This window comes from Schistocerca gregaria, unplaced genomic scaffold (assembly GCF_023897955.1).
Source record: "Schistocerca gregaria isolate iqSchGreg1 unplaced genomic scaffold, iqSchGreg1.2 ptg000317l, whole genome shotgun sequence".
Lineage (NCBI taxonomy): Eukaryota > Metazoa > Arthropoda > Insecta > Orthoptera > Acrididae > Schistocerca > Schistocerca gregaria.
This window is the reverse complement of record NW_026061795.1, coordinates 5,197,737-5,341,915: the sequence shown is the minus strand read 5'-3', so window position 1 is coordinate 5,341,915 and position 144,179 is coordinate 5,197,737. Positions and strand designations below refer to the sequence as shown.

The 144,179-nt window shown below is 39.5% G+C and overlaps 1 long non-coding RNA gene across 2 annotated transcripts; it reads left to right on the top strand.

Moving 5' to 3' along the window:
• The first annotated feature begins 23,637 nt into the window (after positions 1–23,637).
• LOC126305479 (uncharacterized) lies at positions 23,638–140,720 on the top strand. Of its 2 annotated transcripts, XR_007553523.1 has the most exons (6): positions 23,638–23,744; positions 26,442–26,562; positions 28,182–28,303; positions 35,799–35,947; positions 39,716–39,871; positions 139,030–140,720. It is a non-coding gene; the product is annotated as an uncharacterized LOC126305479 (long non-coding RNA). The 2 variants fall into 2 exon arrangements; XR_007553524.1 differs by lacking the exon at positions 28,182–28,303.
• The last annotated feature ends 3,459 nt before the right edge of the window (positions 140,721–144,179 follow it).

The window sequence follows — 144,179 nt, the reverse complement described above, 5'->3', positions numbered from 1 at the left end:
TCCAGAGCAGCTAATGCAGACTGCTGGAGACGGACAGTCAGTCTCAACTTCACTGGCTGCCTTTCCACACTTCCCATAATTCGCTTCACCTCCGCAATTTAGAGTCAAATGGCCAAAATGCTGGCATTTGAAGCATCAAATAGGGTTAGGTACATAGGGCAGAGCCCTAAGTCGGAGGAAACCTGCCATAATGTGTTCAGGTAGTGTTGGAGAATTGAAAGCCACAACAAAAGTGGCGTCCTTCTCAGTCTGTACATTGGTCTTGTGTGTCCTTTTTTTTCCACATCTATGATCCCCTGTGGGGTCCATTCTTGTCTCAGTTCAGCAATGTCAATGTCCATAATATAACGGCAGGTTTCCACACTTTTGCTGGAGTTCTGGGAGTTATGCAACTCAACAATAATGTTGTACTCACCCAATTTCTGTGACTTAATAAGAAGTTCCAGCTGCTTTGCACAGTTAGTCTCGACAAGCAAGGAGCCAATTTGCAACTGCTTAACAGACTTTAAGGTACCAGCCAGTCGTTCTAAGCCTTTATGTATATAGGAGGGAGACATTTTTTAAAACGTCCCCACCTTCCTCTTGATCACTACAAAGCCATTATAATTCATGACTCCTTGAGGCCCGTTACTGATAACAAGTTGATTATCACAATGACTAGCCTACTGCATTCTTTTTGATGAAGGAGCGTGAGAACTCCCAGGCAGTACACCCTTTCCAGTGAAGGGAAGAAGATTTTGAGGGTTCCATCTCGGTCCCACGAGTAGCTAGGGAAATAAGCGTCCTCTCAGACAGAGTCCCATGTGCCTGAGTAAGCCTTATACAACTGAGGTGCGGCAGATTCCTCAGAGTTTGCCTGCTAATGACTGTTCCATCTCAACACTCATGCATCTCCTTAGCATGCAGCACACCTTGAGATTGCTTTTTTTTTTTATATAGAGGTTTATTTCATCTTTGCGATGTGGGTTAGAATATGCCTGTGGTATTCCTGTCTGCCATAAGAGGTGACTAAAATGAGTCTCACACATTTCGACCTTTGTGTGATGGTCCCCCCTCGGGTTTTACCTCCATATTTCAAAATTTTTCAAAAGAGCGAGCCAATTACGGAAGGGCACCTTACATGGTGGATTGTGTCCCTCGTGCATTGAGAAATTTTGCCTGCTTACTCATCGTTGCATTGCAGTCCCACTCGTTCTCCATCTCTTGGGCGTGGATACATTCCTGGGTTTGGTTTCCGCCATGCACTGTGCAGTGTCACTTTGTGCGGATCTGACGATCATGGACTTCCTGGTACCTAATATCCAGCACAGTGGCCCTGCAACACAGTGATTGCTCTGCTGATGCCTGAGCCGTTAACTCCCCACATATGCCAAGTAGTAGATGCCTATCTCCCTGGGGCATCGGAACTCCCAGCAATGGCCATCCTGCCAGGTGGCCCTTACTGAGGCTGGGTGGCGCCCATGGGGAGGGCCCTTGGTTGGAGTGGGTTGCATCAGGGCGGAAGACATGCAATGAAGCGTGGTATATCATCTCTCAGTAGGGGGTCTCCAGCAGCAGTCTCTAAGCGATCTAGGTCAAACCTCAACCGAAGAAAATACGACCCAAGAGCGTTCCCTTCCCTGGCCACTCCATGAGAGGAACAAATGGCTAAAGATGGCAGCGAAGGTTATTCACCCCAGTACCTCACCTGTACATAAGTTGATGGGCAATCATTAATATCAACAAAGCCTCAGTTTTTTGTGGAGCATTTAGAGGACAAGTTTGGGGAGGTGAGGGCTTGTCGAAAATGTGCTCTGGGGCAGTTTTGAAAGAAACAGCATCCTTTGTCCAGTCATGACGGTTACTTGCTTGTGTAAAGTTGGGGGATGTTTCAGTTACCATAGCGCCCCATAAGAGTTTAAATATGGTCTAGGGCATTATATTCCACAAGGATCTTCTTTTGCAGTCTGACAATGAACTCCCACCAAGCTAGAACAATAAGGTGTTCACTTTCTCTGGCGCATCCATTGAGATCTGAGGGATAATCAGGAAGTCACCACTGTCTTCGTCTTGGCCTTCGAGGATGATGCATTACCCGAAAAGGTCAAGGTGATGGTTTACTGCTGTGTTGTGAAGCGTATATCTCTCCCCCGATGCGGTGTTTTAAATGCTGGAGGTTGTGGTTGGCAGGAGAGCCAACACCGTTACTACAGGAGGCCGAAATGCACGTGTTTTAACTCACGCAGGCTGGCGTGAGGTCTGGAACATGACAAGGGAATTAGAATTGAGAAAAACGGACGTACCTGGTGGAATAATTAACTTTAATCCATTAATGACGAACGTCGCTCTTGACATTACATGATTCACAGTATCAATCGTAACTGATAATGGCGCCTTGCTAGGTCGTAGCAAATAACGTAGCTGAAGGCTATGCTAACTATTCTCTCGGCAAATGAGAGCGTATTTTGTCAGTGAACCATCGGTAGCAAAGTCGGCTGTACAACTGGGGCGAGTGCTAGGAAGTCTGTCTAGACCTGCCGAGTGGCGGCGCTCGGTCTGCAATCACTGATAGTGGCGACACGCGGTTCCGACGTATACTACCGGACCGCGGCCGATTTAAAGGCTACCACCTAGCAAGTGTGGTGTCTGGCGGTGACACCACATTCCTCCCCCGCAAATCGGCGTACGGTTGTGGCATAAGGCTTCCGCCCACCGTGGGGAGGATTCCATGTTGACGTATGCGACGAGGTGGGGATACAACAGGCGAGGCTGTGCCACCCGCATCCTGCCATTCGGAGCGCGGGGAGCTAGGAAACGCCTGAAAACCTGCTCCAGGGTGCACGCCAATATGCGGTGTATGCGCCCGTAGAGAGACAGGAGGGGCCGAAGGGTCGACCTCCATCGGGCCGGGGCACCCGACGGGCGAAGACGACATATGGTCCGGAGCGGGCAAGAGTTCCATGGCGGAGGACAACTGGTCACGGGAAGCGATCGGCGGCACGTGACTCAGGGAGGCGCCCGGCGGTTGCAGCGACGCGTCCACTGCGGGCGTCGCCGGCGGCAGAACAGGCGGCGGCGGCCGCGGTGGCGGCCGCGTCGGCGGCGCGTCGCCATGGGGCAAAATGGAAGGCAGCGTCGGTAACACCTGGGGCTGAGGCGAGCCAGTAGAGGGGTCCCCGGGGCGCCGACCGGGCGGCACCGTCGCTGAAAGCAGACGGCGAGCGACAGACCCCGTGCGACGACAGAGGCGCAGCTGATTGAGATGCCGACGCACCTCACCAGAGGCCCCCAAAACCAGATACGTAGCGCGTCCGTAGCAGCGAAGAATGCGCCCTTCGAGCCAACGCCGTGAACCTTGGTAGTGGCAATAGTAGACAACGTCGCCTGGAGCAAAAGCAGGTGTCTGCCGCTGCACAGGAACCTGATGCGGCGGATGTAGCAAAGACATCAAGGTTCGATGAGGGCGACCGTGAAGCAACTCAGCCGGCGAGCGACCATCTCGGGGCTGAGAGCGACACGAGGACAAAAAGAGCAATAACGCGTCCTCCCGAGAATGCGGCTCTCTCAACTTCAACATCTGTGACTTGAAAGTCCTGACCAATCGTTCAGCTGCACCGTTTGACTGTGGCGAAAACGGCGCGGACGTCAGATGTTGAATACCATTGGCCTTGCAGATTGACTGAAATTCCGCGGACATGAATTGCGGACATTTCAATGCAAAAGATAGCGGATAACACTTGGATGGTGGCAGATGACGTCGTCGAAGACATCCGGACAACAAAAGGAAGATTACTGAATAAATCTACCACAACCAACCATCGAGCGTTCCAGAATGGACCAGCAAAATCGATGTGTAAGCGTTGCCAAGGGGATGTGGCTTTTGGCCATGCAAAGAACTCCCGCGGTGGTGCTGATTGTTGTTTGGCACACACCCTGCAAGAAGAGCACATATTCGTAATCGCGGCATCGATTCCGAACCAAGTACAGCGCTGACGAGCAAGTTGTTTCGTTCTCACTATACCCCAATGTCCTTGGTGGAGAAGCTGTAAGACAGAGGACTGTAACGAACGTGGTACCACGACCCTGGACTGATCATTATCAGAACGCAACAGCAAAACACCACGTCGTACAAAAAGTCTCTCCTTGTGAACAAAAAATCGGCGAACGAACGGGTCCCCGATCCGTGACTTTGACAAGGGCCATTGCGTAGCAACAAAACGCAGAACGGTAGCAAGGCCAGGGTCGGCAGCTGAGGCTGTAGCTACACGACGAAAATCAATCTGAAACGATTCGACCACGACATCGGTTTCCGCATCAATGAACATGCAAGCAAGTTCGGAGGAATCGAATGCCCTATCCTCAGCAACAGGCAAGCGGGACAACGCATCGGCGTTTCCGTGCTTAGCAGTGGACCGATGGAAGATATCGTAGCGGTACTGCGAGAGGAAAATAGACCAGCGACTGAATTTCTGCGCTGTACGTGGAGGTACAGGCTTGGTCGGATGAAAAAGCGATGTCAAAGGTTTATGGTCTGTGATTATGGTAAAGCGACGACCGTACAAGGAATCATGAAACTTTGTAACACCAAATACGATAGCCAATGCTTCATTCTCGATCTGTGAATAATTTCTTTGCGCAGACGAGAGCAATTTGGACGCAAAGGCAATAGGGCGATCGTGCGATCCATCTTTGTGCGCAAGTACAGCACCGATCCCGAAATCCGATGCATCCACCATCAACAAAATGGGCTGCCGGTTGTCGAATGGCCTAAGGCAAGTATTGGAAAGCAACGCCGATTTCAACTAGCGAAAGGCGCATTCGCATTCCGTCGTCCAGACGAACGGAACACCCTTACGGCGTAAGCGATGAAGCGGAGCTGAAATAGAAGAGGCATGCGGTATATAACGGTGATAATAATTAATTTTTCCCAGCACACTCTGTAGCTGCTTCAAATTCTGCGGCGATGGCAAGTCTTGTATGGCACGAAGGTGTGTGGAACAGGGATGTATGCCTTGGGCATTGAGTACATGTCCCAAGTATGGCAAGTCCCGAGTAAAAAATACACATTTGTCCTTCCGCAAGCGAAGACCATTTTGTCGCAAGACCTGAAGTAATGTTCGGAGATTGGCCAAATGTTCTTCTTCCGTTTTTCCGGAGATCACAATATCGAAAAATGGCTCTGAGCACTATGGGACTTAACATCTGTGGTCATCAGTCCCCTAGAACAGAACTAATTAAACCTAACTAACCTAAGGACATCACACACATCCATGCCCGAGGCAGGATTCGAACCTGCGACCGTAGCAGTCGTGCGGTTCCGGACTGGGCGCCTGAACCGCTAGACCACCGCGGACGGCTCACAATATCGTCCAGATAATTTGCTGCAGTAGGGACCGACGAACAAACAGTTTGTAGATATTGCTGAAACAATGCAGGGGCGGATGCACACCCGAATGGCAGTCGTTTAAATCGATACAAACCAAGATGCGTGTTAACCACCAAAACGCGCTGGGATTCTTTGTCCACCGGTATTTGCAAGTACGCATCTGCGAGGTCCAACTTCGAAAAATATTTACCCAGGTAGAGTTTGTCAAAAAGATCTTCCGGGCGGGCTAAAGGAAAAGTTGCAATCACTAGTTGTGGATTCACCGTTGCCTTGAAGTCCACACAAAGTCTCAACTTTCTGGAAGGTTTTGGCAAAATTACTAAGGGTGATGCCCAGAGAGAAGCCTGCACACGTTCAATTACACCTGGCGATTCCAAATCGTGTAATGTTTTTTGCGACCTCATCACGCAATGCGTGGGGAACATTGCACGCTCTGAAAAATTTCGGCTTCGCGTTTACTTTCAGTTCCAAATGCGCTTTATAGTTCTTAGCGCCACCGAGGCCCGGTGCAAAAATATCTGCAAATTCTTCACATAGACGAGAAACACTGTCTGAAGGCACAGTCTGGTCACTGATAGGACCTGATTTACTATAGACAAGTAAAACAACTGAAATAAATCGAAACCAAACAAGTTCACTGCAGAAGAAGAACGAAGGACGCAAAATGACACAAGTTTTGTTTGTCCTTTGTATGTTGCAAGAAGGCTGCACTGTCCGAACACAGGGATACCTTGCCCTGAATAGCTAGTTAACTTAACATTTGCGGCACGCAACGGAGGTGTGCCCAGCAGTTTGTAAGTGTCTTGATTGACCAGTGAAACTGCAGCTCCGGTATTGAGCTGGAATGGTATCACTTTGCCGTTAATGTCCAAGTCTACAAAAAGTTTATTGTCCTGCTGACTACAAGAGCGACTGTCTCGTGCAACGTGAACTGACACTGGTACATAATCACTTGTGACTTGACGGGAATTCCGGCGATGACGACGCACACTATTTTTGGGACGAACACAGTCACTGTTAGAGAGAGTGGCACTGGGCGGAGTGGAATGAACTACATGAATTTCCATGGGCGAAGTTTCGCGAGCCTGAGTATCCATGGTTCGATTCCGATTCCGGCGCGAAGCAAAGAGCCTGGAACGGTTTTGAGCTTCCGATCTGTGCTTTTTCTGGCAAACACTCTGAACATGTCCTTTTTTATTACAATAAAAGCAAATAGCTTGGCGTGACGGGCAATTCTCACGCGAATGTTTAGTAGCACACCGCGGGCATGATTTGATCACTGCCTGCGAGGCACATGTGGCTGAGACCCTGGCGGCAGCAGCGCGGCCGTGCGCGGAGGGCTGTTTACTGCTCCGTGCAGCTCGCCCGGCGGGCCGGTTAACCTGACACACTGCTCGCGAAGTTTCAGATGATTCCTGAGCAAAGACAAGTGTGTCCTGCCGATCCAATATGACCACCACTTGTTGAAGGGAGGGATTTACTAGTTTCAAAATCTGTTTCCTTATACGAACATCAGAAACTTTCTGTGCAATTGCATCACGTACCATAGTATCTGAACAAGGGAGTCCACATTGACACTCAAAAGCACAATCCCTAGTAAGGCCTTGTGAGGTTGCAACCCACTCCCGATTAGTCTGACCTGCCGTGCGTTTTGTACGAAAGAAGGTATACCTTTTTGCAACTACATTGACTGATTCTTTGAAATATGCACCTAATGCAGACAAAATTTCTTCGTAGGACAGAGTTGCTACGTTGCGTCGGAGAAATAATTTGACTATCACACGGTACAGGGTCACCCCGACGGAAGATAACAAAAAAGGCTGCCGCTCGTTACCTAGAATTCTGTAGGCGGCGAGATGGAATCCAAATTGGCGTGACCACTCCGTCCAGCTTTCCAGTGCAGCATCACAAGCTCGAATAGTGGGTGCAACAGCATGTTGTGGCTGAGTTAGCGGTGAAGCGGCTGCTGCCGCATAGTTTTGCATCGCACGTTGACCCTGGACGAGCTGTCCAGAGGCATCCAGTAATGCCGGACCGCGGCCGATTTAAAGGCTACCACCTAGCAAGTGTGGTGTCTGGCGGTGACACCACACTGGAAGTTTGGGCATATGTCATCCTGGTGTACTTCCAGCGTCACGTGTTGATATTGTGGACGTCCTTTGCTTCCCAATACCCCCTGTGTCCCGCCTCCCATCTGTATTAACAGCGGAGAACACCGTTCCCCTTGCTCTCTGGACTATCGGATTTTACAGAAAGAATGGAGGATTATGGAATATAAGACTCTGGATCGCCTGACCTACACTGATACACTGAGGCTAAACTGAAATACGAGAGACTCCATCCTGTGCATATGACATCAACCTACACTGCTGTTGCGACAGTGGTTCTACCATCTCCCATTTCATTGTGTACAGTTGGCTCTCAGAGCTGTCCGACTCCACTTGCCCCCTTGATGGTGGGGGACATTTCCCTCCCTGTTGCTCCTGCACCACGTACTTCAGGAGCAACGCCCCCTCCCCCAATCATCGGGGACACCAGTCCCCACTTCTCACTCAGAGAAGCGTGCGTCTTCTTTGGCTCCTCTCACCAGGAAGGGGTCCCTTGGGTCACTCCCTTCCTGAGTTCTGACCAGTGGAAAAGTGGATGCCCACCAGTGGCTGAAGCAACCACACACAGGTGGCTGGTCATAGAGTTTCACGGTCCTCCCCATTCCCTGAGACTGACCCAGTGAAGCCCTCCTAGCTGGATCCGTCGAAGGACCAGCACGAGACAAGAAGAAGGCACACAGGAATCCTGACCTTGCGGTGGCACTCATTCCACTGCTCCCTACAAGCTCTGCATCTGAGGAAGAGGTGGAGATTCTGGCGTCTGCTGAGGACCTAGATCTCGCTGGACCCTCAGACACAATGGATGTCACTCTCACAGGTACTCAATCGATGGCAGCAAGTGACCCTGAGTAGTGACCTGCCTCCTTGAGCGCTTCCTGTCTTTCCAGCCTAATCATGGCGTCATCCTCCAGTGGAATTTCAGTGGTTTTTTTCAACCACTTGGTTGAACTAAGACAGATTTTGAGCTCAACGCCTGCTCTCTGTATTTCCCTCCAAGAAACCTGGTTCCCAGCAATGCAGACCCATGCCCTTTGAGGCTATCGGGGGTTTTATAAAAATCAGACTGACTGTAACAGGGCGTCAGGTGGCATATGTCTGTGTCCTTATCTCTGTTTACTCTGAATCAGTGCCTCTTCACACAGCTTTAGAGGCTGTTGCTGTGAGGATAAGGACAATCTTGGATATTACCGTCTTCAATGTCTACCTTCCTCCAGATGGTGAAGTACCTCTTAATGAATTGGCTCTTATGATTTCCCAACTCCCTCCACCATTCCTACTTTTGGAGGACTTCAATGCCTATAAACACTTGGAAGGTGGGGCCGTGATTACTGGCCAGGTTAGAGATGTTGAGAATCTTCTCTCTCAGCTCGACCTGTGCCTCTTAAATAATGGAGACCCCACACACTTCAGTGTGGTTCGTGGCACAAATACGACCATTGATCTCTCGCTTTGCAGCCTAGGATTTTCACCATCCATCCATTGGAGGGTTTACAGCAACCTGTGTGGTCGTGACCACTTTCCGATCTTCCTGTCACTACCCCAGCGTCACAGTTCTGAACGTCTTCTGCGATGGGCCCTTAATAGGGCCAATTGGCTGGCTTTCACATCTGCCGTCACTGTTGACACTCCCACTCGTGGCGCTATTAATGTGGTGGTCGAGCAGGTCACTGCGTAGATCGTATCAGCTGCAGAACGCACGGTTCCTCTTCCTTCTGGGTGCCCTCGGCGTAAAACTGTGCCTTGGTGGTCGCTGGAAATCGCTGAGGCCATCAAAGTGCGTAGGCGGGCCCTCCAACTACACAAGCGGCATCCATCATTGGAGACTCTCATTTTTTTTAAGCGGCTCTGTGCCCATGCCTGCCCCCTGATACAATGACGGAAGCAAGAGTGCTGGGAACGATATGTTTCCTCCATTGGTTCTCGTACCCCTGCCTCCCGGGTGTGGACTCAGATTCGCCACCTTTATGGTTACCTGACCCCGCTGGGGGTAAATGGGGTTTCAGTCAATGGGGCAGTGTGCACCGACACAGGTGAAATCGCCGAGCATTTTTCTGAGCATTTTGCTCCAAGTTGTGCACCTGCCAATTATCACCCAGCGTTTTGTTCCTTGAAAGAGATGGCAGAACGACAATATTTGTCTTTTACATCGCCCCGCCCTGAGCCATAATATGCTAATTTTACTGAGTGGGAATTCCTCAGTGCCCTTGCCCATTGTCCTGACACAGCTAACCGAATTCACTCCCAATTTCTCAAACATCTGTCTCTGGCCTCACTGTGTCAGATTATGCCTATCTTGAATTGCACCTGGGGTGAGGAAGTGTTCCCGTCCCAGTGAGAAAACAGCATCATCCTCCCAGTCTTGAAAACTGGGAAGAACCACGCAGCATTGGACAGCTACCATCTCATTAGCCTCATCAACGTTCTCTGCAAATTACTCAAATGAATGGTGAGCCGGAGGTTGTGTTGGCTCCTGGAGTCTCAGGGGCATCTGGCTCCATCCCAGGGTCGTTTCCGCCGAGGCCGCTCAACGACACATAATTTGGTGTGCCTTGAGTCTGCCATCCAAACATTTTTTTCCAGTTGTCAACATCTGGTAGTCGTCATTTTTGATTTGTGGAGGGCCTACGACACGACCTGGCGCCACCACATCCTTGCCACACTGCCGATTTTTATATGGAACTTTCTCTCCCTTTTTATCTTCCGTGTTCAAGTCGGAGGCTCCTTTAGCTCCTCCCATATCCAAGAGAAGGGGGTCCCACATGGCTATCTGTTGAGCGTTCCCCTGTTTTTAATCGCTATAAATGGCCTAGCAGCAGCTTTAGGGCCGTCAGTGTCGCCCTCCATATATGCTGACGATTTCTGCCTTTGCTTCAGTTTCTAAACCATCGGTGTTGCTGAAAGCCAACTACAGGGAGCCATACAGAATGAACAGACTTGGGCAGATCGCCCTACATTACTGCACCTCTACAAAGCCCTAGTTCAGTCACGACTTGACGATGGGAGTGAAGTGTATGGTTCGTCAGTGCCTTCAGCATTGAAGTTGTTTGATCCTGTGCACCACAGTAGGGTCCATCTGTGGATGGGCGCTTTTCGAACGAGTCCAGTGGCCAGTCTACTAGTGGAGGCTGGAGTCCCTCCATTGCACATCAGGCGCCGCCAACTGCTTGCCCAATATGCATCACATGTCCATAGCTCGCCTCGGCATCAGAATGACTGTCTTTTGTTCCTGAATGCAGTGATTCATCTCCCAGAATGGCGGCCTCACTCAGGGATAATGATCGCTGTATGTATCCATTTCCTATCTTTGAACTCGAGTCCTTTCCCTTACAGCGTCTTGTGTGGGTCCATCACATACACCTCCATGGTGTATGCTTCAGCCGAAACTATGGCTGGACCTATCGCATTTCTATAAGGACTCCAATCCTCCTGAGGCACTCCACAGTCAATTCTTATCGATCCTTGACGAATCCCACGATTCTCAAGTCATTTATCCCGACAGCTCGCTGGTTGATGGTCGCGTAGGCTTTGCCTATGCTCACTCAGGGCATATCGAACAGCACTCCATGCTGGATGGCTGCAGTGTCTTCACTGCCGAGCTGGTGGCCACCTCTCGCGCCCTTGAGCATATTCGTTCTTGCCCATTGTGTCCTACCTGGTCCGCAGTGATTCTCTGAATGGTTTACAGGCCATTGATTAGTGCTACCCACGCCATCCTCTGGTAGCAAGTATCCAGGAGTCAGTTTAAGCCCTCAAATGATCTGGTCGTCCAGTGGTCATTCTATGGACCCCAGGGCACGTTCGAATCCGGGGAAATGAGCTCGTTGACAGGCTGGCCAAACAGGCCACTCGTAAACCACTTCTGGAGATTGGAGTACCCGAATCTGAACTCTGATCAGTGTTATGCCACAAAGTTCTCAAGATTCGGGTTGCTGAATGACACAGCTTAGTTACGCCCAATAAAATCCGCGCCATCAAGGAGAGATCAAATGAGTGGTCGTCTTCTCTGCGGGCTTCTCACAGGGTCTCTGTGGTCCTCTGGTGCCTTCGCATTGCCCACACTTGGCTGACACACAGATATTTATTGCGCCACGAGGACCCACCTCTCTGTCGATGTGGTCCACATACTGTTGGGCTGTCCGTTTTTAACTCCGCCCAGGCAGAGTTTTGCGCTGCCTGATATGCCGCCTACACTTTTATCAGACGACGCTGCAATGGCAGACTTAGTTTTGACTTTTTCCGTGCAGGGGGCTTTCATCGCTCGACCTAAGCGTTAGTGTCTTTGTTTGTGTTGAGTCTGGCCTTTGGTGTGCGGTTTTAGATTGGGGTTTTTAGTGTATTTCTTGGTGGTTGGCTTTTCCTTTTTTGTTTCCATGGTCTGCCAACCACTTTCACACGCTGTGTACTTTTAATTTCTTTTGTCTGGCCTTTGCCTGTGTCCTTCTTGTACTATGTCGTCCCTTGTCATCTCTGTTGCTTGTTTTTTTTTTTTTTTTTTTATTCCTTGCATACTTTTATGGTCCTGAAACAAGGAAACGATGGCCTTTGTAATCTGTTTCCTTCAACCCCTCACAGACCAACCATCCATCAACTGGGTTTTAGGTGGAAGGGAACCACCACCTCCCTCATACTGACTAACAGCCTATCTTCCATATTTTATTATGTATGTATTTTGCTTTACATTCTTATCAGTTATATGTATCAAGTTAACAGTGAAGTAATTGACTTGATCTGTGAAATGTTGTAAAATTTTTGTCCTTTACAACGGGGTGTTCTGGTGGTGTGCTACAATGTTTATTCTTCCTTCAGCGGGATTTTGGTGGACAAGAGACTCCCCATGCACAATACTAACCAACAGATTTTCGGATCTTGATAAATCTGCTTTATTTAGCTATGTCCTTCCTTTGTATTTTATTTTTGACTGTCAGATCCCTATGTTTATTTAGAACACTCAATTTGGAGGTAGGTTACATTGTATGGGTGCAGTGTTTACTTACCCACTTACTCGGTGTTTCCGTGGGATATACGTGGAAATGCTCTCTTTTCTTGGTATGTACTTCTTTTGATTTAGATTCCTATTAGTTATACTGATCAAGTTAACAGTGGTATAATTTACTTGATTGGTGATACGTGGTAACGTTTTTGACCTTTAGAGCAGGGTGATCTGCTAGTGCGGCTACAATATTTATTCTCCTTTCAACAGGTTTTTGGTGTAAGTGAGACACCACTTGCACCATAGTTGCTAAGAGATTTTTGGATCTTGATTCTGGTACCGAGCGCCGCGTGTTTCGAATCCGCGCCAGATGCCATGGACCTCAATTACCACAAGAGGTCTCTCCAGCTGTCACGCCGTTAGCCGTGAGTGCGCTCGCACTCCTTGCCTTCGTACATGTGAGGGCGCCACGGTGGAGCGCTTGGTCCTAGCGGCCAATAGCAATATACTCTATCAGGTATTTAAGCGCCTGCCTCTCGCTCAGCAAGTAATCTGATATTCGCGTTAGTCTATCAACAACTCGTCCACAGACGGCGTGTTTACTTGCTTTCCATGTACAAGTAGATGTTATGGATTCGTGAGGGTTCACTTGTGACCCAGTTGCTATTTGTGTGTTGTTGTTCGTTAGGTCTTGTTCGTTCATTCGTCGTTATTCGTTTCCATCTTTCGCTGGTCATTTTGTTTGATCACAGGCCGCTCCCGTTTGGTCCCGCTACGCTTTCATAAAACATTGATAAATCTTCTTTGTTTAGATATGTCTTTCCTTTCATTTTTATTTTCATATCCCAATGTTCATTAAGCACAATCTATTTGGTTTACAAAATGTAGGAAGTCTTTGTTTCCACACAGCAGGGAGATCCCATTTTATTGGTGCAATGTTTATTGGTGCAATGTTTATTTTCTCATCGACTGGGTTTTTGGTGGAAGGGAACCACCACATCCAACGTACTGACTACAGGAGACATTGGGAAAATCTTCTTTCTTTTGGTATATCCTTCTTTTGCCTTACATTCTTATCAATTATATTAATCAAGTTCACTGTGGAATAATTTATTTGACTTGCGAAATGTACTAAATTTCTTGTCCTTTACAGTAGGGTCTCCCGGTTTTGTGGGTGTAATGTTTATTCTCCCTTCAACGGGTTTTTGGTGGAAATGAGACACCACATTTACCACACTAACTAACTGGTTTTTGGATCTTGATAAATCTGGTTAGTTTAGGTATGTCCTTCCTTTGCTTTATATTTTTCATAGCTATATCCCTATGTTCACTAAGAACTCGCTATTGGCATTGACAGTTTTTGGTGGAAGGGAACCACCACATCCAGCATACTGACTACAGGAGTGTATGGGCAAAGGGACTTTCTTTGGTACATCCATCTTTTGTTATATATTCTTATAGTTACATTCATCAAGTTAACAGTGGAATCATTTATTTAATATGTGAAATGTAAATGTTTTGTCCTTTACAGCAGGGTTATCTGGTTGTGTTGCTACCCTGCCGCCAATGGATAAGCAGAAGCCAGCAGCAAGTCATACTCTTAGCTCACTTATTTGTTTTATAGTTTAATTCTTAATTCCTTTGCGTGTTTTTGTGTGCTTGCATAGTTTAAGTCATAATTTTCGTGTGTATTATAGTACCTTAGAGTTGTAGCATCACATTTTAGTACCTGTGTAGTGTAAATTCGCGTAATCGCCAGTCATCTGTTTGTTTTAAACAGCTTGTGAGATAAAAGAGAGGAAAAAAGATGTTAATGATGGATAGGGACTGCGCCTGTTGTGTACGGATTCAGGGGTATTGTCCACCGTCTGTAAACAGCTGGAAGATGTGTTGGCCATGGTCGACAGGTTCCAGGCTGTTGCCTTGGGCCGTGGTGACATTAGGACAACCAAGGCGAGCGCTTTGGCGCTTGTGGAACCTGTAGCATTGCCTGGAATCTCTGGTGCCACTGCGCCCTGCAGGTCGACACTTGCCTGACGGTGATTGGCGAACCGTGGCGGGGTCACGGATACCTGGGCGGAAGGCGAAAGTTGGTGCTGGTCGCAAGGCTGTACGCTTATGCCTCCGTGACAGGTTTGAGGTTCTGCCCAGTGCTGAAAGTACTTCTTAGCCAGCAAGGGCGGCCACACCTGCTGAGTCAGTAGCCGGTCTTCCTGAGAGGTTCGGACAAGTGCAGAGGGTCGGATTGCTTGTCATGGGGAAGGGGCGAGTGATGGAGCCCCTCAGGGATATGGCAGCTAAGGACGGGAAGAGAGCCAATGTGCACTCTGTGTGCATACTGCGGGGAATCATCCAAGATGTGGAAAGGGTCCTTCCGGATGCCATGAAGGGTACAGGGCGCAGCCAACTGTGGATGGTGGCTCATGTCGGCATTAATGAAGTGTGTCGCTATGGATCGGAAGAGATTTTCTCTGGTTTCCGGCGGCTATCTGAGTGGGTAAAGACTGCCTGTCTTGATAGCGAGATGAAGGCAGAGCTCACCAACATCTGCAGCATCGTCGACAGGACCACTTGTGGATATTTAGTTAAGAGCCGAGTGGAGGGTCTGAATCAGAGGCTCAGACGGTTCTGCGACCATCTAGGCTGTAGATTCCTCGACTTGCGCCATAGGGTGGTGGGGTTTCGGGTTCCGCTAAATAGGTCAGGTGGCCACTACACACAGGAGGCGGCTACATGTGTAGCACGGGCTGATTAGCAGGGACAGGGCGGTTTTTTTAAGTTAGACTGTCTCGGGAAAGATCAAAAAGGGCTCCAGTCTCAAAGGGTACAGGGCAAAGGAACGACAAGAATTGACCAAGCAACAGTCGGTATTGTAGCTGTAAATTGTCGTAACTGTGTAGGAAAAGTACCAGAGTTTCAAGTGCTGATAGAAAGCACTGAAGCTGAAATCGTTATAGGAACAGAAAGCTGGCTAAAGCCGGAGATAAATTCTGCCAAAATTTTTACAGAGGCGCAAAGTGTGCTCAGAAAGGATAGATCAAATAAAGTAGGTGGTGGTCTGTTAGTGCCTGTTTGTAGTAGTTTATCTTGCAGTGAAGCTGAAATAAATAGTTCCTGCAAATTACTATGGGTAGAGGCTATACTCAACAGCCATGCCAAAATAAATAATTGGCTCCTTCTAACGACGCCCCCGAGTCAAATGATATAATACCTGAATGGATCTAGGAAAACTTGAATCACATTACAAATAAGTACCCCACTCATACTTATAATTGGTGGAGACTTCAATGTACCCTCGATTTTTTGGCGAAAATACATGTTCAAAGCCAGTGGTAGACAGAAAACATCTTCCGAAATTGTACTAAATGCTTTCTCTGAGAATTACTTTGAACAATTAGTTCATGAGCCCACATGAGAGAGTCTCCATTCTTTCCAAGCTAATTATGTAGGTATAGACCAGATATGACCCAAATTCAAAGGTACAGTATCGACAGCAATAGATAGATTCATACCGCATAAGTTAAGAAGAGACGGGAGTGATCCACCATGGTACACAAAACGCGTCAGAACACTGTTGCAGAAGCAACCAAAGAAAGCATGCCAAATTCAGAAGCACGAAAAATCCTCATGACTGGCTAAATTGCACGGAACCTCGAAATTTAGTGTGGACGTCAATGCGAGATGCTTTTAATAGTTTCCACAATGAAACATTGTCTCAAAATATGGTAGAAAACCCGAAGAGATTCTGGATGTATATAAAGTACACCAGTCGCAAAGAAGGTGCTACTAAAGCGGAGTTACTAAACACAGTATTCCATAATCCCTTCACGTAAGAAGACGAAGTAAATATTCCACAATTCGGAACCAGAACAGCTGTTAGCATGAGTGACATAAAAGTAGATGTCTTAGGTGTTGCAAAAGAACTCAGATCGCTTAAGAAAGGCAAGTCTTCTTGGCCCAGATGGTAACCAATCAGGTTCCTTTCAGCGTATGCAGACACAAGAGCGCCTTTCCTAGCAATCCTATACAACTGCTCACTTGATGAAAGGTCTGTTCCTAAAGACTGGAAAGTAGCACAGAGCACAGCGATATTCAAAAAATGAAATAGGAGTAACCCATTGAATTACAGACCCATATCACTGACCTCAATTTGCAGTAGGATTTTGAAGCATATGCGGTACTCGAACATTATGAATCACCTTCGATAAAATGAATTATTGATACATAACCAACACGGATTCAGAAAATATCGTTCTTGTGCAACTGCATGAAGTAATGAGTGCTACCGACAAGGGATCTCAGATCGACTCCATATTCCTAGATTTCCAGAAGGCTTTTGATACCGCTCCTCACAAGCTATTATTAATCAAATTGCGTGCATATGGAGTATCGTCTCAGTTGTGTGACTGGATTCGTGATTTCCTCTCAGCGAGGTCACAGTTCATAGTGATAGACGGTAAATCATCGAACAGAACAGTAGTGATTTCTGGCGTTCAGCGAGGTAATGTCATAGGCCCTCTGCTGTTCCTCATTTACATAAATGACCTAGCTGATAATCTGAGCAGCCCCCTTAGATTGTTTGCAAATGATGCTGTAATTTACCATGTAGTAAAATCATCAGACGATCAATTCCAATTGCAAAATGAACTAGGGAGAATTTTTGAATGGTGCGAAAAGTGGAAATTGGCACTAAACAAAGAAAAGTGCAAGGTCATCCACATGGGTACTAAAAGAAATCCGATAAATTTCGGGTATACGATAAATCGCACAAATCTAAGGGCTGTCAATTTGACTAAACACCTAGGAATTACAATTACGAGCATCTTGAGTTGGAAATACCACATAGGTAATAGTGTAAAGAAGGCGAAACAAAGAGTGCACTTTGTTGGCAGAACACTTAGAAGATGCGACAAACCCACTAAAGAGACAGCCTACATTACACTTGTCCGTCCTCTGCTGGAATATTGCTGTGCGAAGTAGGATCCTTACCAGGTAGGATTGACGGAGGACATCGAAAAAATGCAAAGAAGGGCAGCTCGTTTCGTGTTACCGCGCAATAGGGGTGAGAGTGTCACTGATATGATTCTCGAGTTGGGGTGGCAGTCACTGAAACAAAGGCAGTTTTCATTGCGGCGAGATCTATTTACGAAATTTCAATCACCAACTTTCTCTTCCGAATGCGAAAATATTTTGTTGACACCCACTTGTGTAGAGAGAAATGATCATCATAATAAAACAAGAGAAATTAGCGCTCGAACGGAAAGATTTAGGTGTTCCTTTTTCCCATGCGCCATTCGAGAGTGGAATGGTAGGGAAGTAGTATGAAAATGGTTCGATGAGCCCTCTGTCAGGCACTTAAGTGTGAACTACAGAGTAACCATGTAGACGTAGATGTAGAATGTTTATTCTCCCTTCAGTGTGTTTTTGCTGGAAATAAGACACCACACGCACCATACTCAATAATAGATTTTCGGAACTTGATAAATCTGCTTTGGTTAGGTATCTCCTAAGTTTGCTTTATATTTTTAAAAGTCATATTCCTAAGGACACTAGGAACGATCTATTTGCTTTACAAAATGTAAATCTTACTTTCCTCATAGTAGAGAGATTCCATTGTATGGGTGTCTGGTACCGACTGCTGTGGGTTTCGAATCCGCATCAGACGGCATGGAACTCGATGACCACTAGAGGTCTCTGTAGCAGTCGCGCCATAAGCTGTGGCTGCGTGAGCTCCTGGCCTCGAGTCTAACGTGAGGACGCCACTGTGAAGCACGTGGTCCCAGCGGCCATTGGCGACATATGCTGTCGTCTATTTATGCACCTGCCTCTCACTCGGCTAGCTACGGATGCAGATCCTTTACAACTCCCGTAAACTTGATCCCCCTCACCCACTTGTCTCTCCCATCCTCTCCCACCCCCGTCTGCTGCCGTGCCTGTTTTCCCACCTTCCACCTGCTCTCCATCTCTCCATTCTCCATACCCTCACCCATAGTGGCTTCCACCAACTTCCCCTCCCTGATGATGTCCTTCTCCCCTCCATCTCCCCCTCCTACCAATTTTGATCCTCCCCTTCCACACCCTGTGTTTTTTTCCTTAGGGCACCCTCTCTGCCTTCTCTTCCTCCTCCCTTCCTTCCCCCCTCCTCCCCCTGGGCTTCCCCTACCGCCCCCCCCCCGTACCTTCTTTCCTCCACCTTCCATCTCCTCTGCCACTGGCATCTACACCCTCCCCTCCCCTTCCTCCCCCACCTTTTCCCCTTTTGGCAGGTCCCCGGACCCGTACACGTCAAGTGAACATTTGCGCACCAGAGATCATCACCTTCAGTTCTTTGTGTGTACCGTCGTGTTAGTGCCTCAGTGTTTTCACCGCCCATGCTCCATCGTTCACGTGTGTCATTTCAGTCATCATTGTTTGTGTACAAGTGCTGAACGTTTTTTTATTTTACTACACCTGTAAATGGCTCCATGTTTTTTACTCATGTGTCTACTGTTTTTTTGTCCACCATTATGGCCGGCCGCGGTGGTCTCGCGGTTCTAGGCGCGCAGTCCGGAACCGTGCGACTGCTACGGTCGCAGGTTCGAATCCTGCCTCGGGCATGGATGTGTGTGATGTCCTTAGGTTAGTTAGGTTTAAGTAGTTCTAAGTTCTAGGGGACTAATAACCACAGCAGTTGAGTCCCATAGTGCTCAGAGCCATTTTTTGAACCACCATTATGTTTTGTTTTTCTGTACCTTCCTTGTTTCTATTTGTGCTATCTGTGACCGAAGAGCGGCGTAATATTGCCGCTGCCAGCCCACCTTTTGTATGAAGTGTTAAAATAACAATAAAGAAAAAAAATTGGTGAGGCAGTCTGGTGTTCGCATTGAGTTGGTTGATATCTCGCTTACAGACATCGTGTTTACATTGCGTGTGCTTTCTTCCTGTTTATGAGGGGATCTTGTTTTAATTTCTTGAGGTTCTCTCTTGGGACCCCATTGTTTAATACTTTCTTGTTGATCTTGGTGTCTTCTTGGTTGTCTGTCATCGTGCTTGTCCTTCCATTCCCATTCGTCTGACTTGTTTGTTCGCCGGCCGCTACCATTCGATCCCGCCGCATTTTCGTTAGTGGCAATCCCCCGACCGTTCCTGCCGTCGTTACAACATTCTGGTGACAAGGTAAACCTTGATAGTTGTTCGCATCGAGGCTAAGTTGGTCTGTCTGTTGCAATAACAACAGCAGCAGCTCGTGCAGCAGCAGCAGCAGCCTCCAGTTAGACAAATTACAAAAGTCGATGTGGTTGCTAAAGGGTACAGTTGATGCCCGGTACGCATTACCACAACAGCTTCAAGTCCTCGGGTGTCCGATGCTTTCCCCACATCCGCTGTCATTCCCAACTTTTGATGACGCTAAAGATGACTGTAAAACATACTTACATAGGCTGAAACAACATTTCACGGCTTTTCAAATCACGGATGACCTACTGCAGTGGCCATTGTTTTTGTCTTGGGCCACCCCAGACACATTCTTTCTTCTCCGCAAGTTGGCACCCTTGTCTGATCCTGTAGCTCTCTCTTTCCAGGAGATATGCCTTTTGCTGTCAAACTATTATTCCTAGTGCTACTATGTGGTCGCCCCTCTGCAGGAGTTCCACCAGTGCCATAAACAGCCTGGACAATCATACCGTTCCTGGGTCATGGACTTGCAGGATCTCAGCCATCAATGTGATTTTAAATGCACCAATCAGCAATGTAAGGCTTCGTATGTGGGCTCCCTGGTCCAGGATGTGGTGGTTCAGCTGGCTCCCGATACTGAGGTCCACACTGAGGCATTGAAACTCAATAATCCCTCATTGGAAGAGATTCTCCGAATTGCCCACTCATCTGAAATTGCTGAGGTGGCTAATGAGTGTCTCAAGGCTCAGCTGCAAGCGGCTGCGATCGACGCATCTCTGTGGGTTCCACCCTTGCAATGTCGATGTGGCCCAGCCAACAGAGACCAGTGGCACTGGGACTCCTCTTTGTCTGATGTCTCTATGGTATCAGAGCTGGTCGTGTGGCCAGCTTCCATCTTGCCCACAGTGCTTTACCGCACATGCTCTAGCTGATTGCCCCCATTGCTGGAAAACGTGCATGCTGTGTAAGAAGGAGGGCCACATGTGATCTGTTTGTCATACTCGTTCGACTCACCTCTGTCCTTCACCTAATGGGCCTCAGGATACAGTAAATGTTCTGCAATCAGTCGTCCCACTGGGGGACCCATCAGTACGGAGGCTACTCCTCACGCTCCGCCTTTTTACCGAGGATGCCAGTTTTCAGGTTGGCACTGGGGCCACCATCTCCCGGATAAATATTGCATTGTATATTCGCTTGGCCTCTCCTGCATTGTTGCCGCCCTCTTGATGTTTGGTTGCCTGTGGCGACGGTTCCATTCCCCTTTGTAAACAGTCCACCTACGAACATGTTCCCTGGCTCTTTACCCTATTTGTCGTCGACCATCCCTCAGCTTCAAATATTTTTGGACTAGATGCATTTCAACTGTTTGGCTTTTCAATTTCCGAAGAAGTTATGGTCATTTCCCTGGCTGTTCCTTTTCAGAACCTGGACGATCTGTGCTCGCCTTTTGCATCATTGTTTGTGACATATCTCGGGTGTGCTTCACACTTTGAGGCACACATCACACTTCAGCCAGATGTGCAGCCTTGCTTTTTCCAGGCCAGACCCATTCTGGTGGCCTCACAACTAGCAGTCATGCAGGAACTTCATCGGCTCCAGGCTGCTGGCGTCCTCAAGTCTGTGACATACAGTGCTTGGGTGACACCATTGGTGGTTATATGGAAACCCAATGGGTCCCTTAAGCTGTTTTGGGACTTCAGTGCTACTGTCAATGCTCAGTCCTTAGTAGACACTTACCCCATTTCCCAACAGGAAGAACTTCCCGCCAAACTTGTGGGGACGAGTACTTTTCTAAGATCAACCTGGCTGAGGCATACCACCAGTTACCTTTGGATTCCAATTCCTTGAACATCTTGGTTATCAACACACCTTTTGGCTTATACAAGTACAAGCGCCTTCCATTTGGTGTCTCTTCAGTGCCAGCTAATTTGAAAATGGTTCCTGGAGCAGCTTATGCCACAGCCTATCCCAGCCTACGTTAATTATCTAGATGACATATCAGTCACCGGGCGTTCCTGCCAGGAACATTTGCACAACCTCAGCACCTTGTTTCACGCTCTGCAATCAGTGGGTATACGCTGTCACCTGGACGAGTGTTGTTTTTTTTTTCAACTAGAAGTGGAATACTTAGGCCACTGGCTTAGCAAAGATGGCATTCACCCTTCAGATTGCAATGTCGTGGCCATTGAGGCCCTTCCTCATCTCAAGGACTTATCTGAACTCCAGGTGTTTTTGGGCAAGGTTACTTATTACTTAAAGTTCTTGCCCCAAGCTGCCTCTGTTGCTCAACCCTTCAATCACTTGCATCACAAAGGGGTACCTTTTGATAGGACTCCTGCCTGTGACCAGGCTTTTCTTCATTTAAAGGCGATGCTGAAGTGTGCCCCTTGAGTTACTCCCTCATCTCTAGATCGCACCTTGGTTGTGGTGGTGGATGCGTCGGCCTACGGCACTGGGGCAGCCCTCACACATCGGAATACCAATGGCTGAGAACAGCACATTTAAACAACAGTTGACAAAGGTAGTGGAAACATCTCTAACGACATCAGCCCTCACCCTGTTCTTGAGCACATATCCCAACACACCAACTGACGGACATAGTCTGACAGAGCTCCTCCTTGGGCGACAGTTGCAGACCCTGCTCCATTTGCTGAAGCTGTCAACTTCCCACCCCACTCTTAGCCATCTCAGCGTTACACCCCGAGCATGGCCTTGTGGGCCCGCATGTAAGGGAGCAAGGTGGGCTGTGCGTCTGCCATGGTCGTCATGGCCCATGGTCAGTGTGTGACGTCAGTGCAAGTGTCGAAAGGATTCTAGCCCCACCATCATAACCAGCTCCATCCATGTACCCCTGTCGGACTACCGCTGCCACCTCCTCCTACACTACCTCCTTCAGGTACAGACATGGTCATTGAGTCGTTGCCACTGCCCTCGGTTGCTACATCCCCGCAAGCCTACCGCCAACCATTCCCATCCTGAGCTGGATCGGAAGCTCCTTGCAACACCCTGGCCTCTGGCTTGGCTGACATGGACACCTCGGGTGTCCCTTCCTCCCCGACAATGGCAGTTGACAAGCCTGGGTCTTCTCCCATCTGCCGAACACCGCAGCACAGACAGGGGCATTTTCACCCCAATGCAGGGGGGGAGAAGGATCTGGTACCAAGCTCCATGAGTTTCAAATCCACAGGAGACCGCATGGAACTTGATGACCACTAGAGGTCTCTGGAGCAATCACCCCGAATGCTGTGGCTGCACGTGCTACTGACCCTGAGTCTAATGTGGGGGCGCCACTGTGGAGCATGTGGCCCAGTGGACAATAGCAAAATACCCTGCCTCTCACTCAGTGAGGCAGCCTGGTGCTTGCATTGAGTCAGTAGACATCTCGCTTACAGACATCGTGTTCACATTGTGTGTGCTTGCTTTCCGTTTACGAGGGGGCATAGTTTGATTTCGTGAGGTTATCTCTTATGACCCTGTTGCTTAATACTTTGTTGTTGATCTTGGTACCTTGCTTGGTTGTCTGTCATCTTGACTGTCCTTCCATTCCATTCTTGTTTGTTCACAGCTGCTCCAGTCGATACCACCACATTTTGGTTAGCGGTAATCCGTGGCATTCCTGTAGAGGTTACAACAGGTGGCAATGTTTATTTTCACATCCACTGGGTGTTTGGTGTAAGGGAACTATCACATCCAGCATACTGACTACTGGAGAGACTGGGAAATTCTTCTTTCTTCTTGTATGTTCTCATTTACCTACATTCTTATCAGTTATATTCATCAATTTCACAGTAGAATAATTTATTTGTTCTTTGAAATGTTGTAAATTTTTTATCCTTTACAGCTGGGTAATGTTGTTGTTTGGCTACAATGTTTATTCTCACTTCAACAGGTTTTCAGTGGAAATGAAACACCACATGTACCATACTAACAGATTTTTTAAAATTGATAAATCGGCTTTGTTTAGGTATGTCCTTACTTTGTATTGTATTTTTGATAGTCATATCCCTATGTTCACGAAGAACAATCTATTTGCAATACAAAACATAGTAAATGGTTCTTTCCTCACAGCAGGGAGATTTCATTGCATGGGTGCAATGTTTATTTTCTCATCGACTGTGTTTTGGTGAAGGGAACCACCACATCCACCATACTGACTACTGGAGATAATTGGAAAATCTTCTTTCTTCTGGTATGTTCTTCTTTTGCTTTGCATTCTTATCAGTTACATTCTTCCAGTCCACAGTGGAAAAATGTATTTGATTTGTGAAATGTTCAAATTTTTTTACTTTACAGCTGGGTGATGTGGTTGTGTGGCTAAGTTGATTATTATCCCTTGAATGGGTTTTGTGGTGGAAATGACATACCAGATTCACCTTACTAACTAACAGATTATCAGAGTTTGATAAACAAGCTCTGATGAATTATTCTCTGGTTATCAGCTGAGTGGTGGTGTCATCTTGTCACAACGTTTCAGGGAGTACCGTGTGGGTATTAGTGGGGGCAGGGGCTGCGGCCCTGCCCAGTATCTAGACCAGGTGGCTATCCAATCTGTCTGCGGATGCCACTGCCTTCAGATCAGAGTGTTCCTGATGTATTATGTCAATTGTGGAATTCCAAGCTGCACTGAGCTGAAAACCGCTACCGCTGTTTACTAAATTGTTGTGCAGACATATCTCCACTGCCTCTTTGAAGATCGAGCCCTAGAAACTGTTGATGCTGCACAGCTTCTTCGAAGATGTGTCCCTTGATAATGCTATGTTTTGCTACCGCAGACTTGTTTGTCTGTCCTAGTCATACATTTCTGATGTATCATTGTATCTACCTGATTGTCCCTTGATAATGCTATGTTTTGCTACCGCAGACTTGTTTGTCTGTCCTAGTCATACGTTTCTGATGTATCATTGTATCTACCTGATATATTCCATCCCACATTCGCACTCAATACTGTAAATGTGCAGTGTCTGCAACCCCAGCTGGTCTTTGGTTGAGCCAAGAATATCTTTGACTTTTTTGGTGCACAAAAGATGGTCGTTATTTTGTTTCTTTAATATTTTTATGATCTTGGCTGTTGGCAGTCCAGCACATGGCAGAAACGCCACACGTTTTGCTTATCTTCTTCTTGTTTCTCCTTGTCTGCATGCAAGGCGTATCTTATTTGTGTCACAGTGTAGCTCTTAAAGAAGGTTTCCCGCATATGTGCTAACTCACATGGCAAACTCTCGCTGTCACAGATTGACCAGGTTCTTTGTACTAAGGTGTTCATTACTGTGTTACATTTTGCTGGATGGTGGCAACTCCAAGCATTGAGATATAAGTCCGTGTGCATCATCTTGCTGTAGACCAAATGTCCCAATGTACTGTCTGGATTTTTCCTGGTCAAAATATCCAAGAAGGGAAGGCAGCCATTCTCTTCTACCTCCATGCTAAATTTGATGCTATCATGTACATCGTTGAGATGGTGTAGGAACTCCTATAGTTTTTTCATACCATGGGGCCACACTACAAAAGTGTCATCTATGTATCTGTAGAACACCTTTGGTTTATGGCAGATAGTGTTCAATGCCACATTTTCAAAGGGCTCCATGCACAAGTTGGCATACCTGGGGCCAGAGGGGAACCCATGGTAACACCATCTGTTTGTTGATTTCCCACCACATTTGAAGTACATTGTGGTTAACACAAGACAAAAGAGTCTGAGTGTGTCCTCATCGAAGTGATCTTCAAGCAGAGCCTCGGAATCATCCAGAGGCACACAGGTGAAAACAGAAGTGACATCAAAGCCAGCTATTAGATCCTTCTCGTCCAGATGTAACCCTTGGAGTACCTTAACAAATTTGGTCGAGTTCTTGACATGGGGAGGGCAATGACCCACGAGTGGTTTTAACAGGTGTGCTAGGTGCTTGGCTACACCATACATCAGAGAATTTATGGTGTTCAATATAGGATGTAGTGGGACATTCTCCTTAAGGTACTTTGGGAGCGCATACTGTTTTGGTGGAACCGGTGCCCAAGGGTAAAGCTTCCTGATGGTGTTTCTGTCAAGTCTTGAGCTATTGAGAAGATTGATGGTCTTGCCTGTAACAGAAGCAATTGTGTCTTTCCCCACTTCTTTGTATGCTGGACCTTTCACTAAGATGTAGATCTTCTACCAGTAATCTTCCGACTTCAGTAGGACTGTCGCATTGCTTTTGTCTGCTGCTAAGACCGCTAGACCCCTGTGATCGTGAAGGTTCATCAGTGCCTTGTGCTCTTCTGCTTAAATGTTGTTCTCAGGCATTCTTGCTTTCTTGAGTACCCTGCTGGTCTCCCTCCTCACTTCCTCGGATGATCTCAGCGGGAGTCCACGTGTGGCTTGCTCGACATATAGATATGCAGAACAAAGCATCCCAACACTTCACCAGAAAATGATGGGTATGAAACTCATTGAAACATTGCGACAAGACTACGCCACCACTCTGCTGATAACGCAAGAAGAATGCGTCAGTGGAATACGCCAAGAAAGACTGTGCTTTGTTTAAGAATGTCCTTCCTTTGCATTATATTTTACATAGTCATATCCCAATATTCACTAAGAAGAAAATATTTCTCTCCTCTAAGCAGGGAAATTACATTGTATGTCTGCAATTTTTTTCCGTCAACTGTGTTTTTGGTGGAAGGGAACCACCAAATCCTATGGGAGTAACTAGGAAAATCTTCTTTCTTTTGGTATATCTTTATAATGAGACACCGCATGTACAATATTAACCAACAGATATTCCAAACTTCTAAATCTTATTAATTATGTATGTCCTTCTAGTGCTTTATATTGTTAGATGTTGTATCGGTATGTTTACAAAGAAAAATTTATTTGCTTGACATGATGGAGTAAATCTATCTCTCCTCACAGAAGCGAGATTACATTGCATGGTTGCAATGTTTATTATACCATAGAATGGGATTTTGGTGTAAGGGAACCACCACATCCAGCATACTGAACATGGGAGATACTGGGAAAGTCTTCTTTTTTGGTATGTCCTTCTTTTGAATTATAATCATATCAGTTATATTCATCAAGTTCACAGTGGAATAATTTATTTGAATTGTGAAATGTGGGAAGGTTTTGTTATTTACAGCAGAGTTATCATGTTGTGTGGCAAGAAAGTTTATTCTCCATTCAATGTGTTTTCGGTTCAAATAAGACATAATGTGCACCTTACCAACTAACAGATTCTCGGATCTTAATAAATACATTTTTAGGAATGTCCTTCATTTACTTTAAATATTTAAAAATCAAATCTCAGTGACCACTATGAACAATCAATGTACATTACAATATGTAGCAAATCTTTATTTCTCCCAGCATGGAGATTCCATTGTACGAGTCCAATGTTTATTTTCCCATTGACTGGATACCTTGTGGAATGGAACAGCCACATGCATCATACTGACTATGGGACAAACTAGAAATCCTTGTTTTGTTTAGTATGCCCTTCTTTTAAATTTTATTCTTATCAGATATATTTCTCATGTTCTCAGTTAAATAATTTATTCTAATTGCAAAATGTAGTAAAGATTTTGTTCTTTACAGCAGGGTGATGTGGTTGTGATGCTACAAAGATTATTCTCCATTCAATGTGTTTTTGGTGCAAATGATACAAAACCTGCATCTTACCAACTTACAGATCTTTGGATCTTAATAAATATATTTTTTTTAGATATGTCTTTCATTTACTTTATATATTTAAAAATCATGTCAGAATGGTCAATGTACATTACAAAATGTTGTATATCTAAAAAATGTTGTATGTCTAACTTTCCTCACAACAGGGAGACTCCACTGTACTGGTATGTTTATTTTCCCATCGTCTACAGTCTGGTGGAAGGGAACCAAAATATGCACCATACTGACTATGGGAGATACTAGAAAGCCTTCTTTCTTTTGGTATGCCCTTCTATTAAATTTTATTCTTGTGCTTGTTTTGCTACAAATATTGTTCTCCATTCAATAATGTTTTATGCAAGTGAGACATGGTGTGCACCTTACCATCTTACAGACCTCCGGATCTTAATAAATATACATGTTAGGTATGCCATTCATTTACTTTATATATTTATAAATTATATCACAAAGGTCATTAAGGACAATCAATGTATATTACAATATGTAGTAAATCCTTATTTCCTCACAGTAGGGACATTCCATTCTACGGGTGCAATGTTCATTTTCCCATCGACTTGCAACCTGGTGGAAGGGAAACACCACAACCAGCATAATGGGTGTGGGAGATACTAGCTACCCTTCATTCTTTTGGTATAGCCTTCTTTAAAATTTAATTCTTTTCTAATATATCTCTCAAATTCAGTTTACTAGTGTTTTTGAATTACCAATTGTAGTAAAGTTTTTTTTCTTTTCTTTACGGCAATGTGATGTGGTTGTGTTGCTACAAAGATTATTCTCCATTCAATATGCGTTTAGTACAATTGAGACATAACATGCTCCTTACAAAGTTACAGGTATTCTGATCTTAATAAATATGCTTTTTTAGATGTTCTTCATTTACTTTACATATTTGTTATGCATATAAAAGGATCACTAAGAAGGATTAATGTACACTACAATATGTAGTAAATCTTGATTTTGTCACAGCAGGGAGCTTCCATTGTACAGGTGCAATGTTTATTTTCCGCTCTGCTGTGAATCTGGTAGAAGGGAACCACCACAACCAGCATAATGAGTGTGGGAGACACTAGCTAGCCTTCTTTCTTTTGGTATGTCCTTTTTTTAAATTTTATTATTTTCAGATATATTTCTTAAGTTCACAGTTTACTAGTTTATTGTAATTGCAAAATGTAGTAAGTTTTGTTCTAAGCAGCAGGCTGATGTAGCTGTGCGGCTACAGAGATTACTCTCCATTCAATGTATTTTTGGTGAAAGTGAGACACTAGAATGCCTTCTTTCTTTTGGTATGGCATTCTTTTAAATTTTATTCTAATTGGATATATATATGTCTCAAGTTCACATTTGAATAATTTATTCATTACAGCGGAGTGATGTGGTTGTGTTGCTACGAAGACTATTTTCCATTCAATTTGTTTTTGGTGCAAATGAGTCACAATGTTCACCTTAGCAACTAACAGATTGTTTGATCTTAATAAATATACTTTTTTAAGTTGTTGTATTGTTGTTGTTTTTGTTGTGGTCTTCAGTCCTGAGACTGGTTTGATGCAGCTCTCCATGCTACAATATCCTGTGCAAGCTTCTTCACCTCCCAGTACCTACTGCAACCTACATCGTTCTGAATCTGCTTAGTGTATTCATCTCTTGGTCTCCCTCTACGATTTTTACCCTCCACGCTGCCCCCCAATACTAAATTTGTGATCCCTTGATGCCTCAGGACATGTCCTACCAACTGGTCCCTTCTTCTTGTCAAGTTGTGCCACAAACTCCTCTTCTCCCCAATTCTATTCAATACCTCCACATTAGTAATGTGATCTACCCATCTAATCTTCAGCATTCTTCTGTAGCACCACATTTTGAAAGCTTCTATTCTCTTCTTGTCCAAACTATTTATCGTCCATGTTTCACTTCCATACATGGCTACACTCCATACAAATGCTTTCAAGAACAACTTCCTGACACTAAAATCTATACTCGATATTAACAAATTTCTCTTCTTCAGAAGTGCTTTACTTGCCATTGCCAGTCTACACTTTATATCCTCTCTACTTCAACCATCATCAGTTATTTTGATCCCCAAATAGCAAAACTCCTTCACTACTTTAAGTGTCTCATTTCCTAATCTAATTCCCTCAGCATCACCTGACTTAATTCGACTACATTCCATTATCCTTGTTTTTCTTTTGTTGATGTTCATCTTATACCCTCCTTTCAAGACACTGTCCATTCTGTTCAACTCCTCTTCCAAATCCTTTGCTGTCTCTGACAGAATTACAATGTCATCAGCGAACCTCTATGTTTTTATTTCTTCTCCATGGATTTTAATGCCTACTCTGAACTTTTCTTTTGTTTCCTTTACTGCTTGCTCAAAATGCAGATTGAATAACGTCAGATAAAGGTTACCACCCTGCCTCACTCCCTTCTCAACCACTACTTCCCTTTCATGCCCCTCAACTGTTATAACTACCATATGCTTTCTGTACAAATTGTAAATAGCCTGTCACTCTCTTTTTTTTACCCTGCCACCTTTAAAATTTGAAAGAGAGTATGCCAGTCAACTTTGTTAAAAGCTTTCTCTATGTCCACACATGCTAGAAACATAGGTTAGCCTTTCCTTAATCTTTCTTCTAAGGTAAGTCGTAGGGTTAGTATTGCCTCACGTGTTCCAACATTTCTACGGAATCCAAACTGACCCCAAGGTCAGCTTCTACACATTTTTCCATTTGTCTGTAAAGAATTCGTGTTAGTAGTTTGAAGCTGTGACTTATTAAACTGATAGTTTAGTAATTTTCACATCTGTCAACATCTGCTTTCTTTGGGATTGGAACTATTATATTCTTCTTGAAGTCTGAGGGTATCTCACCTGTCTCATACTTCTTGCTCACCGGATGGTAGAGTTTTGACAGGACTGGCTCTCCTAAGGCTGTCAGTAGTTCCAATGGAATATTGTCTACTCTTGGGGCCTTGTTACGACTCAGGTCTTTCAGTGCTCTGTCAAACTCTTCACACAGTATCATATCTCCCATTTCATCTTCATCTTCATCCTCTTCCATTTCCATAATATTGTCCTCAAGTACATCGCCCTCTATATACTCCTTCCACCTTTCTGCTATCCCTTCTTTGCTTAAGACTGGGTTTCCATCTGAGCTCTTGATATTCATACAAGTGGCTCTCTTTTATCCAAAGGTGTCTTTAATTTTCCTGTAGGTAGTATCTATCTTACCCGTAGTGAGATAAGCCTCTACATCCTTACATTTTTCCTCTAGCCATCCTTTTTAGCCATTTTGCACTTCCTGTCGATCTCATTTTTGAGACGTTTGTATTCCTTTTTGCCTGTTTCATTTACTGCGTTATTATATTTTCTACTTTCATCAATTAAATTCAATGTATCTTCTGTTACCCAAGGATTTCTACTGGCCCTCATCTTTTTTCCTACTTGATCCTCTGCTGCCTTCACTACTTCATCCCTCAGAGCTACACATTCTTCATCTACTGTATTTTTCCCCCATTCCTGTCAATTGTTCCCTTATGCTCTCCCTGAAACTTAAAACCCTTGGTTTAGTCAATTTATCCAGGTCCCATCTCCTTAAATTCTCACCTTTTTGCAGTTTCTTCAGTTTTAATCTACAGTTCATAACTAATAGATTGTGGTCAGTGTCCACATCTGCCTCTAGAAATGTCTTACAATTTAAAACCTGGTTCCTAAATCTCTGTCTTACCATTATATAAGCTATCTGAAACATTATAGTATCTCCAGAATTCTTCCATGTATACAACCTTCTTTAATGATTCTTGAACCAAGTGTTAGGTATGATTAAGTTATGATCTGAGCAAAATTCAACCAGACGGCTCCCTCTTTCACTTCTCACCCCCAATCCACATTCACCCACTATGTTTCCTTCTCTTCCTTTTCCTGCTGTCGAATTCCAGTCACCCATGACTATTAAATTTTCATCCCTTCATTACCTAAATAATATCTTTAATCTCATTATACATTTCATCAATTTCTTCATCATCTGCAGAGTAAGTTGGCATATAAATTTGTACTACTGGTGTAGGCATGGTCTTTCATGTCTATCTTGGCCACAATAATGCGTTTACTATGCTGTTTGTAGTAGCTTACCTGCACTCCTATTTTTTTATTTATTAGTAAACCTACTCCTGCATTACCACTATTTCACTTTTTATTTACAACCCCATATTCACCTGACCATAAGTGTTGTTCCTCCTGCCACCGAACTTCACTAATTCCCACTATATCTAACTTTAACCTAGCCATTTCCCTCTTTAAATTTTCTAACCTATCTGCCCGATTAAGGGATCTGACATTCCATGCTCCGATCAGTAGAATGCCAGTTTTATTTCTCCTGATAATGGCGTCCTCTTGAGTAGTCCCCATTTAGAGACCCAAATATGGGACTATTTTAGCTCTGGAATATTTTACCCAGCAGGATGCCATCGTCATTTAACCATACAGTACAGCTGCACGTCCGCAGGAAAAATTATTGCTGTAGTTTCCCCTTGCTTTCTGCCGTTTGCAGTAGCAGAACAGCAAGGCCGTTTTGGTTAGTGTTACAAGGCCATATCAGTCAATCATCAAGACTGTTGCCACTGCAACTACTGAAAAGTCTGCTGCCCCTCTTGAGGAACCACACGTATGTCTGGCCTCTCAACATATACCCTTCCATTGTGGTTGCACCTACGGTATGGCGATCTGCATCACTGAGGCATTGAGGCATGCAAGCCTCCCCACTAACGTCTAGGTCCATGGTTCATGGGGGGGGGGGGGGGGGGGGGTGACTAGTATGTCCTTCATTTACTCTATATATTTAAAAACCATATAAAAATGATTTACTAGGAACAATCAATGTACATTTCAATATGTAGTAAAGCTTTATTTCCTTACAGCAGGGAGATTCCATTGTACAGATGCAATGTTTATTTTCCCATCAACTGGAAATCTTAGATTAGATTAGTTTTTCAGTCTATAGATCCATGCTGAGGAGATCCTCATGGATGTGGAAAATGTCAATTATTTTTTTTCATATTTTTATTTTATTTAAAGCTGTAATAACAATAATAATAGCATGAGTATATACAATACATCCTATTCTTAAGCTGATATAACAATGCTAATACATCTACATCTACATGACTACTCTGCAATTCACATTTAAGTGCTTGGCAGAGGGTTCATCGAACCACAATCATACTATCTCTCTACTATTCCACTCCCTAACAGCGAGGGGGAAAAACGAACACCTAAACCTTTCTGTTCGAGCTCTGATTTCTCTTATTTAATTCTGATGATTATTCCTACCTATGTACGTTGGGCTCAACAAAATATTTTCGCATTCGGAAGAGAAAGTTGGTGACTGAAATTTCGTAAAAAGGTCTTGCTGCGACGAAAAACGTCTATGCTGTAATGACTTCCATCCCAACTCGTGTATCATATCTGCCACACTCTCTCCCCTATAACGTGATAATACAAAACGAGCTGCCCTTTTTTGCACCCTTTCGATGTCCTCCGTGAATCCCACATGGTAAGAATCCCACACCGCGCAGCAATATTCTAACAGAGGACGAACGAGTGTAGTGTAAGCTGTCTCTTTAGTGGACTTGTTGCATCTTCTCAGTGTCCTGCCAATGAAACGCAACCTTTGGCTCGCCTTCCCGACAATATTATCTATGTGATTCTTCCAACTGAAGTTGTTCGTAATTTTAACACCCAGGTACTTAGTTGGATTGACAGCCTTGAGAATTGTACTATTTATCGAGTAATCGAATTCCAACGGATTTCTTTTGGAACTCATGTGCATCATCTCACACTTTTCCTTATTTAGCGTCAACTGCCACCTGACACACCATACAGCAATATTTTCTAAATCGCTTTGCAACTGATACTGGTATTCGGATGACCTTACTAGACGGTAAATTACAGCATCATTTGAAAACAATCTAAGAGAACTGCTCAGATTGTCACCCATGTCATTTATATAGATCAGGAACAGCAGAGGTCCCAGGACGCTTCCCTGGGGAACACCTGATATCACTTCAGTTTTACTCGATGATTTGCAGTCTATTATTACGAACTGCGACCTTCCTGACAGGAAATCACGAATCCAGTCGCACAACTGAGACGATACCCCATAGCTCCGCAGCTTGATTAGAAGTCGCTTCTGAGGAACAGTGTCAAAAGCTTTCCGGAAATCTAGAAATACGGAATCAGCTTGAGATCCCTTGTCGATAGCGGCCATTACTTCGTGCGAATAAAGAGCTAGCTGCGTTGCACAAGAGCGATCTTTTCTGAAGCCATGCTGATTACGTGTCAATAGATCGTTCCCTTTGAGGTGATTCATAATGTTTGAATACAGTATATGCTCCAAAACCCTACTGCAAACCGACGTCAATGATATAGGTCTGTAGTTAAATGGATTACTCCTACTACCCTTCTTGAACATTGGTGCGACCTGTGCAATTTTCCAATCTGTAGGTACAGATCTATCGGTGAGCGAGCGGTTGTATATGAGTGCTAAGTAGGGAGCTATAGTATCAGCGTAATCTGAAAGGAAACTAATTGGTATACAATCTGGACCTGAAGACTTGCCCGTTTCAAGCGATTTGAGTTGATTCGCAACCCCTAAGGTATCTACTTCTAAGAAACTCATGCTAGCAGATGTTCGTGTTTCAAATTCTGGAATGTTCCATTCGTCTTCCCTGGTGAAGGAATTTCGGAAAACTGCATTCAATAACTCCGCTTTAGCGGCACAGTCGTCGGTAACAGTACCATCGGCACTGCACAGCGAAGGTATTGACTGCGTCTTGCCGCTTGTGTACTTTACATACGACCAGAATTTCTTCGGTTTTTCTACCAAATTTCGAGACAATGTTTCGTTGTGGAACCTATTAAAGGCATCTGGCATCGAAGTACGTGCCAAATTTCGAGCGTCTGTAAATTTTAGCCCATGTTCGGGATTTCGCGTTCTTCTGAACTTCGCATGCTTTTTCCGTTGCCTCTGCAACAGCGTTCGGACCTTTTTTGTGTACCACAGGGGATCCGTTCCATCTCTTACCAATTTATGAGGTATGAATATCTCAATTGCTGTTGGTACTATATCTTTGAATTTGAGCCACATCTCGTCTACATTCGCATAGTCAGTTCGGAAGGAATGGAAATTGTCTTTTAGGAAGGCTTCTAGTGACACTTTATCCGCTTTTTTAAATAAAATTATTTTGCGTTCATTTCTGATGGATTTGGAAGAAACTGTATTGAACCTAGCTACAACTACCTTGTGATCACTAATCCCTGTGTCAGTCATGATGCTCTCTATCAGCTCTGGATTGTTTGTAGCTAAGAGGTCAAGTGTGTTTTCGCAACCATTTACAATTCGCGTGGGTTCGTGGACTAACTGCTCGAAATAATTTTCGGAGAAAGCATTTAGGACAATCTCGGAAGACGTTTTCTGCCTACCACCGGTTTTTAACAAGTATTTTTGCCAACATACCGAGGGTAGGTTGAAGTCCCCACCAACTATAACCGTATGAGTGGGGTATTTATTTGTTACGAGACTCAAACTTTCTCTGAACTGTTCCGCAAGGAGCCAATTATTAACTTAAGTCGGCTGTTAAGTATAACCTCCACCCATACCAATTCGCATGGAGTATCTACTTCGACTTCACTGCAAGATAAACCACTACTGACAGACACAAACAGTCCACCACCAATTCTGCCTAATCTATCTTTCCTGAACACCGTCTGAGACTTCGTAAAAATTTCTGAAGTACTTATTTCAGGCTTTAGCCAGCTTTCTGTACCTATAACGATATCAGCTTCTGTGTTTTCTATTATCCCTTGAAGCTCAGGGACTTTCCAGCGCAACTACAACAATTTACAACTATAATTCCGACTGTTCCTTGATCCAAGCACGTGCTGTAATTGCCAAGCACCCTTTGACATTGCAGCCCACCCTGTACTTTCCCGAGGCCTTCTAAGCTAAAAAACCGCCCAGTCCACGCCACACAGCCTCCGCTACCCACGTAGCCGCCAGCTGAGTGTAGTGAACTCCTGACCTATTCAGCGGAACCCGAAACCCCACCACCCTATGGCGCAAGTCAAGGAATCTGCAGACAACACGGTCGCAAAACCGTCTGAGCCTCTGATTCAGACCCTCCACCCGGCTCTGCACCAAAGGTCCGCAGTCGGTTCTGTCAACGATGCTGCAGATGGTGAGCTCTGCCTTCATCTCGTAAGCAAGACCGGCAGCCTTCACCAAATCAGATAGCCGCTGGAATCCAGAGAGAATTTCCTCAGATCCAAAGCGACACACGTCATTAGTGCCGACATGTGCCATCACCTGCAGCTGGCTGCACCCTGTGCTCTTCATGGCATCCGGAAGGACCCTTTCCACATCAGAATGACTCCTCCCTGAATGCACACCGAGTGCACACTGGATTTCTTCCCCTCCTTAGCCGCCGTATCCCTAAGGGACCCCATTACGCGCCTAACATTGGAGCTCCCAACTACCAGTAAGCCCACCCTCTGCGATTGCTCGTACCTTGAAGGCTGAGAATGATCCTCTGAAACAGGGCAGGCAGCTGCATCTGACTCAGCCAGAGACAGTGCCTGAAACCGGTTTGTCAGACGCATCGGGGAGGCCTTCTGATCAGCCTCCGGGGACGTCTTTCGCTGCCTGCCACACCTTGGAACGACCTCCCAATCAACCACAACTAATAGTGTGAGTATATACGAAACATCATTTGTTTCTATTAAAAAATTTGTCAGTGGAATTGAAAGAGTAGGCCACTAGTAAGTCTTTCATGCTCGTTTAAAAACTGATTCTCATTTGTAACTAAATTTTTTATTTTTGCTGGCATATTATTGAAGATAAGTGTTTCTCAGTAGTTGACCCCCTTTTTGATCTAAAGTAATTGCTTTTAAGACTTTGTGCAGATCATTTTTGTTCTTGGTATTGTATGTATGAACTGAGCTGTTTGTTGGAAAAAGAGATATATTACTTAAGACAAATTTCATTAAGGAGTAAATAAACAGAGAGGCAGTAGTTAGTGTACCCAGTTCTCTGAAGAGGTATGTACAGGACGTCCATGAATTTACTCCACAAATAATACGTATTACATGCTTTTGTACTCTAAAAACTTTTGTTTGACTTGAAGCTCTTTCATTTTTATGTAACCTATGTCTGCTACCACTCGAATTACAACCACAGATTTATTGAGGTGTTACTGCAGTTCTGTGGTGTGCTTTTCGCAACTGAATTTATTATCAAGTTGTAATCTCAGGAATTTAAGACTGTCAACATCTTCTGTCTGCTCTTCTTCATACTTTATGCATTTACTGGGTGGAAACCTCTTACAGGTTCTGAATTGGATATAGTGAGTCTTTTCGAAGTTTAATGTTGGCTTTAAACCATTTATTATTATCCATGAAAATATCATTTACAGATCTTTCTAAAACTACACTCGACATACTATTTATTGCAGTACTTGTGTCATCTGCAAACAAAATGAACTCTGCTTCTGGCTGTGTAACTGATGAGAGATCATTAATGTGCACAGGAAAAAGCAATGGCCCTAAGATGAATCCTTGTGGGATATCACATGTAATTTCTTCCCATTCTGATGACTGATGACTTAATTCACTAGTCCCTTGCACTGACACCCTTTGTTTCCTGTTACCAAGGTATGACTTGAACCATTTTGCAGCACTGCCGTGACACCATAGAATTCTAATTCATTTAAAAGGATGTTGTGGTTCACACAGTCAAATGCCTTTGACAAATCACAGAAAATACCTGCTGCTTATAATTTGTTATTTAATGAATTAAGTACATTTTCACTGTAGGTGTAAATAGCCATCTCGATATCAGAACCCTTCAGAAATCCAAAGTGTGTTCTTGCTTATATGTTATTTGTGGTCAGATGGTTGAGAAGCTGCCTATACATTACTTTTTCTAAAATTTTTGAGAATGCTGGCAAAAATGAAATCAGTCTGTAGTTTGATGTTATCTCTTTATCCCCACTTTTGAATAGAGGCTTAACATCTGCATATTTTAGCCAATCAGGAAATGTCCCAGTTATAATAGACTGGTTACACAAGTAACTTCGAATTGTACTAAGCTCACAAGACTTTGCCATAATTAACTTTGTTGATATGAATAGATTATAATTTCCTGCAGCTGCTTGGTAAATAGTCACTATTATATAGGATCTGTTATTGAACTCTACATCTGTTGCACATGCTTCTAGATGCTGCTCTAAACAGAATTTATTAATGTTAGTATTCTTGATTTTATGGCAGTTTTTAATGAATGTGGCAACTCCTCCTCCATTCATATCTACTCTGCAGATGTAGGAAGCTAGCATATATCCTGAAATCTGGTGGAAGGGAACCACCACTTGCAGCATACTGAATATGGGAGATACTAGAAAGCCTTCATCCTTTTCGTTTGCCCTTATTTTAAATTTTATTCTTATCAGATTATTGTTTCTCAAGTTCACAACTGAATAGTTTATTCGAATTGCGAAATGTAGGTAAAGTTTTTTTTTCTTCTTTTTTTTCTTTTTTTTTTAAAAAAAAAAAAAAAACGCAGGGTGATGTCGTTGTGTGGCTACAAAGGTTACTCTCTATTCAATGTGTTTTGGGTGCAAATGAGCCTCAACGTGCACCTACCAACTAACAGATCTTCAGATTGTAATAAATATACTTGTTTGAGTTACTACAAAAATTATTCTCCATTCAACGTGTTTTTGTGCAAATGTGCCACGAAGTTGTAATGTTCAAACAGGCAACAAAAGTATCGCCACTGCTAATGGCGAACTGCTGTTGCTTTGTAGTTGCATGTGTGAACTCTTAGTTTTCGGTGACGCCATTTAAGAAGCGCAACTTTTGTCACGCCACAAACAGTTGAACTTGGTTCTACTTTGTTGCACCATTTTGCCTTCTCCACAATCGAATAACGTCATTCCATTGCTACCTCGTGGCTGGATTCAAACCATTCTAGTGCGTATTCGTTCGTAGATAGTGCTTTTGTTTGGGAGTTTGCTATTAATATGCTGAAAAAGTGGTCAACAGCGACAATTATGAGATTCTTGGAAGTGTATCAAGAACGAGAATGCCTTTGGAACCACAAAAGCGAACCATACAAAGACAGAAATTTGAGAGATGCTGCTTTAATTGAAATAGTAAACAGTATGCGTGAATATGTACCTGGAATTGATGTAGCTACAACAAAATTAAAAATTCGAAATGCTTACATGAATGAACATAAAGAAGTACTGAAATCACTTAAGAGTGGTGCATCTACAGACGGTATTTATAAACCCAGCCTTGCTTGGTTTGAAGCTGCAGACCGGTTCTTATAACGTGTAGTCGAGACAAGAGAGATGAGAAACACTTTGGTAAGTAATATTTTATATTTATTATGTTTCCAAAACATCTTATTTAGTAATATGTACAGCCGTTTAATCAGCCGAGACAGGTGACGCCATTTTGCGAACTGCGCAATTACGAAGAATTTGTGGCGTCCTGTGTGAACGGTAGCTCAATGCGCCACTCCAGAATGACTTGACTTGTGGCGGTACTTTCGTTGCGTGTGTGAACCCGGCTTAATGAACGACTGAAACTATCGATACAATCCACAAGGTATATATGTGTTGCTGTGAATCGACATGAAAGAACAGTTATATATAAAATTACTGTGAACTTTAATTATGTCAACATAGACAGATATATTATCGCTCTATTATAAAAACTAATAATTTGCAGGACAATAATATTATGCATTGCTGCAGAACTATTTGAGAACTCTATTCAATTTTCGCACTGTTTTCATAGATGTATACGTGCGATGTAAAAAATATGTATGCTCAATTCATGTTGGTACACCTGCGTACTTTGTAAGGTCATGGATTGTTGAGGCAGAAACAGTTACGTTATACTAAGTCCAAGAGACAGTGTCATGAGAAGTCATGAGAAATGGAAAATTTTGAGAAAATTCGTGTTGATGAACATTTTGAGACAACGACTTATGTTGGGAAAGCTTATTTTGGTGAAGTACTGATTGTTATGAAGATGATATTACGAAAATATATAATATGGAAGCCATTAAACAGTATCAGTTACGTAGCATATTACAAACCCAAGGACCCATTGTAGTAACAATTACAGCAAATCCAGAAGTTACCCCTAGACAAAGAGTATTCATGGTGAGGTAATTAAATTATTTAATGTTCGTACTGTGAAGTTACCTTCTCTTTAAGTCTCTTATGCTCTGTTAATAGAGTGAACAGACTGACGGGGACTTGTGGTCCACTATTGAAACCAGGAAGACCTCACGGGTTTTTAAACACGTGTCATAATTTCATATAAAATAATTGATGATATTCAATATTTCTTCCCCGGACGAGAGAGGTACAATACATATGGGAACTTCCTGCCCGGGATTCAAATTGAATTGTTCGAACTGATACTTGTTCTATGTTCACAGATAACAATAGGTACAGTAACAGTAAATCAACCAATAAAGGGGAAGAGGAAAAGGAATCCAATGACGAAGGCAAATAACATATTTTAAAGTACGGAAGCAATTAAGAAACAACAAAATTAGGCCTACAGTTAACGGCAAGACCATGCGAAAAACAAGGTAAGTGCATATATTGATTTGTTCATGTTGTTGACTGTTTTTAGACGTATTTTGTGGGTTAATAAGTTTAAAAATTTCTTGCTTTAAAATGACGTTAATGGAGGATATGACATACAATCTTGTTGCTGGGGGGGGGGGGGGGGGGAGGAGGGGGGTTAGGCAAATTCGAATGCAAGTGGCGAGGTTTGTACCAGTACAGGAATGGAGTTATCAAAAAATGTCGTCGAAGAATTAGATACATCCACGATGTTGCGATTACTTTTAAAACAAAATTCTGAATTTAAGAACGTAATTGAAAATAAAAGTGTCTGGAATTGTTAGCAAATGCAAAACGTGTAGAAGTAAAACTTTCGAAAGAAAATAGCCAAGTGGCTGAGCAATTCGTTAAAGGAACTGAAAGTATCAGATCTGACATGGAATTAATGAAAATTAATTTAGAATAACGTGCAAATAAGATTGAGGATAGGGTGTCAACGTAGAAGTTACGCTCAATAAAGTCAAACTAACGATCAAACGGGAAGCGGAAGAAACCGCAAAAATTTTCGAAGTATTTGCAAATGAAAGGAAAATTAGATAGGGGGGTAATGATTACCGGAATTGAGTTGCATACGAAAAATTTCTAAACTTACAGAGGAGGAAATGGTTACCAGAATGGAGTTGCATACGAAAAATTTCTATGGCAAATTGTCAATACTTGAAAACAATGTTGTGGAAAAAGTAAAGACTGTCGGGAATCATGTAGAGTGTTGTAACGCCGTAATTAAAGACAATGAGAATGAGGTAGCACGATTACAGAAACAACTGAGATTTGGGATAATTTAGCCATGAAATCGGTGGCGACTCCTTTTAGCGGATTTTGGCCAGGTGTTGACGTGCGTAATTTTCCAGGGGTCGAAAAATTACACTCGGTTGACTTGATTATGAATTGTAGTGACAATTTTGGTATGAAATGAAAGAGTGGAAATTATCGAAGTAATTATAATGGGAACAATGAAAATTATCAGCAAAATCGACATTATAACTGCCAGGGAAATTCCAATACTGAAAGCAAGGGCAACTGGAGACGAAATGAGAACAGGGCAAGAAATAATTATGTGTGGAATGGGAATAGACAATGGGAAAATTCAGAGAGAAGACAAGATGGGATTGTGCAAGGGCTGTTAAACTACGAGCCATTCCGATGAGGGCCTGTCAGTTTGGGACGAACAGATAAAACTTCAGAAATGCGGCTATTAGAAACCAAAGTAGGCATATAATAATAATTATTATTTTATTGTTGTTCGGCTGATTACAGCAATAGCAAAGTCAAGAGCATATATTTCTATATAAACTACTATATTGATGTAAATTGGTTAACATAAAATAGGTACACGTTAGAATACAATATTTTCATCTTCAAAGAATTCACAAATGGTATAAAATGGATTGTTCACTAGTAGCTTGTATAATTTAGCTTTAAAGATATTTACAGGCAGTTCTTTAAAGTCAGCACTTAGTCTATTAAACATCCTTAGTCCAAGAACTAGGTAAGAGTTATGCGGTTTTGATAATCTATGATATGATACGTCTACAGATGTTCTGTTTCTAGTATTATGACTATGAATATCATTTCTCAACACAAAATTTCTTTTGCTAGTTTCTTCCTTTGATTAATACCTTTATCACTTATATTCATCAATTTCACAGTGGAGTAATTTATTTGAATCGTGAAATGTGGGTAAATGGTTGTTGTTTACAGCAGGGTCATCTGGTTGTATGGCCAGAAAGCAGATTGTCCATTCAATGGGTTTTTGGTGATATTTTACACCACATGCACCTTACTGAACACCGAATATTCGGAATTTGATAAATCTTCTTGTTTTGGTATCTCCTTCATTTGCTTTATATTTTTAAAAATCTTATTTCAATGGTCACTAAAAATAAACATTGCGCTGCACAAATTGTAGTACATGTTTCATACCTCTCATCAGGGATATTCCGTTTCATGACTGCTATGTTTGTTCAAACATCGAGTGTAATTTGGTTGGATGGGAATCACCACTCCGAGCGTTCTGATTATTGGAGTTATTAGAAAGACTTTTTTTCTTTTGCTAGGTGCTTCTTTTGATTGTTACCTTTATCACTTATATTCACCAATTCCACAATGGATTAATGTATTTGTATCGTGAAGTGTGTTTATGTGTTTGTTGTTTACAGCAGGGTCATCTGGTTTTATGGCTAGAAAGCAGATTCCCCATTCAATGGGTTTTTGGTGATATTTTACACCACATGAACCTTACTGAACACCGAATGTTCGGAATTTGATAAATTTTCTTGTTTTAGTATCTCCTTCATTTGCTTTATATTTTTAAAAATCTTATTGCGATGGTCACTAAAAGTAATCAATGTGCTGCACAAAATGTGGTATATGTTTCTTCCCCATCAATAGAGAGATTTCGTTTCATCACTACATGTGTTCTACCATCAAGTGTGATTTTGTTGGATGGGAACCACCACTCCGAGTATTTTGACCATCGAATTATTAGGAAAGACTTCATTGTTTTGCTAGGTGCTTCCTTTGATTGATACTTTTATCACCTATATTCATTGATTTCACAGTGGAGTAATTTATTTGAATCGTGAAATGTGGGTAAATGTTTGTTGTTTACAGCAGGGTCATCTGGTTGTAAGGCCAGAAAGCAGATTCTCCATTAAATGGGTTTTTGGTGCAGATTGGACACCACATGCACTTTACTCAATAACAGATGTTCGGAATTTGATATATCTTCGTTTATAGGTATCTCCTTAATTTGCTTTATATTTTCAAAAATCTTATTGCAGTGATCATTAAAAATAATCAATGTGCTGCACAAATTGTAGTACATGTTTCTTCCCTCTCAGCAGAGAGATTCTGTTTCGTGACTGCTATGTTTGTTCAAACATCGAGTGTGATTTTGTTGGATGGGAACCACCAGTCCGAGCATCCTGAGTATCGGAGTTATTAGGAAAGTCCTGTTTCTTTTGCTAGGACCTTCATTGGATTGTTACCCTTATAACTTATATTCATGTATTTCGCAGTGGGGTAATGTATTTGAATCGTTAAATGTGTGTAAATGTTTGTTGTATAGAGCAGGGTCATCTGGTTGTATGGCCAGAAAACAGATTCTCCATTAATGGGTTTTTGGTGCAGATTGGACACCACATGCATTTTACTGATTAACGAATGTTCGGACTTTGATAAATGTTCTTGTTTAGCTAGCTCCTTCGTTTGCTTTATATTTTGAAATACCTTATTTCAATGGTGTTTAAAAATAATCAATGTGGTGCAGAAATTGTGGTACATGTTTCGTACCTCTCATCAGGGAGATTCTGTTTTAGTTAGTTATATTACTTGTTCCATGGGTCATGAACACGATTCTTTCGTAATGATGTGGAACGTGTCAAGGTACACAAGATTCATTTATCCCAAGTAATCATTGTTAGTCTTATATACGGTACAATTGTTAAAGCTTACTGTATTTCTTTGGCCTATGTCAAAAAATTCATCTATGGAGGAGAAGGAGTTGTCATTCAGGAATTCTCTTAACTTACTTTTGAATGCCGATTGTTTGTCTGTCAGACTTTTGATATTGTTTAGCAATTGACCAAAAATCTTTGTGGCAGTAGAATTGACCCCCTTTTGTGCCAATGTCAAATTCAATGAACGGTAGTGAAGGTCACCCTGTCTCCTAGTATTGTAGCTGTGGAGTGTGCTATTAATTCTGAAGTGATCTGGGTTACTAACAACAAATTTCATTAGGCTGTATATATATATTGTGAAGCTACTGGCAATATCCCTAATTCTTTAAATAATTGTCTACAAGATGATCTTGGATGAGCCCCAGACATTATTCTGATAACACGTGTTTTTGTGCAATAAATACCTTCTTTCTTAGTGATGAATTGCCCCAAAAGATGATTCTGTAAGAAAGCAACGAATGAAAATATGCGTGGTAAGCTAACTTACTGATGTGCTTGTCTCCAAAATTTGCAATGACACTAATAGCATAGGTAGCTGAGCTCAATCGTTTCAGTAGATTGTCAATGTGTGTCTTCCACTTTAAATTCTGATCAATACAGACACCCAGAAATTTTGAACGATCTGCTTTAGCTAAAGATTTTCCCCCACACTCTATATTTATTTCCGGTGGTATGCCTTTCCCTGTACTGAACTGTATGTACAGTGTTTTTTCAAAGTTCAATGAAAGTCCATTTGCGGAAAACCACCTAATAACTCTTTGAAAAACATTATTTGCATTTTCCTCAGCTGATTCTTGCTTTTTAGGCTTGATTACAATACTTGTGTCATCTGCAAAGAGGACCAAGTTTGCATCTTCATGAATATAATTAGGCAAGTCATTAACATATATTAAAAACAATAAATTCCCCAAGACAGAACCCTGTGGTACCCCATTCTTGATACATCCCCAGTCTGAATAATCTGCTGCCCTTTGTGTACTATGTGGGTTTACTGTTTCAACCTTCTGCATTCTACCAGTTAAATATGAAGTGAACCGTCTGTGTACTGAACCATTCATTCCATAGTACTTCAGCTTATCTAAGAGGATTTCATGACCCACACAATCAAAAGCCTTAGAGAGATCACAGAAAATCCCAATTGGTGATGTTCTACTATCCAGAGCATTTAAAATTTGATCAGTGAAAGCGTGTATAGCACTATCTGTTGAAACACCTTTCTGAAAACCGAACTGACATTTTGTTGAAACGTTATTCCCACTAATGTGTAAAGTTACTCTTGAGTACATTACTTTTTCAAACACTTTTGAGAAGGATGTCAGAAGCGAAATAGGACGATAATTGTTGATGTCTGTCTTGTCACCTTTTTTATACAAGGGTTTAACTATGGCCTATTTCAATCTGTCAGGAAATATTCCCTGATTCAATGAGCTATTATATATGTGGCTAAGAACTCGACTTATCAGGTGTGGACAAGATTTTAGTATTCTATTGGAGATACCATCAGTTCTATGTGAGTTTTTATTCTTAAGTGAATTTATTTTTTTCTTAATTTCAGACGGTGAGGTGGGTAGGATTTCAATTTCATTTGTTTGCACCGGGAATGCCACTTTCATATGGAGTTCTGCCCTATCTGGTGAGCAGCTGGTGCCTATATTTTCCACTACATTTATAAAATGATTATTAAAAATATTTTCAACCAGTGATTTTTCATTTATAAGCTTTTCATTGTGCTTAACAGTAATACTGTTGTCCTGTGACCTTGGTTGCCCTGTTTCCCTTTTAACTATATTCCATATTGTTTTGTCATCAGAGGTGCTAATCTCAGACTTGATACACATACTTCTGGATTTTTTTATAACTTTCCTTAATATATTACAATATTTCTTATAATTGTTGAGCTTTTCTGCATCTCGACTTATTCTAGTGTCTTGGTATAGTTCCCATTTCTGGCTACAAGAAATTTTAATCCCTTTAGTCAGCCATGGTTTTTTATCAAGTTTATTTGAATTATGATTCACTAATTTCTTAGGAAAACTGTTTTCAAATATGCCCACAAGTTTATCATGGAATAAGTTAAATTTAACATTTGCATCAGGTTCCCGATAAACATCCTCCCAGTCTACCCTTTTCAAGCTTTCCTTAAATTGTTGAATTGTTATATGGTTAATTGGGCGTATTATTTTGTTTGTTTTTTTTCACATTACTGTATGGAGCAAAGTCATGAATTGAAAGTAGCTGTGCATCGTGATCAGAAAGCCCGTTCTTAATAGGATAGGTGCTTACTTCTTTTAATTTATCTTGGTCTATGAAAATGTTATCTATCAGGGTGCTACTGTCTTGTACAATACGAGTAGGAAGATCAATGACTGATGTCAGATTGTAAGAGCAAAGTAATAGTTCAAGGTCGTTCTTCTTGCTTGAGTGTTTAAGAAAATCTACGTTAAAATCTCCACAAATGATAATGTGTTTTCCCTTTTCTGACAGATAACACAGCAAGAGATCTAGGTTTTTAAGAAACATTTGAAAATTTCCAAGTGGGGACCTATACACAGTCACAATTATGAATTTACCACTGTCCAATTTAAGCTCACAAGCGCATACTTCAATGTGCTGTTCTACACAGAATTTTGCGGTTTCTCTGTTTTTAAAATTATGTTCCCCCTTAACATAAATGGCAGCTCCTCCTTTCTCCATATTGTCTCTACAAAAATAAGTTGCTAGTTTATACCCATTAATATTTCCATTTTCCATTTGTGTAGTTATATGATGTTCAGACAGGCACAGTACATCAACTTCTGTTGTATTTTTAATATTCTCAAAACAAATTATTAGTTCGTCTGTTTTGTTCCTTAATCCCCTGATATTTTGGTGAAATATATTAACATAACTGTTTCCTCTACCTTTATTCGAACCATTTATTTTTTTTACCTTTAAGAGCTGCCTGTCTGGACATTTTGTTCAACCTAAAAAAAGGTGCTCCTATGCCCTTTTGGGTCACAGGGGTTTTGCCTTGAGTGCTAGTGGCCCCCTTTAGACGACCTACAATTAAATCAGCTAATCTATCCTTCCCTAGACTATTTAGGTGCAGGCCATGTCGAGTGTATCCCCATCTCCCAATGCTACCAACAGGCACTGTATAAATGTGTGTTTTTGCACCGTCCAGCAGCTGCTCACACAACTCTCTGTTAACTCGCCACACAGAAGGGTTAACCGAGTGCTGATGGTAACGCTGCAATACCTCAACAAAACCCACATTCACACATCCTGTTGCAGCTCATATTTTATCCAGGTCACTCTTAATATCATAATTCCTATCCTTAGCCAGGCTGTTTCCTGCCCCACCTATTACTATCACCTCATCATTCTTGTCAAAGTCCCTACAGAGTGGTCCTATTTCTGCTATCACCTGGCTAAGCCTAGCACTTGGCTTAAACAAACTCGTAACCTGGTAATCTGCTCCTAATTTCTCCTGCACTAGTTGGCCTGCACCCCTCCCATGACTGCTCCATGGCAGCAAGACTTTTCTTTTCCTATTACTAGATTTTCCCGACCTAATGCTGTTACCAATTTTAGTAGTCTGCTGCACCCTACTTTCAACAACTCCTGTTTTTGGCTCCTCCCTTCCTACTCCAGGTAACAAGGAGAATTTATTCATAACTGGAACTTCGACAACATCTACATGGCTGGTCCCTTTTTGCGATTTCCTTGTTACCAATTCCCATTTCCCGCAGGCTTTTTCCCCCTTGAACTTAGTTAATTCAGTTTTTACCGAATCTAGTTCAGCCTGAAGGGCACACATCTTTTCCTCCTGTTGTACGAATCTTTTTTCTATACTACAGAACCTACAGTTCCATGGAAGAGCCAAAAGCATAATCTCGTCAAATTTCCCGCTACATGAGCCCCAATGAAAAACACCCCCACATCCTCCACATACCACACCCGATTCTATCTCCTTACGGCAGCTTCCACACTTAGTACTCATGGCAATGTACAGTAATAAAATTTAAACAATGATCTCTTAATACAACAAACTATATTCTTAAATCAGTAAGATAATGAACCTACAATGGATGTAATCTAACGAGCTACGTGAATTTAAACAATTGTTACCTGAAAGTAAACAAATGCCAAATGGAAAGTCTATGAACAAATAAGTTTGAATAATCTACAATCCGACGATATGCTAATTGCTTCTTTTGATTGTTACCCTTCTCACTTACATTCATCAATTTCACAGTGGAGTAATGTATTTGAATCGTGAAATGTGGTTAAGAGTTTGTTGTTTACAGCAGGGTCATCTGGTTGTATGGCCAGAATGCAGATTCTCCATTCAATGGGTTTTTGGTGCAAATTGGACACCACATGCTCTTTACTGAATAACTAATGTCTAGAATTTGATAAATCTTCTTGTTTAGGTATCTCCTTCATTTGCTTTATATTTTAAAAAATCTTATTCCAATGTTCACTAAAAATAATCAATGTGCTGCACAAATTGTGGTACATTTTTGTTCCCTCTCTACAGGGAGATTCCGTTTCATGACTGCTATGTTTGTTCAAACATCGAGTGTGATTTTGTTGAATGGGAACCTCCACTCCGAGCATCTTGAGTGTTGGAGTTATTACGAAAAACTTCATTGTTTTGCTAGGTGCTTCTTTTGATTGTTACCCTTATCACATTTATTCATCAATTTCACAGTGGGTTAATATACTTGAATCATTAAATGTGGTTATGTGTTTGTTGTTTACCGCACGGTCATCTGGTTGTATGGCCAGAAAGCAGATTCTACATTCAATGGATTTTTGGTGCAGATTGGACACCACATGCACCTTACTGAACACCGAATGTTCGGAATTTGATAAACGTTTTTGTTTAGCTAGCTCCTTCGTTTGCTTTATATTTTGAAATACCTTATTTCAATGGTGTTTAAAAATAATCAATGTGGTGCAGAAATTGTGGTACATGTTTCGTACCTCTCATCAGGGAGATTCTGTTTTAGTTAGTTATATTACTTGTTCCATGGGTCATGAACACGATTCTTTCGTAATGATGTGGAAAGTGTCAAGGTACACAAGATTCATTTATCCCAAGTAATCATTGTTAGTCTTATATACGGTACAATTGTTAAAGCTTACTGTATTTCTTTGGCCTATGTCAAAAAATTCATCTATGGAGGAGAAGGAGTTGTCATTCCGGAATTCTCTTAACTTACTTTTGAATGCCGATTGTTTGTCTGTCAGACTTTTGATATTGTTTAGCAATTGACCAAAAATCTTTGTGGCAGTAGAATTGACCCCCTTTTGTGCCAATGTCAAATTCAATGAACGGTAGTGAAGGTCACCCTGTCTCCTAGTATTGTAGCTGTGGAGTATGCTATTAATTCTGAAGTGATCTGGGTTACTAACAACAAATTTCATTAGGCTGTATATATATTGTGAAGCTACTGGCAATATCCCTAATTCTTTAAATAATTGTCTACAAGATGATCTTGGATGAGCCCCAGACATTATTCTGATAACACGTGTTTTTGTGCAATAAATACCTTCTTTCTTAGTGATGAATTGCCCCAAAAGATGATTCTGTAAGAAAGCAACGAATGAAAATATGCGTGGTAAGCTAACTTACTGATGTGCTTGTCTCCAAAATTTGCAATGACACTAATAGCATAGGTAGCTGAGCTCAATCGTTTCAGTAGATTGTCAATGTGTGTCTTCCACTTTAAATTCTGATCAATACAGACACCCAGAAATTTTGAACGATCTGCTTTAGCTAAAGATTTTCCCCCACACTCTATATTTATTTCCGGTGGTATGCCTTTCCCTGTACTGAACTGTATGTACAGTGTTTTTTCAAAGTTCAATGAAAGTCCATTTGCGGAAAACCACCTAATAACTCTTTGAAAAACATTATTTGCATTTTCCTCAGCTGATTCTTGCTTTTTAGGCTTGATTACAATACTTGTGTCATCTGCAAAGAGGACCAAGTTTGCATCTTCATGAATATAATTAGGCAAGTCATTAACATATATTAAAAACAATAAATTCCCCAAGACAGAACCCTGTGGTACCCCATTCTTGATACATCCCCAGTCTGAATAATCTGCTGCCCTTTGTGTACTATGTGGGTTTACTGTTTCAACCTTCTGCATTCTACCAGTTAAATATGAAGTGAACCGTCTGTGTACTGAACCATTCATTCCATAGTACTTCAGCTTATCTAAGAGGATTTCATGACCCACACAATCAAAAGCCTTAGAGAGATCACAGAAAATCCCAATTGGTGATGTTCTACTATCCAGAGCATTTAAAATTTGATCAGTGAAAGCGTGTATAGCACTATCTGTTGAAACACCTTTCTGAAAACCGAACTGACATTTTGTTGAAATGTTATTCCCACTAATGTGTAAAGTTACTCTTGAGTACATTACTTTTTCAAACACTTTTGAGAAGGATGTCACAAGCGAAATAGGACGATAATTGTTGACGTCTGTCTTGTCACCTTTTTTATACAAGGGTTTAACTATGGCCTATTTCAATCTGTCAGGAAATATTCCCTGATTCAATGAGCTATTACATATGTGGCTAAGAACTCGACTTATCAGGTGTGGACAAGATTTTAGTATTCTATTGGAGATACCATCAGTTCTATGTGAGTTTTTATTCTTAAGTGAATTTATTTTTTTCTTAATTTCAGACGGTGAGGTGGGTAGGATTTCAATTTCATTTGTTTGCACCAGGAATGCCACTTTCATATGGAGTTCTGCCCTATCTGGTGAGCAGCTGGTGCCTATATTTTCCACTACATTTATAAAATGATTATTAAAAATATTTTCAACCAGTGATTTTTCATTTATAAGCTTTTCATTGTGCTTAACAGTAATACTGTTGTCCTGTGACCTTGGTTGCTCTGTTTCCCTTTTAACTATATTCCATATTGTTTTGTCATCAGAGGTGCTAATCTCAGACTTGATACACATACTTCTGGATTTTTTTATAACTTTCCTTAATATATTATTATTTCTTATAATTGTTGAGCTTTTCTTCATCTCGACTTATTCTAGTGTCTTGGTATAGTTCCCATTTCCGGCTACAAGAAATTTTAATCCCTTTAGTCAGCCATGGTTTTTTATCAAGTTTATTTGAATTATGATTCACTAATTTCTTAGGAAAACTGTTTTCAAATATGCCCACAAGTTTATCATGGAATAAGTTAAATTTAACATTTGCATCAGGTTCCCGATAAACATCCTCCCAGTCTACGCTTCTCAAGCTTTCCTTAAATTGTTGAATTGTTATATGGTTAATTGGGTGTATTATTTTTTTTTTTTTTTTTTTTTTTTTCACATTACTGTATGGAGCAAAGTCATGAATTGAAAGTAGCTGTGCATCGTGATCAGAAAGCCCGTTCTTAATAGGATAGGTGCTTACTTCTTTTAATTTATCTTGGTCTATGAAAATGTTATATATCAGGGTGCTACTGTCTTGTACAATATGAGTAGGAAGATCAATGACTGATGTCAGATTGTAAGAGCAAAGTAATAGTTCAAGGTCGTTCTTCTTGCTTGAGTGTTTAAGAAAATCTACGTTAAAATCTCCACAAATGATAATGTGTTTTCCCTTTTCTGTCAGACAACACAGCAAGAGATCTAGGTTTTTAAGAAACATTTGAAAATTTCCAAGTGGGGTCCTATACACAGTCACAATTATGAATTTACCACTGTCCAATTTAAGCTCACAAGTGCATACTTCAATGTGCTGTTCTACACAGAATTTTGCGGTTTCTCTGTTTTTAAAACTATGTTCCCCCTTAAAATAAATGGCAGCTCCTCCTTTCTCCATATTGTCTCTACAAAAATAAGTTGCTAGTTTATACCCATTAATATTTCCATTTTCCATTTGTGTAGTTATATGATGTTCAGACAGGCACAGTACATCAACTTCTGTTGTATTTTTAATATTCTCAAAACAAATTATTAGTTCGTCTGTTTTGTTCCTTAATCCCCTGATATTTTGGTGAAATATATTAACATAACTGTTTCCTCTACCTTTATTCGAACCATTTATTTTTTTTACCTTTAAGAGCTGCCCGTCTGGACATTTTGTTCAACCTAAAAAAAGGTGCTCCTATGCCCTTTTGGGTCACAGGGGTTTTGCCTTGAGTGCTAGTGGCCCCCTTTAGACGACCTACAATTAAATCAGCTAATCTATCCTTCCCTAGACTATTTAGGTGCAGGCCATGTCGAGTGTATCCCCATCTCACAATGCTACCAACAGGCACTGTAAAAATGTGTGTTTTTGCACCGTCCAGCAGCTGCTCGCACAACTCTCTGTTAACTCGCCACACAGAAGGGTTAACCGAGTGCTGATCCTAACGCTGCAATACCTCAACAAAACCCACATTCGCACATCCTGTTGCAGCTCATATTTTATCCAGGTCACTCTTAATATCATAATTCCTATCCTTAGCCAGGCTATTTCCTGCCACACCTATTACTATCACCTCATCATTCTTGTCAAAGTCCCTACAGAGTGGTCCTATTTCTGCTATCACCTGGCTAAGCCTAGCACTTGGCTTAAACAAACTCGTGACCTGGTAATCTGCTCCTAATTTCTCCTGCACTAGTTGGCCTACACCCCTCCCATGACTGCTCCCTGGCAGCAAGACTTTTCTTTTCCTATTACTAGATTTTCCCGACCTAATGCTGTTACCAATTTTAGTAGTCTGCTGCACCCTACTTTCAACTACTCCTGTTTTTGGCTCCTCCCTTCCTACTCCAGGTAACAAGGAGAATTTATTCATAACTGGAACTTCGACAACATCTACATGGCTGGTCCCTTTTTGCGATTTCCTTGTTACCAATTCCCATTTCCCGCAGGCTTTTTCCCCCTTGAACTTAGTTAATTCAGTTTTTACCGAATCTAGTTCAGCCTGAAGGGCACACATCTTTTCCTCCTGTTGTACGAATCTTTTTTCTATACTACAGAACCTACAGTTCCATGGAAGAGCCAAAAGCATAATCTCGTCAAATTTCCCGCTACATGAGCCCCAATGAAAAACACCCCCACATCCTCCACATACCACACCCGATTCTATCTTCTTACGGCAGCTTCCACACTTAGTACTCATGGCAATGTACAGTAATAAAATTTAAACAATGATCTCTTAATACAACAAACTATATTCTTAAATCAGTAAGATAATGAACCTACAATGGATGTAATCTAACGAGCTACGTGAATTTAAACAATCGTTACCTGAAAGTAAACAAACGCCAAATGGAAAGTCTATGAACAAATAAGTTTGAATAATCTACAATCCAACGATATGCTAATTGCTTCTTTTGATTGTTACCCTTCTCATTCATCAATTTCACAGTGGAGTAATGTATTTGAATCGTGAAATGTGGTTAAGAGTTTGTTGTTTACAGCAGGGTCATCTGGTTGTATGGCCAGAATGCAGATTCTCCATTTATTGGGTTTTTGGTGCAAATTGGACACCACATGCTCTTTAGTGAATAACTAATGTCTAGAATTTGATAAATCTTCTTGTTTAGGTATCTCCTTCATTTGCTTTATATTTTAAAATATCTTATTCCAATGTTCACTAAAAATAATCAATGTGCTGCACAAATTGTGGTACATGTTTGTTCCCTCTCAACAGGGAGATTCCGTTTCATGACTGCTATGTTTGTTCAAACATCGAGTGTGATTTTGTTGAATGGGAACCTCCACTCCGAGCATCTTGAGTGTTGGAGTTATTACGAAAAACTTCATTGTTTTGCTAGGTGCTTCTTTTGATTGTTACCCTTATCACATTTATTCATCAATTTCACAGTGGGTTAATATACTTGAATCATTAAATGTGGTTATGTGTTTGTTGTTTACCGCAGGGTCATCTGGTTGTATGGCCAGAAAGCAGATTCTACATTCAATTGATTTTTGCTGCAGATTGGACACCACATACACCTTACTGAACATCGAATGTTCAGAATTTGATAAATCTTCTTGTTTTGGTGCAGAGTGAGTACCACATGCACATTACTGACCACCGAATGTTAGGTATTTGATAAATCTTCTTATTTTAGTATCTCTTTCATGTGTGTTATGTTTTTAAAAATGTTACTCCATGGTCACGAAAAATAATCAATGTGCTGCACAAATTGTGGTACATGATTCTTCCCTCTCAGCAGGGAGATTCTGTTTCATGAGTGCTATGTTTGTTTAACCATTGAGTGTGATTTTGTTGGATGGGATCACCACTCCGATGATTTTGAATATTGGAGTTATAGGGAAATACTTAATTGTTATGCTAATGCTTCTTTTGATTCTTACTTTATATTCATCAATTTCACAGTGGAGTATTGAATTTGAATAGTGAAATGTGGTTAAGAGTTTGTTGTTTACAGCAGGGTCATCTGGTTGTATGGCCAGAAAGCAGTTTCTCCATTCAATGGGTTATTGCTGCATATTGGACACGACATACTCTTTACTGAATAACGATTGTTCAGAATATCACAATTGAGGTAGCTCCTTCATTTGCTTTATATTTTTAAAAATGTTATTCGATGGTCACAAAAAATAATCAAGGTGCTGCACAAATTGTGGTACATGTTCCTTCCCTCTCAACAGGGAGATTCCGTTTAATGACTGCTATGTTTGTTCCACCATCGAGTGTGATTGTGTAGGATGGTAACCACAACTCCGAGCATTCTGACTATTGGAGTTATTAGAAAGACTTTTTTCTTTTGCTATGTGCTTCCTTTGATACCTTTATCACTTATATTCATCAATTTCACAGTGGAGTGATGTATTTGGTTCTTTAAATGTTTGTTGTTTACAGCAGGGTCATCTGATTGTATGGCCAGAAAGCTGATTCTCTATTCAATGGTCTTTTGGTGCAGATTGGACACCACATGCACTTTACTGAATAACGAATGATCGGATTTTGATATATCTTCGTTTTTAGGTATCTCCTTCAATTGCTTTAAATTTTTAAAAATCTTATTTCAATGGTCACTAAAAATAGACAATGTGCTGCACAAATTGTAGTACATGTTTCGTACTTCTCATCAGGGTGATTCCATTTCATGACTGCTATGTTTGTTCAAACATCAAGTGTGATTTTGTTGGATGGGAATCACCACTCGGAGCGTTCTGACGATTGGAGTTATTAGAAAGACTTTTTTCTTTTGCTAGGTGCTTCCATAGATACCTTTATCACTTATATTCATCAGTTTCACAGTGGAGTAATGTATTTCTTTCGTGAAATGTTCGTAAATGTTTGTTGTTTACAGCAGGGTCATCTGGTTGTATGGCCAGAAAGCAGATTCTCTATTCAATGGTCTGTTGGTGCAGATTGGACACCACATGTACTTTACTGAATAACGAATGTTCGGATTTTGATATATCTTCGTTTTTAGGTATCTCCTTCATTTGCTTTATATTTTTAAAAATCTTGTTGCAATGGTCACTAAAAATTATCAATGTGCTGCACACATTGTGGTACATGTTTCTTCCCTCTCAACAGGGACATTCTGTTTCAGGACTGCTATGTTTGTTCAAACATCGAGTGTGATTTTGTTGGATTTGAACCACCACTCCGAGCATCCTGAGTATTGGAGTTATTAAGAAAGATTTCATTGTTTTGCTAGGTGCTTGTTTTGATTGTTACCCTTATGACATATATTCATAAATTTCACAGTGGGTTAATATATTTGAATCTTGAAATGTGGTTATGTGTTTGTTGTTTACAGCAGCATCATCTGGTTGTATGGCCAGAAAGCAGATTTTCCACTCAGTGGGTTTTTGTTGCAGATTGGACACCTCTTACACCTTACTGAATAATTGCTGTACGGAATTTGATAAATCTTCTTGATTAGGTATCTCCTTCATTTGCTTTATATTTGTAAAAATGTTATTCCAATGGTCCCAAAAAGTAATCACTGTGCTGCACAAATTGTGGGACATGTTTATTCCCTCTCAGCAAGGAGATTCGTTTCGTGACTGCTATGCTTGTTCTTCCATCGAGTGTGATTTTGTTCGATGGGAAGTATCACTCCAAGCATCCTGAGTATTAGTTTTTAGTAAGGCTTCATTGTTTTGCTAGGTGCTTATTTTTATTCTTCAACTTATCACATATATTCATCAATTTCACAGTGGAATAATATATTTGAATCGTGAAATGTGGGTAAATATTTGTCGATTACAGCAGTTTCATCTGGTTGCATGGCCAGAAAGCAGATTCACCATTCAATGGGTTTTTGGTTCAGGTTGGACACCACATGCACTTTACTGAATATCTATTGTTAAGAATTTGATAAATCTTCTTGTTTAGGTATCTCCTTCATTTGCTTTATATTTTTAAAAATCTTATTCCGATGTTCACTAAAAATAATCAATGTGCTGCACAAATTGTAGTACATGTTTGTTCCCTCTCAACAGGGAGATTCCGTTTCATGACTGCTAAGTTTGTTCATCCATCGAGTGTGATTTTTTTTGGATGGGAACCATCACTCTGAGCATCCTGAATATAGGAGTTTTTCGGAAAGAATTCAATGTTTTGCTACGTGCTTATTTTGATTCTTCCCCTTTTCACTTTTATTCATCAATTTCACAGTGGAGTAATTTATTTGAGTCGTGAAATGTGGGTAAATTTTTGTTGTTTACAGCAGGGTTATCTGGTTGTATGGCCAGAAAGCCGATTCTCGATTCAATGGTCTTTTGGTGCAGATTTGATACCACATGCACTTTACTGAATATCTAATGTTCAGAATTTGATAAATCTTCTTGTTTAGGTATGTCCTTCATTTGCTTTATATTTTTAAATATCTTATTTCAATGGTCACTAAAAACAATCAATGTGCTGCACAAATTGTGGTACATGTTTCCTTCCTCTCAATAGGGTGATTTCGTTTCATGACTATGTTTGTTGTGCCATCGAATGTGGTTTTGTTGGATGGGAACCACCACTCTGTGGATTCTGACCGTTGGAGTCATTAGGAAAGACTTAATTGTTTTGCTAGGTGTTTCCTTAGGTTGATACTTTTATCACATGTATTCATCAATTTCACAGAGGAGTAAAGTATTTGAATCGTAAAATGTGGCTAAAAGTTTGTTGTTTACAGTAGGGTCATCTTGTTGTATGGCCAGAAAGCAGATTCTCCATTCAATATGTTTTTGCTGCAGATTGGACACCACATGCACTTTACTGAATATCTAATGTTCAGAATATGATAATTCTTCTTGTTTAGGTATCTCCTTCATTTGCTTTACATTTTTAAAAATCTTATTGCAATGGTCGCTAAAAATAATCAATGTGCTGCACAAATTGTGGTATATGTTTCTTCCCTCCCAACATGGAGATTCCGTTTCATGACTGCTAAGGTTGTTCTACCATCGAGTGTGATTTTGTTGGATGGGAACCACCACTCCGAGGATCCTGAGTATTAGAGTTTTATTAGGAAAGACTTCATTGTTTTGTTAGGTGCTTGTTTTTTTGTTACCCTTATCACATATATTCATCAATTTCACAGTGGAATAATATATTTGAATCGTGAAATGCGGTTATGGGTTATTTGTTTAGAGCAGGGTCATCTGGTTGTATGGCCAGAAAGTAGAATCTCCATTCAATGGGTTTTTGGTGCAGATTGGACACCACATGCATTTCACTGAATAACGAATCTTCAGAATTTGATAAATCTTCTTGTTTTCGTATCTCCCTCAATTGCTTTAAATTTTTAGAAATCTTCTTGCAATGGTCACAAAAAAAGAATCAATATGCTGCACAAATTGTGGTACGTTTCCCCGCTCTCAATAGGGAGATTTCGTTTCATGACTACGTTTGTTCTACCATTGAGTGTCATTGTGTTGGATGGGAACTACCATTCTGAGCATTCTGACCATTCGAGTTATTGGGAAAGACTTCATTGTATTGCTAGGTGATTCCATTGATTGATACCTTTATCCTTTATATTCATAAATTTCACAGTGGAGTAATGTATTTGATTCGTGAAAAGTGGGTAAATGTTTGTTGTTTAAAGCAGGGTCATCTGGTAGTATGGCTAGAAAGCAGATTCCCGATTCAGTCGTCTTTTGATGCATATTTGACACCACATGCACAAATTGTGGTACATCTTTCTTGCCTCTCAACTGGGAGATTCTGTTTCATGACTGCTATGTTTGTTCAAACATTGAGTGTGATTTTGTTGGATGGAGACTACCACACCAAGCATCCTCAGTATTGGAGTTATTAGGAAAGACCTCTTTCTCTTCCTAGGTGCTTCTTTTGATTGTTACCCTTATAACTTATATTCATCTGTTTCGCAGTGGAGTAATGTATCTGAATCGTTAAATGTGTTTAAATGTTTTTTGTTTAGAGCAGGGTCATCTGGTTGTATGACCAGAAAGCAGATTCTCCATTCAATGAGTTTTTAGTGCAGATTGGACACCACTTGCATTTTACTGAATAACAAATGTTAGGAATTTGATAAATATACTTGTTTTCGTATTTCCTTCAATTGCTTTAAATTTTTAAAAATCTTATTGCATTGGTCAATGTAAATAATCAGTGTGCTGCACAAATTGTGGTACATGGTTCTTCTCTCTCAACAGGGAGACTGCGTTTCATGACTGCTATGTTTATTCAAACATCGAGTGTGATTATGTTGGATGGAAATCACCACTCCGAGCGTTCTGACGATTGGAGTTATTAGAAATACTGTTTTCTTTTGCTAGGTGCTTCCTTTGATTGATACCTTTATCACTTATATTGGTCAATTTCACAGTGGAGTAATGTATTTTATTCGTGAAATTTCCGTAAATGTTTTTTGTTTACAGCAGGGTCATCTGGTTGTATGGCCAGAAAGCAGGTTCTCTATTCAATGGTCTTTTGGTGCAGATTGGACACCACATGCACTTTACTGAATAACGAATGTTCGGAATTCGATAAATCTTCTTGTTTAGGTATCTCCTTCATTTACTTTATATTTTTAAAAATCTTATTGCAATGGTCACTAAAAATAATGAATGTGCTGCACAAATAGTGCAACATGTTTCTTCCCTCTCAACAGGGAGATTCCGTTTAATGCCTGCTATGTTTGTTCTACTTTTTAGTGTGATTTTGTTAGATGGGAAGCAGTACTTCTTGCATTCTGACAATCGGAGTTATTAGGAAAGACTTCTTTCTTTTGCTGAGTCCTTGTTATGATTGTTACCCTCATCACATATATTCATTGATTTCACAGTGGAATAATATATTTGAATCGTGAAATGTGGGTAAATGATTGTTGATTACAGCAGGGTCATGTGGTTGTATGGCCAGAAATCAGATTCCCCATTCAATCGTGTTTTGGTGCATATTTGACACCACATGCACAAATTGTGGTACATGTTTCTTGCCTCTCAACAGGGAGATTCTGTTTCATGACTGCTATGTTTGTTCAAACATGGAGTGTGATTTTGTCTGATGGGAACTACCACTCCAAGCATTATGAGTATTGGAGTTATTAGGAAAGACCTCTTTCTTTTTTTCTAGGTGCTTCTTTTGATTGTTACCATTATAACTTATATTCATCTCTTTCACAGTGGAGTAATGTATTTGAATCGTTAAATGTGTGTAAATGTTGTTTGTTTAGAGCAGGGTCATCTGGATGTATGACCAGAAAGCAAATTCTCCATTGAATGGGTTTTTAGTGCAGATTGGACACCGCTTGCATTTTACTGAATAACAAATGTTAGGAATTTGATAAATATTCTTGTTTACGTATCTCCTTCAATTGCTTTAAATTTTTAAAAATCTTATTGCAATGGTCACTAAAAATAATCAATGTGCTGCACAAAGTGTGGTCCATGTTTTTTCTCTCTCAACAGGGAGATTCCGTTTCATGACTGCTATGTTTATTAGAACATCGAGTGTGATTATGTTGGATAAAAATCACCACTCCGAGCGTTCTGACGATTGGAGTTATTAGAAATGCTGCTTTCATTTGCTAGGTGCTTCCTTTGATTGATACCTTTATCTTTTATATTCGTGAATTTCACAGTGGAGTAATGTATTTGATTCGTGAAATGTGGGTAATTGTTTGTTGTTTACAGCAGGGTCATCTGGTTGTATGGCCAAAAAGCAGATTCTCTATTCAATGGTCTTTTGGTGCAGATTGGACACCACATGCACTTTACTGAAAAACGAATGTTCGGAATTTGATAAATCTTCCTGTTTAAGTATCTCCTTCATTTGCTTTTTATTTTTAAATATCTTATTGCAATGGTCACGAAAAATAATAAATGTGCTGCACAAATTGTGTAACATGTTTCTGCCCTCTCAGTGGGGAGATACGTTTAATAACTGCTATGTTTGTTCTACTTTTGAGTATGATTTTGTTGGATGGGAAGCACTACTCCAAGCATCCTGAGTATTGGAGTTATTAGGAAAGACCTGTTTCTTTTCCTAGGTGCTTCTTTTGATTGTTACCCTTATAACTTATATTAATCTCTTTCGCAGTGGAGTAATGTATTTGAATCGTTAAATTTGTGTAAATGTTTTTTGTTTAGAGCAGGGTCATCTGGTTGTATGACCAGAAACAGATTCTTAATTCAAATTGTTTTTAGTGCATATTGGGCACCACTTGCATTTTACTGAATAACAAATGTTAGGAATTTGATAAATATTCTTGTTTCCGTATCTCCTTCAATTGCTTTAAATTTTTAAAAATCTTATTGCAATGGCCAGTAAAAATAATCAATGTGCTGCACAAATTGTGGTACATGTTTTCTTCTCTCTCTACAGGGAGATTCCGTTTCATGACTGCTATGTTTATCCAAACATCGAGTGTGATTATGTTGCATGGAAATCACCACTCCGAGCGTTCTGACGATTGGAGTTATTAGAAATACTGTTTTCTTTTGCTAGGTGTTTCCTTTGATTGAAACCTTTATCACTTATATTGGTCAATTTCACACTGGAGTAATGTATTTGATTCGTGAAATGTGGGTAAATGTTTGTTTATTACAGCAGGGTCATCTGGTTGTATGGCCAGAAAGCAGATTCCCCATTCAATCGTGTTTTGGTGCATATTTGACACCACATGCACAAATTGTGGTACATGTTTCTTGCCTCTCAACAGGGAGATTTTGTTTCATGACTGCTATGTTTGTTCAAACATGGAGTGTGATTTTGTCTGATGGCAACTACCACTCCAAGCATTCTGAGTATTGGAGTTATTAGGAAGGATCTGTTTCTTTTCCGAGGTTTTTCTTTTGAATGTTACCCTTATAACTTATATTCATCTGTTTCGCAGTGGAGTAATGTATTTGAACCGTTAAATGTGTGTAAATGTTTTTTGTTTATAGCAGTGTCATCTGGTTGTATGACCAGAAACAGATTCTCCATTCAAAGGGTTTTTAGTGCAGATTGGACACCACTTGAATTTTACTGAATAACAAATGTTAGGAATTTGATAAATATTCTTGATTTCGTATCTCCTTCAATTGCTTTAAATTTTTAAAAATCTTATTGCAATGGTCACTAAAAATAATCAATGTGCTGCACAAATTGTGGTACATGGATCTTCTCTCTCAACAGGGAGATTCCGTTTCATGACTCCTATGTTTATTCAAACATTGAGTGTGATTATGTTGGATGGAATTCACCACTCCGAGCGTTCTGACGATCGGAGTTATTAGAAATACTGCTTTCATTTGCTAGGTGTTTCCTTTGATTCGTACTTTTATCTTTTATATTCGTCAATTTCACAGTGGAGTAATGTATTTGATTCGTGAAATGTGGGTAAATGTTTGTTGTTTACAGCAGGGTCATCTGGTTGTATGGCCAAAAAGCAGATTCCCTATTCAATGGTCCTTTGGTGCAGATTGGACACCACATGCACTTTACTGAATAACGAATGTTCGGAATTTGATAAATCATCTTGTTTAGGTATATCCTTCATTTGCTTTATATTTTAAAAAATATTATTGCAATGGTTACTAAAAATAATAAATGTGCTGCACAAATTGTGGTACATGTTTCTTCCCTCTCAACAGGTAGATTCCGTTTCATTACTGCTATGTTTATTCAAACATCGAGTGTGATTATGTTGGATGGAAATCACCACTCCGAGCGTTCTGACGATTTCAGTTATTAGAAATGCTGCTTTCATTTGCTAGGTGCTTTCTTTGATTGATACCTTTATCTTTTATATTCGTGAATTTCACAGTGGAGTAATGTATTTGAATCGTTAAATGTGTGTAAATGTTTTTTGTTTACCGCAGGGCCATCTGGTTGTATGGCCAGATAGCAGATTCTCTATTCAATGGTCTTTTGGTGCAGATTGGACACCACATGCACTTTACTGAATAACGAATGTTCGGAATCTGATATGGTCTTGGCGTGTATCCGTGCGTCGCTGCGGTCCGGTCCCAGGTCGACGGGCACGTGCACCTTCCGCCGACCACTGACGACAACTACGATGTACTGTGGAGTTGTCATGCCCCACGTGTTGAGCAATTATTCGGTACGTCGACCCAGCCTCCCGCATGCCCACTATACGCCCTCGCTCAAAGTCCGTCAACTGCACGTACGGTTCACGTCCACGCTGTCGCGGCATACTACCAGTGTTAAAGACTGCGATGGAGCTCCGTCTGCCACTGCAAACTGGCTGACACTGACGGCGGCGGTGCACAAATGCTGCGCAGCTAGCGCCATTCAACGGCCAACACAGCGGTTCCTGGTGTGTCCGGTGTGCCGTGCGTGTGATCATTGCTTGTACAGCCCTCTCGCAGTGTCCGGACCAAGTATGGTGGGTCTGACACACCGGTGTCAATGTGTTCTTTTTTCCATTTCCAGGAGTGTACTTTTGAGTGTGATTTTGTTGGATGGGAAGCACTTCTCCGAGCATTTTAACAATTGGAGTTATTAGGAAATACTTCTTTCTTTTGATGAGTCCTTGTTTTGATTGTTACCCTCATCACATATATTCATCAATTTCACAGTGGAATAATATATTTGAATCCTAATGTGTGGGTAATTGTTTATTGATTACAGCATGGTCATCTGGTTGTATGGCCAGAAAGCAGATTCCCCATTCAATCGTCTATTGGTGCATATTTGACACCACATGCACAAATTGTGGTACATGTTTCTTGCCTCTCAACAGGGAGACTCTGTTTCATGACTGCTATGTTTGTTCAAACATGGAGTGTGATTTTGTTGCATGGGAACTACCACTCCAAGCATCCTGAGTATTGGAGTTATTAGGAAAGACCTCTTTCTTTTCCTAGGTGCTTCTTTTGATTGTTACCTTTATAACTTATATTCATCTGTTTCGCAGTGGAGTAATGTATTTGAACTGTTAAATGTGTGTAAATGTTTTTTGTTTAGAGTAGGGTCATCTGGTTGTATGGCCAGAAAGCAGATTCTCCATTCAATGGGTTTTTAGTGCAGATTGGACACTACTTGCAGTTTACTGAATAACATATCTTAGGAATTTGATAATTGTACTTGTTTTCATATCTCCTTCAATTGCTTTAAATTTTTAAAAATCTTATTGCAATGGTCACTAAAAATAATCAATGTGCTGCACAAATTGTGGTACATGTTTCTTCTCTCAACAGGGAGATTCCGTTTCATTACTGCTATGTTTATTCAAACATCGAGTGTGATTATGTTGGATGGAAATCACCACTCCGAGCGTTCTGACGATTTGAGTTATTAGAAAAACTGTTTTCTTTTGCTAGGAGCTTCCTTTGATTGTTACCTTTGTCACTTATATTGGTCAACTTCACAGTGGAGTAATTTATTTGATTCGTGAAATGTGGGTAAATATTTGTTGTTTACAGTAGGGTCATTTGGTTGTATGGCCAGAAAGCAGATTCTCTATTCAATGGTCTTTTGGTGCAGATTGGACACCACATGCAGTTGACTGAATAACGAATGTTCGAAATTTGTTAAATCTTCTTGTTTAGGTATCTCCTTCATTTGTTTTTTATTTTTAAAAATTTTATTACAATGGTCACTAAAAATAATCAATGTGCTGCACAAATTGTGGAACATGTTTCTTCCCTCTCAACAGGGAGATTCCGTTTAATGCCTGCTATGTTTGTTCTACTTTTGAGTGTGATTTTATTGGATGGGAAGCACTACTCCAAGCATCCTGAGTATTGGAGTTATTAGGAAAGACCTGTTTCTTTTCCTAGGTGCTTCTTTTGATTGTTACCCTTATAACTTATATTAATCTCTTTCGCAGTGGAGTAATGTATTTGAATCGTTAAATTTGTGTAAATGTTTTTTGTTTAGAGCAGGGTCATCTGGTTGTATGACCAGAAACAGATTCTTAATTCAAATTGTTTTTAGTGCATATTGGGCACCACTTGCATTTTACTGAATAACAAATGTTAGGAATTTGATAAATATTCTTGTTTCCGTATCTCCTTCAATTGCTTTAAATTTTTAAAAATCTTATTGCAATGGCCAGTAAAAATAATCAATGTGCTGCACAAATTGTGGTACATGTTTTCTTCTCTCTCTACAGGGAGATTCCGTTTCATGACTGCTATGTTTATCCAAACATCGAGTGTGATTATGTTGCATGGAAATCACCACTCCGAGCGTTCTGACGATTGGAGTTATTAGAAACACTGTTTTCTTTTGCTAGGTGTTTCCTTTGATTGAAACCTTTATCACTTATATTGGTCAATTTCACACTGGAGTAATGTATTTGAATTGTGAAATGTGGGTAAATGATTGTTGATTACAGCAGGGTCATGTGGTTGTATGGCCAGAAAGCAGATTCCCCATTCAATCGTGTTTTGGTGCATATTTGACACCACATGCACAAATTGTGGTACATGTTTCTTGCCTCTCAACAGGGAGATTTTGTTTCATGACTGCTATGTTTGTTCAAACATGGAGTGTGATTTTGTCTGATGGCAACTACCACTCCAAGCATTCTGAGTATTGGAGTTATTAGGAAGGATCTGTTTCTTATCCGAGGTTTTTCTTTTAAATGTTACCCTTATAACTTATATTCATCTGTTTCGCAGTGGAGTAATGTATTTGAACCGTTAAATGTGTGTAAATGTTTTTTGTTTATAGCAGGGTCATCTGGTTGTATGACCAGAAACAGATTCTCCATTCAAAGTGTTTTTACTGCAGATTGGACACCACTTGCATTTTACTGAATAACAAATGTTAGGAATTTGATAAATATTCTTGATTTCGTATCTCCTTCAATTGCTTTAAATTTTTAAAATTCTTATTGCAATGGTCACTAAAAATAATCAATGTGCTGCACAAATTGTGGTACATGGATCTTCTCTCTCAACAGGGAGATTCCGTTTCATGACTCCTATGTTTATTCAAACATCGAGTGTGATTATGTTGGATGGAATTCACCACTCCGAGCGGTCTGACGATCGGAGTTATTAGAAATACTGCTTTCATTTGCTAGGTGTTTCCTTTGATTCGTACATTTATCTTTTATATTCGTCAATTTAACAGTGGAGTAATGTATTTGATTCGTGAAAAGTGGGTAAATGTTTGTTGTTTACAGCTAGGTCATCTGGTTGTATGGCCTGAAAGCAGATTCTCTATTCAATGGTCTTTTGGTGCAGATTGGACACCACATGCACTTTACTGAATAACAAATGTTCCGAATTTGATAAATCCTCTTGTTTAGGTATATCCTTCATTTGCTTTTTGTTTTTAAAAATTTTATTGCAATGGTCACTAAAAATAATCAATGTGCTGCACAAATTGTGGAACATGTTTCTTCCCTCTCAACAGGGAGATTCTGTTTAATGCCTGCTATGTTTGTTCTACTTTTGAGTGTGATTTTGTTGGATGGGAAGCACTATTTCTTGCATTCTGACAATCAGAGTTATTATAGAAGACTTATTTCTTTTGCTCAGTCCTTGTTATGATTGTTACCCTCATCACATATATTCATCAATTTCACAGTGGAATAATATATTTGAATCGTGAAATGTGGGTAAATGATTGTTGATTACAGCAGGGTCATGTGGTTGTATGGCCAGGAAGCAGATTCTCTATACAATGGTCTTTTGGTGCAGATTGGACACCACATGCACATTACTGAATAACGAATGTTCGGAATTTGATAAAACTTCTTGTTTAGGTATCTCCTTCATTTGCTTTATATTTTTAAAAATATTATTGCAATGGTCACTAAAAATGATAAATGTGCTGCACAAATAGTGGTACATGTTTCTTCCCTCTCAACAGGGAGATTCCGTTTAATGCCTGCTATGTTCTAATTTCGAGTGTGATTTTGGATGGGAAGCACTACTCCGAGCATTCTGACAATTCGAGTTATTAGGAAAGACATCTTTCTTTTGCTGAGTCCTTGTTTTGATTGTTACCCTCATCACATATATTCATCAATTTCATGGTGGAATAATATATTTGAATCGTGAAATGTTTGTAAATGTTTGTTAATTACAGCAGGGTCATCTGGTTGTATGGCCAGAAAGCAGATTCCCCATTCAATCGTCTTTTGGTGCATATTTGTCACCACATGCACAGATTGTGGTACATGTTTCTTGCCTCTCAACAGGGAAATTCTGTTTCATGACACCTATGTTTGTTCAAACATGGAGTGTGATTTTGTTGGATGGGAACTACCACTCCAAGCATCCTGAGTATATGTGTTATTGGGAAAGACCTCCTTCTACTCCTAGGTGCTTCTTTTGATTGTTACCCTTATAACTTATATTAATCCCTTTCGCAGTGGAGTAATGTATTTGAATTGTTAAATGTGTGTAAATGTTTTTTGTTTAGAGCAGGGTCATCTGGTTGTATGACCAGAAACAGATTCTTAATTCAAAGGCTTTTTAGTGCATATTGGGCACCACTTGCATTTTACTGAATAACAAATGTTAGGAATTTGATAAATATTCTTGTTTCCATATCTCCTTGAAATGCTTTAAATTTTTAAAAATCTTATTGCAATGGTCACTAAAAATAATCAATGTGCTGCACAAATTGTGGTACATGTTTCTTCTCTCCCTACAGGGAGATTCCGTTTCATGTCTGCTATGTTTATCCAAACATCGAGTGTGATTATGTTGGATGGAAATCACCACTCCTAGCGTTCTGACGATTGGAGTTATTAGAAATACTGTTTTCTTTTGCTAGGTGTTTCCTTTGATTGAAACCTTTATCACTTATATTGGTCAATTTCACAGTGGAATAATGTATTTGATTCGTGAAATGTGGGTAAATGTTTGTTGTTTACAGCAGGGTCATGTGGTTGTATGGCCAGAATGCATATTCTCTATTCAATGGTCTTTTGGTGCAGATTGGACACCACATGCACTTTACTAAATAACGAATATTCAGAATTTGATAAATCTTCTTGTTTAGGTATCTCCTTCATTTGCTTTATATTTTTAAAAATCTTATTGCAATGGTCACTATAAATAATCAATGTCTGCACAAATTGTGGAACATGTTTCTGCCCTCTCAACAGGGAGATACCGTTTAATAACTGCTATGTTTGTTCTACTTTTGAGTGTGATTTTGTTGGATGGGAACTACCACTCCAAGCATCCTGAGTATTGGTGTTATTAGGAAACACCTTTTTCTTTTCCTAGGTGCTTCTTTTCATTGTTACCCTTATAACATATATTCATCTGTTTCGTAGTGGAGTAACGTATTTGAGTCGTTAAATGTGTGTAAATGTTTTTTGTTTAGAGCAGGGTCATCTGGTTGTATGACCATAAAGCAGATTCTCCATTCAATGGGGTTTTAGTGCAGATTGGACACCACTTGCATTTTACTGAATAACAAATGTTAGGAATTTGATAAATATTCTTGTTTTCGTATCTCACTCAATTGCTTTAAATTTTTAAAAATCTTATTGCAATGGTCACTAAAACTAATTAATGTGCTGCACAAATTGTGGTCCATGTTTCTTCTCTCTCAACAGGGAGATTCCGTTTCATGACTGGTATGTTTATTCAAACATCGAGTGTGATTATGTTGGATGCAAATCACCACTCAGAGCTTTCTGACGATTGGAGTTATTAGAAATACTGTTTTCTTTTGCTAAGTGCTTCCTTTGATTGATACCTTAATCACTTATATTCGTCAATTTCACAGTGGAGTAATATATTTGAATCGTGAAATGTGGGTAAATGATTGTTGATTACAGCAGGGTCATGTGGTTGTATGGCCAGAATGCAGATTCCCCATTCAATCGTGTTTTGGTGCATATTTGACATCACATGCACAAATTGTGATACATGTTTCTTGCCTCTCAACAGGGAGATTCTGTTTCATGACTGCTATGTTTGTTCAAACATGGAGTGTGATTTTGTCTGATGGGAACTACCACTCCAAGCATCCTGAGTATTGGAGTTATTAGGAAAGACCTCTTTCTTTTCCTAGGTGCTTCTTTTGATTGTTACCCTTATAACATATATTCATCTGTTTCGCAGTGGAGTAATGTATTTGAATCGTTAAATGTGTGTAAATGTTTTTTGTTTAGAGCAGGGTCATCTGGTTGTATGACCAGAAACAGATTCTTAATTCAAAGGGTTTTTAGTGCATATTGGGCACCACTTGCATTTTACTGAATAACAAATGTTAGGAATTTGATAAATATTGTTGTTTCCGTATCTCCTTCAATTGCTTTAAATGTTTAAAAATCTTATTGCAATGGTCTCTAAAAATAATCAATGTGCTGCACAAATTGTGGTACATATTTCTTCTCTCTCTACAGGGAGATTCCGTTTCATATCTGCTATGTTTATCCTAACATCGAGTGTGATTATGTTGGATGGAAATCACCACTCCGAGCGTTCTGACCATTGGAGTTATTAGAAATACTGTTTTCTTTTGCTAGGTGTTTCCTTTGATTGAAACCTTTGTCACTTATATTGGTCAATTTCACAGTGGAGTAATGTATTTGATTCGTGAAATGTGGGTAAATGTTTGTTGTTTACAGCAGGGTCATGTGGTTGTATGGCCAGAATGCAGATCCTCTATTCAATGGTCTTTTGGTGCAGATTGGACACCACATGCACTTTACTAAATAACAAATATTCAGAATTTGATAAATAGTCTTGTTTAGGTATCTCCTTCATTTGCTTTATATTTTTATAAATATTATTGCAATGGTCACTAAAAATAATCAGTGGGTGCACAAATTGTGGAACATGTTTCTGCCCTCTCAACAGGGAGATATCGTTTAATAACTGCTATGTTTGTTCTACTTTTGAGTGTGATTTTGTTGGATGGGAAACACTACTCCATGCATCTTGAGTATTGGAGTTATTAGGAAACACCTCTTTCTTTTCCTAGGTGCTTCTTTTGATTGTTACCCTTATAACATATATTCATCTGTTTCGCAGTGGAGTAACGTATTTGAGTCGTTAAATGTGTGTAAATGTTTTTTGTTTAGAGCAGGGTCATCGGGTTGTATGACCATAAAGCAGATTCTCCATTCAATGGGGTTTTAGTGCAGATTGGACACCACTTGCATTTTACTGAATAACAAATGTTAGGAATTTGATAAATATTCTTGTTTTCGTATCTCCTTCAATTGCTTTAAATTTTTAAAAATCTTATTGCAATGGTCACTAAAAATAATTAATGTGCTGCACAAATTGTGGTCCATGTTTCTTCTCTCTCAACAGGGAGATTCCGTTTCATGACTGGTATGTTTATTCAAACATCGAGTGTGATTATGTTGGATGGAAATCACCACTCAGAGCTTTCTGACGATTGGAGTTATTAGAAATACTGTTTTCTTTTGCTAAGTGCTTCCTTTGATTGATACCTTAATCACTTATATTCGTCAATTTCACAGTGGAGTAATATATTTGAATCGTGAAATGTGGGTAAATGATTGTTGATTACAGCAGGTTCATGTGGTTGTATGGCCAGAATGCAGATTCCCCATTCAATCGTGTTTTGGTGCATATTTGACACCACATGCACAAATTGTGGTACATGTTTCTTGCCTCTCAACAGGGAGATTCTGTTTCATGACTGCTATGTTTGTTCAAACATGGAGTGTGATTTCGTCTGATGGGAACTACCACTCCAAGCATCCTGAGTATTGGAGTTATTAGGAAAGACCTCTTTCTTTTCCTAGGTGCTTCTTTTAATTGTTACCCTTCTAACATATATTCATCTGTTTCGCAGTGGAGTAATGTATTTGAATCGTTAAATGTGTGTAAATGTTTTTTGTTTAGAGCAGGGTCATCTGATTGTATGACCAGAAACAGATTCTTAATTCAAAGGGTTTTTAGTGTATATTGGGCACCACTTGCATTTTACTGAATAACATATGTTCGGAATCTGATATGGTCTTGGCGTGTATCCGTGCGTCGCTGCGGTCCGGTCCCAGGTCGATGGGCACGTGCACCTTCCGCCGACCACTGACGACAACTTCGATGTACTGTGGAGACGTCACGCCCCACGTGTTGAGCAATTCTTCGGTACGTCCACCCAGCCTCCCGCATGCCCACTATACGCCCTCGCTCAAAGTCCGTCAACTGCACATACGGTTCACGTCCACGCTGTCGCGGCATACTACCACTGTTAAAGACTGCGATGGAGCTCCGTATGCCACTGCAAACTGGCTGACACTGACGGCGGCGGTGCACAAATGCTGCGCAGCTAGCGCCATTCAACGGCCAACACCGCGGTTCCTGGAGTGTCCGGTGTGCCGTGCGTGTGATCATTGCTTGTACAGCCCTCTCGCAGTGTCCGGACCAAGTATGGTGGGTCTGACACACCGGTATCAATGTGTTCTTTTTTCCATTTCCAGGAGTGTACTTTTGAGTGTGATTTTGTTAGATGGGAAGCACTACTCCGAGCATTCTGACAATTGGAGTTATTAGGAAATACTTCTTCCTTTTGATGAGTCCTTGTTTTGATTGTTACCCTCATCACATATATTCATCAATTTCACAGTGGAAAAATATATTTGAATTGTGATATGTGGGTAAATGATTGTTGATTACAGCAGGGTCATGTGGTTGTATGGCCAGAAAGCAGATTCCCCATTCAATCGTCTTTTGGTGCATATTTGACACCACATGCACAAATTGTGGTACATGTTTCTTGCCTTTCAACAGGGAGATTCTGTTTCATGACTGCTATGTTTGTTCAAACATGGAGTGTGATTTTGTCTGATGGCAACTACCACTCCAAGCATCCTGAGTATTGGAGTTGTTAGGAAGGACCTGTTTCTTTTCCTAGGTGCTTCTTTTGATTGTTACCCTTATAACATATATTCATCTGTTTCGCAGTGGAGTAATGTATTTGAACCGTTAAATGTGTGTAAATGTTTTTTGTTTATAGCAGGGTCATCTGGTTGTATGACCAGAAACAGATTCTCCATTGAAAGGGTTTTTAGTGCAGATTGGACACCACTTGCATTTTACTGAATAAAAAATGTTAGGAATTTGATAAATATTCTTGATTTCGTATCTCCTTCAATTGCTTTAAATTTTTAGAAATCTTATTGCAATGGTCACTAAAAATAATCAATGTGCTGCACAAATTGTGGTACATGGTTCTTCTCTCTCAACAGGGAGATTCCGTTTCATGACTCCTATGTTTATTCAAACATCGAGTGTGATTATGTTGGATGGAATTCACCACTCCGAGCGTTCTGACGATCGGAGTTATTAGAAATACTGCTTTCTTTTGCTAATTGTTACCTTTGATTCGTACCTTTATCTTTTATATTCGTCAATTTCACAGTGGAGTAATGTATTTGATTCATGAAATGTGGGTAAATGTTTGTTGTTTACAGCAGGGTCATCTGGTTGTATGGCCAAAAAGCAGATTCCCCATTCAATCGTGTTTTGGTGCATATTTGACATCACATGCACAAATTGTGGTACATATTTCTTGCCTCTCAACAGGGAGATTCTGTTTCATGACTGCTATGTTTGTTCAAACATGGAGTGTGATTTTGTCTGATGGCAACTACCACTCCAAGCATCCTGAGTATTGGAGTTGTTAGGAAGGACCTGTTTCTTTTCCTAGGTGCTTCTTTTGATTGTTACCCTTATAACTTATATTCATCTGTTTCGCAGTGGAGTAATGTATTTGAACCGTTAAATGTGTGTAAATGTTTTTTGTTTATAGCAGGGTCATCTGGTTGTATGACCAGAAAGCAGATTCTCCATTGAATGGGTTTTAAGTGCAGTTTGGACACCACTTGCATTTTACTGAATAACAAATGTTAGGAATTTGATAATTATTCTTGTTTTCGTATCTCGTTCAATTGCTTTAAATTATTAAGAATAATATTCCAATGGACACTAAAAATAATCAATGTGCTGCACAAATTGTGGTACATGTTTCTTCTCTCTCAACAGGGAGATTCCGTTTCATGACTGCTATGTTTATTCAAACATCGAGTGTGAGTATGTTGGATGGAAATCACCACTACGAGCGTTCTGATGATTGGAGTTATTAGATATGCTATTTCTTTTGCCAGGTGCTTCCTTTGATTGATATCTTTATCACTTATATTCGTCAATTTCACAGTGGAGTAATGTATTTGATTCGTGAAATGTGGGTAAATGTTCGTTGTTTACAGCAGGGTCATCTGGTTGTATGGCCAGAAAGCAGATTCTCTATTTAATGGTCTTTTGGTGCAGATTGGACACCACATGCACTTTACTGAATAACGAATGTTCGGAATTTGATAAATCTTCCTGTTTAGGTATGTCTTTCATTTGCTTTTTCATTTTAAAAATTTTATTGCAATGGTCACTAAAAATAATCAATGTGCTGCACAAATTGTGGAACATGTTACTTTCCTCTCAACAGGGAAATTCTGTTTAATGCCTGCTGTGTTTGTTCTACTTTTAAGTGTGATTTTGTTGGATGGGAAGTACTACTTCGAGCATTCTGACAATGTGAGTTATTAGCAATGACTTCTTTCTTTTGCCGAGTCCTTGTTTTGATTGTTACCCTCATCACATATATTCATCAATTTCACAGTGGAATAATGTATTTGAATCGTGAAATGTGGGTAAATATTTGTTGATTACAGCAGGGTCATCTGGTTGTATGGCCAGAAAGCCGATTCCCCATTCAATCGTCTTTTGGTGCATATTTGACACCACATGCACAAATTGAGGTACATGTTTCTTGCCTCTCAACAGGGAGATTCTGTTTCATTTTTGCTATGTTTGCTCAAACATGGAGTGTGATTTTGTTGGATGGGAACTACCACTCCAAGCATCCTGAGTATTGGAGTTATTAGGAAAGACCTCTTTCTTTTCCTAGGTGCTTCTTTTGATTGTTACCCTTATAACTTATAATCATCTGTTTCGCAGGGCAGTAATGTATTTAAATTGTTAAATGTGTGTAAATGTTTTTTGTTTAGAGCAGGGTCATCTGGTTTTATGACCAGAAGGCAGATTGTCCATTCAATGAGTTTTTAGTGCAGATTGGACACCTTGCATTTTACTGAATAACAAATGTTAGGAATTTGATAATAATTCTTGTGTTCGTATCTCGTTCAATTGCTTTAAATTATTAAGAATAATATTCCAATGGACACTAAAAATAATCAATGTGCTGCACAAATTGTGGAACATGTTTCTTCCCTCTCAACAGGGAAATTCTGTTTAATGCCTGCTATTTTTGTTCTACTTTTGAGTGTGATTTTGTTGGATGGGAATTACTACCTCGAGCATTCTGACAATTGTAGTTATTAGCAATGACTTCTTACTTTTGCTGAGTCCTTCTTTTGATTGTTACCCTCATCACATACATTCATCAATTTCACAGTGGAATAATATATTTGAATCGTGAAATTTGGGTAAATATTTGTTTATTACAGCAGGGTCATCTGGTTGTATGGCCAGAAAGCAGATTCCCCATTCAGTCGTCTTTTAGTGCATATATGACACCACATGCACAAATTGTGGTACATGTTTCTTGCCTCTCAACAGGGAGATTCTGTTTCATGTTTGCTATGTTTGCTCAAACATGGAGTGTGATTTTGTTGGATGGGAACTACCACTCCAAGCATCCTGAGTATTGGAGTTATTAGGAAAGATCTCTTTCTTTTCCTAGATGATTCTTTTGATTGTTACCCTTATAACTTATATTCATCTGTTTTGCAGTGGAGTAATGTATTTGAATCATTAAATGTGTGTAAATGTTTTTTGTTTAAAGCAGGGTCATCTGGTTGCATGACCAGAAAGCAGATTCTCCATTGAATGGGTTTTTAGTGCAGATTGGACACCACTTGCATTTTACTGTATAACTAATGTTAGGAATTTGATAATTATTCTTGTGTTCGTATCTCCTTCAATTGCTTTAAATTATTAAGAATAATATTCCAATTGACACAAAGAATAATCAATGTGCTGCACAAATTGTGGTACATGTTTCTTCTCTCTCAACAGGGAGATTCCGTTTCATGACTGCTGTGTTTATTCAAATATCGAGTGTGATTATGTTGGATGGAAATCACCACTCCGAGCATTCTGACGATGGGAGTTATTAGAAATACTGTTATCTTTTGCTAGGTGCTTCCTTTGATTGATACCTTTATCACTTATATTCGTCAATTTCACAGTGGAGTAATGTATTTGATTCGTGAGATGTGGGTATATGTTTGTTGTTTAAAGTAGGGTCATCTGGTTGTATGGCCAGAATGCAGATTCTCTATTCAGTGGTCTTTTGGTGCAGATTGGACACCACATGCACTTTACTGAATAACGAATGTTCGGAATTTGATAAATCTTCTTGTTGAGGTATCTCCTTCATTTGCTTTATATTTTTTAAAATATTATTGCAATGGTCACTAAAAATAATAAATGTGCTACACAAATTGTGGTACATGTTTCTTCCCTCTCAACAGGGAGATTCCGTTTAATGCCTGCTATGTTCTACTTTCAAGTGTAATTTTGTTGGATGGAAGCACTACTCCGATCATTCTGACAATTGGAGTTATTAGGAAAGACTTCTTTCTTTTGCAAAGTCCTAGTTTTGATTGTTACACTCATCACATATATTCATCAGTTTCACAGTGGAATAATATATTTGAATCGTGAAATATGGGTAAATGATTGTTGATTACAGCAAGGTCATCTGGTTGTATGGCCAGAAAGCATATTCCCCATTCAATCGTCTTTTGATGCATATTTGTCACCACATGCACAAATTGTGGTACATGTTTCTTGCCTCTCAACAGGGAGATTCTGTTTCATGACTGCTATGTTTGTTCAAACATGGAGTGTGATTTTGTTGGATGGGAACTACCACTCCAAGCATCCTGAGTATTGGAGTTATTAGGAAAGATCTCTTTCTTTTCCTAGGTGGTTCTTTTGATTGTTACCCTTATAACTTATATTCATCTATTTCGCAGTGGAGTAATGTAATTGAATCGTTAAATGTGTGTAAATGTTTTTTGTTTAGATCAGGGTCATCTGGTTGTATGACCAGAATGCAGATTATCCATTCAATGGGTTTTTGGTGTAGTTTGGACACCACTTGCATTTTGCTGAATAACAAATGTTAGGAATTTGATAATTATTCTTGTTTTCGTATCTCCTTCAATTGCTTTAAATTTTTAAAAATCCTATTGCAATGGTCACTAAAAATAATCAATGAGCTGCACAAATTGTGGTACTTGTTTCTTCTCTCTCAACCGGGAGATTCCGTTTCATGACTGCTATGTTTATTCAAACATCGAGTGTGATTATGTTGGATGGAAATCACCTCTCCGAGCGTTCTGACGATTGGAGTTATTAGAAATACTGCTTTCTTTTGCTAGGTGCTTCCTTTGATTGATATCTTTATCACTTATATTCCTCAATTTCACAGTGGAGTAATGTATTTGGTACGTGAAATGTGGGTATTTGTTTGTTGTTTACTGCAGGGTCATGTGGTTGTATGGCTGGAAAGCAGATTCTCTATTCAATGGTCTTTTGGTGCAGATTGGACACGACATGCACCTTACTGAATAACGAATTTTCAGAATTTGATAAATCTTCTTGTTGAGGTATCTACTTCATTTGCTTTATATTTTTTAAAATATTATTGCAATGGTCACTAAAAATAACCAATGTGCTGCACAAATTGTGGTACAAGTTTCTTCCCTCTCAACAGGGAAATTCTGTTTAATGCCTGCTATGTTTGTTCTACTTTTGAGTGTGATTTTGTTGGAAGGGAAGTACTACCTCAAGCATTCTGACAATTGGAGTTATTAGCAATGACTCCTTTCTTTTGCTGAGTCCTTGTTTTGATTGTTACCCTCATCACATATATTCATCAATTTCACAGTGGAATAATATATTTGAATCGTGAAATGTGGGTTAATGTTTGTTGATTACAGCAGGGTCATCTGGTTGTATGGCCAGAAAGCTGATTCCCCATTCAATTGTCTTTTGGTGCATATTTGACACCACATGCACAAATTGTGGTACATCTTTCTTCCCTCTCAACAGGGAGATGCTTTTTCATGACTGCTATGTTTGTTCAAACATGGATTGTGATTTTGTTGGATGGGAACTACCACTCCAAGCACCCTGAGAATTGGAGTTATTAGGAAAGACCTCTTTCTCTTCCTAGGTGCTTCTTTTGATTGTTACCCTTATAACTTATATTCATCTCTTTCACAGTGGAGTAATGTATTTGAATCGTTAAATGTGTTTAATTTTTTTCTGTTTAGAGCAGGGTCATCTGGTTGTATGACCAGAAACAGATTCTTAATTCAAGGGGTTTGTTAGTGCATATTGGGCACCACTTGCATTTTACTGAATAACAAATGTTAGGAATTTGATAAATATTCTTTTTTCCGTATCTCCTTCAATTGCTTTAAATTTTTAAAAATCTTATTGCAATGGTCACTAAAAATAATCAATGTGCTGCACAAATTGTGGTCCATGTTTTTTCTCTTTCAACAGGGAGATTCCGATTCATGACTGCTATGTTTATTAGAACATCGAGTGTGATTATGTTGGATGGAAATCACCACTCCGAGCGTTCTGACGATTGGAGTTATTAGAAATACTGCTTTCTTTTGCTAGGTGCTTCCTTTGATTGATTCCTTTATCACTTATATTCGTCAATTTCACAGTGGAGTAATGTATTTGATTCGTGAAATGTTGGTCTATGTTTGTTGTTTAAAGTAGGGTCATCTGGTTGTATGGCCAGAAAGCAGATTCTCTATTCAGTTGTCTTTTGGTGCAGATTGGACACCACATGCACTTTACTGAATAACGAATGTTCGGAATTTGATAAATCTTCTTGTTGAGGTATCTCCTTCATTTGTTTTTTATTTTTAAAACTCTTATTGCAATGGTCACTAAAATAATAAATGTGCTGCACAAATTGTGGTACATGTTTCTTCCCTCTCAACAGGGAAATTCCGTTTAAGTTCTGCTATGTTCTAATTTCGAGTGTGATTTTGTTGGATGGGAAGCACTACTCCGAGCATTCTGACAATTGGTGTTATTAGGAAAGACATCTTTCTTTTGCTGAGTCCTTGTTTTCATTGTTACCCTCATCACATATATTTATCAATTTCACAGTGGAATAATATATTTGAATCGTGAAATGTGGGTAACTGTTTGTTGATTACAGCAGGGTCATCTGGTTGTATGACCAGAAAGCAGATTCTCCATTGAATGGGTTTTTAGTGCAGATTGGACACCACTTGGATTTTACTGAATAACAAATGTTAGGAATTTGATAATTATTCTTGTTTTCGTATCTCCTTCAATTGCTTTAAATTATTAAGAATAATATTCCAATGGACACTAAAAATAATCAATGTGCTGCACAAATTGTGGTACATCTTTCTTCTCTCTCAACAGGGAGATTCCGTTTCATGACTGCTATGTTTATTCAAACATCAGGTGCAACTATGTTGGATGGAAATCACCACTCTGAGGGTTCTGACGATTGGAGTTATTGAAATACTGTTTTCTTTTGCTAGGTGCTTCCTTTGATTGATACCTGTATCACTTATATTCGTCAATTTCACAGTGGAGTATTGTATTTGATTAGTGAAATGTGGGTAAATGATTGTTGATTACAGCAAGGTCATCTGGTTGTATGGCCAGAAAGCAGATTCCCCAATCAATCGTCTTTTGATGCATATTTGTCACCACATGCACAAATTGTGGTACATGTTTCTTGCCTCTCAACAGGGAGATTCTGTTTCATGACTGCTATGTTTGTTCAAACATGGAGTGTGATTTTGTTGGATGGGAACTACCACTCCAAGCATCCTGAGTATTGGAGTTATTACTAAAGACCTCTTTCTTTTCCTAGGTGGTTCTTTTGATTGTTACCCTTATAACGTATATTCATCTGTTTCGCGGTGGAGTAATGTATTTGAATCGTTAAATGAGTGTAAATATTTTTTGTTTAGAGCAGGGTCATCTGGTTGTATGACCAGAAAGCAGATTATCCATTCAATGGGTTTTTTGTGCAGTTTGGAAACCACTTGCATTTTACTGAATAACAAATGTTAGGAATTTGATAATATTCTTGTTTTCGTATCTCCTTCAATTGCTTTAAATTTTTTAAAATCCTATTGCAATGGTCACTAAAAATAATCAATGTGCTGCACAAATTGTGGTACTTGTTTCTTTTCTCTCAACCGGGAGATTCCGTTTCATGACTGCTATGTTTATTCTACTTTTTAGTGTGATTTTGTTGAATGGGAAGTACCACTCCGAGCATTCTGACAATTGGAGTTATTAGGTAAGACTTCTTTATTTTGCTGAGTCCTTGTTTTGATTGTTACCCTCATCACATATATTCATCAATTTCACAGTGGAATAATATATATGAATATTGAAATGTGTTTAAATGTTTGTTGATTACAGCAGGGTCATCTGGTTGTATGGCCAGAAAGCAGATTCCCTATTCAATCGTCTTTTGGTGCATATTTGACACCACATGCAGAAATTGTGGTACATGTTTCTTGCCTCTCAACAGGGAGATTCTGTTTCATTAATGGAGTGTGATTTTGTTGGATGGGAACTACCACTCCAAGCATCCTGAGTATTGGAGTTATTAGGAAAGACCTCTTTCTTTTCCTAGGTGGTTCTTTTGATTGTTACCCTTATAACTTATATTCATCTGTTTCGCAGTGGAGTAATGTATTTGAATCGTTAAATGTGTGTAAATGTTTTTTGTTTATAGCAGGGTCATCTGGCTGTATGACCAGAAACAGATTCTTAATTCAAAGGGTTTGTTAGTGCATATTGGGCACCACTTGCATTTTACTGAATAACAAATGTTAGGAATTTGATAAATATTCTTTTTTCCGTATCTCATTCAATTGCTTTAAATTTTTAAAAATCTTATTGCAATGGTCACTAAAAATAATCAATGTGCTGCACAAAGTGTGGTCCATGTTTTTTCTCTCTCAACAGGGAGATTCCGTTTCATGACTGCTATGTTTATTAGAACATCGAGTGTGATTATGTTGGATAAAAATCACCACTCCGAGCGTTCTGACGATTGGAGTTATTAGAAATACTGCTTTCTTTTGCTAGGTGCTTCCTTTGATTGATACCTTTATCTTTTATATTCGTCAATTTCACAGTGGAGTAATGTATTTGGTACGTGAAATGTGGGTATATGTTTGTTGTTTACTGCAGGGTCATCTGGTTGTATGGCCAGAAAGCAGATTCTCTATTCAATGATCTTTTCGTGCAGATTGGACACGACATGCACCTTACTGAATAACGAATGTTTGGAATTTGATAAATCTTCTTGTTGAGGTATCTCCTTCATTTGCTTTATATTTTTTAAAATATTATTGCAATGGTCACTAAAAATAATCAATGTGCTGCACAAATTGTGGTACATGTTTCTTCCCTCTCAACAGGGAGATTCCGTTTAATGCCTGCTATGTTCTACTTTCAAGTGTAATTTTGTTGGATGGAAGCACTACTCCGAGCATTCTGACAATCGGATCTATTAGGAAAGACATCTTTCTTATGCTGAGTCCATGTTTTGATTGTTACCCTCATCACATATATTTATCAATTTCTTCTCTCTCAACAAGGAGATTCCATTTCATGACTGCTATGTTTATTCAAACATCGAGTGTGATTATGTTGGATGGAAATCACCTCTCCGAGCGTTCTGACGATTGGAGTTATGAGAAATACTGTTTTCTTTTGCTAGGTGCTTCCTTTGATTGATACCTTTATCAGTTATATTCGTCAATTTCACAGTGGAGTAATGTATTTGATTCGTGAAATGTGGGAAAATGTTTGTTGTTTACAGCAGGGACATGTGGTTGTATGGCCAGAAGGCAGATTCTCTATTCAATGGTCTTTTGATGCAGATTGGACCCCACATGCACATTACTGAATAACGAATGTTCGGAATTTGATAAATCTTCTTGTTTAGGTATCTCTTTCATTTGCTTTTTATTTTTAAAAATTTTATTGCAGTGGTCACTAAAAAAAATCAATGTGCTGCACAAATTGTGGAACATGTTTCTTCCCTCTCAACAGGGAAATTCTGTTTAGTGCCTGTTATGTTTGTTCTACTTTTGAGTGTGATTTTGTTGGATGGGAAATACTACTTCGAAAATTCTGACAATTGGAGTTATTAGCAGTGACTTCTTTCTTTTGCTGAGTCCTTGTTTTGATTGTTACCCTCATCACATATATTCATCAATTTCACAGTGGAATAATATATTTGAATCGTGAAATGTGGGTAAATATTTGTTGATTACAGCAGGGTCATCAGTTTGTATGGCCAGAAAGCAGATTCCCCATTCAGTCGTCTTTTAGTGTATATTTGACACCACATGCACAAATTGTGGTACATGTTTCTTGCCTCTCAACAGGGAGATTCTGTTTCATGACTGCTATGTTTGTTCAAACATGGAGTGTGATTTTGTTGGATGGGAACTACCACTCCAAGCATCCTGAGTATTGGAGTTATTAGGAAAGACCTCTTTCTTTTCCTAGGTGGTTCTTTTGATTCTTACCCTTATAACTTATATTCATCTGTTTCGCAGTGGAGTAATGTATTTGAATCGTTAAATGTGTGTAAATGTTTTTTGTTTAGAGCAGGGTCATCTGGTTGAATGGCCAGAAAGCAGATTCTCTATTCAATGGTCTTTTGGTGCAGATTGGACACCACATGCACCTTACTGAATAACAAATGTTCGGAATTTGATAAATCTTATTGTTGAGGTATCTCCTTCATTTGCTTTATATTTTTTAAAATATTATTGCAATGCTCACTAAAAATAATAAATGTGCTGCACAAATTGTGGTACGTGTTTCTTCCCTCTCAACAGGGAGATTCCGTTTAATGCCTGCTGTGTTCTACTTTCGAGTGTAATTTTGTTGGATGGAAGCAGAGTCCTTGTTTTGATTGTTACCCTCATCACATATATTCATCACTTTCACAGTGGAATAATATAGTTGAATAATGAAATGTGTTTAAATATTTGTTGATTACAGCAGGGTCATCTGGTTGTATGGCCAGAAAGCAGATTCCCCATTCAATCGTCTTTTGGTGCATATTTGACACCACATTCACAAATTGTGGTACATATTTCTTGCCTCTCAACAGGGAGATTCTATTTCATGACTGCTATGTTTGTTCAAACATGGAGTGTGATTTTGTTGGATGGGAACTACCATTCCAAGCATCCTGAGTATTGGAGTTATTAGGAAAGACCTATTTCTTTTCCTAGGTGGTTCTTTTGATTGTTACCCTTATAACTTATATTCATCTGTTCTGCAGTGGAATAATGTATTTGAATCGTTAAATGTGTGTAAATGTTATTTGTTTAGAGCAGGGTCATCTGGTTGTATGGCCAGAAAGAAGATTCTCTATTCAATGGTCTTTTGGTGCAGATTGGACACGACATGCACCATACTGAATAACGAATGTTCGGAATTTGATAAAGCTTCTTGTTTGGTATCTCCTTCATTTGCTTTATATTTTTTAAAATATTATTGCAATGGTCACTAAAATTAATCAATGTGCTGCACAAATTGTGGTATATGTTTCTTCCCTCTCAACAGGGAGATTCCGTTTAATGGCTGCTATGTTCTACTTTCGAGTGTAATTTTGTTGGATGGAAGCACTACTCCGAGCATTCTGACAATTGCAGTTATTACGAAAGACTTCTTTCTTTTGCTGAGTCCTTGTTTTGATTGTTACCCTCCTCACATATATTCATCAATTTCACAGTGGAATAATATATTTGAATCGTGAAATGTGGGTAAATGATTGTTGATTACAGCAAGGTCATCTTGTTGTATGCCCAGAAAGCAGATTATCCATTCAATGGGTTTTTGGTGCAGTTTGGACACCACTTGCATTTTACAGAATAACAAATGTTAGGAATTTGATAATTATTCTTGTTTTCGTATCTCCTTCAATTGCTTTACATTTTTAAAAATCTTATTGCAATGGTCACTAAAAATAATCAATGTGCTGCACAAATTGTGGTACATGTTTCTTCTCTCTCAACAGGGATATTCCATTTAATGACTGCTATGTTTATTCAAACATCGAGTGTGATTATGTTGGATGGAAATCACCACTCCGAGCGTTCTGACGATTGGAGTTATTAGATATGCTGTATTCTTTTGCTAGGTGCTTCCTTTGATTGATAACTTTATCACTTATATTCGTCAATTTCAAGTGGAGTAATGTATTTGATTCGTGAAATGTGGGTAAATGTTTGTTTTTTAGAGCAGGGTCATCTGGTTGTATGGCCAGAAAGCAGATTCTCTATTCAATGGTCTTTTGGTGCAGATTGGACACCACATGCACTTTACTGAATAACAAATGTTAGGAATTTGATAATTATTCTTGTTTTCATATCTCCTTCAATTGCTTTAAATTTTTAATAATCTTATTGCAATGGTCACTAAAACAATAAATGTGCTGCACAAATTGTGGTACATGTTTCTTCCCTCTCAACTGGGAGATTCCGTTTAATGCCTGCTATGTTCTACTTTCGAGTGTAATTTTGTTGGATGGAAGCACTACTCCGATCATTCTGACAATTGGAGTTATTAGGAAAGACTTCTTTCTTTTGCTGAGTCCTTGTTTTGATTGTTACCCTCATCACATATATTCATCAATTTCACAGTGGAATAATATAGTTGAATAATGAAATGTGTTTAAATATTTGTTGATTACAGCAGGGTCATCTGGTTGTATGGCCAGAAAGCAGATTCCCCATTCTATCGTCTTTTGGTGCATATTTGACACCACATGCACAAATTGTGGTACATGTTTCTTGCCTCTCAACAGGGAGATTCTGTTTCATGACTGCTATGTTTGTTCAAATATGGAGTGTGATTTTGTTGGATGGGAACTACCACTCCAAGCATCCTGAGTATTGGAGTTATTAGGAAAGACCTCTTTCTTTTTCTAGGTGCTTCTTTTGATTGTTACCCTTATAACTTATATTCATCTGTTTCGCAGTGGAGTAATGTATTTGAATCGTTAAATGTGTGTAAATGTTTTTTGTTTAGAGCAGGGTCATCTGGTTGTATGACCAGAAAGCAGATTATCCATTCAATGGGTTTTTGGTGCAGTTTGGACACCACTTGCATTTTACTGAATAACAAATGTTAGGAATTTAATAATTATTCTTGTTTACGTATCTCCTTCAATTGCTTTAAATTTTTAAAAATCCTATTGCAATGGTCACTAAAAATAATCAATGTGCTGCACAGATTGTGGTCCATGTATATTCTCTCTCAACCGGGAGAGTCCGTTTCATGACTGCTATGTTTATTCAAACATCGAGTGTGATTATGTTGGATGGAAATCACCTCTCCGAGCGTTCTGACGATTGGAGTTATTAGATATGCTGTTTTCTTTTGCTAGGTGCTTCCTTTGATTGATACCTTTATCACTTATATTCGTCAATTTCACAGTGGAGTAATGTATTTGATTCGTGAAATGTGGGTAAATGTTTGTTGTTGACAGCAGCGGCATCTGGTTGTATGGCCAGAAAGCAGATTCTCTATTCAATGGTCTTTTGGTGCAGATTGGACACCACATGCACTTTACTGAATAACGTATGTTCGGAATTTGATAAATCTTCTTGTTTAGGTATCTCCTTCATATGTTTATTATTTTTAAAACTCTTATTGCAATGGTCACTAAAAATAATCAATGTGCTGCACAGATTGTGGTACATGTTTCTTCTCTCTCAACCAGAAGATTCCGTTTCATGACTGCTATGTTTATTCAAACATCGAGTGTGATTATGTTGGATGGAAATCACCTCTCCGAGCGTTCTGACGATTGGAGTTATTAGATATGCTGTTTTCTTTTGCTAGGTGCTTCCTTTGATTGATACCTTTATCACTTATATTCGTCAATTTCACAGTGGAGTAATGTATTTGATTCGTGAAATGTGGGTAAATGTTTGTTGTTTAGAGCAGGGTCATCTGGTTGGATGGCCAGAAAGCAGATTCTCTATTCAATGGTCTTTTGGTGCAGATTGGACACCACATGCACTTTACAGAATAACAAATGTTCGGAATTTGATAAATCTTCTTGTGGAGGTATCTCCTTCATTTGCTTTATATTTTTTAAAATATTATTGCAATGGTCACTAAAAATAATAAATGTGCTGCACAAATTGTGGTACATGTTTCTTCCCTCTCAACAGGGAGATTCCGTTTAATGCCTGCTATGTTCTACTTTCGAGTGTAATTTTGTTGGATGGAAGCACTACTCCGAGCATTCTGACAATTGGAGTTATTAGGAAAGACATCTTTCTTTTGCTAAGTCCTAGTTTTGATTGTTACCCTCATCACTATATTCATCAGTTTCACAGTGGAATAATATATTTGAATCGTGAAATGTGGGTAAATGATTGTTGATTACAGCAAAGTCATCTGGTTGTATGGCCAGAAAGCAGATTCCCCATTCAATCGTCTTTTGATGCATATTTGTCAACACATGCACAAATTGTGGTACATGTTTCTTGCCTCTCAACAGGGAGATTCTGTTTCATGACTGGTATGTTTGTTCAAACATGGAGTGTGATTTTGTTGGATGGGAACTACCACTCCAAGCATCCTGTGTATTGGAGTTATTAGGAAAGACCTCTTTCTTTTCCTAGGTGGTTCTTTTGATTGTTACCCTTATAACTTATATTCATCTGTTTCGCAGTGGAGTAATGTATTTGAATCGTTAAATGTGTGTAAATGTTTTTTGTCTAGAGCAGGGTCATCTGGTTGTATGACCAGAAAGCAGATTATCCATTCAATGGGTTTTTGGTGCAGTTTAAACACCACTTGCATTTTACTGAATAACAAATGTTAGGAATTTGATAATTATTCTTGTTTACGTATCTCCTTCAATTGCTTTAAATTTTTAAAAATCCTATTGCAATGGTCACTAAAAATAATCAATGTGCTGCACAGATTGTGGTACATGTTTCTTCTCTCTCAACCGGGAGATTCCGTTTCATGACTGCGATGTTTATTCAAACATTGAGTGTAATTGTGTTGGATGGAAATCACCTCTCCGAGCGTTCTGACGATTGGAGTTATTAGATATGCTGTTTTCTTTTGCTAGGTGCTTCCTTTGATTGATACCTTTATCACTTATATTCGTCAATTTCACAGTGGAGTAGTGTATTTGATTCGTGAAATCTGGGTAAATGTTTGTTATTTACAGCAGGGTCATCTGGTTGGATGGCCAGAAAGCAGATTCTCTATTCAATGGTCTTTTGGTGCAGATTGGACACCACATGCACTTTACTGAATAACGAATGTTCGGAATTTGATAAATCTTCTTGTTTAGGTATCTCCTTCATTTGTTTTTTATTTTTAAAAGTCTTATTGCAATGGTCGCTAAAAATAATAAATGTGCTACACAAATTGTGGAACATGTTTCTTCCCTCTCAACAGGGAGATTCTGTTTAATGCCAGCTATGTTTGTTCTACTTTTGAGTATGATTTTGTTGAATGGGAAGCACTACTCCGAGCATTCTGACAATTGGAGTTATTTGGAAGGACTTCTTTCTTTTGATGAGTCCTTGTTTTGATTGTTACCCTCATCACATATATTCACCAATTTCACAGTGGAGTAATATGTTTGAATCGTGAAATGTGGGTAAATGTTTGTTGATTACAGCAGGGTCATCTGGTTGTATGGCCAGAAAGCTGATTCCCCATTCAATTGTCTTTTGGTGCATATTTGACACCACATGCAGAAATTGTGGTACATGTTTCTTGCCTCTCAACAGGGAGATTCTGTTTCATTAATGGAGTGTGATTTTGTTGGATGGGAACTACCACTCCAAGCATCCTGAGTATTGGAGTTATTAGGAAAGACCTCTTTCTTTTCCTAGGTGGTTCTTTTGATTGTTACCCTTATAACTTATATTCATCTGTTTCGCAGTGGAGTAATGTATTTGAATCGTTAAATGTGTGTAAATGTTTTTTGTTTATAGCAGGGTCATCTGGCTGTATGACCAGAAACAGATTCTTAATTCAAAGGGTTTGTTAGTGCATATTGGGCACCACTTGCATTTTACTGAATAACAAATGTTAGGAATTTGATAAATATTCTTTTTTCCGTATCTCATTCAATTGCTTTAAATTTTTAAAAATCTTATTGCAATGGTCACTAAAAATAATCAATGTGCTGCACAAAGTGTGGTCCATGTTTTTTCTCTCTCAACAGGGAGATTCCGTTTCATGACTGCTATGTTTATTAGAACATCGAGTGTGATTATGTTGGATAAAAATCACCACTCCGAGCGTTCTGACGATTGGAGTTATTAGATATGCTGTTTTCTTTTGCTAGGTGCTTCCTTTGATTGATACCTTTATCACTTATATTCGTCAATTTCACAGTGGAGTAATGTATTTGATTCGTGAAATGTGGGTAAATGTTTGTTGTTTACAGCAGGGTCATCTGGTTGTATGGCCAGAAAGCAGATTCTCTATTCAATGGTCTTTTGGTGCAGATAGGACACCACATGCACTTTACTGAATAACGATGTTCGGAATTTGATAAAACTTCTTTTTAAGTATCTCCCTTATTTATTTTTTATTTTTAAAACTCTTATTGCAATGGTCACTAAAAATAATAAATGTGCTGCACAAATTGTGGTACATGTTTCTTCCCTCTCAACAGGGAGATTCTGTTTAATGGGTGCAATGTTTGTTCTACTTTTGAGTGTGATTTTGTTGAATGGGAAGCACTACTCCGAGCATTCTGACAATTGGAGTTATTAGCAATGACTTCTTCTTTTGCTGAGTCCTTGTTTTGATTGTTACCCTCATCACATATATTCATCAATTTCACAGTGGAATAATATATTTGAATTGTGAAATGTTGGTAAATATTTGTTTATTGCAGCAGGGTCATCTGGTTGTATGGCCAGAAAGCAGATTCCCCATTCAATCGTCTTTTGGTGCATATTTGACACCACATGCACAAGTTGTGGTACATGTTTCTTGCCTCTCAACAGGGAGATTCTGTTTCATGACTGCTATGTTTGTTCAAACATGGAGTGTGATTTTGTTGTTTGGGAACTACCACTCCAAGCATCCTGAGTATTGGAGCTATTAGGAAAGACCTCTTTCTCTTCCTAGGTGCTTCTTTTTATTGTTACCCTTATAACTTATATTCATCTGTTTCGCAGGGCAGTAATGTATTTAAATTGTTAAATGTGTGTAAATGTTTTTTGTTTAGAGCAGGGTCATCTGGTTGTATGGTCAGAAAGCAGATTCTCCATTCAATGAGTTTTTAGTGCAGATTGGACACCACTTGCATTTTACTGAATAACAAATATTAGGAATTTGATAAATAGTCTTTTTTTCGTATCTACTTCAATTGCTCTAAATTTTTAAAAATCTTATTGCAGTGGTCACTAAAATAATAAATGTGCTGCACAAATTGTGGTACATGTTTCTTCCCTCTCAACAGGGAAATTCCGTTTAAGGCCTGCTATATTCTAATTTCGAGTGTGATTTTGTTGGATGGGAAGCACTACTGCGAGCATTCTGACAATTGTAGTTATTAGGAAAGACATCTTCCTTTTGCTGAGTCCTTATTTTGATTGTTACCCTCATCACATATATTTATCAATTTCACAGTGGAATAATATATTTGAATCGTGAAATGTGGGTAAATGTTTGTTGATTACAGCAGGGTCATCTGGTTGTATGGCCAGAAAGCAGATTCCCCATTCAATCGTCTTTTGGTGCATATTAGACACCACATTCACAAATTGTGGTACATATTTCTTGCCTCTCAACAGGGAGATTCTGTTTCATGACTGCTATGTTTGTTCAAACATGAAGTGTGATTTTGTTGGATGGGAACTACCACTCCAAGCATCCTGAGTATAGGAGTTATTGGTAAAGACCTGCTTCTTTTCCTAGGTGCTTCTTTTGATTTTTACCCTTATAACTTATACTCATCTGTTTCGCAGTGGAGTAATGTATTTGAATCGTTAAATGTGTGTAAATGTTTTTTGTTTAGAGGAGGGTCAACTGGTTGTATGACCAGAAAGCAGATTCTCCATTGAATGGGTTTTTAGTGCAGATTGGACACCACTTGCATTTTACTGAATAACAAATGTTAGGAATTTGATAATTATTCTTGTTTTCGTATCTCGTTCAATTGCTTTAAATTATTAAGAATAATATTCCAATGGACACTAAAAATAATCAATGTGCTGCACAAATTGTGGTACATGTTTCTTCTCTCTTAACAAGGAGATTCCGTTTCAAGACTGCTATGTTTATTCAAACATCAAGTGTGACCATGTTGGATGGAAATCACCACTCCGAGCGTTCTGATGATTGGAGTTATTAGAAATACTGTTTTCTTTTGCTAGGTGCTTCCTTTGATTGATACCTTTATCACTTATATTCGTCAATTTCACAGTGGAGTAATGTATTTGATTAGTGAAATGTGGGTAAATGTTTGTTGTTTACAGCAGGGTCATCTGGTTGTATGGCCAGAAAGCAGATTCTCTATTCAATGGTCTTTTGGTGCAGATTGGACACCACATGCACCTTACTGAATAACAAATGTTTGGAATTTGATAAATCTTCTTGTGGAGGTATCTCCTTCATTTGCTTTATATTTTTTAAAATATTATTGCAATGGTCACAAAAAATAATAAATGTGCTGCACAAATTGTGGTACATGTTTCTTCCCTCTCAACAGGGAGATTCCGTTTAATGCCTGCAATGTTCTACTTTCGAGTGTAATTTTGTTGGATGGAAGCACTACTCCGAGCATTCTGACAATTGGAATTATTAGGAAAGATTTCTTTCTTTTGCTAAGTCCTAGTTTTGATTGTTACCCTCATCACATATATTCACCAATTTCACAGTGGAATAATATATTTGAATCGTGAAATGTGGGTTAATGTTTGTTGATTACAGCAGGGTCATCTGGTTGTATGGCCAGAAAGCAGATTATCCATTCAATGGGTTTTTGGTGCAGTTTTGACACCACTTGCATTTTACTGAATAACAAATGTTAGGAATTTGATAATTATTCTTGTTTTCATATCTCCTTCAATTGCTTTAAATTTTTAAAAATCCTATTGCAATGGTCACTAAAAATAATCAATGTGCTGCACAAATTGTGGTACATGTTTCTTCTCTCTCAACCAGGAGATTCCATTTTATGACTGCTATGTTTATTCAAACATCGAGTGTGATTATGTTGGATGGAAATTACCCCTCCGAGCGTTCTGACGATTGGAGTTATTAGATATGCAGTTTTCTTTTGCTAGGTGCTTCCTTTGATTGATACCTTTATCACTGATATTCGTCAATTTCACAGTGGAGCAATGTATTTGATTCGTGAAATGTGGGTAAATGTTTGTTGTTTACAGCAGGGTCATCTGGTTGTATGGCCAGAAAGCAGATTCTCTATTCAATGGTCTTTTGGTGCAGATTGGACACCACATGCACTTTACTGAATAACGAATGTTCGGAATTTGATAAATCTTCTTGTTTAGGTATCTCCTTCATTTGTTTTTTATTTTTAAAAATATTATTGCAATGGTCACTAAAAATAATAAATGTGCTGCACAAATTGTGGAACATGTTTCTTCCTGCTCTACAGGGAGATTCTGTTTAATGCCAGCTATGTTTGTTCTACTTTTGAGTGTGATTTTGTTGAATGGGAAGCACTACTCCGAGTATTCTGACAATTGGAGTTATTAGGAAAGACTTCTTGCTTTTGATGAGTCCTTGTTTTGATTGTTACCCTCATCACATATATTCACCAATTTCACAGTGGAATAATATATTTGAATCGTGAAATGTGGGTAAATGTTTGTTGATTACAGCAGGGTCATCTGGTTGTATGGCCAGAAAGCTGATTCCCCATTCAATTGACTTTTGGTGCATATTTGACACCACATGCACAAATTGTGGTACATGTTTCTTGCCTCTCAACAGGGAGATTCTGTTTCATGACTGCTATGTTTGTTCAAACATGGATTGTGATTTTGTTGGATGGGAACTACCACTCCAAGCACCCTGAGTATTGGAGTTATTAGGAAAGACCTCTTTCTCTTCCTAGGTGCTTCTTTTGATTGTTACCCTTATAACTTATATTCATCTCTTTCGCAGTGGAGTAATGTATTTAAATTGTTAAATGTGTGTAAATGTTTTTTGTTTAGAGCAGGGTCATCTGGTTGTATGACCAGAAAGCAGATTCTCCATTCAATGAGTTTTTAGTGCAGATTGGACACCACTTGCATTTTATTGAATAGCAAATGTTAGGAATTTGATACATAGTCTTCTTTTCGTATCTACTTCAATTGCTTTAAATTTTTAAAAATCTTATTGCAGTGGTCACTAAAAATAATAAATGTGCTGCACAAATTGTGGTACATGTTTCTTCCCCCTCAACAGGGAGATTCCGTTTAAATGCCTGCTATGTTTGTTCTACTTTTGAGTGTGATTTTGTTTGATGGGAAGCACTACTCCGAGCATTCTGACAATTGGAATTATTAGGAAAGATTTCTTTCTTTTGCTAAGTCCTAGTTTTGATTGTTACCCTCATCACATATATTCACCAATTTCACAGTGGAATAATATATTTGAATCGTGAAATGTGGGTTAATGTTTGTTGATTACAGCAGGGTCATCTGGTTGTATGGCCAGAAAGCAGATTATCCATTCAATGGGTTTTTGGTGCAGTTTTGACACCACTTGCATTTTACTGAATAACAAATGTTAGTAATTTGATAATTATTCTTGTTTTTGTATCTCCTTCAGTTGCCTTAAATTTTTATAAATCTTATTGCAATGGTCACTAAAAATAATCAATGTGCTGCACAAATTGTGGTCCATATTTCATCTCTCTCAACAGGGAGATTCCGTTTAATGACTGCTATGTTTATTAGAACATCGAGTGTGATTATGTTGGAAGGAAATCACCACTCCGAGCGTTCTGACGATTGGAGTTATTAGAAATACTGCTTTCTTTTTCTAGGTGCTTCCTTTGATTGATACCTTTATCTTTTATATTCGTCAATTTCACAGTGGAGTAATGTATTTGATACGTGAAATGTGGGTACATGTTTGTTGTTTACAGCAGGGTCATGTGGTTGTATGGCCAATGGTCTTTTGGTGCAGATTGGACATGACATGCACCTTACTGAATAACGAATGTTCAGAATTTGATAAATCTTCTTGTTGAGGTATCTCCTTCATTTGCTTTATATTTTTTAAAATATTATTGCAATGGTCACTAAAAATAATCAATGTGCTGCACAAATTGTGGTACATGTTTCTTCTCTCTCAGCAGGGAGATTCCGTTTCATGACTGCTATGTTTATTCAAACATCGAGTGTGATTATGTTGGATGGAAATCACCACTCCAAGCATTCTGACGATTGGAGTTATTAGAAATACTGTTTTCTTTTGCTAGGTGCTTCCTTTGGTTGATACCTTTATCACTTATATTCGTCAATTTCACAGTGGAGTAATGTATTTGATTCGTGAATTGTGGGTAAATGTTTGTTGTTTACAGCAGGGTCATCTGGTTGTATGGCCAGAAAGCAGATTCTCTATTCAATGGTCTTTTGGTGCAGATTGGACACCGCATGCACTTTACTGAATAACAAATGTTAGAAATTTGATAATTATTCTTGTTTTCGTGTCTCCTTCAATTGCTTTAAATTTTTAATAATCTCATTGCAATGGTCACTATAACAATAAATGTGCTGCACAAATTGTGGTACATGTTTCTTCCCTCTCAACAGGGAGATTCCGTTTAATGACTGCTACGTTCTAATTTCGAGTGTGATTTTGTTGGATGGGAAGCACTACTCCGAGCATTCTGACAATTGTAGTTATTAGGAAAGACATCTTTCTTTTGCTTAGTCCTTGTTTTGATTGTTACCCTCATCACATATATTCATCAATTTCACAGTGGAATAATATATTTGAATAATGAAATGTGGGTAAATGTTTGTTGACTGCAGCAGTGTCATCTGGTTGTATGGCCAGAAAGCAGATTCCCCATTCAATTGTCTTTTGGTGCACATTTGACACCACATGCACAAATTGTGGTACATGATTCTTGGCTCTCAACAGGGAGATTCTGTTTCATGACTGCCATGTTTGTTCAAACATGGATTGTGATTTTGTTGGATGGGAACTACCACTCCAAGCACTCTGAGTATTGGAGTTATTAGGAAAGACCTCTTTCTCTTCCTAGGTGCTTCTTTTGATTGTTACCCTTAGAACTTATATTCATCTGTTTCGCAGGGCAGTAATGTATTTAAATTGTTAAATGTGTGTAAATGTTTTTTGTTTAGAGCAGGGTCATCTGGTTGTATGACCAGAGAGCAGATTCTCCATTCAATGAGTTTTTAGTGCAGATTGGACACCACTTGCATTTTACTGAATAGCAAATGTTAGGAATTTGATACATAGTCTTCTATTCGTATCTACTTCAATTGCTTTAAATTTTTAAAAATCTTATTGCAGTGGTCACTAAAAATAATAAATGTGCTGCACAAATTGTGGTCCATGTTTCTTCCCCGTCAACAGGGAGATCCCGTTTAAATGCCTGCTATGTTTGTTCTACTTTTGAGTGTGATTTTGTTTGATGGGAAGCACTACTCCGAGCATTCTGACAATTGGAGTTATTAGGTAAGACTTCTTTGTTTTGCTGAGTCCTTGTTTTGATTGTTACCCTCATCACATATATTCATCAATTTCACAGTGGAATAATATATTTGAATAATGAAATGTGTTTAAATGTTTGTGGATTACAGCAGGGTCATCTGGTTGTATGGCCAGAAAGCACATTCCCTATTCAATCGTCTTTTGGTGCATATTTGACACCACATGCAGAAATTGTGATACATGTTTCTTGCCTCTCTACAGGGAGATTCTGTTTAATGCCAGCTATGTTTGTTCTACTTTTGAGTGTGATTTTGTTGAACGGGAAGCACTACTCCGAGCATTCTGACAATTGGAGTTATTAGGAAAGACTTCTTTCTTTTGATGAGTTCTTGTTTTGATTGTTACCCTCATCACATATATTCACCAATTTCACAGTGGAATAATATATTTGAATCGTGAAATGTGGGTAAATGTTTGTTGATTACAGCAGGGTCATCTGGTTGTATGGCCAGAAAGCTGATTCCCCATTCAATTGTCTTTTGGTGCATATTTGACACCACATGCACAAATTGTGGTACATGTGTCTTGGCTCTCAACAGGGAGATTCTCTTTCATGTTTGCTATGTTTGTTCAAACAGGGATTGTGATTTTGTTGGATGGGAACTACCACTCCAAGCACCCTGAGTATTGGAGTTATTAGAAAAGACCTCTTTCTCTTCCTAGGTGCTTCTTTTGATTGTTACCCTTATAACTTATATTCATCTGCTTCGCAACGCAGTAATGTATTTAAATTGTTAAATGTGTGTAAATGTTTTTTGTTTAGAGCAGGGTCATCTGGTTGTATGACCAGAAAGCAGATTCTCCATTCAATGAGTTTTTAGTGCAGATTGGACACCACTTGCATTTTACTGAATAACAAATGTTAGGAATTTGATACATAGTCTTGTTTTTGTATCTACTTCAATTGCTTTAAATTTTTAAAAATCTTATTGCAGTTGTCACTAAAAATAATAAATGTGCTGCACAAATTGTGGTACATGTTTCTTCCCTCTTCAACAGGGAGATTCCGTTTAAATGCCTGCTATGTTTGTTCTACTTTTGAGTGTGATTTTATTTGATGGGAAGCACTACTCCGAGCATTCTGACAATTGGAGTTATTAGGTAAGACTTCTTTGTTTTGCTGAGTCCTTGTTTTGATTGTTACCCTCATCACATATATTCATCAATTTCACAGTGGAATAATATATTTGAATAATGAAATGTGTTTAAATGTTTGTTGATTACATCAGGGTCATCTGGTTGTATGGCCAGAAAGCAGATTCCCTATTCAATCGTCTTTTCTTGCATATTTGACACCACATGCAGAAATTGTGGTACATGTTTCTTGCCTCTCAACAGGGAGATTGTGTTACATGTTTGCTATGTTTGCTCAAACATGGAGTGTGATTTTGTTGGATGGGAACTACCACTCCAAGCACCCTGAGTATTGGAGTTATTAGGAAAGACATCTTTCTCTTCCTAGGTGCTTCTTTTGATTGTTACCCTTATAACTTATATTCATCTCTTTCGCAGTGAAGTAATGTATTTGAATCGTTAAATGTGTGTAAATGTTTTTTGTTTAGAGCAGGGTCATCTGGTTTTATGACCAGAAACAGATTCTTAATTCAAAGGGTTTGTTAGTGCATATTGGGCACCACTTGCATTTTACTGAATAACAAATGTTAGGAATTTGATAAATATTCTTTTTTCCGTGTCTCCTTCAATTGCTTTAAATTTTTAAAAATCTTATTGCAATGGTCAGTAAAAATAATCAATGTGCTGCACAAATTGTGGTCCATGGTTTTTCTCTCTCAACAGGGAGATCCCGTTCCATGACTGCTATGTTTATTAGAACATCGAGTGTGATTATGTTGGATGGAAATCACCACTCCGAGCGTTCTGACGATTGGAGTTATTAGAAATACTGCTTTCTTTTGCTAGGTGCTTCCTTTGATTGATACCTTTTTCTTTTATATTCGTCAATTTCACAGTGGAGTAATGTATTTGATACGTGAAATGTGGGTATATGTTTGTTGTTTACAGCAGGGTCATGTGGTTGTATGGCCAATGGTCTTTTGGTGCAGATTGGACATGACATGCACCTTACTGAATAACGAATGTTCGTAATTTGATAAATCTTCTTGTTGAGGTATCTCCTTCATTTGCTTTATATTTTTTAAAATATTATTGCAATGGTCACTAAAAATAATCAATGTGCTGCACAAATTGTGGTACATGTTTCTTCCCTCTCAACAGGGAGATTCCGTTTAATGCCTGCTATGTTCTACTTTCGAGTGTAATATTGTTTAATGGAAGCACTACTCCGAGCATTTTGTCAATTGGAGTTATTAGGAAAGACTTATTTCTTTTGCTGAGTCCTTGTTTTGATTGATACCCTCATCACATATATTCATCAATTTCACAGTGGAATAATATATTTGAATCGTGAAATGTTGGTAAATACACTCCTGGAAATTGAAATAAGAACACCGTGAATTCATTGTCCGAGGAAGGGGAAACTTTATTGACACATTCCTGGAGTCAGATACATCACATGATCACACTGACAGAACCACAGGCACATAGACTCAGGCAACAGAGCATGCACAATGTCGGCACTAGTACAGTGTATATCCACATTTCGTAGCAATGCAGGCTGCTATTCTCCCATGGAGACGATCGTAGAGATGCTGGGTGTAGTCCTGTGGAACGGCTTGCCATGCCATTTCCACCTGGCGCCTCAGTTGGACCAGCGTTCGTGCTGGACGTGCAGACCGCGTGAGACGACGCTTCATCCAGTCCCAAACATGCTCAATGGGAGACAGATCCGGAGATCTTGCTGGCCAGGGTAGTTGACTTACACCTTCTAGAGCACGTTGGGTGGCACAGGATAGATGCGGACGTGCATTGTCCTGTTGGACAGCAAGTTTCCTTGCCGGTCTAGGAATGGTAGAACGATGGGTTCGATGACGGTTTGGATGTACCGTGCACTATTCAGTGTCCCCTCGACGATCACCAGAGGTGTACGGCCAGTGTAGGAGATTGCTCCCAACACCATGATGCCGGGTGTTGGCCCAGTGTGCCTCAGTCGTATGCAGTCCTGATTGTGGCGCTCACCTGCACGGAGCCAAACACGCATATGACCATCATTGGCACCAAGGCAGAAGGGACTCTCATCGCTGAAGACGACACGTCTCCATTCGTCCCTCCATTCACGCCTGTCGCGACATCACTGGAGGCGGGCTGCACGATGTTGGGGCGTGAGCGGAAGATGGCCTAACGGTGTGCGGGACCGTAGCCCAGCTTCATGGAGATGGTTGCGAATGGTCCTCGCCGGTACCCCAAGAGCAACAGTGTCCCTAATTTGCTGGGAATTGGCGGTGCGGTCCCCTACGGCACTGCGTAGGATCCTACGGTCTTGGCGTGCATCCGTGCGTCGGTGCGGTCCTGTCCCAGGTCGCCGGGCACGTGCACCTTCCGCCGACCACTGGCGACAACATCGATGTACTGTGGAGACCTCACGCCCCACGTGTTGAGCAATTCGGCGGTACGTCCACCCGGCCTCCCGCATGCCCACTATACACCCTCGCTCAAAGTCCGTCAACTACACATACGGTTCACGTCCACGCTGTCGCGGCATGCTGCCAGTGTTAAAGACTGCGATGGAGCTCCGTGTGCCACGGCAAACTGGCTGACACTGACGGCGGCGGTGCACAAATGCTGCGCAGCTAGCGCCATTCGACGGCCAACACCGCGGTTCCTGGTGTGTCCGCTGTGCCGTGCGTGTGATCATTGCTTGTACAGCCCTCTCGCAGTGTCCGGAGCAAGTATGGTGGGTCTGACATACCGGTGTCAATGTGTTCTTTTTTCCATTTCCAGGAGTGTATTTGTTGATTACAGCAGGGTCATCTGGTTGTATGGCCAGAAAGCAGATTCCCCATTCAATCGTCTTTTGGTGCATATTTGACACCACATGCACAAATTGTGGTACATGTTTCTTGCCTCTCAACAGGGAGATCCTGTTTCATGACTGCTATGTTTGTTCAAACATGGAGTGTGATTTTGTTGGATGGGAACTACCACTCCAAGCATCCTGAGTATTGGAGTTATTAGGATAGACCTCCTTCTTTTCCTAGGTGGTTCTTTTGATTGTTACCCTTAGAACTTATATTCATCTGTTTCGCAGTGGAGTAATGTATTTGAATCGTTAAATGTGTGTAAATGTTTTTTGTTTAGAGCAGGGTCATCTGGTTGTATGACCAGAAAGCAGATTCTCCATTGAATGGGTTTTTGGTGCAGATTGGACACCACTTGCATTTTACTTAATAACAAATGTTAGGAATTTGATAATTATTCTTGTTTTTATATCTCCTTCAATTGCTTTAAATTTTTAAAAATCTTATTGCAATGGTCACTAAAAATAATCAATGTGCTGCACAAATTGTGGTACATGTTTCTTCTTTCTGAACAGGGAGATTCCGTTTCATGACTGCTATGTTTATTGAAACATCAAGTGTGATTATGTTGGATGGAAATCACCACTCCGAGCGTTCTGACGATTGGAGTTATTAGAAATACTGTTTTCTTTTGCTAGGTGCTTCCTTTGATTGATACCTTTATCACTTATATTCGTCAATTTCACAGTGGAGTAATGTATTTGATTCGTGAAATGTGGGTAAATGTTTGTTGTTTAGAGCAGGGTCATATGGTTGTATGGCCAGAAAGCAGATTCCCTATTCAATGGTCTTTTGGTGCCCATTGGACACCACATGCACTTTACTGAATAAAGAATGTTCGGAATTTGATAAATCTTCTTGTTTAGGTATCTCTTTTATTTGCTTTTTATTTTTAAAAATTTTATTGCAATGGTCACTAAAAATAATCAATGTGCTGCACAAATTGTGGAACATGTTTCTTCCCTCTCAACAGGGAAATTCTGTTTAATGCCTGCTATGTTTGTTCTACTTTTGAGTGTGATTTTGTTGGATGGAAATCACTACTCCGAGCATTCTGACAATTGTAGTTATTAGGAAAGACATCTTTCTTTTGCTGAGTCCTTGTTTTGATTGTTACCCTCATCACATATATTTATCAATTTCACAGTGGAATAATATATTTGAATCGTGAAATGTGGGTAAATGTTTGTTGATTACAGCAGGGTCATCTGGTTGTATGGCCAGAAAGCAGATTCTCTATTCAATGGTCTTTTGGTGCAGATTGGACACCACATGCACCTTACAGAATAAGAAATGTTCGGAATTTGATAAATCTTCTTGTGGAGGTATCTCCGTCATTTGCTTTATATTTTTTAAAATATTATTGCAATGGTCACTAAAAATAATAAATGTGCTGCACAAATTGTGGTACATGTTTCTTCCCTCTCAACAGGGAGATTCCGTTTAATGCCTGCTATGTTCTACTTTCGAGTGTAATTTTGTTGGATTTAAGCACTACTCCGAGCATTCTGACAATTGGAGTTATTAGGAAAGACTTCTTTCTTTTGCTAAGTCCTAGTTTTGATTGTTACCCTCATCACATATATTCACCAATTTCACAGTGGAATAATATATTTGAATCGTGAAATGTGGGTAAATGTTTGTTGATTACAGCAGGGTCATCTGGTTGTATGGCCAGAAAGCAGATTATCCATTCAATGGGTTTTTGGTGCAGTTTGGACGCCATTTGCATTTTACTGAATAACAAATGTTAGGAATTTGATAATTATTCTTGTTTTCGTATCTCCTTCAATAGCTTTAAATTTTTAAAAATCCTATTGCAATGGTCACTAAAAATAATCAATGTGCTGCACAAATTGTGGTACATGTTTCTTCTCTCTCAACCGGGAGATTCCGTTTCATGACTGCTATGTTTATTCAAACTTCGAGTGTGATTATGTTGGATGGAAATCACCTCTCCGAGCGTTCTGACGATTGGAGTTATTAGATATGCTGTTTTCTTTTGCTAGGTGCTTCCTTTGATTGATACCTTTATCACTTATATTCGTCAATTTCACAGTGGAGTAAAGTATTTGATACGTGAAATGTGGGTATATGTTTGTTGTTTACAGCAGGGTAATGTGGTTGTATGGCCAATGGTCTTTTGGTGCAGATTTAACATGACATGCACCTTACTGAATAACGAATGTTCGGAATTTGATAAATCTTCTTGTTGAGGTGTCTCCTTCAATTGCTTTATATTTTTTAAAATACTATTTCAATGGTCACTAAAAATAATCAATGTGCTGCACAAATTGTGGTACACGTTTCTTCCCTCTTAACAGGGAGATTCCGTTTAATGCCTGCTATGTTCTACTTTCGAGTGTAATTTTGTTGGATGGAAGCACTACTCCGAGCATTCTGACAATTGGAGTTATTAGGAAAGACTTCTTTCTTATGCTAAGTCCTAGTTTTGATTGTTACCCTCATCACATATATTCATCAATTTCACAGTGGAATAATATATTTGAATAATGAAATGTGTTTAAATGTTTGTTGATTACAGCAGGGTCATCTGGTTGTATGGCCAGAAAGCAGATTCCCTATTCAATCGTCTTTTGGTGCATATTTGACACCACATGCAGAAATTGTGGTACATGTTTCTTGCCTCTCAACAGGGAGATTCTGTTTCATGACTGCTATGTTTGTTCAAACATGGAGTGTGATTTTGTTGGATGGGAACTACCACTCCAAGCACCCTGAGTATTGGAGTTATTAGGAAAGACCTCTTTCTCTTCCTAGGTGCTTCTTTTGATTGTTACCCTTATAACTTATATTCATCTCTTTCACAGTGGAGTAATGTATTTGAATCGTTAAATGTGTGTAAATGTTTTTTGTTTAGAGCAGGGTCATCTGGTTTTATGACCAGAAACAGATTCTTAATTCAAAAGGTTTGTTAGTGCATATTGGGCACCACTTGCATTTTACTGAATAACAAGTGTTAGGAATTTGATAATTATTCTTGTTTTGGTATCTCCTTCAATTGCTTTAAATTTTTAAAAATCTTATTGCAATGGTCACTAAAAATAATCAATGTGCTGCACAAATTGTGGTACATGTTTCTTCTGTCTCAACAGGGAGATTCCGTTTCATGACTCCTTTGTTTATTCAAACATCAAGTGTGATTATGTTGGATGGAAATCACCACTCCGAGCATTCTGACGATTGGAGTTATTAGAAATACAGTTTTCTTTTGCTAGGTGCTTCCTTTGATTGATACCTTTATCACATTTATTCGTCAATTTCACAGTGGAGTAATGTATTTGATTCGTGAAATGTGGGCAAATGTTTGTTGTTTACAGCAGGGTCATCTGGTTGTATGGCCAGAAAGCAGATTCTCTAATCAATGGTCTTTTGGTGCAGATTGGATACCACATGCACCTTACTGAATAACAAATGTTCGGAATTTGATAAATCTTCTTGTTGAGGTATCTCCTTCATTTGCTTTATATTTTTTAAAATATTATTGCAATGGTCACTAAAAATAATAAATGTGCTGCACAAATTGTGGTACATGTTTCTTCCCTCTCAACAGGGATATTCCGTTTAATGCCTGCTATGTTCTACTTTCGAGTGTAATTTTGTTGGATGGAAGCACTACTCCGAGCATTCTGACAATTGTAGTTATTAGGAAAGACTTCTTTCTTTTGCTGAGTCCTTGTTTTGATTGTTACCCTCATCACATATATTCATCAATTTCACAGTGGAATAATATATTTGAATAATGAAATGTGGGTAAATGTTTGTTGACTGCAGCAGTGTCATCTGGTTGTATGGCCAGAAAGCAGATTCCCCATTCAACCGTCTTTTGGTGCATATTTGACACCACATGCACAAATTGTGGTACATGTTTCTTGCCTCTCAACAGGGAGATTCTATTTCATGACTGCTATGTTTGTTCAAACGTGGATTGTGATTTTGTTGGATGGGAACAACCACTCTAAGCATCCTGAGTTTTGGAGTTATTAGGAAAGACCTCTTTCTTTTCCTAGGCGCTTCTTTTGATTGTCACCCTTATAACTTATATTCATCTGTTTCGCAGTGGAGTAATCTATTTGAATCGTTAAATGTGTGTAAAGGTTTTTTGTTTAGAGCACGGTCATTTGGTTGTATGACCAGAAAGCAGATTCTCCATTGAATGGGTTTTTAGTGCAGATTGGACACCACTTGCATTTTACTGAATAACAAGTGTTAGGAATTTGATAATTATACTTGTTTTCATATCTCCTTCAATTGCTTTAAATTTTTAAAAATCTTATTGCAATGGTCACTAAAAATAATCAATGTGCTGCACAAATTGTGGTACATGTTTCTTCTCTCTCAACAGGGAGATTCCGTTTCATGATTGCTATGTTTATTCAAACATCAAGTGTGATTATGTTGGATGGAAATCAGCACTCCGAGCCTTCTGACGATTGGAGTTATTTGAAATACTGTTTTCTTTTGCTAGGTGCTTCCTTTGATTGATACCTTTATCACTTATATCCGTAAATTTCACAGTGGAGTAATGTATTTGATTGGTGAAATGTGCGTAAATGTTTGTTGTTTACAGCAGGGTCATCTGGTTGTATGACCAGAAAGCAGATTATCCATTCAATGGGTTTTTGGTGCAGTTTGGACACCACTTGCATTTTACTGAATAACAAATGTTAGGAATTTGATAATTATTCTTGTTTTCGTATCTCCTTCAATTGCTTTAAATTTTTAAAAATCTTATTGCAATGGTCACTAAAACAACAAATGTGCTGCACAAATTGTGGTACATGTTTCTTCCCTCTGAACAGGGAGTTTCCGTTTAATGCCTGCTATGTTCTAATTCGAGTGTGATTTTGTTGGATGGGAAGCACTACTCCGAGCATTCTGACAATTGTAGTTATTAGGAAAGACATCTTTCTTTTGCTGAGTCCTTGTTTTGATTGTTACCCTCATCACATATATTTATCAATTTCACAGTGGAATAATATATTTGAATCGTGAAATGTGGGTAAATGTTTGTTGATTACTGCAGGGTCATCTGGTTGTATGGCCAGAAAGCAGATTCCCCATTCAGTCGTGTTTTATTGCATATTTGACACCACATGCACAAATTGTGGTACATGTTTCCTGCCTCTCAACAGGGAGATTCTCTTTCATGTTTGCTATGTTTGCTCAAACAACAGGTGTGATTTTGTTGGATGGGAACTACCACTCCAATCATCCTGAGCATTGGAGTTATTAGGAAAGACCTCTTTCTTTTCCTAGGTGCATCTTTTGATTGATACCCATAGAACTTATATTCATCTGTTTTGCAGTGGAGTAATGTATTTGAATCGTTAAATGTGTGTAAATGTTTTTTGTTTGGAGCAGGGTCATCTGGTTGTATGACCAGAAAGCAGATTCTCCATTGAATGGGTTTTTACTGCTGATTGGACACCACTTGCATTTTACTGAATAACAAATGTTATGAATTTGATAATTATTCTTGTTTTCGTATCTCCATCAATTGCTTTAAATTATTAAGAATAATATTCCAATGGACACTAAAAATAATCAATGTGCTGCACAAATTGTGGTACATGTTTCTTCTCTCTCAACAGGGAGATTCCGTTTCATGACTGCTATGTTTATTCAAACATCAAGTGTGACTATGTTGGATGTAAATCACCACTCCGAGTGTTCTGATGATTGGAGTTATTAGAAGTACTGTTTTCTTTTGCTACGTGCTTCCTTTGATTGATACCTTTATTACTTATATTCGTCAATTTCACAGTGGGGTAATTTATTTGATTCGTGAAATGTGGGTAAATGTTGGTTGTTTACAGCAGGGTCATCTGGTTGTATGGCCAGAAAGCAGATTCTCTATTCAATGGTCTTTTGGTGCAGATTGGACACCACATGCACATTACTGAATAACGAATGTTCGGAATTTGATAAGTCTTCTTGTTGAGGTATCTCCTTCATTTGCTTTTTATTTTTAAAAATATTAATGCAATGGTCACTAAAAATAATCAATGTGCTGCACAAATTGTGGAACATGTTTCTTCCTTCTCAACTGGGAAATTCTGTTTAATGCCTGCTATGTTTGTTCTACTTTTGAGTGTGATTTTGTTGGATGGGAAGTACTACTTCGAGCATTCTGACAATTGCAGTTATTAGCAATGACTTCTTTCTTTTGCTGAGTCCTTGTTTTGATTGTTACCCTCATCACATATATTCATCAATTTCACAGTGGAATAATATATTTGAATCGTGAAATGTGGGTAAATATTTGTTGATTACAGCAGGGTCATCTGGTTGTATGGCCAGAAAGCAGATTCCCCATTCAATCGTCTTTTGGTGCATATTTGACACCACATGCACAAATTGTGGTACATGTTTCTTGCCTCTCAACAGGGAGATTCTCTTTCATGTTTGCTATGTTTGCTCAAACATGGAGTGTGATTTTGTTGGATGGGAACTACCACTCCAAGCATCCTGAGTATTGGAGTTATTAGGAAAGACCTCTTTCTTTTCCTATGTGCTTCTTTTGATTGTTACCCTTAGAACTTATAGTCATCTGTTTTGCAGTGGAGGAATGTATTTGAATCGTTAAATGTGTGTAAATGTTTTTTTTTAGAGCAGGGTCATCTGGTTGTATGACCAGAAAGCAGATTCTCCATTGAATGGGTTTTTAGTGCAAATTGGACACCACTTGCATTTTACTGTATAACAAATGTTAGGAATTTGATAATTATTCTTGTTTTCGTATCTCCTTCAATTGCTTTAAATTTTCAAAAATCTTATTGCAATGGTCACTAAAAATAATCAATGTGCTGCTAAATTGTGGTACATGTTTCTTCTCTCTCAACAAGGAGATACCGTTTCATGACAGCTATGTTTATTCAAACATCGAGTGTGATTATGTTGGATGGAAAACACCACTCCAAGCATTCTGACGATTGGAGTTATTAGAAATACTGTTTTCCTTTGCTAGGTGCTTCCTTTGATTGATACCTTTATCACTTATATTCGTCAATTTCACAGTGGAGTAATGTATTTGATTCGTGAAATGTGGGTATATGTTTTTTTTACAGTAGGGTCATCTGGTTGTATGGCCAGAAAGCAGATTCTCTATTCAGTGGCCTTTTGGTGCAGATTGGACACCACATGCACTTTACTGAATAATGAATGTTCGGAATTTGATAAATCTTCTTGTTGAGGTATCTCCTTCATTTGCTTTTTATTTTTAAAAATATTATTGCAATGGTCACTAAAACAATAAATGTGCTTCACAAATTGTGGTACATGTTTCTTCCCTCTCAACAGGGAGATTCCGTTTAATGTCTGCTATGTTCTAATTTCGAGTGTGATTTTGTTGGATGGGAAGCACTACTCCGAGCATTCTGTCAATTGTAGTTATTAGGAAAGACATCTTTCTTTTGCTGAGTACTTGTTTTGATTGTTGCCCTCATCACATATATTTATCAATTTCACAGTGGCATAATATATTTGAATCGTGAAATGTGGATAAATGTTTTTTGATTATAGCAGGGTCATCTGGTAGTATTTTCCAGAAATCAGATTCCCCATTCAATCGTCTTTTGGTGCATATTTGACACCACATGCACAAATTGTGGTACATGTTTCTTGCCTTTCAACAGGGAGATCCTGTTTCATGACTGCTATGTTTGTTCAAACATGGAGAGTGATTTTGTTGGATGGGAACTACCACTCCAAGCATCCTGAGTATTGGAGTTATTAGGAAAGACCTCATTAGTTTCCTAGGTGGTTCTTTTGATTGTTACCGTTATAACTTATATTCATCTGTTTTGCAGTGGAGTGTCGTTTTTGAATCGTTAAATGTGTGTAAATGTTTTTTGTTTAGAGCAGGGCCATCTGGTTGTGTGACCAGAAAGGAGATTCTCCATTCAATGTGTTTTTGGTGCAGATTGGACACCACTTGCATTTTACTGAATAACAAATGTTAGGAATTTGATAATTATTCTTGTTTTCATATCTCCTTCAACTGCTTTAAATTTTTAAAAATCTTATTGCAATGGTCACTAAAAATAATCAATGTGCTGCACAAATTGTGGTCCATGTTTCTTCTCTCTCAACAGGGAGATTCCGTTTCATGACTGCTATGTTTATTCAAACATCGAGTGTGATTATGTTGGATGGAAATCACCACTCTGAGTGTTCTGACGATTGGAGTTATTAGAAATACTGTTTTCTTTTGCTAGGTGCTTCCTTTGATTGATACCTTTATCACTTATATTCGTCAATTTCACAGTGGAGTAATGTATTTGATTCGTGAAATGTGGGTAAATGTTTGTTGTTTACAGCAGGGTCATCTGGTTGTATGGCCAGAAAGCAGATTCTCTATTCAATGGTCTTTTGGAGCAGATTGGACACCACATGCACCTTACTGAATAACAAATGTTCGGAATTTGATAAATCTTCTTGTTGAGGTATCTCCTTCATTTGCTTTATATTTTTAAAAATATTATTGCAATGGTCACTAAAAATAATAAATGTGCTGCACAAATTGTGGTACATGTTTCTTCCCTCTCAACAGGGAGATTCCATTTAATGCCTGCTATGTTGTACTTTCGAGTGTAATTTTGTTGGATGGAAGCACTACTCCGAGCATTCTGACAATTGGAGTTATTAGGAAAGACTTTTTTCTTTTGCTAAGTCCTAGTTTTGATTGTTACCCTCATCACATATATTCATCAATTTCACAGTGGAATAATACTATCCTGGAAATTGAAATAAGAACACCGTGAATTCATTGTCCGAGGATTGGGAAACTTTATTGACACATTCCTGGGGTCAGATACATCACATGATCACACTGACAGAACCAGAGGCACATAGACACAGGCAACAGAGCATGCACAATGTCGGCACTAGTACAGTGTATATCCACCTTTCGCAGCAATGCAGGCTGCTATTCTCCCATGGAGACGATAGTAGAGATGCTGGATGTAGTCCTGTGGAACCCCTTGCCATGCCATTTCCACCTGGCGCCTCAGTTGGACCAGCGTTCGTGCTCTACGTGCAGACCGCGTGAGACGACGCTTCATCCAGTCCCAAACATGCTCAATGGGGGACAGATCCGGAGATCTTGCTGGCCAGGGTAGTTGACTTACACCTTCTAGAGCACGTTGGGTGGCACGGGATACATGCGGACATGCATTGTCCTGTCGGAACAGCAAGTTCCCTTGCCGGTCTAGGAATGGTAGAACGATGGTTTCGATGACGGTTTGGATGTACCGTGCACTATTCAGTGTCCCCTAGATGATCACCAGAGGTGTACGGCCAGTGTAGGAGATCGCTCCCCACACCATGATGCCGGGTGTTGGGCCCTGTGTGTCTCGGTCGTATGCAGTCCTGATTGTGGCGCTCACCTGCACGGCGCCAAACACGCATACGATCATCATCGGCACCAAGGCAGAAGTGACTCTCATTGCTGAAGACGACACGTCTCCATTCGTCCCTCCATTCACGCCTGTCGCGACACCACTGGAGGCGGGCTGCACGATGTTGGGGCGTGAGCGGAAGACGGCCTAACGGTGTGCGGGACCGTAGCCCAGCTTCTTGGAGGCGGTTGCGAATGGTCCTCGCCGATACCCCAGGAGCAACAGTGTCCCTAATTTGCTGGGAAGTGGCGGTGCGGTCCCCTACGGCACTGCGTAGGATCCTACGGTCTTGGCGTGCATCCGTGTGTCGCTGCGGTCCGGTCCCAAGTCGACGGGCACGTGCACCTTCCGCCGACCACTGGCGACAACATCGATGTACTGTGGAGACCTCATGCCGCACGTGTTGAGCAATTCGGTGGTAAGTCCACCCGGCCTCCCGCATGCCCACTATACGCCCTCGCTAAAAGTCCGTCCACAGCACATACGGTTCACGTCCACGCTGTCGCGGCATGCTACCAGTGTTAAAGACGGCGATGGAGCTCCGTATGCCACGGCAAACTGGCTGACACTGACGGCGGCGGTGCACAAATGCTGCGCAGCTAGCGCCGTTCGACGGCCAACACTGCGGTTCCTGGTGTGTCCGCTGTGCCGTGCGTGTGATCATTGCTTGTACAGCCCTCTCGCAGTGTCCGGAGCAAGTATGGTGGGTTTGACACACCGGTGTCAATGTGTTCTTTTTTCCATTTCCAGGACTGTATATCTGAATCGTTAAATGTGGGTAAATGATTGTTGATTAAAGCGAGGACATCTGTTTGTATGGCCAGAAAGCAGATTCCCCATTCAATCGTCTTTTGATGCATATTTGACACCACATGCACAAATTGTGGTACATGTTTCTTGCCTCTCAACAGGGAGATTCTGTTTCATGACTGCTATGTTTGTTCAAACATGGATTGTGATTTTGTCTGATGGGAACTACCACTCCAAGCATCCTGAGTATTGGAGTTATTAGGAAAGACCTCTTTCTTTTCCTAGGTGGTTCTTTTGATTGTTACCCTTATAACTTATATTCATCTGTTTCGCAGTGGAGTAATGTATTTGAATCGTTAAATGTGTGTAAATGTTTTTTGTTTAGAGCAGGGTAATCTGGTTGTATGACCAGAAAGCAGATTATCCATTCAATGGGTTTTTGGTGCAGTTTGGACACCACTTGCATTTTACTGAATAACAAATGTTAGGAATTTGATAATTATTCTTGTTTTCGTATCTCCTTCAATTGCTTTAAATTTTTAAAAATCTTATTGCAATGGTCACTAAAAATAATCAATGTGCTGCAAAAATTGTGGTACATGTTTCTTCTCTCTGAACAGGGAGATTCCGTTTCACGACTGCTATGTTTATTCAAACATCGAGTGTGATTATGTTGGATGGAAATCACCACTCCGAGCGTTCTGACGATTGGAGTTATTAGATATGCTGTTTTCTTTTGCTAGGTGCTTTCTTTGATTGATACCTTTATCACTTATATTCGTCAATTTCACAGTGGAGTAATGTATTTGATTCGTGAAATGTGGTTAAATGTTTGTTGTTTACAGTAGGGTCATCTGGTTGTATGGCCAGAAAGCAGATTCTCCATTCAATGAGTTTTTAGTGCAGATTGGACACCACTTGCATTTTACTGAATAACAAATGTTAGGAATTTGATAAATAGTCTTGTTTCCGTATCTCCTTCAATTGCTTTAAATTTTTAAGAATCCTATTGCAGTGGTCACTAAAAATAATAAATATGCTGCACAAATTGTGGTACATGTTTCTTCCCTCTCAACAGGGAGATTCCGTTTAAATGCCTGCTATGTTTGTTCTAATTTTGAGTGTGATTTCGTTTGATGGGAAGCACTACTCCGAGCATTCTGACAATTGGAGTTATTAGGAAAAACTTCTTTCTCTTGCTTAGTCCTTGTTTTGATTGTTACCCTCATCACATATATTCATCTATTTCACAGTGGAATAATATATTTGAATCGTGAAATGTGGGTAAATGATTGTTGATTACAGCAAGGTCATCTGGTTGTATGGCCAGAAAGCAGATTCCCCATTCAATCGTGTTTTGGTGCATATTTGACACCACATGCACAAATTGTGGTACATGTTTCTTGCCTTTCAACAGGGAGATTCTGTTTCGTGACTGCTATGTTTGTTCAAACATGGAGTGTGGTTTTGTTGGATGGGAACAACCACTCCAAGCATCCTGAGTATTGGAGTTATTAGGAAAGACCTCTTTCTTTTCCTAGGTGCTTCTTTTGATTGTTACCCTTAGAACTTATATTCATCTGTTTCGCAGTGGAGTATTGTATTTGAATCGTTAAATGTGTGTAAATGTTTTTTGGTTAGAGATAGGTCATCTGGTCGTATGACCAGAAAGCAGATTCTCCATTGAATGGGTTTTTAGTGCAGATTGGACACCACTTGCATTTTACTGAATAACAAATGTTAGGAATTTGATAATTATCCTTGTTTTCGTATCTCCTTCAATTGCTTTAAATTTTTAAAAATCTTATTGCAATTGTCACTAAAAATAATCAATGTGCTGCACAAATTGTGGTCCATGTTTCTTCTCTCTCAACAGGGAGATTCCGTTTCATGACTGCTATGTTTATTCAAACATCGAGTGCGATTATGTTGGATGGAAATCACTACTCCAAGTGTTCTGACGATTGGAGTTATTAGAAATACTGTTTTATTTTGCTAGGTGCTTCCTTTGATTGATACCTTTATCACTTATATTCGTCAGTTTCACAGTGGAGTAATGTATTTGATTTGTGAAATGTGGGTAAATGTTTGTTGTTTACAGCAGGGTCATCTGGTTGTATGGCCAGAAAGCAGATTCTCTATTCCATGGTCTTTTGGTGCAGATTGGACACCACATGCACTTTACTGAATAACGAATGTTCGGAATTTGATAAATCTTCTTGTTGAGGTATCTCCTTCATTTGCTTTATATTTTTAAAAATATTATTGCAATGGTCACTAAAAATAATAAATGTTCTGCACAAATTGTGGTACATGTTTCTTCCCTCTCAACAGGGAGATTCCGTTTAATGCCTGTTATGTTCTACTTTCGAGTGTTATTTTGTTGAATGGAAGCTCTACTCCGAGCATTCTGACAATTGGAGTTATTAGGAAAGACGTCTTTCTTTTGCTAAGTCCTGGTTTTGATTGTTACCCTCATCACATATATTCATCAATTTCACAGTGGAATAATATATTTGAATCGTGAAATGTGGGTAAATGATTGTTGATTACAGCAAGGTCATGTGGTTGTATGGCCAGAAAGCAGATTCCCCATTCAATCGTCTTTTGGTGCATATTTGACACCACATGCAAAAAATTGTGGTACATGTTTCTTGCCTCTCAACAGGGAGATTCTGTTTCATGACTGCTATGTTTCTCATGTACATTAAAACATTGTAGATGAATAAGTTTACTACTGTAGGACATTGCAATTTAATAAACAGAGGTTTACAATGTTCTGTTTTATCAGAATCTGTTGTTATTTTATTCTGTAAATGTAAAATGTCATTTACATGACAGCTACTACCCCACAGTAAAATTCCATAAGAGATGATGCTTTGGAAGAAGGCAAAATATGCTGATCTCACATAGTCATTGGGAACATGTCTTTGTAAATTTCTAATTAGGTAAATAACTCTTGAAAGCCTAGCCACGTCAATTTATTGTCAATAGTAACACCTAAAAATTTAACAGTTTCTAATTCCTGGTAGTTAGGAATCTCTTTGAGGCTAAAGTAAAGTGTCTGGGTTTTGTTTTCATTTATGAAGAAGCCATTAGCTTTGAACCATAATGAGGACTGAGCAAGGGTATTTTCGGTCAGTGTTTTCAGTGTACCTAGATCAGAGCTTTTATGTAGAAAAGTTGTGTCATCAGCATACAATACTGTATGAGAATTTATGAATTAGGGCAGGTCATTAATCATTAGTACAAACAGTAAAGGTCCAAGCACCGACATTGGGGGCACTCTGTACCTAACATTAACCAAATTTGATTTCTCCCTACCAATGCACACAACTTGTTGACGGTTCTCTAGAAAAGACCTGAACATATTTATACTGTTGTCATCGAAACCATAGCAAACTAACTTATTCAGCACAGTGTCGTGCTCTACACAGTCAAGGGATCTGATCAGGTCACAAAATGTAGTCCCTAGCCTCGAACACATCTAGGTCTAATTTTACGAGGGAGTCCATTGAATCCGTTGTGGATTTACCTTTCCTAAATCCAAACTGTTTATCACTAATTATATTTAGTTTACCCAAGTAGGCACTAACTTGTTCATACATAATCGTTTCTAAAATTTTTTTTTTAAAACTGGGGTTATGGATATAAGTCTGTAAATATCAGGACAGTTCTTTTCCCCTTTTTTGTGTATGGGCACAACTCTAGAAATTTTTAGTATGTCGGGGATCTTTCAACTAGGCATTTGTTAACACAAAAGGTTAAAGGATAAATCACACAATCAATAACATCTTTCAACAAATTACATGACATATCATAGAAATCAACACTAACTGAAGGTTTGAAATTTTTCACTATTTTTAGGATGTTATCTGGGCTCCTGTGAAAGTGAAGGTGCTTGTGGGAAGCTTTTTAAAGCAGCTGTCCATAATACTAAGTGCATTTTCAGGTGGTTTGATTATTGAACTACTAATTTCTTCAATGGACTGAATGCAATATTTATTAAATTCTTCTCGAGTAACGGCAATTTCCTCTTTGTGTTTAGCGTGTGCAATGGAGTTTATTACCCTCCAGGCCTTCTTGCATTTATTGTTAGATTTTTCAATGTTTACTATGTTATACAGTTTCTTTGCTTCATTTACTGCCTTCCTATACTTGCATTTAGCTTTAGCATACAGGTCTTTATACAGTTCTGATTTACCAGTTTTGTATAGACTAGAATACAGCATAACAGTATTTTTCAATTGCCCTAACTGTGGAGTATACCATTCCTTCGTTTTCCTTTTCTTGTAATTACTACTAATATTCACAGTACATTTTTTTCGAGGGATGTTATTTTCAAATACATTTAAAAAGACAGAGAAAAACTTTGTGAATACAATATCAGCTGAACACTGTTGAAGCCAAATAAAACATGTGTCCCAACTGAAGTAAGTGAGGGCCTGTCTGAACCTATCCATCCTCTCTCTGCTCACTGGTCTAATAATTACAGTTTTAGATTTTGGTTTGGTGTAGTCTGAAGTTACATTATTAAGACTAAGATATACTGCATCGTGGTCTGAGAAAGGGAAACTAATTGTTGTGGTTGGCAGGAGAGCCAACACCGTATTGCTAAAGGAGGCCGAAATGCACTCGTCTCAGCTCACGCAGGCTGGCGTGAGGTCTGGAACATGACAAGGGAATTAGAATTGAGAAAAACCGATGTAGCTGGTGGAATACTTAACTTTAATCCATTAATGACGAACATCACTCTTTATGGTACATGATTCACAATATCAATAGTACGGATACTGGCGCCTTGCTAGGTCGTAGCATGTGACGTAGCTGAAGGCTATGCTAACTATAGTCTCGGCAAGTGAGAGCGTAGAAGTCAGTGAACCATCGCCATCAAAGTCAGCTGTACAACTGGGGCGAGTGCTAGGAAGTCTGTCTAGACCTGCCGTGTGGCGGCGCTCGGTCTGCAATCACTGATAGTGGCGACATGCGGGTCCGACGTATACTGCCGGACCGCGGCCGATTTAAAGGCTACCACCCAGCAAGTGTGGTGTCTGGCGGTGACACCACACTAATTACGTCAGTGGACATACAAGTTCTCTTAATATTTGTAAATATATTGTCTAGACAGGATGAGCCTCTGGTAGGTTTGCAGTTAGCATAGTACAGGTTAAATAGTCGAATCACATTTTTGAGCTCTGTCACAGTTTTTATGTCCTGCAGGACATCAAAACTTGAATTGATATCCCCTCAATGACAATATTGTACTGTTTCCATTTCGGTATACATATGTACATTAAGAGTTCCTCAAGTTCCTCCAGAAAGATATGGGGGTCACCACTAGGTGGCCTGTACGCTACTACTATCATTACCTTAAGGCTCTCAATTACTAGACCTGATATTTCAAAATGCATTTCATTACAAACGGTATTGAGATCTATCCTGCCTCAGTTTGATGCAAGAGGTGTTTTTGCATGTATTGCTACCCCACCACATAAGTTCTGTTTTCTGCAACAGCAATTAAGTAGTGTGTAATCATCCAATACTTTGTATCCAAGCTCATCCTCTTTACACCAATGTTGACTTAAACATAGAACGTCTATCACGCTTTCATTTGAAAATTTGTTGACAATTAAGTTTTTGTCTGCCATGCCCTGAATATTGAGGTAGCATATTTTGAACTCTACTTTAGGCATTTCTTTTTTTGCATATTCTCTTAGTTGACATGACGTACTGTTACTGCATGAAAGTTGACCAGGTTGTGTCCTTATGTCACTAGGACACCCAACCTGGTCTATGCATACAAGTTTTTTGTCATCTCAGTTGAAACATAATCCAAACACATTACTGGTCTTTTTTCCTTCTCCAGCTTATCCAATACTATTCCGATAATTGTATCACTTAAAACACGTTTACCTAGATAACAGAAATGTTGACCACGCTTGGTACGCCATTCTCTGCTACAACTACTGGTGTTAATTAAGGAAACATTCTTAAAAGTGCTTACAGATAGCTTGGTACTCCTTGTTTGTCTGCTCCACTTCCTTATTCACACATGACCACTGGGGCAAATCATGTCGATGTGGCACATTAACAACAATCACGCTGGTATGGGTTAACATTCTGAGAGTCTCCTTCAGTGTCGAAGTAGCAATCTTCCTTTCATTTGTGCTGACTTCGTTCGCTCCGACCATTACCACTACAAAGTCTCTGTCCGAGAGGACTGTGCTTTCTTTCTCGATCGATGTTGAAACATCTCGTAAACCAGTTCCTGATTTAACGGTACCTTCTATTTAGAACTCGTTAATCACACGAGGTCCGCTTTCTGTTAACATAGCTGCCAGTCCTCTGGCGTAACTGTCTGAATAAATCTTGATTTTGCGTTTTTTCTTATACCTTACTTGGCTGTTCGCTAAGTTGTGAGAGTCCTGCACCACCTTATCAGATGAGTGTGCTGATACCGTTTCTATGTCATCTGTGTTTTGAAGCGAATTATATTTGTTATTTAATGGTAACACAAAGTCCTGCCTATGTTTATTGTTAATATGTTTGTAAGCGCTCCCCTTCGATTTTACACTTACCCATCTACTGCTAGGCCTGTTGTGAGCCGTTTTAGTCATAGCTTCACTTTCTGGCAATCCTTCCATAGGTTTGGGGATATGAAGACATACCTGATGATCACTCTCTTCCAATTTAAGCTTGAATCTTCTGTTTTCATCACTCAGGATTTTTGTGTTCTCTCATAGCTCAGCAATAATTAACAACAGATCATTTTCGGAGGATGAAGCACCGATTATCACATCTTTGATTTTTGTTTTACTATGCCATTGCCCCGACTTGTATGGATTTAATTCATATTTCTCGTACAGTTTTTTTAATTCGTCCTGTAAGAGTCCAATAATTGTAATATATTATAGGTTTTCCTTTTTGATACTGTCGGTCTTCCTTGCTGCATCACACGCACACATTTCTTGATCATTAAGGGACACATCCTTTTGTTTACAATCCGCACAGTTCCACATAGTCGCACAATTATCGTCGCTTCTCAGGGAAGGGTCAACCTTTCTCCAACGAAAATTAAATTTATGGTTACACTGGACACAGACGAAGCCACTTTTAACAGGTCTCGTGCACTTTTTGCAAGATTGACACTGTATAACACTATTTTTGCGAACTTCTATATTCAATACTTCCGTGACTGACGCCATCTACATACTAATTATGGAAAAAGACAGATGGTTAATAATAATAATATAATTTTATTGTTTTTAAGCCATTACAGCAATACACAAAGTCATACACATAATACAATACATGACAGTACATGCTTTAAAAGAACAGAATTGTTAAGAACGTTACAGTGTTTATATCACAGGTCATGAAATCCTCTATATTGCAAAATGGGTTTACAACTAACGAGTCACAAAGTGTTTGTTTGTAATGTTGCTATGTTATATTTTGTGTAGCTTGTGGAAGTTTGTTAAATAATTTGTGGCCCATAAGTTCATAACTGTTAACTGATTTTGGCAGTCTGTGGTAGGGCGTATAGATAGAGCTGTTTGTCCTAGTGCTGTAACAATGTATATTTGCTCTGCCTCATACTTTAGGTAAGTTCTTTTTTGTGTAGATTAAAACATAATAAATATATAGGTTTATTACTGTCATGATTATACAAGTAGGGCACCGGAAGTTGTAAGAGACCATTTGATAAACAATTTTGGCACAAATAAGTGATAGGGGGACAAGCAAAGATAATTGTAGACCCATTAGTATTCAGGAATCAGTGGAGATGTAATGAAGAATTTGTTTACGGAGGAAGAAAATGTTATAAGAGGTGATGTAGGGGGCTGTTGCTATGTTAATAATACTAATGACACCTATGATACTTATGGAATTAATGTATTGTGATAAAATTGTAGTAAATTGTCATCTGAAAGATGTGGAGGCTTCTGCCAGTGAGAATGAGAAAAAAATACTGCATAATAGAGTAGTAGAATTCAAGGAAGGAGGTTGTGCTCTTGATGTGAGAGATAACGCTGAAGTGGATGACTTTAGGGAAGTTGAGTCATGTGTTGAGGTATTGAAGGATTCTGAGGAAGAGGCTGTTGATGGTAGAGCAGTAGGTGCTTCTTTTTATTGAAATTCTTATCAGTTTAATTCATCACATTCACAGTGGAAGAATTTATTTAAATTGCAATATATGGTTAAGTATTTTTTGTTTAAAGCAGGGTCATCTGGTTGTATGGCCAGAAAGCAGATTCTCCATTCAATGGGTTTTTGGTGCAGATTGGACACCACGTGCCCCTTACTGATTAACCAATGTTCGGAATTTGATAAATCTTCATGTTTAGGTATCTCCTTCATTTAATTTATTTTTAAGAAAATGTTATTCCATGGTCACTATAAATAATCAATTTGCTGCACAATTTGTGGCACATGGTCCTACCCTCTCAGCAGGGAGATTCTGTTTCATGAGTGCTATGTTTGTTCAACCATTGAGTGTGACTTTGTTGGATGCGACCCACCACTCCGAGCATTTTGACTATTGGAGTTATAAGGAAAGACTTCTTTCTTTTGCTAGATGCTTCTTTTGATTGTTACCCTTAACACTTATAATCATTAAATTCAGAGTGAGGTAATGTATTTGAATCACGGAATGTGGTTAAGTAGTTCCTTACATCAGCATCATCTGCTTGTATGGCCAGAAAGCAGATTCTTCATTCAATGGGTTTTTGGTGCAGATTGGACACCACATATCCCTTACTTAATAACAAATGTTTGGAATTTGATAAATCTTCTTGTTTAGGTATCTCCTTCATTTGCTTTATATTTTTTAAAATGTTATTCCATGGTCACTAACATAATCAATGTGCTGCACAAATTGTGGTACATGTTTCTTCCTTCTCAGCAGGGAGATTCTGTTTCATGAGTACTATGTTTTTTCTTCCATCGAGTGTGATTTTGGAAGGTAGGAGATGTGAGTCGTGCTTCGGTAGCTCAGTTGGTAGAGCTCTTGCCCCGAAAGGCAAAGGTCCCGAGTTCGAGTCTCAGTCGGGCACACAGTTTTAATCTGCCAGGAAGTTTCATATCAGCGCACACTCCACTGCAGAGTGAAAATCTCATTCTGGAGTGTGATTTTGTTGGATGGGAACCACCACTCCGAGCAGTGTGACGATTGGAGTTATTAGAAAGACTTTTTTCTTTTGCTAGGTTCTTCTTTCGATTGATACCCTTATCACTTATATGCATCAATTTCACAGTGGCGTAATGTATTTGAATCATAAATTGTGGTTAAGTAGTTGTTGTTTACATCAGTGTCATCTACTTCTATGGCCAGAAAGCAGATTCTCCATTCAATGGGTTTTTGGTTCTGATTGGACACCACATGCACCTTACGGAACACCGAATGTTCGGAATTTGATAAATCTTCTTGTTAGGTATCTCTTTCATGTGCTTTATGTTTTTAAAAATGTTATTCCATGGTCACAAAAAATAATCATTGTGCAGCACAAATTGTGGTACATATTTCTTCACTTTCAGCAGGGAGATTCCGTTTCATGGCAGCTTTGTTTGATCTAGCGTCGAGTGTGATTTTGTTGGATGGGTTCCACCACTCAAAACACCATATGACGCTGCCATAAAGAACAAACTCTTAACCACATTTCACGATAAAAATACATTACTCCACTGTGAAATTGATGAATATAAGTGATAAGGGTAACAATCAAAAGAAGTACCTAGCAAAAAAAGAAGTCTTTCCTTATAACTCCAGTAGTGAAAATGCTCGGAGTGGTGGTTCCCATCCAACAAAATCGAACTCGGTTGATCAAAAATAACAGTCATGAAACAAAATATCCCTGCTGAAAGGGAAGAAACATATACCACAATTTGTGCAACACATTGATTATTTTTAGTGACCATTGGAATACGATTTTTATAAATATAAAGCAAATGAAGGAGATTGTGGAGCACATTAATTATTTTTAGTGACCATTTCAATAAGATTTTTAAAAAAATATAAAGGAAATCAAGGAGATACCTAAACAAGAAGATTTATCACATTCCGAACAGCCGATATTCAGTAAGGTGCATGTGGTGTACCATCTGCACAAAAACCCATTGATTGCGTAATCTGCTTTGTGGCCTTACCACCAGATTCACTTTACTGAATAACAGATGTTCAGAATTTGATAAATCTTATTGTTTAGGTATCTCCTTGATTTCCTTTATATTTTTTAAAAAATCTTATTGAAATGGTCACTAAAAATAATTAATGTGCTGCACAAATTGTGGTACATGTTTCTTCCCTCTCAACACGGAGATTCTGTTTCATTACTGCTATGTTTGTTCAAACATGGAGTGTGATTTTGTTGGATGGGAACCACCACTCCGAGATCCTGATTATTGGGGTTATTAGGAAAGCCTTTTTTTTTTTTTTTTGCTAGATGCTTCTTTTATTACTTATATTCATCAATTTCACAGTGGAGTAATGTATTTGAATTGTGAAATGTGGGTAAATGTTTGTTGTTTGCAGCAGGGTCATCTGGTTGTATGGCCAGAAAGCAGATTCTCCAGTCAATGGGTTTTTGGTGCAGATTGCACAACACAGGCATTTTACTAAATAACAAATGTCCGCAATTTAATAAATCTTCTTGTTTTGGTATCTCCTTATACTGCTTTAAATTTTTAAAAGTCTTATTGCAATGGTCACTAAAAATATTGAACGTCCTGCACAAATTGTGGTACATGTTTCTTTCCTCTCAACAGGAAGATTCCATTTAATGACTGCTGTGTTTGTTCTACCTTTGTGTGTGATTTTGTTGGATGGGAACCACCTCTCCGAGCATTTGAGTTATTAGGAAAGAATTTTTCCTTTCACTAGGTGCATCTTTCGGTTGTAATCTTTAACACTTACATTCATCAATTTAACAGTGGAGTAATGTATTTGATTAATGAAATGTGGTTAAGAGTTTGTCGTTTACAGCAGGGTCGTCTGGTTGTATGACCAGAATGCAGATTCTCCATTCAATGGGTTTTTGGTGCAGATTGGACACCACATGCTCTTTGCTGAATAACGAATGTCCAAAAAATTAGATGAATTTTCTTGTTTAGGTATCTCCTTCATTTGCTTTATATTTAAAAAAAATCTTATTCCAATGTTTACTAAAAATAATCAATGTGCTGCACAAATTGTGGTACATGTTTGTTCCCTCTCAACAGGGAGATTCCGTTTCATAACTGCTATGTTTGTTCAAACATCGAGTGTTATTTTGTTGGATGGGAGCCTCCACTCCGAGCATTTTGAGTGTTGGTGTTATTAGGAAAGACTTCATTGTTTTGCTAGCTGCTTCTTTTGATTGTTACCTTATCACATATATTCATCAATTTCACAGTGGGTTAATAAAATAGAAAAAAACTTCCACATGGGAAAAATATATTAAAAACAAAAATTCCAAGACTTACCAAACGGGAAAGTGCCGGCAGACAGGCACATGAACAAAACACACAAACACACAGACAGAATTACTAGCTTTCGCAACCGATTGTTGCTTCTTCAGGAAGGAGAGGGAAAGACGAAAGGATGTGGGTTTTAAGGGAGAGGGTAAGGAGTCATTCGAATCCCGGGAGCGGAATGACTTCCCTTAGGGGAAAAAAAGGACAGGTGTACACTCGCACACACACACACACACACACACACACACACACACACACACACACACACACACACACACACACACATATCCATCCGCACATACACTGACACAAGCAGACATATTTAAAGGCCTGTGTCCGCTGTGCCGTGCGTGTGATCATTGCTTGTACAGCCCTCTCGCAGTGTCCGGAGCAAGTATAGTGGGTCTGACACACTGGTGTCAATGTGTTCTTTTTTCCATTTCCAGGAGTGTATTTGATCGTAAAATGTGGTTTAGAGTTTGTTCTTTACGGCAGGGTCATGTGGTGTTATGGCCACAAAGCAGATTATACAGTCAATGGGTTTTGGTTCAGATGGGACACCACACGCACCTTACAGAATACCGAATGTTCGGAATTTGATAAATCTTCTTGTTTAGGTATCTCCATCATTTGCTTTATATTTTTAAAAATCTTATTGCAATGGTCACTAAAAATAATCAATGTGCTGCTCAGCAGGGAAATTCCGTTTCGTCACTGCTATGTTTGTTCAAACATCGAGTGTGATTTTGTTGGATGGGAACCACCACTCCAGGCATCGTGAGTTATTAGGAATGACTTCTTTCCTTTGCTAGGTGCTTCTTTTGTATGTTGCTCTGATCACTTATATTAATCAATTTCGCAGTTGAGTAATGTATTCGAATCGTGAAATGTGGGTAAGTAGTTGTTGTTTACAGCAGGGTAATCTGGTTGTATGGCCAGAAAGCAGGTTCACCATTTAGTGGGTTTTTGGTGCAGATTGGACACCACATGCTTCTTACTTAATAACGAATGTTCGGAATTTGATAAACCCTCTAGTTTAGGTATCTCCTTTATTTCTTTTATATTTTTAAAAATGTTATTCCATGGTCACTAAAAACAATCAATGTGCTGCACAGATTGTGGTATATGGTTCTTCCCTCTCAGCAGGGAGATTCCGTTTCATGAGTGCTATGTTTGTTTAACCATTAAGTGTCATTTTGTTGGATGGGAACCACCACTGTGAGCATTTTGACTATTGGAGTTATAAGGATAGACTTCTTTGTTCTGGTAGGTGCTTCTTTTGATTGTTACGCATATCACTTATATTCATCAATTTCACAGTGGGTTAATATATTTGAATCATTAAATGTGGTTATGTGTTTGTTGTTAACAGCAGGGTCATCTGGTTGTATGGCCATAAAGCAGATTCTGCATTCAATGGGTTTTTGATGCACATTGGGCAACCCATGCACCTTACTGAACACCGAATGTTCGGAATTTGATAAATCTTCTTGTTTTGGTGCAGAGTGGGCACCACATGCACATTACTGACCACAGAATATTCCGAATTTGAGAAATCTTCTTGTTTAGGTATCTCTTTCATGTGCTGTATGTTTTAAAAAATGTTATTCCATGGTCACAAAAAATAATCAATGAGCTGCACAAATTGTGGTACATGATTCTACACTCTCAGCAGGGAGATTCTGTTTCATGAGTGCTATGTTTGTTTAACCATTGAGTGTGATTTTGTTGGATGGGATCACCACTCGGAGCATTTTGACTAATGGAGTTATAAGGAAATACTTAATTGTTATGCTAATGCTTCTTTTGATTGTTACCCTTATCACTTATATTCATCAATTTCACTGAGGAGTAATGTACTTGAATCGTGAAATGTGGTTAAGAGTTTGTTGTTTACAGCAGGGTCATCTGGTTGTATGGCCAGAAAGCAGTTCCTCCATTCAATGGGTTATTGGCGCATATTGGACACAACGTGCACTTTACTGAATAACTAATGATCGGAATTTGATAAATCTTCTTGTTTAGGTATCTCCTTCATTTGCTTTACATTTTTTAAAATCTTATTGCAGTGGTCACTAAAAATAACCAATGTGCTGCACAAATTGTAGTACATGTATCTTCCCTCTCAACAGGGAGATTCTGTTTTATGACTGCTATGTTTGTTCAAACGTCGAGTGTGATTTTGTTGGATGGGAATCACCACTCCGAGCATCCTGAGTATTGGAGTTATTAGGAAAGACCTCTTTCTTTTGCTAGGTGCTTCTTTTGATTTTTACCCTTATAACTGATATTCATCTATTATGCAGTGGTGTAATATATTTGAATTGTTAAATGTGTGTAAATGTTTTTTGTTTAGAGCAGGGTCATCTGTTTGTATGGCCAGAAAGCAGATTCTCCATTCAATCGGTTTTTGGTGCAGATTGGACGCCACATGCATTTTACTGAATAACGAATGTTCGGAATATGTTAAACCTTCTTGTTTTCGTATCTCCATTAATTGCTTTAAATTTTTAAAAATCTTATTGCAGTGGTCACTAAAAATAACCAATGTGCTGCACAAATTGTAGTACATGTATCTTCCCTCTCAACAGGGAGATTCTGTTTTATGACTGCTATGTTTGTTCAAACGTCGAGTGTGATTTTGTTGGATGGGAATCACCACTCCGAGCATCCTGAGTATTGGAGTTATTAGGAAAGACCTCTTTCTTTTGCTAGGTGCTTCTTTTGATTTTTACCCTTATAACTGATATTCATCTATTATGCAGTGGTGTAATATATTTGAATTGTTAAATGTGTGTAAATGTTTGTTGTTTAGAGCAGGGTCATCTGTTTGTATGGCCAGAAAGCAGATTCTCCATTCAATCTGTTTTTGGTGCAGATTGGACGCCACATGCATTTTACTGAATAACGAATGTTCGGAATATGTTAAACCTTCTTGTTTTCGTATCTCCATTAATTGCTTTAAATTTTTAAAAATCTTATTGCAATGGTCACTAAAAATAATCAATGTGCTGCACAAATTGTGGTACATGGTTCTTCCCTCTCAACAACAAGATTCCGTTTCATAACGGCTATATTTGTTCTACCATAGAGTGTGATTTTGTTGGATGGGAACCACCACTCCGAGCATTGTGACAATTGGAGTTATTACGAATGTCTTCTTTCTTTTGCTAAGTGCTTGTTTTGATTGTTACCCTTAACACTTATATTCATCAATTTCACACTGGAGTAACGTATTTGAATCGTGTAATGTGGTTATGCGTTTGTTGTTTACAGCAGGGTCATCTGGTTGTATGGCCAGAAAGCAGATTCTCCATTCAACGGGTTTTTGGTGCAGATTGAACGCCACATGCCCCTTACTGCATAACGTATGTTTGGAATTTGATAAATCTTCTTGTTTAGGTATCTCCTTCATTTGCTTTATATTTTTAAAAATGTTATTTCATGATCACAAAAAATAATCAATGTGCCGCACAAATTGTGTTATCTGGTTCTTCCCTCTTAGCAGGGAGATTTTGTTTCTTTGCTATATTAGTTCAACCATTGAGTGTGATTTTGTTGGATGGGATCACCACTACAAACATTTTGACTATTGGAGTTATAAGGTAAGTCTTCTTTCCTTTGCTAGGTGCTTCTTTTGATTGTTACCCTTATCACTTACATTCATCAATTTCACAGTGGAGTAATGTACACTCCTGGAAATTGAAATAAGAACACCGTGAATTCATTGTCGCAGGAAGGGGAACTTTATTGACACATTCCTGGGGTCAGATACATCACATGATCACACTGACAGAACCACAGGCACATAGACACAGGCAACAGAGCATGCACAATGTCGGCACTAGTACAGTGTATATCCACCTTTCGCAGCAGTGCAGGCTGCTATTCTCCCATAGAGACGATCATAGAGATGCTGGATGTAGTCCTGTGGAACGGTTTGCCATGCCATTTCCACCTGGCACCTCAGTTGGACCAGCGTTCGTGCTGGACGTGCAGACCGCGTGAGACGACACTTTATCCAGTCCCAAACATGCTCAATGGGGGACAGATCCGGAGATCTTGCTGGCCAGGGTAATTGACTTACACCTTCTAGAGCACGCTGGGTGGCACGGGATACATGCGGACGTGCATTGTCCTGTTGGAACAGCAAGTTCCCTTGCCGATCTAGAAATGGTAGAACGATGGGTTCCATGACGGTTTGGATTTACCGTGCACTATTCAGTGTCCACTCGACGATCACCAGAGGTGTACGGCCAGTGTAGGAGATCGCTCCCCACATCATGATGCTGGGTGTTGGCCCTGTGTGCCTCGGTCGTATGCAGTTCTGTTTGTGGCGCTCACCTGCACGGCGCCAAACACGCATACAACCGTCATTGGCACCAAGGCAGAAGCGACTCTCATCGCTGAAGATGACACGTCTCCATTCGTCCCTCCATTCACGCCTGTCGCGACACCACCGGAGGCGGGCTGCACGATGTTGGGGCGTGAGCGGAAGACGGACTTACGTGTGCGGGACCGTAGCCCAGCTTCATGGAGACGGTTGCGAATGGTCCTTGCCGATACCCCAGGAGCAACAGTGTCCCTAATTTGCTGGGAAGGTGCGGTGCGGTCCCCTACGGCACTGCGTAGGATCCTACGGTCTTGGCGTGCATCCGTGTGTCGCTGCGGTCCGGTCCCAAGTCGACGGGCACGTGCACCTTCCGCCGACCACTGGCGACAACATCGATGTACTGTGGAGACCTCATGCCGCACGTGTTGAGCAATTCGGTGGTACGTCCACCCGGCCTCCCACATGCCCACTATACGCCCTCGCTCAAAGTCCGTCAACTGCACAAACGGTTCACGTCCAGCTGTTGCGGCATGCTACCAGTGTTAAAGACTGCGATGGAGCTCCATATGCCATGGCAAACTGGCTGACACTGACGGTGGCGGTGCACTAATGCTGCACAGCTAGCGCCATTCGACGACCAACACCGCGGTTCCTGGTGTGTCCGCTGTGCCGTGCGTGTGATCATTGCTTGTACAGCCGTCTCGCAGTGTCCGGAGCAAGTATGCTGGGTCTGACACACTGGTGTCAATGTGTTCTTTTTTCCATTTCCAGGAGTGTATTTGAATCATGTAAAGTGGTTAAGAGTTTGTTGTTTATAGCAGGTTCATCTGGTTGTATCGCCAGAAAGCAGATTTTCAATTCAGTGGGTTTTTGGTGCAGATTTGACACCACAAGCACTTTACTGAATAACGGGTGTTTGGAATTTGATAAATCTTATTTAGGTATCTCCTTCATTTGCTTTTTTTTTTAAAAAATCGTATTGCAATGGTCACTAAATAATCAATGTGCTGCACAAATTGTGGTACATGTTCCTTCCCTCTCAACAAGGAGATTCCGTTTAATGACTGCTATGTTTGTTCAACCATTGAGTGTGATTTTGTTAGATGGGATCAGCACTCCGAGCATTTTGATTTTGGAGTTATAAGGAAAGACTTAATTGTTATGCTAAGTGCTTCTTTTGATTGTTACTCTTCTCACTTATATTCATCAATTTCACAGTGGAGTAATTTATTTGAATCGTGAAATGTGGTTAAGAGTTTGTTGTTTACAGCAGGGTCATCTGGTTGTCCAATGTTCACTAAAAATAATCAATGTGCGCACAAATTGTGGTACATGTTTGTTCCCTCTCAACAGGGAGATTCCGTTTCATGACTGCTATGTTTGTTCAAACATCGAGTGTGATTTTGTTGGATGGGAACCTCCACTCCGAGAATCTTGGGTGTTGTAGTTATTAGGAAAAACTTCATTGTTTTGCTAGGTGCTTCTTTTTATTGTTACCCTAATCACATACATTCATCAATTTCACAGTGGGTTAATATATTGAATTACCCTTATAACTGATATTCATCTATTTTGCGGTGGTGTAATGTATTTGAATCGTTAAATGTGTGTAAATGTTTGTTGTTTAGAGCAGGGTCATCTGTTTGTATGGCCAGAAACAGATTCTTAACTCAATTGGTTTTTGGTGCAGATTGGATACCACATGCATTTTACTGAATAACGAATGTTCGGAATTTGATAAATCTTCTTGTTTTCGTATCTCATTTAATTGCTTTAAATTTTTAAAAATCTTATTGCAATGGTCACTAAAAATAATCAGTGTGGTGCACAAATTGTGGTACATATTTTTTCCCTCTCAGCAGGGAGATTCCGTTTCATAACTGCTATATTTGTTCTACCAAAGAGTGTGATTTTGTTGGATGGGAACCACCACTCCGAGCATCCTTAATATTGGAGTTTTTAGGAAAGAATTCATTGTTTTGCTAAGTGCTTGTTTTGATTGTTACCCTTAACACTTATATTCATCAATTTCACATTAGAGTAAATAAAATAGAAAGAAACTTCCACATGGGAAAAATATATTAAAACAAAGATTCCAAGACTTACCAAGTGGGAAAGTGCCGGCAGACAGGCACAATGAACAAAACACACAATCACACACACACAGAATTACTAGCTTTAGCAACCGATGTTTGCTTCTTCAGGAAGGAGAGGGAAAGACGAAATGATGTGGGTTTTAAGGGAGAGGGTAAGGAGTCATTCCAATCCCGGGAGCGGAAAGACTTCCCTTAGGGGAAAAATGGACAGGTGTACACTCTCTCTCTCTCTCTCTCACACACACACACACACACACACACACACACACACACACACACACACACATCCATCCACACATACACAGACACAAGCAGACATATTTAAAGGCAAAGAGTAAGGTCAGAAATGTCAGTCGAGGCGGAAGTACAGAGGCAAAGAAGTTGTTGAAAGACAGGTGAGGTATGAGCGGCGGCAACTTGAAATTAGTGGAGGTTGAGGCCTGGTGGATATCGAGAAGAGAGGATATACTGAAGGGCGAGTTCCCATCTCCGGAGTTCGGATAGGTTGGTGTTGGTGGGAAGTATCCAGATAACTCGGACAGTGTAACACTGTGCCAAGATGTGCTGGCCGTGCATCAAGGCATGTTTAGCCACAGGGTGATCCTCATTACCAACAAACACTGTCTGCCTGTGTCCATTCATGCCAATGGACAGTTTGTTGCTGGTCATTCCCACATAGAAAGTGTCACAGTGCAGGCAGGTCAGTTGGTAAATCACGTGGGTGCTTTCACACGTGGCTCTCCCCTTGATCGTGTACACCTTCCGGGTTACAGGACTGGAGTAGGTGGTGGTGGGATGGTGCCTAGGACAGGTTTTACATCAGGGGCGGTTGCAAGGGTAGGAGCCAGAGGGTAGGGAAGGTGGTTTGGGGACTTCATGGGGATGAACCAAGAGGTTACGAAAGTTATGTGGACGGCGGAAAGACACTCTTGGTGGAGTGGGGAGGATTTCATGAAGGATGGATCTCATTTCGGTGCAGGATTTTAGGAAGTCGTATCCCTGCTGCAGAGCCACATTCGAGGTCTGATCCAGTACCGGGAAATATTCTGTCACAAGTGGGGCACTTTTGGGGTTCTTCTGTGAGAGGTTCTGGGTTTGAGGGGATGAGGAAGTGGCTCTGGTTATCTGCTTCTGTACCAGGTTGGGAGGGTAGTTGCGGGATGCGAAAGCTGTTTTCAGGTTGTTGGTGTAATGGTCGAGGGATTCAGGACTGGAGCAGATTCGTTTGCCACAAAGGCCTAGGCTGTAGGGAAGGGACCGTTTGATATGGAATGTGTGGCAGCTGTCATAATGGAAGTACTGTTGCTTGTTGGTGGGTTTGATGTGGACGGATGTGTGAAGCCGGCCATTGGACAGAGGGAGGTCAACATCTAGGAAAGTGGCATGGGATTTAGAGTAGGACCAGGAGTTGAGGTTGGAGAGGAAATTCTGGAGTTGTTCTTCACTGTGAGTCCAGATCATGAAGATGTCATCAATAAATCTGTACCAAACTTTGGGTTGGCAGGCTTGGGTAACCAAGAAGGCTTCCGCTAAGCAACCCATAAATAGGTTGGCATACGAGGGGGCCATCCTGGTACCCATGGCTGTTCCCTTTAATTGTTGGTATGTCTGGCCTTCAAAAGTGAAGAAGTTGTGGGTCAGGATGTAGCTGACTAAGGTGACGAGGAAAGAGGTTTTAGGTAGGGTGGCAGGTGATCAGCGTGAAAGGAAGTGCTCCATTGCAGCGAGGCCCTGGAAGTGCGGGATATTCGTGTATAGGGAAGTGGCATCAATGGTTACAAGGATGGTTTCTGGGGGTAACAGACTGGGTACGGATTCCAGGCGTTCGAGAAAGTGTTGGTGTCTTTGATGAAGGATGGGAGACTGCATGTAATGCGTTGAAGGTGTTGATCTACGTAGGCTGAGATACGTTCTGTAGGGGCTTGGTAACCAGCTACAATGGGGTGGCCAGGATGTTTGGGTTTGTGAATTTTAGGAAGTAGGTAGAAGGTAGGAGTGCGAGGTGTCGGTGGGGTCAGGAGTTTGATGGAGTCAGGTGAAAGGTTTTGTAGGGGGCCTAAGGTTCTGAGGATTCCTTGAATCTCCGCCTGGACATCAGGAATGGGATTACCTTGGCAAACTTTGTATGTAGAGTAGTCTGAAAGCTGACGCAGTCCCTCAGCCACATACTCCCGACGATCAAGTACCACGGTCGTGGAACCCTTGTCAGCTGGAAGAATGATGATGGATGGGTCAGCTTTCAGATCACGGATAGCCTGGGCTTCGGCTGTGGTGATGATGGGAGTAGGATTAAGGTTTTTCAAGAAAGATTGAGAGGCAAGGCTGGAAGTGAGAAATTCCTGGAAGGTTTGGAGAGGGTGATTTTGAGGAAGAGGAGGTGGGTCCCGCTGTGATGGAGGACGGAACTGTTGCAGGCAGGGTTCAATTTGGATAGTGTCCTGGGGAGTTGGATCATTAGGAGTGGGAACAGGATTATTTTTCTTCATGGCAAAGTGATATTTCCAGCAGAGACTACGAGTGTGGGACAGTAAATCTTTGACAAGGGCAGTTTGGTTGAACCTGGGAGTGGGGCTGCAGGTGAGGCCTTTGGATAGGACAGAGGTTTCGGATTGGGAGAGGGGTTTGGAGGAAAGGTTAACTACCTCCGCTCATTGCACACAGACCCAGTCTCTCCCATCTACTCAATCTCCCGCTTCCAGCTCTACTCCCACCAACACCTCAAAATTCTAGTCACAATCTGGAACCACAACACCCCAATTCAGTAGTTAACCTGCTGCATCATCTGGATGTATGGCCAGAAAGCAGATTTTCCACTCAATGGGATTTTGTTGCATATTGGATACCACATGCACTTTACTGAATATCGAATGTTCAGAATTTGATAAATCTTCATGTTTAGGTATCTCCTTCATTTGCTTTTAGGTATCTCCTTCATTTGCTTGATATTTTTAAAAATTTTATTGCAATGGTCACTAAAAATAATCAATGTGCTGCACAAATTGTGGTACATGTTTCATCACTCTCAACAGGGACATTCGGTTTCATGACTGCTATGTTTGTTCAAACATCGAATGTGATTTTGTTGGATGGGAAGCACCACTCTGAGCGTTCTGACGATTGGATTTATTAGAAGTACTTTTTTCTTTTGCTAGGTGCTTCCTTTGATTGATCCCTTTGTCACTTATATTCACCAATTCCACAGTGGATTAATGTATTTGAATCGTGAGGTGGGTTTATGTGTTTTTTGTTTAGAGCAGGGTCTTCTGGTTGTATGGCCAGAAAGCAGATTTCCCATTCAATGGGTTTTTGGTGCATATTGGACACCAGATGCATTTTACTGAACACCGAATGTTCGGAATCTGATAAATCTTATTGTTTTGGTATCTCCTTCATATGCTTTATATTTTTTAAAATCTTATTTCAGTGGTCACTAAAAATAGATATTGTGCTGCACAAATTGTAGTACATGTTTCTTCCCTCTCAACAGAGAGATTCCGTTTCATTACTGCTATGTTTGTTCTAACATTGAGTGTGATTTTGTTGGATGGGAATCACCACTCCGAGCATTCTGACGATTGGAATTATTAGAAAGACTTTTTTCATTCGCTAGGTTCTTCCTTTGATACCTTTATCACTTATATTCATCAATTTCACAGGGGAGTGGTGCATTTTATTCGTGAAATGTTCGTAAATGTTTGTTGTTTACAGCAGGGTCATCTGATTGTATGGCCACAAAGCAGATTCTCCATTCAATGGGTTTTTGGTGCAGATTGGGCACCACATGCATTTTACTGAATAACGAATGTTCGGAATTTGATAAATCTTCTTTTTTGTGTCTCTTTTAATTGATTTAAATTTTTTAAAATCTTTTTGCAATGGTCACTAAAAATAATCAATGTGCTGCACAAATTTTGGTACATGTTTCTTCCCTCTCAGCAGGGAGATTCCATTTCATAATGGCTGTATTTGTTCTACCATAGAGTTTGATTTTGTTGGATGGGAACCACCACTCCTACCATCCTATATATTCGAGTTTTTATGAAAGAATTCATTGTTTTGCTAGGTGCTTAGTTTGATTCTTCCCCTTATCACTTATATTCATCAATTTCACAGTTGAGTAATTTATTTGAATCGTGAAATGTGGGTAAATGTTTGTTGTTTACAGCAGGGTCATCTGGTTGTATGGTCAGAAAGCAGATTCTCCATTCAATGGGTTTTTGCTGCAGATTGGACACCACATGCACTTTACTGAAAATCTAATGTTCAGAATTTGATAAATCTTCTTAGTTTGGTATCTCCTTCATTTGCTTTATATTTGTAAAAATCTTATTGCAATGGTCACTAAAAATAAACAATGTGCTGCCCAAATTGTGGGATATGTTTCTTCCCTCTCAACAGCGAGATTCTGTTTCATGACTGCTATGTTTGTTCAAACATCGAGTGTGATTTTGTTGGATGGGAACCACCACGCCAAGCATCCTCAATGTTGGAGTTTATTAGGAAAAACTTCATTGTTTTCCTACGTGCTTGATTTGATTGTTACCCTTATCGTATATATTCATCAATTACACAGTGGAATAATATATTTGAATCGTGAAATGTGGTTATTTGTTTTTTGTTTACATCAGGGTCACCTGGTTGTACGGCCAGAAAGCAGATTCTGCATTCAATCGGTTTGTAGTGCAGATTGGACACCACATGCACCTTACTGAACACAGGATGCTCAGAATTTGATAAATAATTTTGTTTTGGTATCTCCTTCATTTGCTTTATATTTTTAAAAATCTTATTTCAATGGTCACTAAAAATAGACAATATGCTGCACAAATTGTAGTACATGTTTCGTACTTCTCACCAGGGAGATACCGTTTCATGACTGCTATGTTAGTTCAAACATCGAGTGTGATTTTGTTGCATGGGAATCACCGCTCCGAGCGTTATGACGATTGGAGTTATTAGAAAGATTTTTTTTTTCTTTTGGTAGGTGCTTCTTTTTACTTATATTCACCACTTCCACAATGGATTAATGTATTTGAATCGTGAAGTGGGTTTATGTGTTTGTTGTTTACAGCAGGGTCATCTGGTTGTATGGCCAGAAAGCAGATTCCCCATTGAATGGGTTTTGGTTCAGATTGGACACCACATGCACTTCACTGAATATCGAATGTTCAGAAATTGATAGATCTTCTTGTTTAGGTATCTCCTTCATTTTCTTTATATTTTAAAAATCTTATTTCAATTGTCATTAATAATTATCAATGTTGTGCGGAAATTGTGGTACATGTTTCGTATCTCTCATCAGGGAGATTCTGTTTCATGACTGCTATGTTTGTTCAAACATCGAGTGAGATTTTGTTAGATGGGAACCACCACTCCGATCATTCTGACTATTGGAGTTATTAGAAAAACGTTTTTCTTTTGCTAGGTACTTCCTTTGATACCTCTTTCACTTATATTCATCAATTTCACAGTGGATTTATGTATTTGAATCTTGAAGTGGGTTTATGTGTTTGTTGTTTACAGCAGGGTCATCTGGTTGTATGGCCAGAAAGCAGATTCTCCATTCAAAGGGTTTTTGGTGCAGATTGGACACCACATGCACTTTACTGAATAACGAATGTTCGGAATTTGATATATCTTCGATTTTAGGTATATCCTTCATTTGCTTTATATTTTTTAAAATGTTATTCCTATGGGACCTAAAAATAATCAACGTGCTGCATAAATTGTAGTAAATGTTTCTTTCCTCTCAACAGGGAGATTCTGTTTCATGACTGCTAAATTTGTTCTAACATCGAGTGTGATTTTGTTGGATGGGAATCACCACTCCGAGCGTTCTGACGATTGGAGTTATTAGAAATACTGTTTTCTTTTGCTAGGTGCTTCCTTTGATTGTTACCCTTATCACTTATATTCATCAATTTCACAGTGGAGTAATGTATTTTATTCGTGAAATGTGGTTACGAATCTGTACTTTACGGCAGGGTAATCAGGTGTTAAGGCCACAAAGCAGATTATACAATCAATCGGTTTTGGTGCAGATGGGACACCAAATGCACCTTACTGAAAATGGATGTTCGGAATTTGAGAAATATTCTAGTTTACGTATCTCCTTCATTTGCTTTGTTTTTTAAAAAATCTTGTTGCAATTTTTCTCTAAAAATAATCAATGTGCTGCACAAACTGTGGTACATGTTTTTTCCCTCACAGCAGAGAGATTCCGTTTCATGACTGTTATATTTGTTCTTCCATCGAGTGTGATTTTGTTGGATGGGAACCACCACTCCGAGCATCTGACCATTCGACTTCATTGTTTTGCTAGGTGCTTCCTTTGATTGATACTTTTATCATATATATTCATCAATTTCACAGTGGAGTAATTTATTTGAATCGTTAAATGTGGGTAAATGTTTGATGTTTACAGGAGGGTCATCTGGTTGTATGGCCAGAAAGCAGATTTTCCATTCAATGGGTTTTTTTGGTTCAGGTTGGACACAACATGCACTTAACAGAATATCGAATGTTAAGAATTTGATAAATCTTCTTGTTTAGGTATCTCCTTCATTTGCTTTATATTTTTAAAAATCTAATTGCAATGGTCACTAAAAATAATCAATGTGCTGCACAAATTGTGGTACATGTTTCTTCCCTCTCAGCAGGGAGATTCCGTTTCATGATGGCTATATTATTTCTACCATCGAGTGTGATTTTATTGGATGGGAACCACCACTCCGAGCATTCTGAATATTGGAGTTATTAGGAAAAATTCATTGTTTTGCTAGGTGCCTATTTTGATTCTTCACCTTATCACTTATATTCATCTATTTCACAGTAAACTTATGTATTTGAATCGTAAAATGCGGGTAACTGTTTGTTGTTTACAGCAGGGTCATCTGGTTGTATGGCCAGAAAGCAGATTTTCCATTCAATGGGTTTTTGGTGCAGATTGGACACCACATGCACTTTACTGAATATCGAATGTTCAGAATTTGATAGATTTTCTTGTTTAGGTATCTCCTTCATTTGCTTTATATTTTTAAATATCTTATTGCAATGGTCACTAAAAATAATCAATGTGCTGCACAAATTGTGGTACATGTTTCTTCCCTCTCAACAGGGAGATTCCGTTTAATGCCTGCTATGTTTGTTCTACTTTCGAGTGTGATTTTGTAGAATGGGAACCACTACTCCGAGCATTCTGACAATTGGAGTTATTAGGAAAGACTTCTTTCTTTTGCTAAGTGCCTGTTTTGTTTGTTACCCTTAACACTTATATTCATCAATTTCTCAGTCGAGTAATGTATTTGAATCAAGAAATGCGGTTAAATAGTTGTTGTTTACATCAGCGTTATCTGCTTGTATGGCCAGAAAACAGATTCTCCATTCAATGGGTTTTTGGTGCAGATTGGACACCACATGCCCGTTACTGAATAACGAATGTTTGGTATTTGATAAATCTTCTTGTTTAAGTATCTCCTTCATTTGTTTTATATTTGTAAAAATGTTATTCCAGTGGTCACTAAAAATAATCAATTCGCTGCACAAATTGTGGTACATGTTTATTCCCTCTCAATAGGGTGTTTTCGTTTCATTACTACGTTTGTTCTACCATCGAGTGTGATTTTGTTGGATGGGAACCACCACTCTGAGCATCCTGAGTATTAGTGTTATTAGGAATGATTTCTTTCTTTTGCTTTGTGCTTCTTTTGATTGTTACCCTTATCACTTTAATTCATCAAATTCACAGTGGAGTAATGTATTTGAATCGTGAAATGTGGTTAAGAATCTGTACCTTATGGTAGGGTAATCTGGTGTTATGGCCACAAAGCAGATTATCTGATCAATGGTTTTTGTTGCAGATGGGAAACCACATGTACCTTACTGAAAACGGATGTTCGGAATTTTAGAAATATTCTTGTTTAGGTATTTCCTCCATTTGCATTATTTTTTAATAATCTTGTTGCAATGGTGACTAAAAATAATCAATGTGCTGCACAAATTGTAGTACATGTTTCTTCCCTCTCAACAGAGAGATTCTGTTTCCTGACTGCTATGTTTGTTCAAACATCGAGTATGATTTTGTTGGATGGGAATTACCACTCTGAGCGTTCTGACGATTGGAGTTATTAGAAATACTTTTTTGTTTTGCTAGGTGCTTCGGTTGAGTGATACCTTTGGCACTTATATTCATCAAATTCACAGTGGAGTAATGTATTTGATTCGTGAAATGTGGGTAAATGTTTGTTGTTTACAGCCAGTTAATCTGGTTGTATGGCCAGTAAGCAGATTCTCTATTCAATGGTCTTTTGGTGCAGATTGGACACCATATGCACTTTACTGAATAACGAATGTTCGGAAATCGATAAATTGTCTTGTTTAGCTAGCACCTTCATTTGCTTTGTATTTTCAAATATCTTATTTCATTGGTGATTAAAAATAAACAATGTGCTGCACAAATTATGGTACATGTTTCGTACCTCTCATAAGGGAGATTCCGTTTAATGACTGCTATGTTTGTTCAACCATCGAGTGTGATTTTGTTGGATGGGAACCACCACTCCGAGCATTCTGACTATTGGAATTATTAGAAAGACTTTTTTTTTTTTTTTTTTTGCTAGGTGCTTATTTTGATTCTTCCCCTTATCACATATATTCATCAATTTCACAGTGGAATAATATATTTGAATTGTTAAATGTGGTTATGTGTTTTTTGTTTACAGCAGGGTCATCTGGTTGTATGGCCAGAAAGGAGATTCTTCATTCAATCGGTTTTTGGTGCAGATTGGACACCACATGCAACTTACTGAACACCGGTTGTTCAGAATTTGATACATCTTCTTGTTTTGGTATCTCCTTCATTTGCTTTATATTTTTAAAAATCTTATTTCAATGGTCACTAAAAATAGACAATGTGCTGCACAAATTGTAGTACATGTTTTTTCCCTCTCGACAGGGAGGTTCCGTTTCATGACTGCTATGTTTGTTCAGATATCGTGTGTGATTTTGTTGGATGGGAGTCACCACTCCGAGCGTTCTGACGATTGGAGTTACTAGAAATACTTCTTTCTTTTGCTAGGTGCTTCCTTTGATTGATACCTTTATCACTTATATTCATCAATTTCACAGTGGAGTAATTTATTTGGATCGTGAAATGTGGGTAAATGTTTGTTGCTTACAGCAGCATCATCTGGATGTATGGCCAGAAAGCAGATTCTCCATTCAATGGGTTTTTGCTGCAGATTGGACAATACATGCACCTTACTGAACACAGGATGTTCAGAATATGATAAATCTTCTTGTTTTGGTGTCTCCTTCATATGCTTTATATTTTTAAAAATCTTATTTCAATGGTCACAAAAAATAGACAGTGTGCTAAACAGATTGTAGTACTTGTTTTGTACTTCTCAACTGGGAGATTCTGTTTCATGACTGCTATGTTTGTTTAAACATCGAGTGTGATTTTGTTGGATGGGAATCAGAACTTCGAGCGTTCTGACGATTGTAGTTATTAGATAGATTTTTTTTCCTTTTGCTAGGTGCTTCTTTTGATTGTTATCTTTTTCACTTATATTCACCAATTTCACAATGGATTAATGTATTTGAATTTTGAAGTGGTTTTATGTGTTTGTTGTTTACTGCAGGGTCATCTGGTTTTATGGCCAGAAAGCCGACTCCCCATTCAATGGGTTTTAGGTGCCATTTTACACCACATGCACCTTACTGAACACCAAATGTTCGGAATTTGATAAATCTTCTTGTTTTGGAATCTCCTTCATTTGCATTATATTTTTAAAAATGTTATTGGAATGGTAACTAAAAATAATCAGTGTGCTGCACCAATTGTGGTACATGTTTCTTCCCTCTCAATAGGGAGTTTTCGTTTCATGACTACGTTTGTTCTACCATCGAGTGTGATTTTGTTGGATAGGAACCACCACTCCGAGAATTGGATTTATAAGGAAAGACTTCTTTCTTTTGCTAGGTGCTTCTTTTGACTGATACCCTTATCACTTATATTTATCAATTTCACAGTGGAGTAACGGATTTGAACTGTGAAATTTGGTTAAGAGTTTGTTCTTTACGGCAGGGTCATCTGGTGGTATGGCCTCAAAGCAGGTTATACAATCAATGGGTTTTTTTGCAGATGATGCACCACATGCACCTTACTGAATAATGGCTGTTCGGAATTTGATAAATCTTCTATTTTAGGTATCTCCTTCTTTTGCTTTATATTTTAAAAAATTTAATTCCAATGGTCACTAAAAATAATCAATGCATTGCAGAACTTGTGGTACATATTTCTTCTTTCTCAGCAGGGAGATTCCATTTCATGACTGCTATGTTTGTTCTACCATCAAGTGTGATTTTGTTGAATGGGGACCACCACTCCAAACATTCTGACTAACAGAGTTATTAGGAAAGACTCTTTTGTTTTGCTGGGTGCTTCTTTTGATTGTTACCCTTATCACTTATGTTCTCCAATTTAACTGTGGAGTAATGTATTTGAATCATGAATCGTGGTTATGTGTTTCTTCTTTACAGCAGGGTCATCACTCATCAGAGGGCAATTGTGACACTGCTTTGTAATTATCTGCTGGATAAATTGAATAGGTTTGTGCAGTTTCCTTCCTCTGTGGCAGCTTTAGTCGTCTTGTTGCCAGTAAAGGAAGATTGTATCAAAAGAGAAGTTGTGACTAAGGAAGCTGGGATTATTTTTACTTCCCCCTTGTTTTGTCATTTTTTTTTATTTTTATTTTTATTTTTTTATTTTTTTATTTTTTTTTCGTCATCAGTCTACTGACTGGTTTGATGCGGCCCGCCACGAATACCTTTCCTGTGCTAACATCTTCATCTCAGAGTAGCACTTGCAACCTACATCCTCAATTATTTGCTTGACATATTCCAATGTCTGTCTTCCTCTACAGTTTTTGCCCTCTAGAGCTCCCTCTAGTACCATGGAAGTCATTCCCTCATGTCTTAGCAGATGTCCTATCATCCTGTCACTTCTCCTTATCAGTGTTTTCCACATATTCCTTTCCTCTCCAATTCTGTGTAGAATCTCCTCATTCCTTAACTTATCAGTCCACCTAATTTTCAACATTTGTCTATAGCACCACATTTCAAATGCTTCAATTCTCTTCTGTTCCGGTTTTCCCACAGTCCATGTTTCACTACCATACAATGCTGTACTCCAGACGTACATCCTCAGAAATTTCTTCCTGAAATTAAGGCCGGTATTTGACATTAGTAGACTTCTCTAGGCCAGAAATGCCTTTTTTACCATAGCGAGTCTGCTTTTGATGTTCTCCTTGCTCCGTCCGTCATTGATTATTTTACTGCCTAGGTAGCAGAATTCCTTAACTTCATTGACTTCGTGACCATCAATCCTGATGTTAAGTTTCTCGCTGTTCTCATTTCTACTATTTCTCATTACCTTCGTCTTTCTCCGATTTACTCTCAAACCATACTGTTTGCTCATTAGACTGTTCATTCCGTTCAGCAGATCATTTAATTCTTCTTCACTTTCACTCAGGATAGCAATGTCATCAGCGAATCATATCATTGATATCCTATCACCTTGTATTTTAATTCCACTCCTGAACCTTTCTTTTATTTCCATCATTGCTTCCTTGATGTACAGATTGAAGAGTAGGGGCGAAAGGCTACAGCCTTGTCTTACTCCCTTCTTAATACGGGCACTTCGTTCTTGATCATCCACTCTTATTATTCCTTCTTGGTTGTTTTACATATTGTATATGACCCTTCTCTCCCTATAGCTTACCCCTACTTTTTTCAGATTCTTGAACAGCTTGCACCATTTTATATTGTCGAACACTTTTTCCAGGTCGACAAATCCTATGAATGTGTTTTGATTTTTCTTTAGCCTTGCTTCCATTATTAGCTGTAACGTCAGAATTGCCTCTCTCATGCCTTTACTTTTCCTAAAGCCAAACTGATCGTCACCAGATTCTCAACTTTCTTTTCCATTCTTCTGTATATTATTCTTGCAAGCAACTTTGATGCATGAGCTGTTACGCTGATTGTGCGATAATTCTCGCACTTGTCAGCTCTTGCCGTCTTTGGAATTGTGTGGATGATGCTTTTCCGAAAGTCAGATGGTACGTCGCGAGACTCATATATTCTACACACCAAGGTGAATAGTCGTTTTGTTGCCACTTCCCCTAATGATTTTAGAAATTCTGATGGAATGTTATCTATCCCTTCTGCCTTATTTGACCGTAAGTCCTCCAAAGCTCTTTTAAATTCCGATTCTAATACTGGATCCCCTATCTCTTCTAAATCGACTCCTGTTTCTTCTTCTATCACATCAGACAAATCTTCACCCTCATAGAGGCTTTCAATGTATTCTTTCCACCTATCTGCTCTCTCCTCTGCATTTAACAGTGGAATTCCCGTTGCACTCTTAATGTTACCACCGTTGCTTTTAATATCACCAAAGGTTGCTTTGACTTTTCTGTATGCTGAGTCTGTCCTTCTGACAATCCTATCTTTTTCGATGTCTTCACATTTTTCCTGCAGCCATTTCGTCTTAGCTTCCCTGCACTTCCTATTTATTTTATTCCTCAGCGACTTGTATTTCTGTATTCCTGATTTTCCCGGAACATGTTTGTACTACCTTCTTTCATCAATCAACTGAAGTATTTCTTCTGTTACCCATGCATTGGTTAGCACACTGAACTCGCATTCAGGAGGACGACGGTTCAATCCCGTCTCCAGCCATCCTGATTTAGGTTATCTGTGATTTCCCTAAATCGTTTCAGGCAGATGCCAGGATGGTTCCTTTGAAAGGGCACGGCCGATTTCCTTCCCAATCCTTCCCTAACCTGAGCTTCCACTCCGTCCCTAATGACCTTGTTGTCGATGGGGCGTTAAACACTAACCACCACCACCATCTGTTACCCATGGTTTCTTCGCAGCTACCTTCTTTGTACCTATGTTTTCCTTCACAACTTCTGTGATGGCCCTATTTAGAGACATCCATTCCTCTTCAACTGTGTTGCCTACTGCGCTATTCCTTATTGCTGTATCTATAGCGTTAGAGAACTTCAAACGTATCTCGTCATTCCTTAGAACTTCCGTATCCCACTTCTTAGCATATCGATTCTTCCTGACTAATGTCTTGAACTTCAGCCTACTCTTCATCACTACTATATTGTGATCTGAGTCTATATCTGTTCCTTGGTACGCCTTACAATCCAGTATCTGATTTCGGAATCTCTGTCTGACCATGATGTAATCTAATTGAAATCTTCACGTATCTCCCGGCCTTTTCCAAGTATACCTCCTCCTCTTGTGATTCTTGAACAGGGTATTCGTTATTACTAGCTGAAACTTGGTACAGAACTCAATTAGTCTTTCTCCTCTTTCATTCCTTGCCCCAAGCCCATATTCTCCTGTAACCTTTTCTTCTACTCCTTCCCCTACAACTGCATTCCAGTCGCCCATGACTATTAGATTTTTGTCCCCCTTTACATACTGCATTACCCTTTCAATATCCTCATACACTTTCTCTATCTGTTCATCTTCAGCTTGCGACGTCGGCACGTATACCTGAATTATTATTGTCGGTGTTGGTCTGCTGTCGATTCTGATTAGAACAACTCAGTCACTGAACTGTTCACAGTAACACACCCTCTGCCCTACCTTCCTATTCATAACGAATCCTACACCTGTTATACCATTTTCTGCTTGTCATATGCCTCCTTAAAATTCGTTTTTTCACTTTCAACTAATTACTATTGTCATTTGTGAATATAATCTGCATTTTCATAAAAGAGATAGGTTGGCCCTCAGTTTTAAAGAATTTAACACCAGGTCGAATTTTGTGTATGTAATTGATTTTCTAATTTATATTGAGTCTTCCTAGTTAGTCTCTTTTATTATAGGGCAAAATCAGTCATTTTTATGTAACTTGAATCCCATAATTCTATTGTTGACTTATAAACAAATATAAATCTTGTAATAATTGCAAACATTTGGAATATGAAATGCTAGTATTCGTAAAGTATCTATTTGGCTCTAGTTGGAAACATGTTAGCAAAGCCAGCCCTTAATTAATTCTGTGTTAATTAACAGATATGACAAAAGTATTGATTGATAAACTATATTTGTGAATTTCATGATTAAAACAAATAATTCGGCCTAACTCTTGTAGTAGAAGAATCTCTTAAAAAGTAGGAATTTTTAAAGGTATTCACTTAACTGATTAAATTAAATTTTAATCGCAATTTCTGTAAATTTAACTTTGAGGAATGTGTAATTTCAGTACCAATTATCGTGGTGATACATAAGAGTCATGAGACAGTCAGTCCATGGCCAAGTTTCAGACGAGGAAGCTGTGTTGGTTAGAATAACCACGATGCATCACCTTGACAGTGATGTAAGTGGTACAGTAAGAGGCCATGTGTTAAAGCAATGACAGTGTCTGTTTCATATGTACCTGATTATTTCAAAAGAACTATGAATTATTTGGTTATGTTTTTATTGCTTGTAGGTGTTCAACAGCATACTATTGTAGCAGTATGTGGATGTTTGCCTGGAAACTAGTAATGAGGCTTATGGGAAGTTATGCACTGCCCATATATAACCATGTATTATTGGGAGGTTGTGAAAAGTGAAAGTAGAAGACTGTGGAAGTAGAAGACTGTGCATCTGTCGGCTACATCATTTACAGTAGACAGTACTGCACATCCACCCCCTATGCTTTCAGCAAGTATGTCGACACTGAGGACAACAAAGTAGGCAAACCACAACAAAATGTCAGTTTACTTGCAGCACAGTTTAAACTATGTTGAAAAATGATTTGACTTTGAAGAAAGTGTCCACAGGACTTTCAAACCATTTTCACTGACAGTGAAACAGAGCTCATTTTCAGAATTTGTAGAAGTGATTTCTTGATATGAATTTCTTGTAGATAGGGATTTGATGTTTGAAGAATGTGTGTAGTTAAAGTACTTTCTCAAGCAAGAAGAGAAGAACTTTTTAAGATGAAATCTGATTTGTGGAAGGAATTTTTTTCATTGTTATGAAAACTGTGACAACTTCTTCAAACTTTTCCGTTTTGCTTCAGATGAGTTTTCAGCCTGATGATGAACACTTGGTGAGCTGAGATGCATCTTTTCCCAGCAGCAACATCAGAAGCTGAAATAATAATGAAGATGGTTTAGTGATTTACATGTCTCCAGTTTTGTTAGTTTCTTGATGATTAAGAAGAGAAGATTCTATGAAGGAGATTGAAAAGTGAGCAAAACTCTCAATAAGGTAAAAACAGTCTCACAGAGACTTCTGTTCAGTAGTAGATTATGATAAATATTCTGGTTAACGAAGTATCTGATTCAATTCATTTTGCAGCAATAATTGCAAACCTGCTGTTCAAAAATGGAAGCCTTTTGGATTGATATTTTGTTTGTGATAATTTGTTTGAAATTTCTTTCATTTTCTTTGATGTTTGAGAATATTCATTACATTATAAATTTCATTTTTTTCTTCAACTGTAAAATGGCATGTTTCACAATTTGAAATTATGCGGTTATGAAAATGCGTCATATCACTTCTCTGTCAAATAGAAACTGTTATAATTTTTCATAAAGACCAGAACAGTTCCTGAAGTTAATATTGTAAAAATGTGTCTTCGATGCTTTGCACCAGTGACTTGAGTTGTGCTATCTTTGTTAACTTTCTCAATAGTTTTAGTGACTTGATGTCACATGGAACCAAGTGCAGTTTTATCTGTTGGACTGAGTAATGTGAACTCAGTGTATATCATGAACTGTAATTTGTTTTTACAATTCTGCAACTTTGAAATCAGTGCCCATTTAAAAGTGACTCTTTTTACCCAGTTGCCAAAGCTTTAGAAATGTGTTGTTAATTGTTGATTACATTTGGAGAATTGGGCTTAGCAAAAACTAAATGTTCTTTCATGTGCAAGTCAAGATATTAACTGAAACTATATGACCTAGAGCCCACAATGAATTGTAGTGGTAAATATATTTGGATGGTGAGCTGAGCCACAAAATACTTCAGATCATGTCAATGATTGTTAATACTGTTTTCTAGGTTATGCAACAAATGTCATTAGAACTCTATTCTACAGTGTCATATCCCAACGTTACACTTCAGACAGTTCTGACAACAAAATGTTACAGCTTTAATTACATCATTTCAATAACTTCTTGTTGTTTGGAGTGAGGAACAGGACTCTTAGAAGAACATAGGAAATAATGCTTAGAGAGAAATAATATAGCTCTTGAGATTAGCTGATGATTTCAGAGGCAGGAAAGGACTTGGAAGATAAGTTGAATGGAATGGAAGGGATAAAAATCATACATTGTTGACATTCCTACCTGGAATTTCTGTTGGTTGTTTTAAAATGGTAAAATTCCACCAACCACCATGTTGCCCCCTGCCAGTGGTGTAATGTGATGCAGCATGGAGGGGCAACTGGTCAGTACACCTCTCTCCTGGCATTTTTTGACTGTGGAGCCACTTCTAATCAGTCAAGCAGCTCCTCAGCTAGCCTCACAAGACTGAGTGCATTCTGTACCAGTCACCCCCCACCAAGGAAAAATCGCTGGCAGTACCAGCAATCGAACCCAGGTCTGCCAAATGGCAGTTAGTTGTCTGGTACAGCTAAGGAGGCAGACAATGGAATGGATAGTGTGTTAAAGAGCAGTTCTAAGATCGAACATAAGACAAGGTTAAAGGAATGTAGTCAAGTTGAATCAGGAGATGTGGAGGAAATTACGAGGGATGATCAAAACATTTCCATTTGAAAGCTGTACGAGGAGGGGTCGAAAAGCTTCTACCCTAACAAATAAAGAATGACAGAAATTTCATAAAATCAATTCATTTGTCTATATAATACCTGTGTACACTAATAGACTTGAAGGCATGCTCAGATAACTTCTGCAAACCATTCAAATAAAAGGTCTTTGATTTCAAGTCGAACAAAGCATCAGTCACTGCATCATCATCCTTTGTGGTATTTTTTTAGGTTTGAGAAAAGGAAAAAGTCTGAAACAGTCAGATCTGGAGAATATGGCAGGTGACGTAAGAATTCGAACCCGCAGTCACGCAGAGTTTCCAATGTTGCAAGGTCTTTGTGCACCGGTGCATTGTCCTGATGCTAAAGATTTTAGTGAGCCAATTTTCCACACCTTGTTTTCTTTATCTCTTCTCTCAAATGGCACAGGAGGATGTAACAGTATAAAGCATTGATAGTAGCAACCTTTAGCAAGTAATCCACCATAATTACCCCCATTTGCACTACAGAAGACCAGTGCCATCACCGTACCAGCTGACTTTTGCATGTGAAATATTTTGTGTGAAGGATGTTTTCATTGTTCTGTCTCAGGATCAAAGTGGTGAACACACATTTTATCTATTGTGACATACCTTGCAAGAAATCCATCTTCATTCACTTCAAATTGGCGGATGATTTCTTCACAACACTGCACGTCTTCCTGTATCTCACCTGCACTCGAGTCTTTGTGGACCCACTGAGATGAAACTTTCAGCATTCCCAAAATATCCACAACAGTGTCATGAGCACACCCATGGGAGATTCCAAATGTGGTTTCAATGTCCTGCAAAACTGTATCGTGAATTGTAGTCACTGTTTCATGAGTGGGAGGCTCTCCGTTCCTTGGTGCTTCTCTCGCATGCATTCTTCTGTGTTTGAAGTCAGACGCCCAGTTTTTCTCTGTTGCACACGACAGAACACTGTTCGTAAGTGTATTCTGCGTGTCCTCCACAATTTCCTTGGACATCATTCCCTTTAAATGAAGGTATTCAACCACTACACTGTTCTTGATTCTGCCAATATCCACCACTTTGCTTACACTACAGTATACAATGCATCTTAGTGGCTACACTAATGAAGGTGGAGCTGCGACATTTGACTTGCGTACCCATAAAGTGTCACCATAAAAGTAGGTGGTGGTGGTGTTTGTGTGAGACATTACAGTAACTATCTGGGGCTAGAAACTTTTCAGCCACCCCTCATATGCCAATCGGGTAAAGTTATGATGAGAACTGAGGCAATCCTACCAGTGCACCAGGTTGAAGATGCCCATTTGTAGAACACTATGTCGTGCTTTGTCAAGAAGTCCATCACTGCTTGCTGCACACCCTCTTGCAACAGGAGTCATTGATCCTTCAAAACAAGAGATGTGAAATTCTCAAGTGAATCATTATGTTGCTTTATGACATCACATCACAAACAAAGGCATGATAAGCACACAGGTAGAGATCAGGACTGTAGGGTGGCTACTCGAGTGTCTCCCACTTTAGCTGGTGTCTGCATTATGGGGATGTGTATTATCCAACTTGATGCACCATTGCACAATGGTGGTTTTCAATACAATTGCTGCTTCATACACATTCTTCAATGTATGATGGATGTCTACCAGTGTTTGCCCTCCAGCAGTTGAGAAAAGAACAACAGTATGTGATCCTGTTTGGACATATTTGGTAATAACACTGCCATAGTTCCAATTTCTACATTTACTACATGCACTTCAGAAAGGCACAAATGCCACACATTGCTTACATGTCAGTGCTTCTGTAATCACAATGGAGTCATGCTACATTGCTTTTACTCTGTGGCAACACCCTTCAATGGGAAGTTTTTGATTGTCCATTATATGAGTTTTGTCCGGAAAATATGTATAAAAGTTGAATAATGTCTTCATGTTACAGGTTGCAATCACCACCAGATGGGACTACTGCTGTACTCAATCCCATCAACACTCAGTTTGAGTCAGAGCAGTCTGCATGAAGGTGGGAGTGTGCAGCAGCTTGTGTTCTTATAGACCGTAGATTGACAGTCAGAATGATTGCTGATGAGCTGTCAATCCCTAAAACAATCATTCTCAAAAACTTGAAATGAAGAAATTATGTGCAAAAATTGTACTAAAGCTCTTGACGCCGGAAAAGAAAGCAAAGAGGGTTGAGTGCTGTGTGGATTTGTTGGACGCATAGGAATGAGGGGACTTTCTCAACCGAGTAAAGGTAAACTCTGTCCATCGGCCACCGTGTCATCATTTGCCAATGATGTCCATCACACCACTATGCTGCCTGTGCAGTTTTCTTGACCTCGAGCCCTGCTTGCTTGAGTAGCTCCTCAGTTGGCATCACAAGGGTGAATTTACACTGTTCCAATCCTCTCACCCAGAAAAATCCCTGGCAGTACCGGGAATCTAAACCTGCATCCTCCCCATGATAGGCAGCAGCAGTGAACACTAAGTTACAGAGGTAGTCAATAAGTGGATAGATGACTACTACTGGTACTAGATACCCTCTGCGCTGCACCTAGAGGTGGCTTATGGAATAATTGTGCAGTTACAGATCAAATTACTAGGGACATAGTACTGAAAGAAATTTTCAGCACAACATGAGTAAAAGAAGGAACTGATTGATAAGACATACGCTGATGCATCGAGGAATCATCAATTTGGTGTTGGTGGGATTTGAGTGAGAGGAGGAAAAACTGTTGAGGGGGGAAATACAGTAAGCAGGTTCAAGTAGATGAAGGCTTGCATATGATAGACTAGCATAGAGAGCTGCATCAAACCAGTCTTTGGACTGAAGACCACGAAAACAAAAACAGTTGGCTGTGTGTAGGAATTTTCTGTGGTCAGGAAA